This window comes from Eublepharis macularius, chromosome 12, assembly GCF_028583425.1.
Source record: "Eublepharis macularius isolate TG4126 chromosome 12, MPM_Emac_v1.0, whole genome shotgun sequence".
In the NCBI taxonomy this organism is placed as follows: Eukaryota; Metazoa; Chordata; class Lepidosauria; order Squamata; family Eublepharidae; genus Eublepharis; species Eublepharis macularius.
In genome coordinates, this window is record NC_072801.1 from 42789610 (window position 1) to 42932336 (window position 142727).

Genomic DNA, 142727 nt, shown 5'->3' on the forward strand with positions numbered 1-142727 from the left:
TAAATCTGTGTTGCAGCAAGGCCACTGAGTACAATCTATACCATAATTTCTGATGCAGAACAATATGATTCCACCTTCCACCTTCAGTCAAATGGCTTTGAATGCTATACCATTTCACAGATATCATTGTTGTTTTTTTAAAAAGTACTGTTTTGCGTTCCCTCACTATCCAGCTCATCCAAGGAAGACCTCTTTTGCGGAATTTGTAGGTTTTTTTTTTTAGGAATGGCAAACAATTTGAGGAGAATCCTGCCTTCCTTCCTTCCTTCTTTTTATGTTTTATTTTGTTGTTGCTAATTGGATGAATGGGATTTGGAGTATAGCATAGGATGGTAAGGGAAAAGGTAGATTTCTGTTTTCTAAAAACAGACACATGATGCTTGGGAACTCATCCTGTCTTTTAAAAGGTGTGGAGAGTACCATTTATTATTTTATTTATTTAGTATATATTAAGCCTACACTTCCTCCAAGGAGCTCCAGGTGATGTGTACATGGTTCTCCTCTCCATTTGATCCTCACAACTGTGTGAGGTAGGTTAGAATGAGCGTGATGGCTCAAGGCTGAGTAGAGATTTGAACCCAGGTCTCCCAGATCTTCATCCAAGACCCTAACCACTACACTTCACAGCTATGTAAGAAGTAGCCTTACAGGTGTTAACCATCGTACAGTGCAATCCTAAGAATACTTTCCTGAGAGAGTAAAACCCATTGAATTGACTTAAGCAGGATTTTGAATAGACTTTAGGATTATTTTGTAAGTTAAACCTGGATTTCCTTAATGGTTAGTAGTATTATGAGATTTGCAAAACAAGAGAATTGGTCAATTACTGCTATTGTGTATCTGTAATTTTCTTCATTACCATTGAGTTTTACATACTTACATCCACTCTGCATTTAATGGCCTGTGACTTTGTTGTTTGTATGTTTTTAAACCACCCACATGAAACGAATGCATAGGGAGGATCCACTGACAGCATCTAAAGAAATGGGCTCTAGTCTGCAAAAATGTATATTGAAATAAAATCTCTGTTTTTAAGGAAACATAAGCCTGCAGTTTAATTTCACTGCGACAGCCTAATATAGCTACCCTTCTGGGGAGCAGCATGGTGACAGCCAGGGTTGGGTAGTGGTTAGAGTTCATTAGACTAGGACCTAGGAGACTCAGGTTCAAATCTGCATTCCATCACAGAGGCTTATTGAAGCTAGGGATGTCAAGTGCCCACTTCTAGTGGACATTCTCCCACCCATGGCTCTCCACCCTCGTTCTGGAGCCAGGAGGAGAATCAGCAGGGAGTGGAGGTGATGTTGTGCTATGTGCTGACAACACAAGCAGCCAAAATCCCGTATGTGATATCAGTTTGATATCCAGCGTTTCTAGAGCATCAGTTGATGAACTGTCATGCATAGGTTTTCGCCTTGATGTCAGCACATAGCGCAATGCCACATCAACCCCTTGCCCCACCTCCAGCGCTCCTGCTTTTTGGGGTGCCAGGTAGTAGCCTGGTATTCTTATGGGTGACTTTGGGCCTCTCTCGCTCTAACCTGTCTCAGACGGTGGTGGTGAGATCAAAATGAATGGAAGGGGGTGATATTGATCCCTCACATGGGATAAAAGCGGAGTGTAAATAAAACAAGAAAACATAGCAATGCCACATTGTCAATTGTCAAGAAAGCATGCCATAGCCCCCACACTTCACCTTCTGTTCTAAACATTCTTTAAAATGTCTAGGCCTCGAGAGCTCAAGGATGTTTGTAAAGTTGAGGGCTGTATAATCTGAGGATTTCGTTCAAAGCCTTCAATCCCCAGAGCACGACTCCGGGTTCTCCTCGCATTCCAACGTTTTCCCGTCTGAAATGGCTCCCTTAAATTGCATCCATTTCTGGTTAGGAGCCTGCAGCCGCCCTTAGAGTACTAGAACGCCCACGGGAAAGGAGGGGGATCATCTCTGTTTTCTTATTGGTTCTCTGTCAGGTTATTTATCTCTCTTTTGACCAACCAGTTTTTGAAAATAAAGCCCTCCCTCTTTGTTAAGGGCTCTGTGTGCGTGTATGCGTGCGCCTCTCTCTGTTTGTTTGTTTCTTTTCCCCACCCAGGGCCTTGTCTATCAATCCTCCGTAGGCGTGATATTCCTCTTAATAGATGATTGGTCAGTAGTCAAGTCAATCTTCACAGCCACGCACACTATTGGATTTTAGGATTACGTCCCGGATTGTCAGAACCGCTTTTTCCTAATTGGCTAAGGCGGACTCTCCGGCTAAAGAGCGACGATTAGTAAAATAGGACGTCCATCAAGCCGGAGGCGGATAGGTAAGCGAAAAATCTAAATCCTGATTGGGTAAACGGTGTCGAGGCCGCGCAGAGATTGGTTCTTGGGCAAAGGACGGGGCGGGCCTTATAGGGCGGTGCCCGGGGGTACTGAGGAGGAAGATGGCGCCGTGAGGGGGGTCTTAGCCGCTGCCGCCTCCGCTTCCCAGCCGGTGAGTAAGCCTGGCGGGGCGGGGTGGGGGTGCGGCGAAGGGGGTGGAGAAACAAGGAGATGGGCCCAGGACGGCAAAGGAAGGGAGGAGCCTGTGAGGCGGGACGGGGGACCTCAAGAGAGGGGGGGCCGAGTGCGCACAAGCGGGTCCGAAGCAACTGGGACCGGAAGGGGGCGGGGCTAAAGGGTGAGCCCGCCTCCTCCGGGGACCCATAAGAATGAGCACACCTGGGTGTGGGGGAAAGCGCTTCTTGGCTGCTTCTCGGGGTTCAGACGGGGCGCCCCATGGGGGAGGAAGAAATGGGACGAGCGCTGGGAGTCAGGCAGCAAACCCCAGGAGGTCCATCCCTTCGATCCCTGAGTCAGGGAAAAGAGCTAGTGTAGGGTAATGTAGATTGTCCGACTCGTAGACCCAAGTGTGAACCCCATTCTGCCGTGGAAGCTCGCTTGGTCACTTTGGGCCAGTCATACGCTCATAGCCTAAGATGCCTCACAGGGTTGTTGTAGTGAGGACAAATTGGGGTGGGGGTAGGAATAATGGTGTAAATTGCTTTGGATCCGCCATGGGAAGAATGGTGTATAACTATCTCAACAAGTAAGGTTTATGTCTCCTCAGAGAGTCCACTCAGGCAGCTGTTAAGGGAATAAGAGTTTTATTTAATGCCATGAGCCAAGACAAATGACCAGGGACGATAGCTAAAAGGCAAGGAAGGGGTTGTCAGTTAACAGCAGAGGGAAAGACTGTATAGAGGAAATAATAGATACTTGGTACAGGAGAAGGTGGATTCTTTATTAGGCGCAGTGGGACGGCAAGAAATGGGTGCTTCCCCATGGCCTCTGTAGCCCGTTTGTGGATTGGCAACAGGTTGTCCACTGTGTGTGAAACAGGATACTGGACTAGATGGACCACTGTGCTGATACTGCAGGGTTCTTACATTGTTATGATGAAGAACGTTGGTGTGGGCACGGTTAAGTTTGGGGAGAGCACTGGAGTAGGCATAGGGTGCTTTAATGTACAGAGCAGGTATATGCTCTGGGGCTACTGGATGCTAAAGGAAGTGGGGGGGATTTTGTTAACTAAAAAAAACTTTCAAAATTGTCTTCAGAATTTTCTTATTGTTAAGGAGGAAAAATCCAGTCTGCAGACATAAGCAGATCAATAGAGCCTACTGGATCAGGCTGGTGGTCCATTTAGCCCAGCATCCTGTTTCACAGAGTGGCCTGCCAGTTGTCCTGGAAGGGCAGCAAACAGGTCATAGAGACCAAGGCTTTCCTCTGATGCTGCCTCCTAATGCTGGTTTTTAGAGGTTTGTTACTTTTGTATATGGAGGCTCCTTACCACATCTGGTAATGGACGTGGTAAGTAAGTTGCTGTTAATGGACCTACTCTCCAAGAGTTTGTCTATTCCCCCTTTTGAAGCCATCTGTACATTGCTATGTCTACTGACAGTGAATTTCACAGTTTAATTACTTATTGAATAAAGAAATGTCCTGTATCTCTTCACAATCTGCCTCAGTTTACACCATTTTGAATAATTTGTGTCATCTGTGAATTTGGCTACTACTCTGCCCATCCCGAATCACAAACCATTTGCAAACAAATGAAATATCACTGATCCCTTGTGGGACCCCACTATAAGAACTTTTGCAAGTGCAAGTATGTAATGTCTGCCAGATCACTGTTATCCACATGCTTGTTAACCTGCTTAAAGAACTCCAAAAAATTGGTGAGGTGGAACTTCTCTTTTTGCAGAAGCCATACTGACTTTCCCTCAGCAGACTTTGTTCCTTGATATGCATAAGAATTCTGTCTTTAAGAACAGTTTCTGCTAATTCATCTGGAACTGATGTTAGGATGACTGGCCTAAAATTCCCTTGACCTCCCTTTTTAAAAAACACAGGATAATGCCAGCCAACAGCATTCCCACTCCCCTCTGTCTCCAACCAGCACCTACCCTTTAATGGCTTTACAGGAAACTATCAGCTAGTTTCCCTTGTTTCTGTTTTTTTAAAACTTCTTTTATATCCCACTTTTCTCCCCAGTAGGGACCCAAATGAGCTTACATAGTTCTCCTTTCCTCCAATTAATCCTTACAATAAACAGAGTAGACTGAGTGTATGTGACTGGCCAAAGGTCACCCAACAAGCTTTGATGGCATGGAGATTATGGTATATCAGGAAAACTGGAGGTCCTCGAGCATCCATTCTCTGTAACCACTCCAGGACTTCTGTTTCTTCCAGTCTGTGTGGTTCCTCTAGTGGAACTAATCTGTTGTCTGGAAATCCATACTAATTCTGGGGAAACTCCAGTCCTCCTCAGGTGGTTGGCAGCTGTAGTGCAGGTGTTATTCCCTCTATCCCCCAATGTGCTGTGCAGTTGTGATCCATCTTCTTTGTTCACTTCATCATGCATAAGATAACAATAACTGAACTAAGAGAGCTTTCATGATACTGCCTTCAAATAAACACTCAACTTGGATGTAACCTTGGGGTGGAGGAAGAGTGCCAGCTCAAGATCACACTGAATGCTCCCAATCCTACCACATGTAGTGGTATGTGTGGCTGGAGGAAGAATAGCCAAACAGACCTTCATTGCAATCAAGGAACTTTTCTCTAAAGATGGCTGCTGTTAATTAGCTGAGGATTCCATACTGAACTTCTCTGCTGTTTCCTTCAAAGAATGTACCCTTTAAAGTGAATGTCAGTTTGGTAGATGCAGACAGTGGTTTTGGTCTCCTGTGGTTTTCTACAATGAAATGGGAGACAGTAGTAAGAAAGAATGCTCTCTTTTACTTATAGATAGATGTCTCAAATGATCTTCTGGGGGTTACATTTGTTGAGAGCTAAAAGTTAGCTGGGTCTGATTTGGGACCTCCCCTTACAAGCATTTGTCCAGTCTGTGTTTGGAAAGTAGATATGCTGCCAGCCTTTCTTGGAGCTTGCTCATTTTCCTTCTGTCTGAAATTGGGGGTGGAAGCCCATTCCTGCAGTACTTAATAATAACAATCACTTTATATACTGCCCTTCAGGACAACACCCACTCAGAGTGGTTTACAAAGTATGTTATTATTATCCTCACAACAATTACCCTGTGAGATGGGTGGGGCTGAGAGAGCTCTGGAAGAGCTGCGACTGACCCAAGATCACCTAGCTGGCTTCAAGTGGAGGAGTAGGGAATCAAATCTGATTCTTCAGATTAGAGTCCTGCCACTTTTAATCACTATACCAAACTGGCTGTTAAAAGAGAAACTTTGTGCATCTGCTGACCCATGTTTGTATCCATAGACCAGTCAGAATGAAGAGTAAACTTGGGCTGTTGCCATGGTCTTGCATGCTCAAATGCTATTAGGAAGAGTTGTGTGTCCTCTTTCAATCCATCAGATCTTTTATGTGTTGGTCTCAAGTTCCTTTACTGGTTTCCAGTCAGAGGCTGAAAGCAGGCATGTTAACTCCATTCATATATTCTTAATAAATTACAGTTACTACCACAACTGAAGGAGAATGGGTTTGTCTCTGACATTATAAAGTCCTTGGTTAACTTGGATGCTGGCAGTAGTCTTGGGTCCTTTCATGCTTGCCTGTCCCAGTTTCTTCCCGCTGCAACCAAGACTCACCTCCAGACAATTCCACTGCCATCCAAAGCAAGGCTGACACCCTTCTAAGTCAATTGACATCAGTGGTTTTGAAGGGTGTAACTCTGCCTAGAATATCAGCGTTAGTGTGATGCAAACAAAATGTTATTTCCTCCAATCGGTGGTATACAAACAATCCATTATCTTTGCTCCAAACAAATGCTCTCCTTGCACAGTGCAAATCAAACACTACCAACATAGGTTAAGTAATAAAAAAAAAGTTAGCATACTCTGCATGTTGGTTGTTTAGTCACAGAGAGGCCATTTCAATGGGCTCTCTTCTGTTGTTTGATGGACTTCTGGAGACATTTATTTTCAACTTTCTCTATAAGACTTTCCTGACCTCTGTGGTTGTTCCCATGGTGATTGGTGTCCATGTAAAATCTTCTGCTCATGGGGTATTTTGTATACCATGTAAGTGATGCCCATTGCCCCTTGAGACTTATCTCACTTGAGTGCTGTGCTAAACAAACTATGATCAGAACTATACAAGCTGATTTTTACACAAAATCTACCTTGATGTAGGCACAACCATGGAGAAAGCAGCAGTCATGCTGGGCTGGGAACTTGTAAAGGAGCTAGTGACTATACTGCGTTATGGGGCCTACTGGGGCTGTGAATTGCTGAGGGAGATCTGCTCAGCTGTGATGCTTACTCAAAGAATTCCTAGAATGAGTTAAGTGAGTAAGCTGTCACTCATACATTTCCCAGTATGCACTTGGTCCAGGGAGAATTTATTACCTTTCCACTTGCTTTGAGCAAATTGCTGACTAATGGGCCCAGTCTACATAACAAATAAATAGACTTATTGTCTCTCTGTCTCTCACACACGTATTTTTATCCTGCCCCTTTTTTTTAGTAGTTCAGAGTGATGTACATGTTTCTTTCTTTCTCCATTTTATCTTTTCAATAGCCCTTTGGATTATGTTAGGCTGAATAAGCAGCCCATGGTCAACCCAGTGAGTTGCATGGCAGCATGGAGATTTGAACTCTGGTCTCCTCAGTCTTAATCGGGCACTATAACCTCTGTACCACGCTAAGAAGAATTATGAAGATCCTTAGCACAGGCCTGTAGTTTGTTGCTGAGCTGCTGTGACTAGTCATCACCTCCAGCCGAGCACGGGAGCAAAGAGCTTCACCTGTCTTGCCAAGCCAGTCATGTGCTTGTCTCGCCAATGCTTAATCAGATGCACCATTGGGGGGTCACTCATAGAGGACTCCCCACTCCCTCTCCCAGTCTCAGAACTTGGCTGGGAAGGAGGATCTCAGCTCTGTGTGAACCTGGCTCAGTACTGAGCCAAGTCTTTTGAGTCTCAAATCCTTTCTTCCTTTTCCATCTGCCAAAGGCCAGCAAGCCTTTGAAGTTAGGAAAGGAACCAGCCACTGTTAATGCCATGGCAGTGAAGATCGAGCTTGTATGTTGCCCTAGCTAAGAGACCTGGAGGTCTCTGGTTCAGATGATGCTTCAGACAGGAACTCACTCAGTAGCCCCAGGCCAGTCATTGTTTCTCTGCCCCCACACCAAGTCTATAATATGTGGCTTCCTATTGAAGGTGTTTATATTCAGTAGGGAGGGGGATGAGGAATCAACTATGTGAAATCAAGAACATTTGCAAATATCTGCAAGTGTTGTGTAATATGATTTTCACACATTCACAGTAGGGTGGGATTTGTTTCTCAAGAAAAGGTAGGCTGTAGGTGTCATGGAGGAGAGAGAAAGTCATGTTGAGGGTCACAGTCCTCTTTTCTTTGCCTACTGGAAATTTGCTAGTAGGGGGAGGGATATGCCTCCTGCATATTTACCAGTCACTTTCCCTCTCAACAAATTTGTCACTGGAGCTGTAAGATCTAGGAACTTGCTTTCAAAATGTAGAGTTCTGTAAATAAGTCTTTGCAATGGTTTTGAGGAATATTTGTGCAGTGTAGTGCTTAGTTTCTTCTCACACCAGGCCAACAGTGGGTATCATCCATCTTTCCCCCTCTTTCTTCCACACTGCAAACCATAAGGGCAAGAAACTTTGAATGTGCTTCATTTTACTGTCTGGTGGTGGTGGAGAGTGCCCTGAAGTCATAGCAGAGTTATGGCGACCCGTGGTGGAGTTTTCATGGCAAGAGACTAACAGAGGTGGTTTGCCATTGCCTGCCTCTATAATCCTGGTCTTCGTTGGAGGTCTCCCATCCAATTACTAACCAAGGCCAACCCTGCTTATTTTCCAAGATCTCAGGAGATTGAGCTTGCCTGGCTATGCCAATCAGGGCCATTTTACTGTAGGGCTCATGATTCCCACTCCCCTTTAAATTAGTGAATCACAACTTGTTTTTAACTATGCATTTCTTTAGGCAATTGATTCAATTATGGTAAGATTGCAAAAGGGCTGAGCTTGTTGGTGTTTATATCTTTCTTTCTCTGCACCCCGGAATGTTGTTGACATTTTCCAAAATGAAATCCAGTTATGCCACAAAAAGAATACACCACTCTAATAAGCTGGGGGCATGAATTGATAATATCAGTGCCAAATTATTTCCAGGATAATGCTAGCTTGTTCAGCTTATATATTTTGCATATAAACCCTACAATATGCACCTAAACTTTCACTTGTGAACATTGCGTTTTCTCCTGCTGTCTGCTGTTGTTGCCAAAGCAAGCCCTGAGAAATTGCTCTGTGAGCCAGCCCAAAAATGTAGGAACTTAACTAATTTTTCAGCTTTCAGAGTTTTGTATTATGATCACCATTTTTTGTAATTATTGCTGCCCACAAAACTTATTCTTAAACTCTTCACAGTTTCTTGTAATTTTATTAAAGCTATGATAAAAACATTGCACTATATAAATAAATGTGGGAGTAACCCCAGTTGTCATAACCACAACAAAGCTAAGTTCTAACCCTAATTTAACTTTTCCCTAATTCCTCATAATTCCATTATTGATTTAAAGAACTCTGTTTAATTGGATATTGGAGCTGGTATAGAAAGAAATGAATCTATCCAGTACCATTGAATTTTAAAAAGTTAAATTTACATAAGTAAACAAGTAATAATAAGAAGGTCATACACTTTTTTGGTCATTCTGATGATTTTGTACTTTCACTGTGAATTGGAAAGAGATGCTGCAATAAAATAGTTACTGAAAATATTAGGTGCCACAATGAAATTTCTGGATTCCATGGTGACCTGTTGGGATTTGTCAAGCCTTGATCTATAGAATGCCTTGCAGTTTTAAAGAGAGTTACTTAGAAGGGTTAGGATTGTACTCTTAACACCAGCCCTCTTTAATTCTCTTCATCACAAGGACAGTGGTTGTCTGGGCTTAGGGATGGGTTGATGCAAACATCAGAAAACCATTTCCATGAATTAACCCTGTCTCTTTCTTGTAGATTCAGAGAACAGTATGGCTGCTACTGCTGCTGTCAGCCCCAGTGAATATTTGCAGCCTGCTGCTTCAACAGCCCAGGTAAGTCTTTGAAATGAGTGAGATTTGGTAGTATCATTGCAGACTGTGGCTGTCTGTTCTGGGTTGTAGCATGGAAAACGTGTTTTCTGATCAATGTATACCTTGGCCTTGGGGGCCTGTTTGGTGTGTATACTCAGTCTTCTGGTTGGCTAGGAGTCCTGTAACTCTTTAAGATTCCCCAGTTCATGGGAGTGGTATCAGGACTGGTGAAATATTTCAGATTCTCGGGTGATAGTGCTGAGCTTTCAAGAGCTAGCATCGGGTTATTAACTGCAGGTGAAGCATGGTGCTGGAAAACAAAAAAGAATGTTGCACATTCTTAGATGCCACGGTCAGTTTTCTAGGCTACAAGGTTATCTTCCAGTGGTAGTTATTGTGCAAGGTATTGTATTACTGTTCTGTAAATCCACAATACAGCCACATTGGGGATATTGTGCATGGCTCTGGTTTTCCCATCTCAAAAGTATGCATACAAGAACGCTCCTTTGAAGTCCATTCATTTAATGATGCTTTTGCTGAAGAACTATCTAATGGATTTCTTTAGGCCAGGTCTGCTCACGTTGTTATGTCTTAGTGGTGGTATACAGAGAGCTTCTTTATTTTAAGCATGATGCATACCTCTCTTGTGTAAAGATGAGAAGAGAACACTTAGTAGAAGAACATTTGCTTTGTATGCAGAAGGTCCCAGCTTCAGTCTCATAGCTGAGTCCCTGGAGAGCTGCTTCTTGTTGGAGTAGACAGTACTGATATTAATAGACCAATAGTCTTACTAGGTATTTGGCAGCTTAGCAAAGAGGATGCAGCATTGCAGCTTACTGACTGAGCATTTGCTTGGCATGCAAAAGGTCCCAGGTTCAATCCCTGGCATCTCCATCTTAAAAGGATTAGGTAGCCGGTGATGTGTGTGAAAGACTTCCACCTGAGATCCTGGAGAGCTGCTGTGAATCAGTACTGACCTTGATAAACCAAGACCCAGACTCAGTAGAAGGCAGCTTCATTTGTTCAAGTAATATATATGAGACACTATAGCTGATGTCTCCAAAATGAGTTTTTGTTCCAAAGAATGCCACCTACTGGGAAAAGAACAGGCTGTGTGTCTCATAAAGTAATCTGAAACCAGCATAGGCTAAAAGCCAATGAAAAGGAGGGTGGTTCTTCTACCCCCACCCTAGAAAGTCTAGGATTCCATTAAGAGCTCTGGAATTGATCACTAAGCAGACCATGTGCAGCATTCAAGAGCCCCTGCTCTTGGTTTCCTTCTGTCCTTAATTCACAAGAATAAGAGCGAGTACAAAAAGCTTTCTGAGGTATATACTTTTGTCCTTCCTTTGTTAACAATTTGAGGATGCTTAGTGGGAACGTAGAGTGGAAAGGTAGCAGTCATTTGTGAACTTGGCAGTTGGGAATCATAACAAAAATTTGAGGCGCTCAACTGTGATCGTTTTTTATTTAATGAAAATAGAATTTCATGTGGTAATCAGTTTGAGCTGATTTAAGTTATGTTAAAAGTGATTTGATCTATTGTATATCATTCAGATTTATTCAGCTGTCTATTAAGGATGGATCTGTTAGCTTTTCTATATTTGTTTTCTTTTTGTAATAGGGAAAACAACTGGAGGCCCTTTCCAACCTTTTAAAACACTGTGTAGGATTTGTATTTCCTGCGTGTTCTATGCACCTTAGAGTTTTAAGAGTATTTAGACCGGGCTTGAAAGAGGACTCAGAATTTTGTCTTTTGAGGTACTAAGTGTGTCTTAACACCATTCTGATGTACTGTTAGGTTGATGGGTGGGTTTTTTTTTAACCTAGTTGCTTTTCGGTATTATCTTCAGTTGCCATTTCATCAACGTACATTAGTTTTCTTCGTTATATTTTAAGGATATTTTATTTTGGAACTCAGAAAGGAGCAATCCAGTTTGTGGAGATGGGAATTGCTTTTAAGCAGCTGCTTTCACGACTTAAACATTTCCTTATCTAGAAGACAATAAATTGCCCAAAGACGGCGATTAACCTTTTAAAACGTATTCTTTAATTTTGTTTAATGAATTTTGAAAATGGATAGAAAAATAATTGCATTGCATGCTAGTGATATGAACAGAATTTTTTAAATAGTATATCTGCAGGCTCTCTCCAGGTCACTTTTCTGCTTTAGAAATCATGTGTATGTGATCAGTCTCAGTAAGCCATTCAGGTTCACAGAGTTAGACTGCCAGAGCAAATTAAGCAGTACCTTTTATTTAGACCAGGTTTAAAATGCCGGAAGTAAATGTCACACAGAATTCTTTGTTAGGTCAAGGGGAAAAGGAAACATTGTTATATTGCCAGGGTATAATTTAGGTAGTCAAGTCTGCTTTTAGACCAAAAATAGCTTTCATTCTATAGATACTGTGACTATATTTGCACAAACAAGAACTAAGCACACTTCTTCTAACTCAAGTACATTTTTGTACTATTCACACAAACACTTGCTTCAGGCAATATGGAAACTACTCGAAATGGTATCTCTTTGACAGCTGCCACGTATGGTAAACCGTGGGCTGTGGTTGATTGTGCAGCCCTACCATTGCTATTTGATTTTATCTGGGGCAATTTGCATAGCTTGAAAGAAACCTCATGGTGCCAGACAATCCATATAGCACATGTTGCTTCTATTTGTGTGAAGCTGATCTGAGAGAGGTATTCAAGTGTAGAAAACATGAGAATATAGACCAGGGCTTGACAAATCCCAGACACTAGGTCTTCATGGCACCTAGAAAGTCTTTGTGGTGCTAAGTGTTTGTTTGTTTTTTAAGGTGGTAACAATGATTAGAAAATATGATCCTACATAATCCTGAAGGTTGAAATATGCAGCTGGCACCTAAAATTATGGGTGAGTTCTAGAGCCAAAATTGATCAAGGCTTGATACAGATGTTCTTTTAAAGTGGGATAATACCCCCTCTGGTGTAGGTTTTAGGTTGTGATATTTTGCTTATATGCTTGCTGACATTGTTGGGCTTCCTTCTTCTTCAACGAGGCTGGCCGTAAAACTGTTTGTCTGCCAGACTACCTCTACTTCATTCTTCCTCCCTCATCTTGTTCTCCATGCAGGATTCTCAGCCATCTCCGCTAGCCCTGCTTGCTGCCACATGTAGCAAAATTGGCCCTCCAGCTGTGGAAGCAGCTGTTGCCTCTCCTGCCCCTCCTCAGCCTACCCCACGGAAACTTGTCCCCATCAAGCCTGCTCCCCTCCCACTGAGTTCCAGCAAGAACAGTATTGGAATCTTGTCATCAAAAGGGAACCTCTTCCAGATCCAGGGCTCCCAGCTGGGAACATCCTATCCTGGTGGGCAGCTTGTGTTTACTATCCAGAACCCAACTGTGATCAACAAAGGGGCCCGCTCGCCTGCTAACATCCAGTACCAGGCAGTTCCACAGATCCAAACAGCATCAGGGCAGACCATCCAAGTGCAGCAGAATTTGGCCAATCAAATACAGATTATTCCCAGTACTATCACGTCTTCCCCCTCTTCCTCCTCCTCCTCTTCCTCCTCTGCTCATAAGCCTGTGCCGATCAAGCCAGCACCAGCTCACAAGACTCCACCAGCAGCTGTCCACAACTCAGGCAACGTTGTTAAGTTAACCGGCACTGGTGGTAACGTTACGCTTACTCTTCCTGTGAGTAACCTGGTGAGCGCCGGAGACTCTGGTGCGCAGGCTCAGATTGTCCCAGAGAGCACCTTAAAGCCGAGCAAGAAAGCCCGGAAGAAAGTGATGACACCGGCTCAGACGACTGCCATGGCTGTGACGGAGCAAGTGGAGACGGTCTTGATAGAGACTACGGCCGATAACATCATTCAGGCAGGGAACAACTTGTTGATTGTGCAAAGTCCCGGCTCTGGCCAGCCAGCAGTGGTCCAACAGGTGCAAGTGGTCCAGCCCAAGCAAGAGCAGCAGGTAGTTCAGATCCCCCAGCAAGCTCTGCGGGTAGTCCAGGCGGCCTCGGCTACGCTGCCTACAGTCCCCCAGAAGTCACCGCAGAACTTCCAGATCCAGACAACTGAGCCAACTCCCACTCAGGTACATGGGGCTTCAGCTGCAGGTGGGGGGCATGTCTGGAATTCAGGGCTGGGGTGGGCTTAAAGAAAATCTCCAAGTCTTTTATATATTATGTATCAAGTGCATTATTTTTATTTATCCACTTGTATATTTTTTAGTCTCCTTTGCATTAAAAATATATACATGATGACTTGCAGACTGCTTTACCCTGATCTAGTGTTTGCAGTCTGTTTGTAAAGACTGGTTCCTCAGTGATTTCTGCTGCACTGGAGGGGAGGAAAGCATCTTGGTGCACCTCATAGGAAGTCAGATCCAGCTGGCTTTGTCACTCAGTATCCCCAAATTCACCTCCTTACAGCAACCTCTGTCTCATATGGCCTTTGTCCATGCAGGTCCCATAATCCCCAACACAACTTTTTTGGTGGTCAAAGGAATCATAGAATCATAGGGTTAGAAGGGATCTCCAGGGTCATCTAGTCCAACCCCCTGCACAATGCAGGAAATTCACAACTACCTCCCCCTAAAGGAGACCCTCCCCCTTTTATCAATGAAAAAGGGGGTTGAATCTAACCCATGGATTCCCACATTCTGCAAGATTTTGTATAAGTCCTTCTCTTTCTTCTTCTGCATAGTTTTCTGTTAACTCCTGTTTTTCTCTGGATCAATATTCATTTTGCCAGGTAACTTCCTGGTAATTATTAGGGTTTTTCAGAATTTCTAATGCATCTCATCTATAACAGTGCAATCCCCAGTAGAGTTACATGCTTCTGATCCCATTGACTTCAGTAGAGTTAGAAGGGCATCTCTGCTTTAGTTTGCACTGTTAAGGTCCTAATGATATTAAGTTAGTATTGTAAAATATCCTATTTTTGTGATTAACTTCAAGGGATGAGAAAGGGGGGATTTTCACAGGGGGCTGGTCACAGAAATCCATTTGGATATGTGGAATCTCACCTTGTGAAGCTCTCGTTTTCAAACATCCTGTATCCTACATCCCCAGTCAGTGAAGTTTGAAGCTTTCCTCCAGCTTAAGAGGCTCTTCCTCCAAAATAAGAATTAATTAAATGTGGGGTAGGAAGGTTCCTTTCAATGGAGGAAGTTCCTCCATCCTAAGGAAGGATACATGTCCATATTTCTAGGTTTTCTGCATCCAAGGTAGCTTACTCATGATTATTAGTATATTTAGAGAAAAGCAACAGCCAGATCCCTTCACCACCATTTTACACTGCAAGACGGATGTCTAGAAAAATAGGGAGAGAATAAAGAGATGTTCTTGTTTCTATCTTCTGCTGTGTAAAGTGCCCGCTCTTTTCAGTTGCAACCAGAGTCTGTGCCTTGCCTTTATAGGGGAAAAAATATCTTCCTCTTTGCCTCACAAGACCAAGACCTGCTTTCAGTGCCCCTGCCTTCAGAGGGGAGGCAGGTGGCAACCTGAGCACAGCTTTTTCAGTAAATGGCGCCTTGCTTATGGAATGCCCTTCTCTTTGAGACCTGCCTGGCTCCTATATTGCTCTGTTTTAGACCAGGCCCAAATCTTTCTGTTCACCAGGCTTTTTATTAAGGAGTTGATTTAAAAACAACAACACTATTTTAATCTGGAAACTCTTATTATAAGCAGCTCAGTACATACGGTTTATGTCGCTAGATTTTAGTGCTGGATTTTAATTAATAACCTTAATGTTTTGTTTTTAACGATATTTCATTTTGTAATCCACCTCAGGCAGGTTTTCTGGAGAGGTGGCATAAAAATTTTCTTAAAAAATAAATAATACTTGGTTGTTAATTCAACAGGAAAAGTAGCTTTCCCTTTAAACTGTGGATACTGTCCAGGTGGGAAGTGGCACCTTCAAAACCTTTCCTGTCTGTGCTGTCCTTTTAGGTCTATTTCAAGACTCCCTCTGGTGAGTTACAGACGGTGCTGCTCCAAGAAGCCCCAGCTGTTACTGTGGCCCCCTCCCCCACTGCCGCCTCCACCACTTCCTGCAGCAGTCCCATCCCTCGCGTCTCCCAAGCAGGAGGAAGTACCAAAAAGATGGGGGCTCGCAAGGAGCGTGCCCTGCCAAAGATTGCCCCTGCTGGAGGCATCATCAGCCTCAATGCGGCGCAGCTTGCCGCTGCTGCTCAGGCAATGCAGACCATCAGCATCAATGGGGTGCAAGTTCAAGGCGTCCCTGTCACCATCACCAACACTGGAGGTGTGTGTGTATGTGATATTATCCCTTAATGACAGATGTGCTATATGGTGGCTTCGTAAGGATGGGAGATGTGATACAACTCTCAAGACTGCCTGAAATTTGGAAAACAGCAGAGAAAATAAAGGACAAAAGGCATGGAGATTAGGGGTGAGGGGAGGAAGTACAGAGAAAGGGCAGGACAAAACACTGTGTTAGAGAATATTAGGAGGTGTCGCTTGGAAGCTAGGGACATGTTTCAGGAAGATCCCAAACATTCTTCTGTTGAACCATATGGTATATCCTTCCATGTAAACCTACTTATGGGATACATAAGGGATGCTGTTTTTTATGCTCTGTACAGCTCCAGTCACACGCTTCTATGTATGTATATACACAGGTTGGGTGTCCTGTGTCCTACCGCTCCACTCAGCAAAATTTGAATTGAAGCCTTCCTCCAATATAAGGAGCCTTCCTCCCGCTTCATTAGCCTTTCATCCAGCAGAACAGCCATTTAAGTTGGAGGAAGACTCCATAGGTTAGAAGATGGTTTCAGTCTTTGCTGAGCAGAATAGTCAGATTAGAGATAAAAGATTTCTAAAATAGAAAGGAAATATATACCATTCTTACTTTCCTCTCAAGCCTAATATTGTTTTGCTACTTTAACAATATGAAGTGCAACATTTATAACTTGATTAGCACATAGAATTGTATTAATTGGCGTATTTATGGAGTTTAAAAGTATCAGTGCCTTTCTTTTCTACAAGCAAAATGGCAAATACACTCAACACTGGAGCAAGAGAACTGTAGACGGCTGCTCTCTATGCTATCTTAGCACATTTCACTCATTCCAAGAGGGGGGGGGGGCACAAAAGCTTTTTTTTCTGTGGTCTTCAAAAATTTCCAATTTTTCCAATGGAAAAATTGAATGCTAATTATTTTGAGTTAGTAAACCCTCGTCTTAACAAGCATTTTGCTCATTCTAAAAAAAAAATCAAGGCTTTTTTCCCCTTGAGGAAAATAACAGAACAACTCTTATTTTATTCCCCCCTCCCCAAACCTTCAAATCTCTAGGTAGGATAAAGGCCACATTTTGGTGGAATAGGGTGGGCTGTAGTGAGCTAAGAACCCCTTCCAACAGTATCTCTGCCTCAAAGTTTACAAAATTGCTTCATTTTAGCCTTCCTAGGTAGGAGGTTTGGACAGTTTCCAGGGGAGGTCCAAAGCAGAGTGGATTGTTAATCTATTCACCTGCTTGACCAGGATGAGAATTGTCCTTCAGATGAATGGAGGTGTGGCCATATTCCTTCTCAGCCAATCATTGCCTTTTCCCTTTAACATTGGAAGAGGCATGCATGATAGCACTGCCGCATGCTTTCTGGAATGTGGAAGGGGGCATCACCTTTCCATCCCATCTGTGTGCACAGCCCTCTCCTGGCTTTCTGAGACTATCAAGGTTGGCAGATGCAGCCATAATAGCGCTGTGTTATTCTGTCTGCCCTAAAACTGTTCTCTTCCCTTCTGAGAGATGTTGAAGTAAGCAGTCTTGTAGTGCTGTTACATATATCCCTGTGAGATGGAGAGGTGTTAGGAGAAGTAGGACTTAGTAGAAGAAACACCACCACCACACTTGAACAGACACTGAGACAGGGCTTCATTGTCCCTCTTCCTTAAGGTCAGCAACAGCTGACGGTGCAAAACGTTTCTGGCAACAACCTGACCATCAGTGGCCTGAGCCCCACCCAGATCCAGCTACAGATGGAGCAGGCGCTTTCGGGGGACCTGCAGCCTGGGGAGAAGAGACGGCGGATGGCATGCACCTGCCCGAACTGCAAGGATGGGGAGAAAAGGTGAGACCTAAGACTTAATGGACCTTGAGAGAGAAAAGAGAGTCCAACCCCTGTCCCTCTACAAACTATTGCTCGGGGACTGTGCCTGTCAGAGTGGCAGAAACAGTATGGGGATGAAACTCCCTTCTGCAGAAGACATGGTGATGCTTCAGTGGGTTGGGCAGTCATTCATCTGAACTGAAGGACAACTGAAGTAGAAACTGTGACATGAAACTAGATAATTGCCAGACAAGGTAGGTCATTGCGCTGCAGGATAGTAGTCCCAGAGTTGTCATTAAGGCTGTCTGGGTCACTGCCAAGAAATATAGTGGAAGATTCTAGGTTGTTGCTAGAATTGCTCGTGGATGCTTAAAAAACAAGGCAGCCCTCCTTGGACTGTTGCTGACTACATTTGTGCATATTGTCACAAAATGGGGTTGGGGTAGGTGGTATATTCTTGGATACAGATGTATTACTTCTTGTGTTAGCAATGAAAGCACTTTCTTGAACCTTGATGATAGTGAGTCTGATCTCCAGAGGGTCATCAGACTGCCCTGTTATGGTCAAGGGCTCCCAGATCTTCATTGCACTTATTATATTCCCCTTCCTTTTTTTCACTGCAGGTTGGGGGATCAGGGGAAGAAGAGGCACATCTGCCATGTACCTGAATGTGGGAAGACCTTCCGCAAGACCTCTCTGCTGCGGGCCCATGTGCGCCTGCACACAGGGGAGCGCCCTTTCATCTGCAACTGGGTCTTATGCGGGAAGCGGTTTACGCGCAGTGACGAACTGCAGCGACACGCCCGGACACATACAGGTGAGTTGTGCCATCTTCCTGCTTTCTGCTATCCCACCTGCCCTACTTCCTTCCTGTATTCTTCAATACTGCCCTGATGATAAATGTGTAGGGAAAGCAATATATAAACCCTAATGGATCAAATCACATCATTAATAGTTATTATACATTAATGTCTCTTAGGCGTCCTTACAGTAACAGAGTACAGCAGCCCAATGTTGCTATGCTGTGTTTTAGGTGAAGAGTAGTGACTTTAGAAATAATGGACTGGCTCCCACTGAGATGGTAATCTAGTGTCTGGGCCATTCCCCTTCAGAATGCAGATGGTGGCTCATGTGATGGAGTGTTGTTGTGAAGAAGGAATTAACTTTGTATAAAGTATTAGCGTAGCTTCTCCCTAACATGAGAATTGGAAGAGGTTTTTTTTTTTAATGGCTGTTATGTGTTCTGCACCTGCAGTCTGAAGTGGTACAGTCCTAGGTTTAATAAATTTAATTAATTATTTCTATCCCCCCATTGTTTCTTCCAAATGGGGGCTCGAAGTGGTTACATGGTTCTCCCCCATTTAATCCTCACAATCATTTTATCCTCCTTGAGGTAGGCTAGGCTGAGTGTGTGTGACTGGCCCAAAATCACGCAGTAAGCTTCCATGGCAGATTCGAACCTGGGTCACTCAGCTCCTAATCCGAAACACTGGTCTCTATATCACGCTGGCTCTCTATTAGGCCAGAGTTTTGCTTAAGGCCATCCAGTAAATTAATGGACTGTCAGAGTCGGAGCTGATACTTGTAACCGCTCTTCAGCAACATTTGTGTCTATCTTCACCCGCCCCCCCTGCTCTTCCTTTTAATCCTTATGCATGCTCTGTTCCCATGTAGCTGTTGGTATCCTGGGCTGCTGCAGACTTTGCATTTACCTGGCTGTTACAAGGGGACTGGATGCCCATGTTTTCCATGGATATGGATGCCCATGTTTTCCATTTCCGTACTATATGAGGAGTTATCTAAAGCTTTATAATGAGTGTGCAAAATACCTTCAACACTCGGCCTTTTGATTGCATTCAACAAGGCCAGAATTGCCTTGCTGGACTACACCACAGTCTTCTGGTCCAGTATTCTGACTCCAATACCAGTTCATCAGGTTGCCCCAGAGAGCTTGAAAAGAGTGCATAGAGGCAACAGCTACCCTCTGTGGTGTATCAGTATCCTGTATCCAGAGTCTGCATATTTTGGATAATTATTGATAAGCATATCCCCCATCAATTTCTAATTCTTTAACAAACAAATTCTTGTAAACCTTTCATCTAAGCTAACAATTGTCAATGCTGTATTGTGGCAGTGAATTCTACAAACTGATCACATGTTGTGCAAACCGTGATTGTTGCATACTCAAGTATTCTTGTTTCCTCACTCTGGACAGGTGACAAGCGTTTCGAGTGTGCTCAGTGCCAAAAGCGTTTCATTCGAAGTGACCACCTGACGAAGCACTATAAAACTCACCTGGTCACCAAGAACTTGTAGGGCTGGATGCAACCAGAAGACGTGGGGGAGCCGTTGTGGAGGGTATTGGTGACCCTGTTGCTGTAAGGGGACAAAGGACAGAAAAATGCCCCAAGTAACACTCCTGACCAGAGACATCAACTTTCCCATACATCTCTTTGCAGGGAAAGGGAATAAAAGGCCGCTGTGGCTTCTCTCAATGGCCTCCACCTCCTGGCACACTCCTTGGAACCTTCTTGAAAGGTGCGTCAGACAGCATGGCATCAGGCTGGGATGACAGAGAAACAACACGACTTCCAAATGAATTAGCTAAAATTAGCACAAAGCCCAGAAGTGGGCAAGAAAGAGATGGGGACAGTAGCAAGGCAGAGCCTCCCCCCAACAGTCCTTGGGAAGCCTGCAAAATAAAATTCTTACTCCAGTGCTCCAAAGGGCCTCCATCTGTAATTGATAGTAAAACCAGCTGCACCCCCACTTGTACTCTCGGCTCCCTCTTCCCACCCCCATGCGCTTATGAAGCTTTTAAATGGGGGATAGGGATGCCGCCTGAAAACAGGACTCTGCATCTTCCCCCCCAGCACATTCCTACTTTATATTTAAAAATTATAAATATATATAAAATATATATCTATATATTAAAAAAAAACTCCTTAGGAAGCCCCATGTATTTTCTACGGAGAATGTTGCCTTATATTCCCCCATCCAGTTCCAAATTATGTATTGTGAGCAGGGTTGGATTTTTTAAATTTAATTATTTCCTTAACAAAGGAAAAAAACTAAATCTTGCCTTTCTTAATGATGCAAGTGCAGTCCAAAGCCCCTGCATTGACACCGAACACGAGACCCATGCAGTTACATTTACTGGTATATGATATAATGCCTTCATTGTGCACGCAGCAGGGATTTCGGGTGTGGGAGGTGCATGAGAGCAGCCCTTTGCTCATGGAAGAGAGTTGGGGAAACCCATATGCAAAAGGGAGTCCTCATGTGTAGCTACTGGAGCTATTGAATGACAGCTTTGTGGCCTGGTCAGAGAACCCTTGCTGTGGTAGAAGACATCTGAGGCTCGTGGTATGGCAGGGGTGGGGATCTGTGGGGCATGATAACATGTGATTCTGTACGGCTGGGTTTGGCAACTTTTGCATATCTAGTTCTGCAGATCCACATGTGGAAACAGAATGCTGCAATCCAGTGCAAGGGTTGAGTGTGTTAAGCCCTGCCAGCCAACTGACTTTTATTTGTGTACTAAAATGCAAGCATTCTCTTTCCAGATCTTTGTTGGCTTTCTTCCTTTTTTTTAAAAGCCTCCCAATAACAGACCTTTCTTATGTATTATAGTGTATATTGTATCATAGACTATATATTGCGTTGTGTTTCCTACATGTTTCAAAAACATACGGCTTGTTATTTTTGAGGTTTTAAATTAAAAAAATCCACTTTATTTTTTAGTTGTAACTGCTTGAAGTATGTTTTTCTTTAATTAAGTGTCAAATCCTTGTTATTTTTTTATTAACGATGTAACTTGGCTGGCCAATGTGAGGCTAGCCTTGGGGAGAAACAATCACATTTCTTGATTAAATAAATTTAGTTGTTGAAAACAAAACCAACGATGGTTTGGGAGTAAAGGATCCTTTTATTTTGTTAAGTGGGGAGAAGTATGGACTTATTGGGGGTGACTTACTGAGAGATAAACTAGAGCATTGGAGAGGTGTGTTTGTATGAAAGGGGATGCAAGATCCCTCCGAGCATTTTCACGTGAGGCTTGTACTGGCTTTTGCTTAGAATGGTTTGTGATGTGGATGTAGAACAGATATAAAATGGAACTGACTAGCCTGATAAATCCATGTTAGTCTGTTGCAGCAAAATTAAACAGAATTCTGATGACACCTTAAAAGATTAACAACATTGATTCCATCATCAGAACTCACTGCCTCATAGGGTTGTCTGACCCTTTAACAGAGGCCGAATGGACTAGCCTGTGTTCTTTACCTCCATGCTGTGAAAAGCTTCAACTGCCCATTTCTACATATTAAACCTCTCTTAAAGGTTTAATATGTAGGTTGTTGCCCCTGCCCTACTTGTATGAAGTACACATCCATAGCAGTTATGAATGTTGTACACTTCATGCATCTGACAAAGTGAGCTCTAACTCACAAAAGTTTTATGCTGGAATAAATGCTGTTTGTCTTTGAGTTGTCACTGGGCTTCTATTTGGTTAACTACAGTGCATACATTTTGATTTTAAACTGTGTCTCTTGCTTTCTGAATGGTATCAACATAATTCACAGAGATTTGTAAGGAGCATGTAGAAGACTCCATTTAATTTTACATGTGAAAATACCCTAAGACTTGGGGGCCTTACAAACACATTACTTAGGAATGTGCAGCTAATATGAAGAATGAAGTTGTGAGTTCTACACATTGCAAGTAGAGATGCGGTCAAGTCGTCACAGGGAAGTCACTTCAAGCTGTCCCTGCACAGTACTTACACACTGTAAAACTAAACTTTGCCTTCCTTGAAGGTTAACTAGTTTCTGTTTCCAGGACTTGCTTATTCAAGGCCTTTCTTATGGGCAGTGGGGAAGTTCTGCACAGTCCCCACTGAATGGATCTCTGTAAGAGCACTATTTCAGTGGGGGGGAGAGGGTTACAGGAAAACTTCCTGTTGGATGCCCTAAGTACTGAACACACTGAGTTACCTGACAAGAGGCTGACTTCTTTGCCAGTTTTCTTTACTATGTGGATGCAAAGTATGCCCAGTTCAACCCACCACCGCAGTCTCTGTCCCACTGCCTTTATCCAGCTAACAGCCTGCAAGATCTTTCCAGCATCTGAGAAATGATACTATTAAGGGAGAGAGGAGAAATAATCTTGTATTGTTATGTTCCAGTTTTGAAATTTGTCTTATATACAAGAAATACTGTACTTATTAGAACTAATCCATTTCTTTTAGAAGACCGTGGCAGCAGAACAAACGGCTGGACATTCAAATCGCAGACCCCTCAAGTGGTGTGTGATTTGCAATAGGTACCCACCTCCGTTTCCCATTTTGATAAAGAAATGGATGTCAAAAAGGTTACAAGTACTGACCATGAGCAAGTTGTATGGATTGGAGCACCTTGCCCAATGAAAGGCCAAACAGCTTGTGAACACAGGTTAATTTAAATGTGAGTTGATAGTAACTAAATTTACAAAAATGGTTGAAAGTGTATTGATGCCATGTGAAAAACTGCAGCAGGGAAAATGTTTCATCCAGATGGGGTCCATTAATACAAGATCTCCTAAAGTAATACTTTCCATATTATGAATTCTATACTGGTATGCCCATTTTTCTGCCTTTGGCGAAACTGGCCTCTCCCAGCATGCAGAAGATCACAGGTTGGATCCAGCCAGCGTTTTCACTCAAGCCCATCCAACTCCCCTCCTTACTACAACTCCAGTCCTACCTAGCTTTTGTCTATGCAGGTCAGATTCCCAATAGGGACTTTGGGGTGGTTGAAAGGGACCGCTCCTTGTCACCAGCAGAAAGGCTGGTTGGATCCAACCCCCTAGGTTCACTACCCAAAGGAACTCAAATAGCCAAGCTGAGGAAGACCTTGGTGTTGGTCCATGACAATCTGAGACTCTGGAGATCTGCTTCTAGTGGGCAGTATTTTGGAGGCTAGGGGGAGAAACAGACCAATGATTTTTGCCCCATGAAAGGTAGTTTCATAACTGCCCACTCACTAGGGACTGTCTCTTTGCAAGAGCTGGTTTCCTTCTGTCCTCCAGTCTGCCAATATTGGTGCACAAATCAGTACAATCCTTGGTCTCTGTTCTGCAAACAGAAGAAAGAAGTGGGCAACTGATCCTTCTGCTATCCTTTGAGAGGTTCTTGGAAATACTTGTTTGTAGCGGCACCATTCAGTCTGTTTTGATGATTGCTGACTATCATTTTTTTAACTGCCCTTCGAGAGGTCCCACATTTGCTGTTGATCACCGCATTGAAGTTGCAGCCCCGGCCACATGTTTTGGTGACATACTCTACAAACAGGGCAAAGGACAGGAACAGAACAAAGAAAGACTAAGTTCCATGCAATTCTCAGCGATGCACACTAAAAAGGGGGGAGGGGCAATCAGAAGCTGTTCACTTTCCAATCTGAATTCTTTCCAGAGAAGAAATGATGCACACTGGTCTCATGTCTCCTTCATGTCTAGCTTATTCTGCTTAAATGATGTCTAGACTTTCAAAGAAGTAGGGATTTTTGGTAAGCACTAATGTTATTTGCATGCCACAATTCAATACAGCAATTCCCTGTCCTGGTCTTGAAACAAACTAATGATCTCAAGGTGAGTCATGACATCCTCAAAGTAATTTTACTTCACTTTAATTAAAAAAATTATTATGCCATACTGCACTTGTGGGTGGGTGGGTGGGGGTGATTTTTCACACTGGTAAATGGATTGGCTTAAATCCTAAGGATCCTTTGCATTGCAAGAGTGACTGCCTCTCCCCGCCCCCAAATTTTGGGAAGTCCAGACAGCTGTGGTAAGAAGGGGGAAATATGAATGCTATTGTTCCTAACTGAGCATGTGATTGCTGTTTTTTTTAATATATTACCTTATAATTTCAAAATTATTCCATTTAAGAGAAGTGTCGCAGTAAAGTCCCAATTCTAAAAAGGTTTGGAATTGCTGCAATAGAGGTTCTCAAATGTGCAGTATGGGATGCATAATTCAGCTGGTTAGGAATCCTGTTTGCAAATTTAAAATTCAAAGTCTTAAGTTTACCAAAAAAAATCTGAAGTCTAAATTCTGACTGCACCAGAAGTAAACCTGTTCCCACGATGACTTCTCCAATCAGAGCTTTTCAAAACATCTCCCCACACCCTCTTATCCACCTCCTACCTTTGACAGCGTTTAACACAGCAACTGGCAAGGGGATGGGCTTCTCCATGGTCATGTTGTTATGGGCAATGCGTTGCCCCGTGGCTGAAGACCGGGCCAGAGTCTCACGAGAAAAGAAGTAATCCAACAGACGCCTGGTCATCAGTTCAGGTTTGTCTGTAGAGAGCTGGGACAGGTCCTCCAGCTGGTGGTGAGTGATGTAGACTCGAGAGTTAGGAACCAATTCCAGCTTGACTATCCCATTCTCCTGTACAATGCGCGGAGAGGGAAAGAGATGTCACATTTGTTTAAAATTTGGGGGTGGAAGACCTCTCTTCCTTCAAGTCATAGTAAAGTGGATTTTGATGCAGCAGAACTTTCAGAACAAGGTCAGGTAGCGTTTTACTTGCACTGGGGTCAAACTTTGCATTGAATTGAGAAGTGATAATCCAAAAGAGTAACTATGCAAGTGAGTTTATGCAAGCAAAAACTTGTTTTCCATCTCTTAGTTGCATGTGGGTATTCCGTTGTGCTAAAACAATCATCAAGTTGCATAGCATTTGTATAGCCAGAGTTATAGATACTTTACACTTGGGAAAGAAAATAGAATTCTATCTAAGGTGTCTTGAAGTCTGTATAACAGTTCAGGGCTGGGCCCATTTTCAGAGAGTGGGGGAAAGGACAACTAAAACGACTACATAATGTGACACTCCTTAGAGACCCTGAGACATCAGAATGATGGCTGATGTGTTCATTTTGGAAAACTCAATTTTAAGGATATACCCTAGCTTGACTGCTGCAGCCATTTTCAAGGACAGGCACGACGTAATACACAATGAAACACAGAATTTTACATGTGAACTGAGATCACAGTAAAACAAGGTGTTTACATTTATGACCCTGCACCATTTGAAATGCAAACACATTCTTCCATTCTCTTGCATGTCTGAACCAGAGGACAGTAATGATAACTTTACCACCACAGGATAATACAATCAGGGAAGAAATCTGTGGGAGAGCCTGGCAGTCAGAGGGCCAGAGCTAGAGAGTGTAGCGCTCATTCAGAAAATGCAGTACACAGCACTGAAAATACACACCACCTTTAGTTTCTAATGACTCAAGCTTCATGGTGGATCTCTCATTCCATTTTTAAAAACATTTTCCTCCTAGCTTAAACACGGAGGTGGCGCTGAGCTGTTCAAATCTGAAAAAGTACAACTGTGCCCCAAATGCATGTGATAAATTTCATTCCAATATCTCAGTGTTCAGTGAAGTATTTGCATTCTAGACAAATGGAATATTGAACAGTTGAACTGAAGACTTCTCTTAGCTAACAAATTCGACCAAACCAATACTGAACATCTGTTTGGTTTGTGAGGCTGCTGATTCCCTTCCCAACTCAAACTGCCAGATCCAATAACAAAGCAAAATGTCTTTTAATCTTCTTTCTTAACTAACAATTCATAATACCTAATATCAGTAAGGCACCCAATCAAAGTAACTTTTCTTCCCGTTACTTACTTCCACCGGTGATGCCCATACTGGTGTCCCATCAGACAGAGTATCTTGCACAGTGTTCCACAAGCAGGAGCCATCACTGAGCACAACAGGACTTTCTGATTGGTCCTCTGCATTTAGCCAGGGGGATAAGGTGCTAGTGGCAGGATTTTCTGTACTCCAACCTAAATTCATTTTTGGGATAGAGACTGGCGTATGTATCTGATCTTCATGAGAAGCTGGTGAGTGGAGACCGCTGATCTGTAAAACAAACTGCTCTGTGAGAATATCTGGGAAGGGAAAATGGGCAGTGTGAACTTCAAATCCTTAGCTCCCTAGCCTTTTTTGTAATGACATATGAAGAGAAGATTTGAGGATTCAAATCATCCTAACAAACCTACTTTGTATGTTAATCCTGAATGCATAAATCCAGATTATAGAGTCTTTGAGTTTAACATGCTATCAAGTTACACCAGTTGCCATCAGGGCAAGGAGAGGCATCTTGTGGTATCTGATAGGGCAAAGGTACAAATTGATCCTATCCACACCAAAAAGCATTAAGATTTCAGCACTTTGATCTACATCTATATATCATTAAAATTACTTCTTGCTCACTTAACCCAGCTTTCCTCTCATGTGGCTGCAATTAAACACGGAAGGAACAGCATTTATGAGTCTCTTTTCTGGAATTTTGTAGTGTGGCTGGAATGGTGGGGTGGAGTTTGGATGCCCTGGGGTCATGTGGTACAACCCCGTGATACAAGATTCATTGCCATAACTCTTCCCCAAAGAACCCTGGGAACTGTAGTTCTGCATATAATTCTCAGCTGTCACTGAGCCAGTTGAATCCAGGATTTCTCAAGGGCAGAGGCAACTAAAATGAATTTAAGATTCATAGTACAGAATTAGCTGTTGCCTGAGCTTCCACCTGTTGCTATCAACTCATAGCAATATTGGCTGGGATTGTTTTCAAATAGGTATATAATGCATGTTTATTTACTTCATTTATACCCTGCCTTTCTCCCCAGAGGGGACCAAAAGCAGCTTAGGTTGTTCTCTCCTGCAAACTATTGTCACAACAACCCTGTGAGATAGGTTAGGTAAGGAAGAGAGAGACTGACTGGACCAAGGTCACCTAGCAAGATTCCATGGCAGGGTGGGGATTCGAATCTGGGTCTCCCACATCCTAGTCCAGCACTCCATCAGGTACATCACATTGGCTCATGCTTATATGACCAACTCTCAAGGATTTGGCCACTTTCAGGTTGGTCTTGAGCCATAGGTTACAAATCGCTACTTTAGAATTAAACCAGAAATGCCATAATGAAAGTTCTACAGGGGAATTCCAAAATCTAGAATATTTTATTCGTAATTCTTCCCTTGAGAAGTAAGCAGCCAAAACTATATGTGATGCCATGTGTGGAACTCACCTGTGATGCTGCAAGATTCTCCAACATTCCCACCAGTCTTTTGAGAAACTGAATATTGCTTTCATTTACATCTGTGGACAAAAAGAACAGTTAGAAAAAAAACCTGAGTTTTGATCAGGAACTCCTAGGACATCTTGGAGAGAAAGTCCACACAGTTAACAGGAACTTATCGTCTTATGGTTTGTTACCTAGGTTTGTGAACAGGCATCCCTGGATTCCATTTGTAAATGCACATCCTCTCGAGACTGGAAAACACGAAAGCCTGTAGGTGTTTCCTTTTATTGATATTGTAATGTATACCCTTGACCGAAGAATGGTACACTCCTTCTATCTGGGATGGTCGTCCTCTTCCACCGAGCGCGCAGCTTCGGGAGGGACACACATGGAGCGGTGAGGGAGGAAGGGGACACCCGCCTAGCCAGCCAGATCAGCCGAATCAACCCTGGCGATCAATGGGGTGACAGATGTCGCAGCCAGATCGCCCTCACATCCGATATTGTAATGTTTGTGTTTAGCCACTAGGTGCTGCCACAGGGTGTTTGCTTCACCCTTGGCTTTGATACATATGAAGAGAAGGGCACTATAGCAACACCTAGCAATAAAGTACGTCAAAGACAATGCACCATCTGATAAACAAAACCTGCAATGTACCTGCATTTGTGTAGTCATTAGCTAGGGCAAGGTATGATGGGCTTGTCCAGTCAGACTGCACTTAATATGCACAAGCAAACAACCGCGGCCCAGAGAAAAACAACTGCTTCGTTGTTAATTTTCAGCCATAAGATCCTTCTTGACTGGAGCGTAGTGGGCCACCGCATAATGGCACTGTGTTCTATTATGGCTCACCTGTTTTGGGAGGACGATCAGAATGTTGCCTCACAGCAGACATGCCCCTCCCCTCCCCCCCAAGAATTTCTACATTGCATCCTAGGGCTCACATTTGCAAAGGCAAAACTGCTGGGATGCAAAGGCAACCTTGGATGAAGATTGCTCCCTTCTGTTCCAGGGGCTTACCCTTGTGACTGCTGGGGATAGTAAGGAAACATACACTAATTTTTTAAAATCTGAGAACTGTGCTGAGTCTCCTAGTGAGTAGGGCTGCAAACATTCTGCTTGCCTGATCATGTAATCTAAATTTCTGTTGTATTATGTTAAAATGCTGAGAGGCTCTGTTTTTAGTTTCTTTTCTAAAATGCAATGTTCTAGTCCCCTCTGTTTGGGGGGGGGGAGCTTGAAATATGTGTGGTATTTTCCTGCTCATAAATGATAAGTTGGGTGGGAGTCATTGTCACACAGAGGACTCTAGCACTGTCCAACTGTTCAGTGTGTATAATTGCAGGAAATTCTTACAACCACTCTGCAAAGTAGGCCAGCACTATCCCCTAATAAGTTGAGAGGGGAGTGACTTGTCTAGGGCTACCTAGTAAGCATGTGACAGAGGGGAGAATTGAACTGGCAATTTCCAGCCATGATACTACCCTAGCTCTACAGTGGTCCCTGTTCCCATTATCCTACTGGAGCCCTTAACCTAGTCTCAACAATATTTCCTCTCCCCCTTCCTCTTGGGCTTGGTCTACAATCTACAGCAGAACAAGATATAGCATGAGTTGTATCATTTCAAACCGTAAATGGAAAACTCAGCTTCTTAATGCCTGCCCATGTCAAAACTGCAAATTTTAAAAAGCACATCAGGAAAAAAGAGTCAAGCCTAGTCCTTTGCACACTCTCCCAATTTTTTACTTACACAGGCTTGGATCCAGCGATGTGCAAGCAGGAATATAAATTAACCTAATGCAGTCCTGCAGGCACAGGATCTTGTGCAACACCTTAGTGCATGCAGCTACTTCAGTCTGTTACCTGCATTTCCACTTGCACAACAGTTCCAGCAGAAGTGGAAATTTTGCACTGGATCCAGCCTAGAGAATTATTAACACAGGAGGACTTTACAAAAAGGTCATCCCATCTCCCTCTTGCAGTCTGAAATGAGACATTCCATTCTACCACTTTGTTACCAACCACTGCCTGTCTGCACCATATCTGAAGAAGTATCTGAAGAAGTGAGCTTTGGCTCATGAAAGCTTATACCCTACCTCTAATTTTGTTAGTCTTATAGGTGCTATTGGACTCTTGCTCTTTTCCACTGCTACAGACAGACTAACACAGCTACCCATCTTGATCTGTCTACACCAGGCTTCAGTGTCTCCTTTCCTTGTGGACCCCCCCACCAAATCTCAGCAGCTGCAAGGGGAGGAGAGTAATGCAAATGAAATAAAACCCCTCTCCCCCTTGAAGATCCAACAGCTCAGGAACTGGTTTTGCTTGGCAAGGAATTAAAATGTTGTTGTAAATGCAGAAGTACACACAGCCCTGATTTCTTACTATATAAGTAGTATTCTTTTACCAAGGGGATTGTGTCCAGTTCCCAGTGGCATCTGGGATGGCACTGTTCCTCCTGCTCCGTTCCTGCTGGATAGGAAGTCATTCTGTTCTTCTAAGTTCCAGAGAAGCCCTTTGAGTTCACGATTTTCCAGCTCCAGCTCCTGGATTCTCTTCTCTCGCTGCACAGCGGCTTCTTCCCGAGCAGCCAGCAGCCTTCTCAACTCAGCCTTCTGCTGCTCCAGTTCTCTGATCAGCTCCACGTAAAGAACTGTGACTCTGCTACTATCCCCGATGGCTGTGAAATCATGACTGCTTTGGAGGCAGCATCCCAAAAGCTGGTGACTCGATGGTGAAAGGTCCAACAGATCCTCTCCATGTCTAGGTGGGGCACAGATGGTCACATATGGAGCTGAATGGGCAGCACGGAGATTATCTGCAGTCTGTCTGAACTGAGGCATGTTTAAGGAACATGAGGTCTGGAGGTCCAAACGTGAGACTGAGTGTCCATAAGACATCCCTGGTAGTTCCAGCATTGGAGAGAAAGAGGGGACACTACCTGGACTAGCGCGGGTCCCATTGGCAAGCTTGACTTTTTTCTGATTTTTTCTCTCTTCATACGAGCACGTTTGGGGAGAGCTAGCTTTTTCACCATTGCTGAATGGATGAGCACTAGAAGCAGAGAAAGGTCAACAAGAAAGAAAGAAATAAAACCCTATTTTTTCTTATTTGCATGTTTTGAAGAGCTTGATTCACATCTTAAAGGAATCTAGACACGTGTAACAGTTACCTTCAGTTTATTTTTAATGTCTACACAGGGTCTTCGATCAGGGCAAGAGGTTGGAACAATCAAGAAAGTTCTGCATAGATCAAAATAACAATTCTTCTGTTATTCTAAAATCTGTTGGGAACAAAAGGTTGTGTGTATGGCAGGCAACCTCCTGTTCCCAGGCCCCAGGCTCCTGCTTGCTGGAGAAGTAGGAGCAAAATTGAGGGAATGGGGCTGGCATCACAAGACACCTTGATATCAATTCTGGTACATACCTGGCAGTGACATCACAGAGTCCTATGACACTATTTTCTGGTGTTTCTGCCCCCCTCAAGCTCCCAGTTAAGACCAATCACAACATATTTGGAGGTTCCTAGTCAAATGTCCTCCTAGGAAGGAAGCAGCTGATTCTAAATATGTGCTCCCTGCAGACCCAAAGACACACCTGCTTCCTGGGCTTTTCTGAAGCAACTCCTACTCAAAAAAAGTGGACAAAAGCCAAGATTGGCTCTTTACTTTGAGGAAGAAATAATTTGGGCAAGAAAGAAGTATATGCCAGGGAACACAGCAGCAGGCACCATACGCCCCTGGGGTGCCACACTAGGGGATCACTGCTTTTCATCTAGCCCTTAAGAGACTGTAGGTGTCAGCTTAAAAATGGTCTGGGAAGTGAAAATCTCAGAAACTGAAGGTAAACTAAGCATGATATTCTTTTGTCAGACGGGCACGACTCCATTGCCAGTACAACTTTCTCTGTCTCTTCTCCATGATCAAAGGAAACAAAATATGCCATGCAAATTTGCTTCACAGTTTATATATCAGTCACAAAATTCAACTTTTCTTAACATAGTTTCTAGAATAAAAAACAGTAACCTGTACACCCCTGTTACTCCAAACTAAGCCCATTGAAATCAATGAGCTTACACTGGAGTAACTCTGCTTAGGATTTCACTGTAAAAGACAGTCTTGCATTATTTGCAGGAGACTCACAAGTTCTTTGGTAAATCTCAGGAGGAAACGTATTCTTGGAAACAGCTACCCAGAATGGTACTGTATGTGCCCTTATTATATTAATGTGGAGCATAGGTTTAATTCTTCCCAAAATCTACACCCTTTTGAACATTGGAAGAAACTTAATGTCCCATGAGGGGTGTGCACTTCGGGTATACGATTTGGGGAAAATGCCGGACTCGGACCCGATCCGTAAAGATTCAGAACTCCCGAATCAAAGCTTCCCAAAGCATTTGGATTGCTTCTGGAAGCTTTGGGGCTGGGGCTGGCTTTAGTTGGCAGGTGGGGGAATCCCCCCACCTGCCAGCTGAAGTTTAAAGGACCCTTTCCTTGCCACCTGCAAGCAGCAGGGCCCTTTCCCTCCTGCTTGCAAGCAGCAGGGCCCTTTCAACTCGAAGTGGGAAACCTGAATCTTTTGGGGGTGCACACCCATCCTGAAGTAGCACCATGGATGGCTTTTTTTAAACATCCATGGTGCTACTTCAGGATGAAATACTGCATGTCATAGAACTGGACTTTGGATTTCAACACTGGCTTGTCAGTAAATAGAATCTAAGCTCTTTTTTTGCAAGATACGCTACTGGTTATACATGGCTAAAGAACCATGTTGCAATGATCCTATCAGTACGCTTTCACCTAGGATACACTTGTTTTCCTCCCCACTGTCAGGAGATATTATTTAAGGAAAAAAAACAAGGGAAGGATTTCTCCTTGCTACCTACAAACATCCTTCCTCTTTCAATTCCTGATGCCTAATCCAGCAAGTAAGACCTGTTGAACAAGTTTCATTTTCCTTATAGTGTCTGTGAGCAAAAGGGGGAAAGATAACAATGTTCCTGATGAAAGAATTAAGCATGGACTTTCCCTCTTCCTATTGCATTTAATAAAGCAAGCATTAAAACTATAAAAATGTTACTATTTAAACATTAACAAGCTCACAATCTGTTGTACATACATAATCTTGTATATTAGCAGCACTGCTATTATTTTAAGAAAAATCAATATGCTCCACTGTTAGTTTTGTGCAAGAATTTTAACAGAAACACTAGCATATGAAAACACACATTCCACAGACACAGATGACCCTGAAATGCACAGAGAAGCCATGTAAACACTGAGATGACAAAAAATGGCCAGACTTATCTTCATAGAATCAGAGTTGGAAGGGGCCATATAGACCATCTAGTCCAACCCCCTACCCAGTGCAGGATCAGCCTAAAGCATCTCTGACAAATATTCATCCAGCCTCTTCTTGAAAACTGTCAGTGAAGGGGAGCTTCTTGCTACTGAAGACACACCCCTGCTTGCTCAAAGTCTCATTGCCTCACTGAAGTTGAATTTTTTTCCTATACATTGCATAACATTGAATGTCCCTCCCAATAATAGCCTTTTGCTGTGGCCAACACACAATGGCATCTGAGTGCAGAAGCTAGAATGCTAAGAAATGTTTGGGTTAGTGCATCTCAATGCACATAAAATACTTTTTCACACTCCCTGATTGGCTATTTATATGTACAATACTTTTGTATTTTTGTCACATTTTTATCTTGCCCCTCTATCAAGGGGTAAGGCTCAGACCCGTCAGCTTTAGAGAATTATTTCAGGCACTTTCTGTACATATCATCCATGTGACATTACACAGAAGTGCATTTGTGACAGCTGTTCCATAGTTATGAAGGTCCTTTCCCGTTATCACAGCAAGCTAATTTATAACTCTTTATAAAAGTTGTTACGAATACTTTGCCCCAGAAAAAAATGAATCAAGTGACAAAGAATTGTGCTTCAACTTTCCACATACCTGGCACATTCTTCAGGAACTTGTCCTTGGGAGGCTAGCTTGTGGGGCAGATGAAAACCAAGGCTCTCCAAGAAGTTACCTTTCATTCCAAGTTCTGGCAGCTTCAACTGTAGGTGCCCCTTCTCCTGTGGGTTGTCTCCCATCCCTTGCTGCATAAGCTGGGCGTAGGGGTTTGATGGATAAGCCACACTTTCTGGCATTAATCCTGATCTCTGAAGAATCCAGGCTCTGTAACAAAAACTGTTTGAGTTCAGCTGTTACTTTGAGTCAGGGTTTTTCACAGCTCAGCACCAGAAATAGTCTTCATCACCAAAGTTGAAGCATGGAACACATGAAGTGAGAAGAGACTTTTCTGAGCTTGTGCAGAGTGCCTTCCCTTGGCACTGACCAACTACAGCCTTCTCCAACAAGTCTGTTTACAGGTGTACTGCATAAAACCTTTACAACTGGGTTACCAAAAGTTATCCTACATAACCTGGGAAGAACAATTTCTAATCAAGAAGGCATGCCTTCCAAGTAGATTGGAGCTCCAGGACCTGTCTCTCTGAAAAGTTTTAAGCATTGCTGTTATTTTGGCAGAGCTCTAACATGGGCCAGTGTTGTGGTAATTTGTTTCCCAATTTCCAAGCTCTTGAAACCCGCAATAATGCTGGAGATCACACGGATTCCTTTCCCTTACCACACAAGCATCAGCCTCTGTACTGTGCAATCTTAGTAAACCTGAGTTTATTCGTTGCAACTTACTCCTCCTGGATGCACATGAACAAACTCACTTTCAATATACTTTATTACTTTTTATTAAATATTATTTTGAATTGCTAGATAACGCATTCTAAAATGGAATTGGGAAATAAAACAACAAACTGGATTTGTATCTTGTTTTTCGGAGGAATGACGTCCTGGAAGGAGCCTATTCTCAATAGCAAAGGTGATCTCAGGACCATGTTAAGTAATATACACGGATAAGAAGTGCCACTGAGCTTATGCAAAAAGCTTTGCTCATATCTGTAAATAAGGCATTGCATCAAAGCCCCACCAGCCCATTATGTATCCCCTTCCCGTTCTAGCAGCCGAACCCACCCCCTCCTTCACTGAGCCGGCAGAGACCCTATACCTTCAACAAGACCTCCATGTGCTTGTTTACATCCTTCCACATTACTTCCGGGTTCTTCTCCCCGCCCTCTTTTGCTATTCTTCTATTGGAGGTCTCTTTCCTACCTCCTCCTTCCTGATTGGGAGGCTCTATTGTCACCATCCCATTGGCTGAAGACTGTGCCTCCGCAGAGCTGGACCCACGTTCGTTTTCTGATTGGTTAACAAGTCTGCCTTCCGAGAGACCTAAAACCAACGCCACATCGTAACGGTCGAGGTGAGGCATTTTCGGTTGGTTTGTGACAGAACCCTTCCCCCCTCATAAATGACAGTGGCCCGTTTCGCTTTTCTTATTGGCTGATGGAGGAGGAGGAGAAAAAGCGGGCAAGGCAGACGTGGGCTCTTTCTCTCGCTATTCTGATTGGGTACTTTGGCTTTTTGTCTCCTCCGTCCCTTCTCTGCTTCTGAGGAGGAATGAAAAAGGAAGGGAAGGCTTGAGTTAGTTTTTTGGGGCCCCGCCTTCAGTCACTTCTGCGCATGCGTGCCTCAGGCAAAGGTGATCTTATGTTTAGTTGCCTGGTGGGTTTGGGGTTGCGGGGGTTGGCCTCTCGCACTTTCCGTAGCCCAGGAAAAGCGCGAAAATCGTCTTGTCCTATGGACCTGGGATCCCTTCGAAAAAGCTACAGGGGGGATGAGGAGGTGAGCATGCATCGAGGAAGATCGGGGTGCTGTGTAGAGGAAGGCAATGGCAACCCGTTTCTGCTGTCTCTTGTTTTTTTGGGGGGGGGGGACCCTTGAAGGATCGTCTTAAACTGGCTGAGACTCGACGTCATGTTTTTCATCTTAGCTAGCATGGGTAGGGAAAGCTGTTGCAAGGTTAGTGTGTTCTTGAGCATATGCAGAGTGCTCGGTTCCCACTGAAGAAATGCACCTGTTGACCTTTGACCTTTGGGAGAGCAAATAGGGTTGCCAGTAGGGTGGCTGGAGATCTCCTGCAATTACAATTGATTTCCAGGTCACAAAGATCAGTTCCCCGGTGGAAATTTCGGGTCCAGTAGTACCTTAAAGACCAACTACATAGTCAGAGCTCCTTTCATCAGATAAGAGGAATGAACAAAGAAAAGTGTCCTTATAATTTAGGCAGAGAGTGGGAGAGGTATTGTAGATTAGCATATCAGGAAGTTAGCTACAATGCATGTTGTTGAGCAAGATTAGTGCCTGGGTGTAAAGTGTAGCAAATTAGCATCTGTAACATGAGAAAAATCCTTTATCTCAATTAAACCCTGGGGGAGCCATTGTTACAGATTTGAAACGATCTTTCTGGAGGAAATAGCTGCTTTGGTATTATACCATGCTAAGGTTCCTTCCTGTCCTCAAACCCCACCCTCTCCAGGCTGTACCCTCAAAATCTCCAGGAATTCCCCATCATGGAACTGTCAGCCCTAAGAGCAAAAGGGGGCTGAATGGCTGAAGCAGTGTTGGATCCTGCGGTTGTGATGGAGGGTCTGAAATGGTTGTTGGGTTGAACTGGCTGGTAATGAGCAGGAATAGACTGGGAAACTAAACTGGCCCAGGAGCAAGCCAGGAGGAGTGGCGTTCTGTGGTGCTGCATGCCAGTACAACTGAGGCTGCACAGTTATGACATGCAGGGTGAGTGATGCCTGGTGACAGGCAAGTTGGTACCTCAGGAGGAAGCAATACACATGCTTTGCCCAAGGTGAGCTACCAGGGCTTGATTGTGTGTGCTCCTGGCTGCCGGCTGCCCTTCAGGGTAGGGTCCCCAGGGCAGTGGGCCCTTTGGAAATTTTAGTTTAAGTTGAATGGCCTGTCTTTCCCTCGCAACAAGTAGGTGGTGGCAGCAGACAAGGAAGCAGGGTCTCAAGAAATCATTACACTGGATGAAGTGTGAGATACTTGCAGTTCAACTGCAAACAGAGTCACTTCCGTCTAAGTTTGTTAATTTCAATAGAGTTAAGGGAATGTAGCTTTGAGTAGAGGGGATTGTACTGCTGTGGAGCAGTTGAGTGGTAAAGAAAGGGTAGGGAGGGTAAAGAGGAGGAGGAGAACTGGAAAGGAGGACAAGACAGTGCGGGGCAGATTTTGGAGAAGAGAAAGCTGATGCTGGCTCTTTTTCCACTGTGTAGCCATTTTCTGAAATGGTGGGTGTGCCCTGTGTAACTGGGCCTTCTTTGGGGTTCTTTTGCTCCTTTCCTTAGGCTTTTGAGGAGAAGCACCTCTCCTCCCTTGACCCCATTAAGCAGTTCTCTGTATGGTTTGAAGAGGCTTTGAGATGTCCATCCATTGGGGAAGTCAATGCAATGTGCTTGGCCACCTGCACGAGGTAGGAATTGCCACCTGATGGCCTGTGTTCCTTCTGCTTTATTATTTCTGCAACAATTTGTTCCTGCAACTAAATTTTTATGTTCGACTTGCTGTTTTTCCCCGTCTTCCCAGCGATGGAAGACCATCTGCACGGATGCTGCTTTTAAAGGGGTTTAACCAAGAAGGCTTTCGGTTTTTTACCAACCATGAGAGTCGGAAAGGAAGGGAACTGGTGAGTACTTCCATGTGAAAGAAGGCCAATGGAGGATTCCCACAGTTCATAGATTGGTACTCTGATTTACATGTTATGACATTGCTCAGACTTAGGACACTTTCAGCTATCTGTTTAATTTAGTTTAATTCTACTTTCAATAACTCTGGGAAGGGACAAAGACCAAGTGGAAGATATTGAAGCTTCATGCTCCACTGAGTGACCCACAGAGATCCTCTGTGGCTTCTGATATCTCATCAGATCAGCAGCTGATGCCTCCTTAGCCAAAAACTGGCCAACAGAAGAGCACTCCCTGGCACTCCTGTTTCCAGAGCAAGTTCCTTTTTCTGCGTTTAGTCAGATGGTTCAAGCAGAAGGAAACAACAGGAGAAGTAGAGACAGATACTATTAAGAGAAGGAAAAGCAGGGAAGATGAGGGCAATGAACACAGAAGGTGGGTGAATAAAGGTCAGTTTCCCAGTAAGTTACTTTGAGCAATTTTGGGGCGGGGATGCCAGACCCTCCTTTCCTTCTCAGAAAATGATCCAACAGAGAATCAATCTAGTTCTCAACCAAACTAGTTTTTGAAGTCCTAATTTCTAAAATCTGCTTTTTTAAAAGCATTGATCTGCATCAGTTCTATTATTTGGTCGCAGGGAGGTGCTATCAAGTGTCTTGTGGATGCTTTGTTCAAGTGATAACTGGTTGCTTTCTTTTATTACATTGCACTATCATCTAATGATTCTCTCATCCCTGCAGAAATTGGGGTTCTGTGTGTGCGCCCTCTCCCCATTTAATATTTGCCTAGTAATAACGTTGCCCTTGCCAAGGCAGCCTAAAAAAATTGTCTATATCATGTCACCAGGGTCAGCTTGTGTAGGTTTCGGTTCTGAAAGTTTCATGCTTGCTGGAGAAGGGCATGGGAGCCTGTCTGCTGACACTATGAATAACCAGCCACCCTCCAGTCATTGGGGTCATACTGGTCACTTCTTCAGGAGTTGGAATTCTCATTCTGTCATTGCATTTGCTTTGAGAAGAAGGGCCCTCCATGTGCCCTCAAAAGCTTCTGGGGGAAAGGAGATATGGACCCTTCTGGGAAACAATGTTTGTGTAGTGAGCATTATTTCCCATATACTTTGTTGTTCTTCTTATAACTTGATGCTTTAAAATTTTGACCATTTGTTATTCTTGTTTTGCCACTTGCAGGACTCCAACCCATTTGCTTCAATTGTCTTCTATTGGGAGCCTCTAAATCGCCAGGTAACCTGTCTCTTTTGTCTCTAATGAAAATATTTCTTGGCTATAATGGAAATGTCAGCATTAGAAAGGAAGATATGGAATGATGGGTTTCAGGCAATTTTATCACCTGTCCTTTGTATACTCCAAGCCCTAGCCATTCTCTTGTGAAGAACAAGAGAGAAATCCTTCTGGGAACCAGAAAGCTGACTGCTTCCACTTCACCTCTCCTTGGTGATGGAGAGAGTTGAATGTTGATCCTATTCTGGGTCTTGCCTTTCTCTTCTCCCACACTGGAGGCATTTGGGACAGGTATGTTTATTTGGCAGAGGGCTTAGGTGTTGATCCTCGGGTTTTCTTCAAGACTTACTGATTGGAAATGTCCCCTGGGAAAAGTGTGGATGCTGAAGTTGACTCCTTTGATCAAAAAGATTCTGAAATTCCATAGCATTCCCACGTTGTGGAACCTGAAGGTAGGTGGGAGTAGGTTCCCTAGAAAGAAATTTTCCAAGTAAATGAATGGGTTGCCCTGTTTAACCCCATTGGGTGCCAGCTTTCTAGGGAAGGGTTTAGGACAAAGAACTGTTATCTAGCTGTAACATATTTATCCTGCCCCTTCCTCCAATGAACTCGACTGTATGCATGGTTTCTCCTGTTTCATCCTTGCAAAAGCCCTATGTGGTAGGTGAAGCTGGGAGAGAATGTTTGGCCCATGGTCACCCAAATGAGCTTCCATTGCAGAGTGGGGATTTAAACCCTGGTTCTAGTACAACACTCTTACCTTTGGGCGATCCAGTCAGATGATGATGTCTATTAATAATTTGGGAAGAGTTAGGATGATGATCTTGGGCTGGATCCAGTGATCTGTCATTAGAAGGTGCTGATTTTCATACGTCTTTCCCACATGCCCCTCCCCCAGCAGTCCCTTCTGAACCCAGAAAAGTTGATTCCTGAGACTGGGACTCATGCAGAGTTGTAGCCATGCAAGATTGAGTGGCTGTATTGAGGGAGGGAAAAAACAATTATTCCGTTCTGCTCCAGCCCAACATCCCAGAGAACTAACTTTTCCAGGGTTGGAGGGAGAGGTGAGGAAGATTTTAAAAAAAATATATTTACTTCATTTATAACTTGCCTTTTCTTTAATGAGGACCACGAAAGCTTCTTATATCATTCTCCATTTATCTTCCTCAAAACCCTGCAGGGTACGTAGTTAAGCTGAGAGTATATGACTAGCCCAAGGTCACACAACAAGCTTTCATGGCAGAGCAGGGATTTGAACCTTGGTCTCCCTGATTGCCCAATCCAGCATTCTAACCACTGCACTGGATCTGTGATCCTTGTGTGAGCTGCTTGCTGGATCCAACCTGTTAGCTTAACTAGGATGGATTTAGGAACCGAGAGGGAATGTTCTTTTGTGGATGAGCGAATGAAGCAAGGTCTCCTTAGACAAGGAGTCATTGCCTGGAACAGAGCAAGGCCTTTTATGGGCATTGACTCAGGACAAGCTAATCAAAATTGTTCTCGATACTTAAATGAAGTTCAAGCAATGCTCAGTTCCATTAGGGTGAGATGTGTTTAGTGCTGCCTTTTCCAGCCATCCATGATTTCACTGAACAGAACAGGGTATGTTTCAGCTAAATAATAATAAAACCTTCTAATAGAAGCTCCACCTCTCTCCAGGGCACCTTTCCCACACATTGGAACTGATTTTTTTTTTGCAGGTGCGGGTCGAGGGCTCTGTGGAGAGGCTCCCTGAAAAGGAGTCTGAGAAGTACTTCCATTCACGACCAAAGAGCAGCCAAATTGGGGCTGTTGTGAGCAGGCAAAGCACAGTGATTGCTGACAGAGAGGTGAGGTGCAGCAGCCTTGGATTCCTCAGGGATTCCCTTTTATCAACTGAGCAAATGAGAAAACCTATTCCTTGTTGTCTTTTCTGACCTCATATTTGGTCATGTTCTGTGAATTTATGATGTATCCCGAAGTTCTTTAGCTGTATTTTTTTAAAACTGCACACAGTGAGTCACAAGGAAAAAGTGTGTATTATCCAAGGTAGGTATCCATTCTTTCAGTAAAAGACCGCACATCACAGCTCTTTCGTAGATATTGAGAACAACTTTAAACTACTTTCTTAGAAAGACAAAAATATATTTGCTTAACACCTCTAATAGATGACTGGCATGCCTTGGATTTTTGTAGTTCAGCTAAAGAGCAATTTTTAACAACAATGGTTGGAGGGGTGCTTTGAGATGGGAACAATAGATAAGTATTTACACAGATTTTGTTCTTGGTTTTGAATTTTATATGGGCTGCTATAGCTATACAACTTTCCCCCAACAACAGCTAGGCCATAACACTGTTATAGTGACAGGCTAGGATCTGGGAGGCCCAGGTTCTCTGCTCTGCCATGGAAGCTTGCTTGGTGACTGTGGCCAATCACACACACTTTGTCTCAGCCTAACCTACTTCACAGGGTTATTGTGAACAAGAGCGGGAGGAGAAGAAAACAAGGTTATAAACCCTTTTGGATCTCCGTGAGGGAGAAAAGTGGTGTACAAATACCTAAATGAATAACCATTGAAAGTTTTACTTACCCACTTCCTTTTTGCAAGGTTGTGTTAGAAACGTTTTTTCCCAGCTGTCATTTTTCACATTCTCAAGATGGCAATTCGGTAGCAAATGGCATATGCTTGCAATCACTATGGCATCATGCAGAATACACACAAACCAGTTTAAATTAGAGATGGGCATGAACTGAAATACGAACCAAAATTAAGCACAAACCAGGCCGGTTCGTGGTTTGCAAACCACGGGTCATCAGATCCCATTTCTGACGAACCACCACAAACTTTTAGGCTGGTTCGTTTGGTTCATTTTTTGGTTTGTCACTGCAGACAGCCTGGTGCCAAGCAATCAGTTTCCTAGGCAACAGGGGATGGACTTCCTGCAGGCCTTCTGCTGACCCAGAAGTGACCTTCTGCTGACCCAGAAGTGATGATTTTCTGACCTGGATGTGACGTTTTCACGGTCCAAACCAGTTCGCAAACCAGGGGCAGGTTCGTGAAAGTTTGTGTTTCGTAAAATTTGGTGAACCGTGAACCACATGGTTTGGGGTTTTTTCGGTTCGTGCCTGTCTCTAGTTTAAATCCCTGAATGCAAATTTGGCACTAGCAGTTTGGAGGTGGTACCAAGCTTCTTTATGAATTTGCTAGCGTATGCCTGCTTACCTAAGGTCTTCATAGCTCTTCTCCTTTTACTAGTATTTGCGGAAGAAGAATGCAGAATTTGAAGAGGTGTACTGTGAGGCCACAGTGCCTAAGCCAGCCTACTGGTAAGTTAAACTTTTAGCATTTTGGAGCCAGGCTCTACATCGTGTCCTTTGTTCCATGCTTTAATGATGGCTGTTGGATACTCCTCCAATATCCTAACGAAGAAACTTGTTTTATTTTTAAAATGAAGTCTGAGATTCTTAGGAAGCTGAATCCTGTATCTTGTTGTGAGTGCTGGCAAAAAAAAAGTCACAGCACAGCTCCCCCACCCCTGCAATGTGGTACTAGAAACTTATCTTTTTTCTTGTTACCTTAATAAAGGTAACAATAATAAATAATAAATAAAGGTCTTAATAAAGACCTTAATAAAGGTCTTGAGAGTCCAGTAAAAGGTTAAATTAAGAGGGAAATGTGAAAAGGCTGACTGTGTGTTATGACACTAATCAGTGTTTGTACTTCGTGGCTGCGAACTGGCTGTACTTCGTGGCTGTTATATATGCATTGGGAACATTATGACATGGAGCACGCAGGGGAGTTTCCTGCACCTGCCTGTATAGGGGAGGCTGCCTCCCCACAATTCTTAAATCGATGCAAACGTGCTCTTTCCAGGATTCACAATATTTCATAGAGTTTCTGCAAAGAGGTAGTTTGTTGCAATAAAAGCAGAAGATTTATGGCAAGTTGAAGGCCAACAGATTTTTACTCACTAGCATAAGGTTCCATGAACTAGGTAAGCTGGCATGGACCGAAAGTCATTTTATGCTAGAATAAATACCTGCTGGTGATCAAATATGCTAGAATAAATATCTGCTGCAAAACCTTTTTTCTAATAGTAATGTTATTTCTTATTGCCATAACTCCTTCAAACTCCAGGACACTCATATACTTGCCCTCTGCCTAACTGCTCAAACCTGCCTAGCTGGCTATTGCCTTCCTCCTTTGAATATCTCTTGGCTTATGCTTTGCAAAGGCAGGTATCATTTTAGAGCAATGCTAGTTCTTGCAGTCAGTTAATTTCATAGCACCATCAATGTCTGTGATGATTTATAGTGTGTGTGCGCGTGTGTGCGCGCGTGCGCGCGCGCGCGTGTGTGTTTGTTTTAAGGCAGGCTCCCATCCCAAAGACCTTATAATATAAATTTCAACAGCAGGGGGAGATGATAAAAGTAAGCTTAATGGAGCATGATTATGATCAGGTTTCCTTTTGATTGAGGATTATGTCTTCCTTTGAAAGCAGCTGTGGAATCGCTTAGCCATTTCTGAGAAGCTCTAAAATTTATCTTGTCAAGTTTGGGGCAAGGCCGTTGGGAGGTGCTGTGTGGCTACTCTTACTAGCCTGTTTCCAATGCTTGTTGATCTCGTGGGGTGTCATGCAGTTGCTAGGCAAAAGCAATGTGCTTCCTCACTTCCTACCCCAGTGCAGTGCCCATTATGGCCAGTGTTGCGTGTAGTGGTTATAGCTTCAGACAAGTATCTGGGAGACCCAGGTTTGAATCGCCACTCTGCCCTAGAAGCAAAGTGAGTAACTTTGTGCCAGTCTTTCTTTCTCTGTCTAAACAGCTTAATAGATTTGTAGTTGTGAGGAAAAAATAGAGGAGGGGGAAATAATTTAAGTCACTTTAGGACTCCACTTAAGAGAAAATTGGGGTTTTAAATACCTAAATTCGTTGGGCTTGAAGAACCACAGAGAAGGCTACTGAGACTTATTTCTTAATTGTGTAAGGTAATCGGTTGAGCAGTTTGCTTCTTTCCTGACTAGCCTGGTGTTAGAGCCCCCATGTGGGTTACAAGGTGAGGGGTCAACCAAAGCTCTCCCCAAAACCAGTTTCATTCTTCTATTTAAACAGTGGTCTTTTTCTCTCCCAGGGGAGGATATATCCTGAAGCCGGAAGTCATGGAGTTCTGGCAGGGTCAAACCAACCGTCTACATGATCGCATCGTCTTCAGATACCTCCCGAGCAGCAGCACACCTTTGGGGCCCATGACCCACAAAGGGGCTGGCAACTGGGTGTACGAGAGACTTGCTCCTTGAAGAACTTGTGTGTGGTGTTGGGAGGGGTATTGTCCTATTTACTCTTATACTTGGAACATTGGTGCCAAAGGCTTTCCTTCCCTCTCCCTACTCACTTGAGATGGAACAGATGGTAAAGAGATAGTGGACAGAGTGCTGGGATTGGACAGGGAGACCTGGCTCAAAACCCTTACAGGTGACCCTGGGCAATCAGCCTAACCTATCTCAGAGTTGTTGTGAGGATAAAAATGAGCTAATTTCCATCTACACTGCTCTGAGCTTGGCAGTAGTGTGGGATACATGAGTAACTAATAATGGAAATAATCTGTTTGAACCCCTTTCAAATTTGTCATGCATCTCAACCCCAAGCAACCCTGGGAAATACAGTTCTATTAAGGCAGTTTGCATTCTTAAAACTTTCAAATGTTACTTTCCAAGGTTTTAGAAGTTGGGGAGCTGACTTTTTCAGATGGGCTTAATTTTATTCTTTGGATATATCTTTTATGTCAGGGGTACTTGACATCTTGAACCATAGGCACTTTTGGAAGTTTGAGAATGGGTAGTTGGTGCAGCCACAAAATGGCTGCTATGGAGAGGTGGAGGCCAACCACAAAACAATAATAATAATAATAATAATAATATTTGATTTATATACAGCCCTTCAGGATGACTTAACACCCTCTCAGAGCTGTTTACAAAATATGTTATTATCCCCACAACAACAATCACCCTGTGAGGTGGGTGGGTTTGAGAGAGCTCCCAGAAACTGTGACTGACCCCAGGTCGCCCAGCTGGCTACAAGTGGAGGAATGGGGAATCAAACCCAGTTCTCCAGATTAGAGCCCCACGCTTTTAACCACTACACCAAACTGGCGCTGAGAGGTAGCCATTTCCCTGGCAGCCCGCTGGTCATGTTTCTTTTCTATAGCACCTCCAAGTCCAGAGGGATGGAGGAAAAGTCAGGACTGGCTCTCTGCCTTGTTGGGGATTGGCACCATGTTGGGGAATCACTGTTCTAGGTAGGTCTGCCTTTGGACATAGTAGGTAGACTTAGGTTTAGGGCTCCCTAAATTCAGTAAATCCGATTGTCAAGATGAGGAGTGTTTTATGTCCTGCCCAGGAGATTAAAAGTTCTGTAGCTAGATAAATGTAAGTGAAGCATGTAGATAAGTATTTCTCCTTGGCATAATTCCGTTTCAGAAGTTAATGCACACAAAAAGTGGAATTTAGGGGGGAAGGATTGGGGAGGGATGAAAGATGGTGATGATGGACCAGCACTTAATGCAACATTAGGCACTATATGCAAAAATAGGAACACAGCGAAGGGGGTATATGACCCACCAACTCAGAAGCTAGAATCAGTGGGGAGGGGGCTGAGCCCCCCTAGGCCACCCTTCATTTTTGCTTCTGATTTCACTTCATAATACTGCTCTCTGTGCTTCTCAGTTAAAACTAGAAACTTGCTTTTTAAAAAATGAGAGTTGAGGTTCTCAGAATGCTGAAACATGGCCTGAATGTTAGCTTTCTGGTCTGGATATAAAACTTTCATGCTTGCATGACAGTTTCAGGGCTACATAAATTAATCAAGCTCACTTGTAAAGGTTTTAAACCTGAGAGCTCCCTACTTCATTCTGCCATGTGTCTTTCAAGGTGACAGCTATTATATATGCTTACATAAAATAAAAAATCCATAATGGGTTGTTGCACACCAGAATGTGAAGTGCAATAATAAATCAGTAACTGATCCTAATTGATCAAGTTTGTGTGTGTGTGTGTGTGTGTGGTGCTGTTTATTGTTCATCAAAAGAGGCTCGGATCCTCAAGACTGTCGTTAGGAATTCCTGTAGCACCTGTGGTCTGACTGATCTGGCATCAGAGTGTTGCTGTGCGTCAAGTTTCAGTCTTTTGTCTGTGTATAAACATTTGGAAATAAAAGTCTAACCTGGTGACTGAAATTTGAAGGTGATTGTGGTTTAATATTAACTTTTGTCCTGCTTGCTTTTCAGAAGTGTGATATTTCTCTTCCCCTCACTCCATTTTTGTTGCAAACCTCCTCCTCTCTTTCATGCTCCCCCTTCCCCAAAAGCTGCCTTCAGTCTCTTTAACAACTGCAGAACTGACACATTCAACAGGTGCAGCTGGTGTCAGGCATGTTCTGCTTTTTGTTTGGCCCTTTTTGATAAGGACAGAAATGACATTTTGGGTAACTCTGTGCTACAGACCTCTATTAGTTTTATGCCAATTTAACTTTCTATGGCTTGCCACAAAGAAGCTTGGGTAGTTATAGTTTGCAGAAGGAGATAATAAAGATTCTCCCTTACCCTGGCAGAATTAAAATTGCCACCTGTCATACAACACAGAAACCCTGCAGAAGAAAAGACAGCTCTAATTGAGAAGGACTGCAGCTCAGTTGCTAGCAAATATACATTAAAACGTTATGGTCTAGAATCTTACCTGTTAACACGAGTTCTTGAAAACCTTTCCAAATAGGAATACTGCTAGAAAAAGATTTGGGCTTGAAATAGGGAAGGGAATTCCACAGTTGTAGGGAAGACACTGTTAATGTTTATCTGCTTTTTCTACCTGGTGGATCTGTGCAGAAAGGGTTATGCAGTTGGTGGGATTTCTATTTGATACTTACTTAGATTATAATTTCTGCTGCTGAGAAGGTACTCCACAATTGGCTTCCACCAGGTGGTGCTGCCATGGCACCTTCCTTGCTGGCACTCAGGTGTCTTCTGTCTGCTCTCCTTGGGTTGCATCCCAGTGAAACTGCAGCACTGATAACCTTTTGCCCTTTCTCAGCTCCCAGCACATATTTGCTTTCTCAGTCACTGCTTGCTAAAGCAGGGTCAGAATTTCCTGGGGCGGTTCACTTGTGCTGATGGGATTCCCCAAAGGCTGGGAGAGCCCGTGGCCGGCTTCTCCAAAACACCCTATTCTGGTATGCATCTGAACACTCAGCACAAAGTGTTCAACTTGTGGCTTCATGGTATCACTGTCCTTCCTGTGAATCAAAAGGAAGTGCCAGATGCAGAGCAATAACCGAAGCAGCAGTGCCTCTGCCCATGTGCATAGCAACAACTTTTGCTACCCGTAACCTAACCCTCAGGGTCTGGAGAGGAGGGTTCCATGTTGGGGGCGTGGCTTCTTGTTAGACTTGAACCCTATTATTTTAGCAATGATATATATAAAGACAAGTGTCCTGACTGATTCATCGATGCCCAGCCCAAACCCCTGGACCTAGAAACATGAAATTTGGGGAGAACATTCCTTTCATGATGTGAACACCCACTAAGAAGAGATTTTAAGAAATTCGCCCCCTAAGCAGGTAAAAAGGGGTGAAATGTGATTTCCCAAAGGGATACAGCTTCCTTGTGTGGCTGGCCCCTGCCCACTGCCAGCTTGGCCACTCTTCCCTGATTGGGCCAGCTTTTCAAGACCATTTGCATATGCAGGCTGATTGGGCTCCCAACATTCTACACCTCATCTCCCTGCCCCCACCCCCGAGACAGTTGGAACACAGATCATTTGCATGTGTGGCCTGATTGGTCCTCACCCCCCACATCCTAAACAGTATGCAGTTGCTATTGGGAGTCATTGAATGTGTCCTGAGGTAAAATACACCTCCCAGTCTTCCCCTAAAAGTTTACTAGGGTTGTCAACTCAAAAACACAAACCAAAAACTGTTACATACCCATAGGTATTATAACTGGATTTAAGGTAGTTAAATACTGTAGTGAAGCATTGGTATCAAGCTAGTGCATTACATGTGGAAACAATATCAAATAAGGTCTAGCATGGTGTAGTGATTACAATGTTTGTACTAGAATCTGGGAGACCCAAGTCTGAATTCCTCCTCTGCCATGAAATCTTGCTTGGTGACCTTGATCCAGTCAAACGTACTCAGCCTAATCTACCTCACAGGATTGTTGTAAGGATAAGATAGAATAGCAAACAATGTAAGCCGTTTGGGGACCCCATTGGGAAGAAAGGGTATAAATGAAGTGAATAAAATTGAGCGTTTTTTCTGAAGTGATCAGTATCTTAAGAAACTAGGCACTTTCAGCAACTTCCTTGTGTGTTAAGTCCTTTTAAACCCAGTGGCACTTAATTCTCAGTAAACATTTTTACAGTGATACCCTAGGTATTTTTACTGTGCAATAAGACCCATGTTTTTCAATAGGAGTTACTTCCAGATAAGTGATCATAGCATGGTATTAACTATCAAACTAGGATCCAAGAGAGCCAGGTTTGAATGCCCACTCTGCTGTGGAAGTGCACTGGGTGATCTTGGGCCACTCTCATACTCAGCCTAACCTGCCTCATAGAGCTGTAACGATAAAACGGAGAAGAGAATATTGTAAACCACTTTCGGTCACCATTGGGGAGAAAAGTGGACTGTAAATTAAGTCAAAATGCTGTGCACATGCTTACTTCAGAATAGATTGCATTGAATTAAATGCACCTCTCCCTTGAATAAATGTGCAGGATTGGGTTGTATTGGTTCTTATTCCATTAAAAGCTTTCCAGTGGGATCTTGGTATCCCTGAGGGGTTCAGCATTTCCCCATTGGACAGCCCCTCACACTTAAATGAATGGCTTTTTTAATGAGGTACTGGGATTATATATCAACCCTCTCCATTAAGTTGTTTTTTTAAGAGATTGACAAATTCCAGTTCAGTGTAAAAAAAAAATTAAGCTATTGATTTCTGACTGTAGAACATAGTACAATTATAAGGAAAAGATTCCATGTGGTTAGTCATGGCCTCAGTACATGAAAAGGACCATTGGGCAAAAGGACTCCATGTTCCAGAAACTCGGAGGAGTATAAACTACATGTGACTGCAATATTGCAATGGAAAGAAAGTGTTTAAACAAAATAGTTAAACACTATCAAGTAAATCCTGTCAGCTAAATAGTTGTTGACATTACATATCCATTACACTGTCAACAAATCCTTTTGATACCCGTTTCCTGGAGGTGTCACCGTTCTGACCCCGATCTGGCAAGCATTCTCCTGAAGGGCTTATGTTCGTACAGGTAGCCCCCTTCCTTCATACTGCTCTCTTGGAGGTGGACGGTCCCTGTTGTGAAGGCCACATACTCTTAACAGGTGTCCTTCCTTTTAGACAAGCTGTGGTTGGATTTGTAGCTCAGTATAGAAAGGCTAACTCTAAATGCTGCATCAATATCAAGCTGCTATTTTATTGGTTGGTAGGGAGAACCAGCATGGTGTAGTGTTCCAAGTGTCAAGCTAGTATCCTTTTCTCACTGGGTGACCCTGGACTAGTCAATCTCTCAGCCTCACCCACCTCAGGATAAAATAGAGGAAGAAAGAGAATGTTGTAAGCAACTTTGAGTCCTCACTGTAGAGAAATGTGGAGTATAAATTTCTATAAAGGGGTATCTTGGACCCCAATGCCTTGCCTAGATATTTTTCAATTCAAAACTCTATAGAGTTAATGACTAGCTAATACTAACTGAAAGATTAGTAGCCTATCTAAACTACCACTATGAGCTGCTTTCAGTTTTCGTTTGGTATGAAGTCTTGCAGGATATTACTATTCTTTTCATATACTTTTTCAGGCTTAAAGTCTTGTGGAGGTAGAAAGAGGATGGAATGTTGAAATGTCATCTGATGAAGGGCAGCATCTCCATAATACAGTTGTTGTAATCAAATTCCACCATGATTTCAGAGAATGTGTTTGGGACTATTCAGACCTTGAATAGTATGGCATGCAATGAATTTCCAAAGGATGGCAACTCTGGGCTGGGAAATTCCTTGATATTTGGGGGTAAAGCTTAGGGAGGGTGGGGTTTGGGAAGAAGGAGGGACCACAGCAGGGTATAATGTCATAGAGCTCACTCTCCAAAGCAGCTGTTTTCTCCAAGGGAACTGATCTCTGTCATCTAGAGATGAGTTGTAATTTCAGAAGATCTCCAGGCCCCACTTAGAGGTTGGCAAGCCTAGAATCCCGCCCCCCAACATCCATTCTCTGTAATTTTGTTCAATGGTTTTTTAGTGAAATGCTAAGATTAGGGGCATAGGAAGGGGAGGGAGTAACTGGCTACTTTATTATTGAGAGAACACACATCGTGAGGCATGCTATACAAGAGATTGGAGTGGGGTGGGATTGTACTTCTGGCAAGTTGCAAGCCAAAATTACAAGCAGAACTGATGGTATAATAAGAGAAAATCTGAAGCGCGCTGGGTAGATCTTGCTTAGAGTCTATCACCATAATAACACTTTGTAAACCGCTCTGAGTGGGCATTAAGTTGTCCTGAAGGGCAGTATATAAATCAAATGTTGTTGTTGTTGTTGTTATGCTGGGTGCTTGGAGAATATAATAATAAACATAATATTTTCATTTGTAGCCCATCTTTCTCACTGGTACTCGACGGGGATTACAAAGTATGAAAATCAACTCAATCTGCCAAGGAACTCCAAACAACAAAGCAGTAGGACTAGGATTACCAAACTGGAAAACAATGCAAATAAACAAACAAAATTCTAAGGCAGTAAAAGCTGCGGAAGGCATGACATACCATAATGAAGAAAGACAGTGGTAAAGGACATTGCAGTAAAAAAGGAGGTGATATATACAATAAAATTGTAATAGACTACAATATGATCCCTTATAGAACTACAGTTCTAACCCCTTCATAAAAATGCAGGCCCTATTGTTTGGAGACTTAGGGTGTGTGCATATACACCTTGGATCCCTTGTTTGAGTTTGCTGCACCAATTTGGACCTTTCTGGAAGGGGAACCTACTTGTTGCTATAGCCCTTCCATAATCTGGACTGCATAGGTTTATCATATCGGTAGTAGATGACCTTACAAGTGGGGAGAGGGCTGCTCTTGCTTGTTTTGGCCTCTCGAAGCTGGATTCTGGGAACCATAGAGTACCTGTTGCTCACTCTTCCTTTTCTATCACCTTATTGTTTCAGTGTGATGATAATGATGGTTGTTTGGATTGTTTGGAGGGGAATTTCCTGTGCTTGTGGAGGAAAAAGCAGGTTCTACAAGCTTGAGTTGTAATCTCTGTCTTCTATCCTTTTTTTTTTTTTTTGCCTTTAATCTGACACAACCTGCCCCCAGTTCTTAACATGTGGATTTTTTGATGGTGAGAGATCCACTTCAAATCTCTTGCTTGGCAGAGATGGCCCTGACTGATTTTTTCTTCACAGGTTGGGTTAAGGAAATAATGGTATGAAGGATGACAGAAAGATCATTGATTTTATTGAAAGTGGTTGGAAGAGGTGGCCTCTTTAATAGCCTTCCTGACCAACTGATGCCCTGAAGCAAAAACTAACTTTGCCTCTTCAGCAATCTGTGCAGGGAGGTATTTGCAAAGAAGCACAGCGTGTCTATCATGGATTACTAGTCTCCTCGTGGTCAGAGAAGAGCAGAGGGAGGGAGAAATTTGAATTCTGTGCCAGAATTTGTATAAGACTTTCATGACTGACAGTGTGTAAACAAAGAATTGGGCCTTGTACTGTAGCGAAACACACTTGATGCTTTGGAAATTAATGGAGCTTCCCCCCCCCCCCCCCGTTTGTGATGTGAATCAGGCGGCCTCTAGGGGAGGTTGCAATTGAGAGATTACCCTACGCCCCAAATGGGGAGGAGAGGGCAGTTAAGCTTGATGAACAGTACTCAGAGTCTCACCACACAGTGATGCCTGGCAGGTGCTGTTTAAGTGCTGGGTTTCACAATTTTTCTCGGGAGCTGTAGTTTTAAAAGAGTGCTGGATCTGATTGCTGTGGAGAGAGAAGGATACACTCTTTTTGTCAAACAAAGAGTTGGGAGGAAGGGGTAGAAAAGAAAAGCTTTTGGCTAGCACCCTTAACTCTTTAGTTGCTGAACTACAGTCTCCCCCCCACCCTGCAGATTCTGTCCAGAGGAGGCAGGGAGGGAGAGACTGTGTAGTTCAGCAACCCCTCTGGGTAGAATCTGCCAGATCTTAAAATAAAGAGGGTAGAGGAGACTGTGTAATTCAGCAACTAAGGAGTTAAGGGCACTAGCCAAAAGCTTCTTTTCTTTTTCACCCCTCCCCAACTCTTTATTTTACAAAAAGAGTGAATCTTCTCTATCCAATGAAGGATAGAGTGCAAGGCAGCAAAGGAGTGAATGCAAGGGAGCAAGGGGAGCATGCTCTCGCTGCTGCCAGTGGACTCCCCTTGTATATGTGTTGTGTGTATGTGTGTGTGTATATTTAGGATCAGATTATCAGATCCTAAATATACACACATGCATACACACAATGCATATACAAAATTGTCTATGTAACTTCAGGATGAGGGAAAATACCAGTGGGGTTTAAGTTTTGCTTTTTCTGTTTCCTGGGCTGTTTTTTTTTTTTTTTTAGTGGAGCATTCTCCACTTGTGGTGCAATTTTGATCTGCAAATTTAACCTGCTTGCACTCTTTCATCTAAACAGGATTGTTACAAAGATAAAAAGGGGCAGGGGTGGGAGTGTATGCTTTTCTGAGCTCCTTGGAGGAAGGATGAGATAAAAATATGTTTGTTGAGTTTAGATACAGCATATACTCTCCTCCCCCTCCTGACATCCCAGGCCAACCATTAGTTGGTAGAGTCCACTGGACCAATAAAACTCCCTGCCACCAAAGAGAAAACCAACACAGCAGAAAAAGGTGGTGAGCTAGAACCTTTTTTCCAGGATATGCTGGTTTGTTGGATTACTCCTAGACCTTGACTTCTATATTTATATGGAATTTGGGTGGGAGAAAGGGGGAATCCTGTCAGCAACTGAGAAGATGGCTGAATCTCAGTTCAATAGAGTGAAAAATCTGCATGTTGAAGCCGCACCAGTGTAACACACAGCATCTGCACTTGATTTTTAGACTGACAGTAGTTAATAGGTGAGAAACTGTATGTCACAAACCAGGGGAAATCTATATGGTGCTAGTCACCAGGGTAAACAAACCCAAGGGCTTCATTTGTTGTCAAGGCCTAAGCCAAGAACTAACTTTCAGTGGCAGGATTCATCCCCAAGATATGTGCAAGTGGTATGGATAAAAATGGGTGTGGCATTTTTCACTCTTTGCTGACCCACATAAGGAAATTGGGGCTGGGGCTTTTAGATGTGACTAGAACCCTGGTGCCTCCCTGCATTGATGAAGGGGAGAGGGCATCTACTTGCACCTCATTCTGCTTTCCCCCCTACAACACTCATGCCCAAGATGCTTCTTTGTGACAGTAAACAGAGAATGCGGGGGGGGGGGGGTGTGTGTGGTATATTTCTAGTGGATGTGACTGAATAAGCCCTTCTGTAGGTCCTGAGCTAAAGCAGGAACAGCTTTCTAAAGAAATTTTTTTCTTTCCTTTTAGCAGTTGGGTGTGGTCAGTTTTGAAACAAGACAGAAATAAATAGGACACTTTCATTGGAAAGAGAGGCTATTGTCTGGCCTTTATACTTCTAGTCAGTTTCTCACACACAGACCTACCCAAATTTGACCAAAGGGGATTACATTCTCCTTCCCCTCTCCTTTATCTGTCTTTACAATCTCCACCACAACTAAACTCAGTACATTCTTTTGTTCCAAGATGAGCCCATTTAGTAGCTTCTTTTGACAGACACGGTGGGGGGGGCAGGGGGGGTTGGAGGTAAAAGTTTGTGTGTTTGTGTGGTGGGTGGATTTCTTTATATGCAACTAAGGACTGGCTACTGCTTGTCCATGAGAATTTGTTCTGTTTTCCCATCTTCTGCTCTTAGTCAAATGGTTTGAGGTTCTCACAGAATCATTGCGAATATTAGCGGGGGCAGGGTGATGGAAGGTACTATCATAGAATGTTGGAAATAGTGCAGCTGCCACAACAGAAATCTAAGGTCAGTTTTGTTTAGGGGTGGGGGAGACCCTAACCAAGCTGGAGGGGGGCTGAGAAGACAGTTTGAGGGAAGGGGGCAAAGTGTGATCTACAGAGACAGGTTAGGCTTGTGACAGGGATGATGATGGAACAGCAGGGTACAGTGGCACACCACCAAGATTTTCAGAGTGTAAGCTTTCAAGAGTCAGAGCTCCCTTCTTCAGACCTTTGACCTGATGATGGGAAAGTAAGAGACAACTGAATTTGTAAGTCCTGATTATGTAAATCCACCATGTCTCTTCAAACAGGCAACAGTTTTCACTCATCTTTTTGGAACTCTATCTTGCCTGTGGTTAGTGATATGTCATGTGTGACACATGTTTAAAAATGAATCTGAGATAGAATGTTTTAGCTCTCCCTTTTTTCTGTCAGACTGCCTTTTGTTAAATTCACGCAAATCACAGATAGGAAGAAATTCCTCATGTAAGAAGGCTCTTTGTAGCTGATTGGTAAGGGAGAGATGCTCCTGTGTTTTCTCAGAGTCAACCTCTTCATTATGGTCTAGGTCATTTCAAGTTATGTTGAGGGCTGATTTGTGATATAAATTATGCCCAGCTTGAGGTGTCTGTAAAAGGTAAAACACAGTGAAGTCTTCCTCCTTTCAAGTTCTCTGAACTGTTTAGCAAAAGACATTAACAAACTTCCTGCTTTGAAAAAAATCTTTGGAAAGATGATACTTTGAAAACAGTCACTTGGGTTTCCCCTCTTTGCCAGGGTAGAATCACACGCCCTTCATAGAAAACAAAAAAACCAGCCACAAGGTCTTGTTGCTAGGGCAGGGTAGGTGGAACCCTTATCTCTCGCCACCCACAAAAAAAGTGAACAACATGAGCTTTTTACCCATCAGGGCCAGCTAGGGTTGCCAGGTCCAGGTTGGGAAAATCCTGGAGATTTTGGGGGTGGAGCCTGGAAAGAGTGAAGTTTTGGGAGGGCCTCAATGGGGTATAATGCCATAGAGTCTACCTTCCTAACATCACTGTTTTCTTAATTGTTATTTACTTGCTTCCCTTCAAATTGTTTACTCGTCATGGACCATAATAAATTTTATTGATTGAGTCTACCCTCCAAAGTATCCATTTTCTCCAGGGGAACTGATCTCTGTGGCCTGGAGATCAGTTGTAATTCTGGGAGATCTCCAGCCACCACCTGGAAGTTGGCAACCCTAGCGCCAACTAGTCTACTAGGTGCATGGAGGTAATCACCTAGGCTGCTAGAGATGGAGCGGCTCCAACCAACCTTGTTGGCCATCCACCCCTAGACTCTGCTGGCAGCCTGTGAAGAGCCTGCTCCTTCCCTCCATGTAGCTTTCCAATATACAGCTTGCAGTGCATGAGTGGTGAAGGAGTATGTGAGAGAGAAGGGCATTCTGAAGCTTTCCACTTTACCTCACTATATTGGAGTAGGGAGGGGGAAGAGTGAAGGCTTTCTTGTCGCATGGATGGAAGCAGTGAGGTCATTTGCTGCCCTGGGTGCCAAAAATCATTGGACCAGCCCTGTCTCCCATTCTAAAGAAGGGAGCTCCGACCTCCGACTTGAAAGTTTGCCTCACAATGATTTCGCCTAAAGCTGCACCTTCTCTCTCTGAACACATAATGTAAAGTTTTAAAACTCAAACAAAACAAGGCCAAAGAGAAGCCTGCATCCAGCCACCTGGTTCTAAAGACTGAGAGATTACATTTTCTTAAGAAAGGGTGATGCCTGGTTTCTGCCAAGCCTCCTCACCCATACCTGCTTTGTTGTTCCTGAGAGTATGTGGACCCATTCCCTGGAAAAAAAAACTGGAGAGGGCTTCAGTGGGCTGTAGGAGGAGGAAGGAATTGGCAGAAATTACTGAAGAAAATGTTCAGTGCCCTACCCTTTCAGATATAACCTTGAAGTTTTCAGTGGTACTTCTACAAAAACTAATTTCTCATGGGGCACAATTTATCAGGAAGTTCTCCTACTAGGAAAGCCACGGTTTTCTTTCTGTGGGCTTGTTCAAGAGACCTTGCTGATAGATTGTATTGGATTTGTCTGCTTCCCATAATGTGCAAGCTTTGCTTCCTTGCCCCATAATGGGGCCAGCTCTGTTACCAAAGTGACAGAAGTTAGAGGATGTTTACAATAGCAACACCAGAGAACACTTATGGAAGGGGGGGTGGAGAAAAGGGAAGGATCTTCCTGTCCAAAATTAAGGCATGACATAGACTGTCCCCTTTTCAAGTGAGCAGTAGACCACCAATCGAATCCTCTTTATTAGTTTGGGAGAGAGGTATTGGAGATTCAAGTCCAGCTAGACTTATCTTCTGCCCTTGAAATTGCCTCTTCCCCTCAGAGGAGCAGGGACAAACTGTGGTGATGGGAAAGCACTCTGAACATGCCTGGGGGGGCCTTAATTTTTACTGTATATATTCCATAACGGAACTCTGTTGCTGAAAAACGTTTCTAGGGCTGCATCCTACTAATAAAACACAGTTTAATTGGTTAAAGTGAGCTGTGGTTTACTCATTAGTAGAGGAGAGTCTCTGTACATGTTCAGATGCACTGTTTAATAACCACATGATCTAGTCTTGGCATTCAAAGCCAGGCAAGTGGTGCTTGAGTATCTTAAGTCAGTTTTCCACTTATACTAAAAGTGCTTTGAAAAAACATAAGTAATGGAAAGATATTGGAGTATTGTTTCATAATTTTTTAAATAATGGAAAAATACAGAAATAATCAAATGAACAAAATGAGTTGGTAAGTGTAATTATGTTTTTCATTTGAAATGCAATCTTTTTGTATGACTCTGGCCCACAGTTACATTGCTGTTTTTATTTTGAAATCCCATAAGGTTAGAGTTCTGAACTAACATGGTTTCAAATCCTCACTCAGCTGTAAGTCACTTGATCTTGGGCTACACATGCTTTCTCATCCTAACCTACCTCACAAGGCTATTGTGATGGTGTGGAGGGAAGAATTCTGAATGTTGCCCAGACCTTCAGGAAGGAAGGAAGGGTGAGAGAAACATTTCACTTATAGATACTTTAGTCACAGAACTAAACTTGGTGGTCAGTGCTAATAAAGCAGTAAAATAGACCCAAGGTCACTCAGCTGGCTTCAAGTGGAGGAGTGGGGAATCAAACCTGGTTCTCCAGATTAAGAGTCCTGTGCGCTTAACCACTACACCAAACTGGCTCTCTTTGCACTTAACATCTGGAAAAAAGGCTAGCTGCCTTGCTGATACAGAAGAAGAAAAAACTGGAGTTTGGGAGTTTAGGTTCTAAGGCAGGAGTTTCTCAGTGTCAGTAGTGGGGATCTTATAGAACAGCTCCGCCATGATCACTTGAACTCCTGGCATGGTGGATGTCTGTCTGTCTGTCCATACACATACACACAAGCTGGTAGAGTTTTTCTTTGGTTACCCAGCCCTTGGGATAAAATTCTGCAACGGGCAACTCTTGCCAGACAGGAAAACCAATTGGTACAAAGTTCAGCAAAACACTATGTGCAAAGTTCTACAAAACTCGGTTTTTATGAGTTCACAATGAGCATAATGGGTAAATTATTAATACCATTCTTTCTAGTTAAAGTTCATTGCTAGGCCAGCTCCTGCCAATGGAGAGAGAAGACAAGGGATTGGCCTAGAGGCAGCTGCACGGAATATGGGAAAAGAACAACCTTGAATTCAATGTGTGGAGCAAGCACTTTCAGAGGGCCTTTCCCCATCCTCTGAAGAAGGCTAAGTTATAAAAAGGTCAATAGTGAAGATCAGTATTGTGAAAAAGTCAGTAATTCATTGCCCAGGCTAACTTAGTCTCATCTGAACAAAGGAGGTGAGCAGAGACAGCCCTGATTAGTACTTAGATGGGAGACCACCAAGAAAATCCAAGGTTGTTATGTAAAAGCAGCTAATGGCAAAACCACCTCTGAATGTCTCTTGCCTTGAAAATTCTACAAGATCACCATAAGTTACCTGTGAATTGATGGCCCTTTCCACCACCCAAGGGAGGGGAGCTTCTAAAAAAGAACACAGTAGGCTTTAAGAACAACATATGAAGAGTGCTGTTGGGCTGGAACAATGGTCCACCTAGTCCAGCATAGTTTCACATTTCTTCAGCTTGGGAAATTTCTGGAGATTTGGGGGTGGAACCTGGGGAGAGGGGGGACCTCAGCAAAGTATAAAGCCATAGATTCTACCCACCAAAACAGCCATTTTCTCTAGGCAAATTGATCTCTGTAGCCTGGAGAGCAATTGTAAGCCTGGGAGGTTGTTAACTCTAAGCTCTGGAGGGCCAGCAAATAGAGATTAGAGACAAAAGCCTTCCCTGATGTTACCTTCTAGGACAGGTATTCAGAGGTCAGACACCTATGGAGAGTAGTAAGGTTGCCAGCCTCCAGATGCAGCCTGGAGATCTTTTAAAATTACAACTGCTCGCCAGACTATAGAGATCAGTTCCCCCAGAGAAAATGGCCGTTGTACATTGGATGATTCCTGGCATTATACCCTGCTGAAGTCCCTCCTCTCCCCAAATCCTACCCTCCTTAGGATCCACCCCAAAATCTCTAGAAATTTCCTAATTTAGAGTTGGCAACCCCAGCTAGTAGTCACTGATAGCCCTCTCTTCCATGAATCTGTCTAATCTCCATTTAAAAGCATACTTTAATCCAGCATACATGCATACTAGTAGATAAACTGCTTCCAGGAATTTGAAAAGTAGTGTCTGATAAACTGCAAGGAGCTACAGCTGGTGTAGAAACCAAGATTTCTTTGTGTCTGTGTTGGTGTAATGACTAAGTACATGTTTTGTGTACAGAATCCCTGGCACCTCCAGTAAAAGATGTCGGGTAGCAGGTCATGAGAAACGCCCTTCTCTATCTACAACTCCAGAGAGCTGCTGTCAGTGAAAACAGACCATCATGTGCTAGATGGACCAACTGTCTGCCTCAGCAAAAGGAAGCTTCATTTATTTTTATAAGCTGAATTGCAGACTTCCATGACTGAAAGTACCATCTAAGGAGGCTGCAATTCTGCACACAGCCGAAAAACATGCATCAATCTTCCTACAAAGCATGGGTTGCAAGCCCCTCCCCCACCTCCTGCTCCTCTGCCCAATCACAGGAACAGAACATGTGCATCATACCCACAAATGGCCACTGATGACTTGAGCAAGTGAGCCAATCTACATCAGCCACGGGAAATGACCGCTTTCCTGGCCAGTTTGAGCTGGGGACAAATTTCTTCCACTGCCCACCAGAACTGTCTGTCAGCTCCTTTGCATGTGCACAAACCAGTGCTAGAAAACTGTTACTTGGGTTACAAATCACACCTTACTAAATAGAAGGGGGAAAGGAGAAGAACTGAAAGGGAGTTTTTGTAGTTGAGGGAAAGGAGCAATTTTTAAGCAGGGCTTACATGTTGCAAGCTATTCTGTAGTGGTCTTCTACATAGTATGAGTGTGCTCACATGAATCCCACTAAAGCTTGAACAGTGGTGCATTTTATGATTTTGCACCATTTTACTGTGGATTAGCCCACAATCAGTGCCAAATCGGACCTTCACAGACTGGTCTTTATGTATTGGCTAGGAAGCCAACCAACCATCTGATTTTGCATCCTGTTTGGGTTGCTGGCTCAAGGCTATGCATTTCTGCACCACAGTCTGGTTCCATACACACAATTACAAATTGAGGAAGTCATGTGGATGCTCCTGAAAACAGTGTCTCAGTAAGAAAGCCAAAGTGGAGCAAAACATTCATGTGGAAACAGCCCTGCTTATGAGGATGGCTAAGAGATTATTGGGATTAATTAATGACCGTATAGTAAACCATCCTGAATTTTATGCATTCTGCTGTACCCCTGGTTTATTTTCATTCTCCACCACTAATTACTCAGCCAGCCTGTATATTTTAAATACAATTAGCTTTATTCCTTAAATAAAAAAAATAAAGTTCATTTTCTCTTTACCATTTTCAAGTGAAAATCGGGACACAGATCTGTGACTGCAGAAGGCCCCTCGTTAATTGCATTTGCAGAATCAATGACATGGATGTGTCAAAGGCTCCTTATGATCAGTGAAAGGTCCTTGAATAAGGGCGTACAAGAGGACATCTCTCCTTTATACACCTTTCATTTCTCAGCCTGCTCACTATCATGAAAGAGATTGGGGTTTTCTGACAATGTGGCCCTTACTTTCTTCTTTTCTTTGAATCGCCCTGAGTTGGAGACCTTGACATGTTTCCCTTTGGTGCTTTTGTCGACAATCTTCTCTAGCCGGGCGTTGAATTCGTGTTCCCCAGTTCCACTGCTGCCACTATCTGCAAGCGTAACTTCTTGCTGGTTCTCATTGTTGGCGACGGCATAGATATCAGGGCTTTCATACAAGACTTTGGGGGTGGATTTTTTCTTCCGAAGGAAGGTCAGTTTCCACCAGCTGTAATTATTTTCCGCCATGGTGGCTGTCAGAAAGAACTCTGCACCCTTTGGGAGGAAAATAAAAGCACAGGGGTTAGCAACTTGTGTTTGTGGCTTCGCTTGGCTCTTATTCTCAAAGGAGAAAGTCTAGAATTCCAAGATAAAAATACCAAATCCTGTGATACCTCCTTCCTAAAACCCAGTTATTGTTACAGAAAATGAATACCAGGCAGATTTTTAGCACGAGGCCTCTAGGCAAAAGCCTGGGATTGTGAGCTTCTTTTCTATTCTGTAGGCCTATTTACATGAAACTGTCATGTAAATGTTGTCAACTCCAGCTTGGGAAATCACTGGAGAATAGATTTGGGAAAAAGTTTGGGGAGGTAGCTCAACAGATTTGATGCGATAGATTCCACCCTCCAAGACTACCATTTCCTTCAGAGGCACTGTATAGCATGGAGATCAGTTGTAATTCTGGGAGAACTCCAGGCTACACAGTCCGCAGATGAATTTTGGTCAGCCATGACCCACACCAGGAAGAAACTCAATTCCCAGGTGCATGGGGCATGATTAGGATCAGGATCATAGAGTGTGGATGCTTAAACCTTCCCCTTGTGCCATTTTGATGTCCCAAAATGTCCCCAAAGGAACACTATTTACTCCACTGGGAAAACTGTACCCCTTAGTACATGTGGAGTCAATAAGGAAAACAATCTCCCGGGGCCTTTTCAGGTCAGGAAAATGGCAGGGTGGGGAAGGCAGAAGTCTCTTTTTCTTCATGCATTGGGAGTTCCATACAAACTGGGAATTGATTTCCCAGTCAGGAACTCATAAGTGCATGTGGATTGCATTGACCCAGGAAAAAATGTAATGCGTAGACAGCCCCCAATGTGGCAATGCCCCATTTTTTTCACGATGTAAATTATAATCCAGATTTGGAATTAGCTGTGCTTGAGGACAGTTTTTATAGTTTCTGTAGATGGGATGGTGGAGAGGAAGCACTTTCTGGCTGCTGTTTATTACCTACAGAATGTAGTTCTTGACCATTCTTCAGCTGACCATTTTCAAAATGACAGAAACACACTCGTTGGAAGCGTCCCTTATCACATTTTACTAAATTTTGGTATCTCACAGTTATGGACTAATCTTTTCTATATTTCCCATCCTCAAACACTTCCTCCTACCAGATTATGGGTATGTTTTTAAATTACACACAAAAAAGATGGATTTTGTATAATTGTATCCCAACACCCCAAATAAACGTTTCCATCCAATGTACTGAAACACATGGGAGAACCCGGTTGTTGTGAGGATCACATGAAGCACTTTGAACCCTCAAGCTATATAAATGCTACAAACGAAAGTGATCAAACACCTCTTATTACCACCAACTGAAATCACAATATTTCTCGAAGAAGCTTCCTGCAAAGCATGATATTCCTCCAAGGAGGTCACACTGATGATGTGTCATTTGTCCCTCCTCCATTTTGTTCTAACAATCCTGTAAGGTGGGTGAGGCTGAGAGGAAACTGTTCACCTTCCTTCACTCAATTTCAACTATGGCCGATTCCAGACGGCCCCCTGCCTCGCAAAACGTCGCGCGTTGTCGCGCGTCGTCGTGCAGAAAACGCGATATTTCGCGTTTTCTGCGCGACGACGTGCGACGTTTCGCGAGGCGGGGGGCCGTCTGGAATCGGCCTACAACATGAAATTGTTGTCAAAAGGCATCAAGTTGCAGATAACTTTGCCAGGTTCCCACTGATGGTGGGTAATTGTAGCTTCTGCCTGCTAGTGATTGGTGGGTGGAGGCAGCCCCACCCCCGGGGATTGCTTGCCATCAGTGGAGGCTTGGAAGCAAGCAGGGAAAATGGGTGTGATTGTTCCCACAGCCCCAGCTGATGACAGTGTGACATGGAGGTGCCAGTATTGCACACAGTAAAAACTCTGTTTGGGACCAATTCTTGTGGGTTCAGCCCCAGTGTGGCGCTATTTCTTCTAGGCTGCATCTAAAGTTATATCATCAGCAAGTGCCACAGAGCTAGAATTGCCAGCTCCCAGTTGGGAAATTCCTGGAGATCTGGGGGGTGAAACCTGGAGAAAATGCAGTTTGAGGAGGGAAAGGACCTTGGCATGGCAAAATTCCATAGAGTCCACCCTCCAAAAAGAAGCCATTTTCTCCAAGTGAACTGATCTCTGTGGCCTGGAGACCAGTTGTAATTCCAGATCTCCAGCTCTACCTGGAGGCTGGCAACCCTACACAGAGCATATACATGCTTTGCACGTGTACAAGGTAGGGAACCCACTACCCCCTCTCGCCAGTTGCCGGGGGGTTGGGATCTGGCAACCCTAGCAGCAGAAGAATTTATTATTCTCCACATTCTTCTTCAGCTTTGAATTACTACACTAACGGGGCCTGCTAACATGTGTCACTGTCCCTCACTCAATTTCAACTATAATGACATAGAATGATTGTCAGAAGCTTCATGTTGTAGGAGACTTTATTCACTACATTGTTGTACAACTTTGAAAAAATGTTTAACGTTCACTTAAAGACAGGTTTTGGATAGTCTGTTTATATTTATTTCCATTTGATTTCTGAATGACTCGATGTGACTATTTTTGTATATCTAGCCCAGCACTCTTGTCCCCTTCAGTAGCAGCCCAAATGCACCCAGGAAACAAAGCACCATGTCTCACTTCTAATAATGTGAGCTCCAAGGAGGACTAGTTCTCCAGTCAAGCCATCCAAGTAACTGCTTGCAGACACCAACGCAGCTTGGCTGGCTCCAGCCTGGAGCAGTACAGCAGGTGATCATCAGCATTCTCTCTGGAGTCCACAACAGCGCTGGCTGCATCAGAACCCAGCCCCTATAATAATGCACCCCAAAGAGGGTGGATCTACCTCACCTGGGTCAACAACATAGCCCTGGTCCTCAGTAGGTAACACTCGAGTGTACTGCTTCTAAACAAGGAGGTTCCATTTAGCCATTGATGGGCTCATGTGACAATAAAACTGCCACAGTTAAAATCATGAAGGGGAAAAAACAGAGAAGGGGGGAACAGAGAATAAAAAGTATTCTGATAATTGTTTTACTCAGATTACCACAATCTCACAGCCAAATTAGAGGTAGTTAAGTTTTCTGGAGCCTCTGGGAAAAAAATGCAGGCAAATAGTATTTATCACTTTGGACATTCTCTCTCCCTCTCCCTCCCCCTCCTCTCACACACACACAAATACACATGAGTGTTAGACTAGAATCTGGGAGATCCAGGTTCAAATCCCTGCTCTGTCATGGATGCCTTGTGCCAATCATACACTTGCAGACTAACCTACTGCACAAAAGTTGTTTTGAGGACAAAATGGTGAAGAGAGGAATGAATGAATAAATTGAAATGAAATGAAATATTGAGCAAGCTTTCAAGTTTTTTTTGCTTCATCCTGGTAAAACATGTGACAGGGCTTTTTTCTCTGGATTTTGCTTTGGACCTAAGCAGCTGCATACTGTCATACATCTGAAAGGCGGACTATAAATAATGTAAATAAAATAAAAAATATTTTTAAGTACATAAATGGTAGCAATAGGTGGCATTCCTGTGCAGATCATAAAAGCTGCAAGCAGGGAGGCCACCCACAGACATGGTATTTGTTTCTACAAACATAGGTTTACAGAAAAATATGAAAACTAGTTTTTAAAAATGTAGGTTGAACATCCTCCAAAGTAAACTGTGACATCTGCACAAGTGCAGACATTAGGGGGGAGGGGCACAGAATATAGGTTGCCAAAATGTCATGCAAAGATATAAAAGGGGGAGGGGTAGAAAATCAACCAGAAGGAGGAAACAGTGTGAAGATGGGGGGAGCCTACAGGTGGGTTGAAGGACAATTGGGCAGGTGGCAAAGGAGGTGGGAAAACAGATGACTAGAGACATGGGGGAGGGGAATTGACAATTGGCCAGATGGTCAAGGAGCAGAAAAAACAGGGAGTTTTGCTGACTGGGCATGAGGCAACAGTCCTACAGCAAGAGGAGAAGAAACAGAGGCTGATGGGGGGAAGGGAATAATAATAATAACAACATTATATACTGCCCTTCAGGACAACTTAATTTCCGCTCAGAGCTGTTTACAAAGTATGTTGTTATTATTCCCACAACAATAATCACCCTATGAGGTGGGTGGGGCTGAGAGAGCTCCTAGAAGCTGTGACTGACCCAAGGTCACCCAGTTGGCTTCAAGTGGAGGAGTGAGAATCAAACCCGCTTCTCCAGGTTAGAGTCCCGCACTCTTAACCACTACACCAAACATGTCTTCTCTGCGAGTCCCTGTGAGTCCCTCTTGTCTCTGCACATGAGCACATGAAGCTGCCTTCTCAGACCCTTGGTCTATCAAGATCAGTCATGTCTATTCTGATTGGCAGCCGTTCTCCAGGGTTTCAGGTCAAGGTCTTTCACATCATTGGAGCCTTTTAAACAGGAAATGCCAGTGATTGAACCTGGGACTTTTTGCATACAAATCCCGATTGTTCTGCTCAGCTACTGAGCTGCAGCTCCATCCCTGCATAAATGCTGACTCTTGGGGCAAGCATATCATTGTACCTTGTATCTGGTGCCAACCCCATTTTTGGGTTGAACCGAGAGTGAACAACCCTCTGGGTTGTTCTGCAACAACTTGCTTCCTGTCTCCATATCTGTCAAGGTTGTCATTTGGCTGGGTCTGAAATGTCACAGGAGTATGTGCTAGGAGGGCAAAATGGTGATACAAGAGCTGGAGGTGGCCCCTGGGCCCATCACTCTGCCTCATCTCCCTCCACAGAAAAGTCAACCTTGAATAAATCACGGCAGCGGTTTGGTTTCTAAGAACTTTGTTCCTGGACCAAAGCAGCCTCCGTCAAGATCTCTTCCCAGCTGTTTGCTGAAGGTGGCGCTCACCCTATGACCTCTTTTTAGATTGGTCTGTAAGCAAACTGTGCTGCAATCAGGAACTGTACGGGGTTGCAAGCACTGGAGCCAAGGTTTATGGAAGGGTGTGTGTGTATCCATCCCATACCTAAGCACCAATTCCTAGAGGAAGAAGCTGATGAGAAAACATTCAGCACTAAAGCAAAGCATGAATGGCTGTCAAGGGCCAACTGGCAACAGCACCTGGGTTTCCAGCTCCCATCAGTGTTCTCTTTCAACACAATAGCTGGTGGAAGTTATACAAAGTGTTTGCAGTATGGTTACTCTTTTGGCTTAATCGTTCGATATGTGGTAGAGTTTTAATTTTGGAGGATAGGCTATGGTAAGATTTTGGCTTCCCAAATGTTCTGCAATGTTCAGGATTGGGGCAAGGGGAGGAGAAATAAATAGTGCGATTGATATCACAGCAAATGGCAAAATTATGATGGACAGCTCCTCAGGTCCCTTTCAGGTGCCTTCTACACATTACAAAATAACACACGGATTTTGTGTTTCTTGCTATGAGAGTTTTGTGCCTCCCAGATACACACTGGCTGCTCTAACATAATGGTTGGGATGCAAGTCAGCTGATTTGAATCCCATTACTGCCATGAGCTCAGCAGATGGCCTTGGATAAGCCACTCCTCTCAGCCCCAGCTCTCCAGCTGTATTGTGGGGATAATAACAACACTGACTTTGTCCACTGAGCTGAGTAAGCACTAATCTGTCTAGAGGAGCAGTATATAAGTACACTTATTATTTTCTCTTTGTGACCACAGTACACAGGTAGAAGTGGCTTTTGCCTTTTTCCCTCCACTGTTTACATGTCTTTAAACCACCCCATGGAGCTGCTGTTGGCTCCACTGTAAAAATCACGTTACTTATGTGGCCACATGTATGTTTCACAATGGCTCTATGGCGTAGTTTTATGCTGTTTTTATGTCCCTGGGCATGTTTTAATAGCTTGTTGTTTTTATAGGAATAATTTATTATTTTAATTGTATACTGTTTTGAGCAGGAGTCTAGACAGGCCGCATAAAAATCTCCTAAATAAATAAGAACTTTCCTGGGAAAATCCTCCTCAAAGCAGAGGCCAGGCATAATTTTCTGGGCCCAGTACAGACTTCCAACACACAACTCCCCACTCTGGTGTATGTAGCCTCTCATGCTTTGTTTCTGAAGTGACTTAAAATAAACCATATCTTGATAATGTGTTTGCAACCCTGACTGGTTCCTAGTAAAGTGTACCCATTTTATTCCCAAACATTGGCCCCACTTCAAGATAATGGCCAGGGTTGCCAACCTCCAGGTGGGGACTGGAAATCTCCCAGAATAATAACTGAACCCCAGACAACAGGGAGAAAATGGCTGTTTTGGAAGGTGGACTCGATGGCATTGCATCCCACTGAGATCCCTCCTGTCTACAAAATCCACTCTCCCCCAGCTCCACCCCCAAATCTCCAGGAGTTTCCCAAGCTGGAGTTGGCAACCCTGTTAGCAGATCCGCCATTCCCAGTGTTGTACTGATGCAAGGTGCTCTTGGTCTCTTTTCTGTGTTATTACAGGGTGGGGAGAACATCCTGTTTGAGCACCAGTCCAGGAAGCACCTATGTGAACATGTCCTAAAGTAGTGGTTCTCAAACTGTGTGTCAGGACCCAAAAGTGGGTTATTAGGCCAGTGGGTTGTGAGGTCAGAAGGGAGAAGGTAGCACAGGGTGAGCTAACAGTGGATGTTATTGGAGTAGTTTTGCCAGTTCTGGCTTAGGAAATTCCTGGAGTTTGGGGGGGGGGTACTTGGGAAGAGCAGAATTGGGGCAAACCTCAGCAGGGAATTGATGTTACTCCAAAACTTTCATTATTTCTAGATGATGGCACACCTTAGCTTCGGAGGTGTACTCTGTACTATACCACGTGTCTACTCAGAAGCTGCCCTTTCCTCTCGGGGAACTAACTGATGTCTCTAGACTGGAGATCAGTTGTAATTCTGGGAGAACTCCTGGCCCTACCTGGAGGCTGGCGACCCTCTCTGGGAAGCTCAATGAGTTTGCCTCTAAATAAGGTGTGAAATGGATGTGAAATACAACCTGTTGTTCAGTAATGCTATATAAATATAATAAATATTACGAATGAACAGGGCTTTTTTTCTGGGAAAAGAGGTGGTGGAACTCAGTGGGTTGCCCTCAGAGAAAATGGTCACATGGCTGGTGGCCCCGCCCCCTGATCTCCACACAGAGGGGAGTTTAGATTGCCCTGCGCACTGCTTGGTGGCACGGAGGTCAATCTAAACTCCCCTCTGTCTGGAGATCAGGGGACGGGGCCACCAGCCATGTGACCATTTTCAAGAGGTTCCGGAACTCTGTTCCCCCACGTTCCCCCTGAAAAAAAGCACTGCGAATGAAATATAAATTTGTTCACTTTGTTGATGTAAGATTCTTGGCTTGGATCCTATGAATGCATTCTGCATGCACTAGATGGCTTCTGCTGCTGAGTGCACTTTGACTTCCACTAGCATGTTGTATGTGCAAGGAAGGACTCATTTAAAAGCACTGGACTTGCAAAAACACAAGAACAAGCGCAAGAGGAAGCACACTCTGTGGCAGAGGTTATTTAGTGCACGTGAATCTCACTCAAAGTATCTGAGCCCTTATATTTTATGTTGGGAAGGGGAAATACAGTATGGAATTATTTTGCAAGTGGGTGCCATAAAGTAGAGTATGTTTAGAAGTAGGTCTGGCTTCAGGAAAAAAAATGAAAGCAGTGCTTTAAGGGTTTGGATCCTTGGTCGTCAACTAGATTTACTGGCAAGTCATTCTGAAGAAAAGGAACAAAGGTTCTCCTGCTCCTATCATCTGCACTGCCAGAAATCAAGGGTGGTAAAAAAGGGAAATGGAAAGAAGAATCTTCCTCTTCCTCACAAGCTCAGACCTGTCTTGGGCAGACATACGCTTCGCGTTTAAACCAGATTGAAAGTGGTTTGAAATGGGTTTCACCATCATAGTTTCTCTGACAAACTACACAAATTGTCCTTGTGTGCATACACCCAAGAACATATGGTCATATGTCAGAAGACCCAGTCCTTCAGAGACGTACAGATTCTAGGATTCATGGGTTGGGAGGTATGATAGCTAAACAGGCTGGAAAGGAATTTAAATTTTATGCTGTGAGGTATCTTTCCATCCCACCCTTCCCCTGACCAAAGAAGGGAGCAGGATGCAGTCTAAAGAAAGCAGACCCTCTTTTTCATCCTGTATTCTCAGACTGGTAGGAGTGCTCAACTTCAAAAGCATGACACACGTAAATATAAATAACACAAACCTGTTAATAACACTACAGAACTGGGACAGACCTGCTCATCTCCATTTTCCTCCCAAGCCTATGACGCTTGAATTGTCTGGGCAGGGTAAGGGGGATGTAGATTGCACTTTGTTCAGAAAATGTAATCTCCTTGCCACAAAAGCGCTATCTTGAGAGAAGTTATTGGATTACGTGCCACACAGGCATAGCAACTGTGTTTTTAATGTGCAAAAATTAAATGATGGTGGGGAATGGCTCAGAGAGTTAGGAGGGGCTCTAGTACAAGGGTAGAAACCTGCTTTGTATACAGGAAGTCCCAGGTTCAGTTCCCAGCATCTCCAGTTAAAAGGATCAGGTAGCAGTGGAAACCCAAGTGAAACCCTGGAGAGCCACTGCCAGTCAGAGCAGACAAGACTGAGCTTGACAGACTAACAGTCTGACTCGGTATAAGGCAGCTTTCATGTATATGTGTAGTTTTACACAATAGGTGCAAAAGATGCTATTAACAAAAAATATGGGAAAACTTCCAAATGCAAGCATATGTATCCTATACAAAGTGGTCCTCCAAACTGAGGGGACTTTCAGGAGTAAAACAAAGGGCCAAGCTACAAGTGGCGAATGACACTTGAACTGCAAGAGAACAGACTTGCATGCATTCCTCCCTGTTCACTTGCACTCCTCTTGCCCTCCACTCGATCTCTACGTCACTTGTAGCTTGGCCCTCAGATTTACCAGTGTATAATGTGTGAAAACTGTTCTTAAATTGTCACCCATGTTTCCCATTTGCCTTCCCATTGTATCTCAAAGGCAAGTTACATATCATCCTTTATCCCCACAACAACACTGAAGGAAAGTAGAGAGACCACGTCCAAGTTTACCTGTGGCAGTGGGGAGCAAACAAGGTTGAGTACCCCCACCTCCTAAATCCAGAGTCAAAATTCTGCCCCCCTGCACCATGCCAGCTTCAGGCCTTCCATCTGCTGCAGTGATCAATTAAATATTTGTGGAGGCACCAAGGCGGAACGTCCCAGCGAGTGGCTCAGCTTTCCCTTCCCTCCCTCCCGGCAAGGTACCTGTTCTCTTGGACTTCGACACTCCTGACACTTGGGTGGCCCGTTCAGTCGTTATTGGCAAACAGCGACATGAAGAAGGGATGGGAGTGGACAGTAGGGCAGATCTCTGTGGCCCAACTGGTGAGTTTGGCTCCCGCAGCCCAGAGAAAAGCAGTTCTCACATCTCAGGTGCTTTGGACACAGGTGTGCCCAGGTGCCACATACCTAGCTCTGCTGCGCCTCTCTCTCCCTCTCTCTCTGTATGTCAAGGTTAACCTGAGACGGAGCCACTCCTGCCTAAAGCAAACAAGAGCCAACAGAGGCCCGTGCTGGAGAGAGTTTTGAATATTCATGATGGGAGGAATTCAAATCAAGGCACTTTTTTTTGCTGCCTCAAGCTGCTTCTTTTGATATCACCTGAAGGGAAGAGAAGAAGTCTTAGGATTTAGCCCCCTAAGGGGCAAGTGTGTTAAGTCTTGCAAAAAAATAAGAGTCACCTGGCTGGTTGAGTGCAATCCTAAGCAGCAATAGATACTTCTAAGCTCATTGATTTAGAAGGGTGTAACTTTGTTTAGGAGTGCACAGTTAGGGCTGAACATTATGTTTTTTCATGAGTCACTTTCACACGGCGGCTCTTTTTAAAGGATCTCATGGGCCGATTCGGCTCAAGAATGTGGTGCAGAAGGAATGGGGCTCTTTACTCTCCCTGTGCTATTTTTCTGAGAGGAAACATCACCATGGGAGAGATACTTATCCATTTTGGAGCTGTACACACATGGTATACTGTATACACAGCGTCAAAATGGGGCAAACAATGCCCACCCAAGGCCATTGGTGGTTGGGAAAATGGTGAGAGGAAGGCAGTTCAAGCCCCATGTCACGGTCCCAATTTGAACTGGGCCCCTGTAACCGTCGAAAAATTAGCTCCCCCACAGAGTTGTCCAGCTGCCCAAGAAATTAGTCGGCTGAATCTGTACCCAACTTGTTCAAAAAGGTAACTCATAGTTTGGCTGTTATTTCCAAGTGCACCCCTAAACTCACTTCTAAAGTTATGTTATCCATTTATTAAAATATTTATATTATATTCTGCCTTTTCATATAGTTCAAGGCCATGATTACAGCTTACAGCTGAGTTGAGATTTAAATCTCGGCTTTCTACATCAACTCAAAAATACCACACTGTCCTCTGATTCTGAAGGCAGGTTCACTTGAGTCATTCTCTAGCTCAGCACTCCATCAGCTGAGTGTGCAAAATTGCATCCATTTAAACACATTTTTAAAGTTATTTAAAGTTATGCCTGTGAAAATTGTAAGCAATTTTCACCGCATTGTTTATTATATGTATTTTACAGTTTTAAACGGCATTGTTTTCTAATCTTGCAGTCCAGTTTCATTACACTGCTTATTGTATGCTTTTCATTTATTGTGTATTGTTTTGGTTTGTTTATTGTGTAGTTTTGTTGCATTGTACTCCAGTCTTGTAATCCTGTTTTATTGTATTGTCTATAGTATGAATTATCTGCCTTGAGCCTCAGTGAGAAAAGTAGATTATCAATGAATTAAATCAAGAAATAAAATGATGGGATGTGATATGACACTGGATTATTTCCCTTTCTCTGGAGTACCATATATATTCTGGTTTCCCAACAAGCTCGAAGTTTGCCAGGCCTCCCCTCTTTGGCAGGTGGGCAGCATCGTGAACTCTGTGATCATAAATTCATTTCCCCATAAAGCCGATGATTAAGAATATTTTGATGCCAGTTTATATGGTTCTTTAATTTGTTAATTCCATCTGTTTATATACGAATTATTGTCTCCTGAAGAAGATGCTGGGCTTATTGAAAGGCCAAGTCTATGAGTACTCATGGTGATCTTCCGAACAACAAGGGGGAAACCCCAGTAGCTTCAAGTTGTATACAACTGTATACACACATCACCTTGTTGAGGGAGTCCTTCCAATTGTTTTTTGTTTCTCTGGCAAAGTTCATAACATAGCCAGCAAGGTTCAATTCATTCTCTCAACTTAGCCATTATCTTGATGAGGACTTGTCTGGCAATACTCCTGCAGTCTTTTGAAAAGATGGTTTTCACATTTTGGTCCATGGTCATGAGGTAATCACTTGGGAAAACCAAACCGCAGAATAAAATCGCTGAAGATTTTGTGCTGTCTTTCCAGACTTGCTGGTTGCAGGGTAAGCCTGGGCAGACTTTGAAAAATGATTACCAAGAACGAAGATATATTCATATCCTCATAGAAACATAGAGCTAGAAGGGGTCTCAAGGGTCCCCTGTACAATGCAGGAAATTCACAGCTGTCTCCCACCTCATCTCCCCCAATGACCCATGCTCTACGCCTAGAGGAAGGCAAAAAACTTCCAGGATCCCTGATAGGGTTTGCCAGGTCCCTTGACTCCCCTGACGAGAGACAGGGAGCCTGGCACTTACCCTGCATTGTCCTGGGTCTTTTTCTTCATGCACATGCTCTCCTGGTTTGCATGATGATGTCACTTCTGTGAAGTGATGTCATCATGCAGGTCAAAGGTGGCTGCGCAGGGCAAAGGGCTCTCCCCTACGCAGCACAATTCGGCCTGAAATGGGCCCGTTGTGGGGAGCTGCGGGGTGCGATTTGGGCTGCTGTGGCCATAGGAGCGCACCGTGCCACCAGGGGGCACCCTGGGGAGCGTCCCCCCCCCGCCAGCCAAGTAAGTGGACGTGGGGAAGGGAAGGGTGGGAGCAGGGGATCTCCTGCTCCAGGCGGGGGAATGGCAGCCCTAATCCCTGACCAATCTGGCCTGGAGGAAAATTCCCTCCTGACTAGAGATGGGCACGAACAGCAATACGAACAAAAAAAAGCCACAAACAGCCCAATCTGCTGTTTGCGAACAAGCTGTTCATGAGGCCCGTTCTAAACAAGCAGGTGGTTGTTGCAAGCCTCATTCGTAGCTGTTCGTCAAGCCAGACAGTCTGGCACCTACAATCAATTCCCTTGGCAACTTAGGCAGGGATTGTCTGATCTCTATCTGAACTCTTGCTGTTGCCCTGGAAACCCCAATCTAAGCCCAATTTAGCTTGATAGGCAGGTCTTCCTTTCAAGTGTGGAGCTCCAAATTTGTTACAAGGGAGCAAAGACTGGGGGGGAGGGGCTCCCAGTTCTGGCTTTGCAGACAATGGAGAGGGAGAGACAGTTGCTGTTGGCATTTTGATAGAGTGCATTGGAGCTTGATTTTCTTTGTGTGTGGTGGGATAGGGATCTACTTCTTCAGGTTCCAGGGCTGCTGCCAGGCTCTGGGCCAAGCTATTATTTATTATTGGTACCGTTCCTGCTGCCTGCTCAGGTAAGGTTTCTGGGAGTGGTGCGGTAGGGGGATCTACCCCTTCAAGTTCCAGGGCTGCTGCCAGGCTCTGGGGCCAAGCTATTATTTATTATTGGTACCTTTCCTGGTGCCTGCTCAGGTCAGGTTTCTGGGAGTGGTGCAGTAGGGATCTTGACCAAACTTGGATGATGGCTGGAGGAGAGCCTGCTGGCCCCCACGAACAGCCAACCACGAACATGTTCATGAAGAGGGCCATGTTCATGGTTGTTCGTGAGTCCCTGTTCGTGGATGGCAACAAACAACGAACATCATGTTCAGGGTTTTTTTCTGTTCGTGCCCATCTCTACCCCTGGCCCCAAAGTGGTAATCAGCATTACCCTGAGCATATAAGAAAGGGCCACGAGAGCCTAGCACTGGCTCATCCCTTCATGTACTCTCTTCCTGATTTGTGTGCATTCATATTGAGTCACAGAATCATCATAGCCATCAGGTGGTCATCAAGCCTCTTCTTAAATACCTCCAAGCAAGGAGATCCCTCCACCTCTCGAGGAAGCCTGTTCCAATGAGGAACCACTCTGTCAGGAAGTTCTTCCTAATGTTTAGCTGAAAACCCTTTTGCTTTAATTTTAACCTGTTGTTTCTGAGACAATAACAAACAACTTCATTCCATCCTCTATGTGACAGCCCTTGCTTCTATCTAAATGCAAGAAATCAATGTACACAAGTTCAAAAGGTTCTATTGTGATTGTGTGAGTAAGTGGAGGTCTGTCCAACTGGCATGGTTTCTTTTGTTTGACACAGCTGCAAATGTGGGTGGTACAATGTTTAATGTCTCTTTTCATGTGAAGCCAAAAAAAGTGCTCCCTGGTCAAATTGAAGACCCATTCCACACCTAGGTGTCCATTTTTTTCATGCAGTTCACAATATACCAAGGGCTTGTATTTTGTAGGCAACACCAGTAGGTTTTTGCACTTGCTTTTCCCATAAAGCAGGCCCTCCTTGCTTAATCTATTCCATTCTCCCAGCTGAATGGAATGTTCCTCCTGGCACTTACAGTAACCGGTATATGTTCAAAAGTTTTATATTGTAAAATTTTGGAGATTTCAAGATCTTCTTTCTGGGCTGTCTTTTGATATGGGCTGTAGCGCGGAGGCAAAGCTTTTTGCAAAACCTTCCGTGACCAGGCAGTTGAACGTAACAGCTGTTATCCAGGAGACATTTCATTCTTTTTGTTCATTTACACTACAGATTGTAAAATGGCTTCATCGACATCCATAGTTGTTTCTTTGGCACACTGAGTTACTTTTCTATGTCAAGTGGCATCCAGGATAATGCATCGGCATCCTCAGTGGGGTATAATGTCATAGAGTCCACCCTCCAAAGCAGCCATTTTCTACTGGTGAACAGATCTTTGTCATCTGGAGAGCTGTAGTAATTTTGGGAGACATCCATGCCCCACCTGCATGTTCCCACCAGCAGCGATACCATGTTTGCATAACTTTCATTATCCCTTTTTAAAATTACTTTAAGAGCACCCATCAACATGCGTGTCCCTTTGCAAAGTCTCAAGCCTATGGTTGCCAACTCTAGCTTGGAAAATCCCTGGAGATTTGGGATGGGGGTACCTTGGAAGAAATGAGTTTGGGGAGGAGTGGATGTTGCTCTAGGACTTCAGTTTTTTCTAGTCTATGTTCTATCATATTATTCACCCTCTGAAGTTGCCATTCCCTCCAGGGAAACTGGTCTCTGTAGTCTGGAGATCAGTTGTAATTCCAGGGGAACTCCAGGCCTCCCTACTTGTAGGTTGGTTACCCTACAAAAGCCTCCAAGGGGCTTACAGAAGGTGGGGAAGATAGCTGTCCTCCCCACCAGTCTCTGCAGCACAGGGAAAACAGCAGAAGATCTACCAGCTGGTTCCAGGGCTCAGCTTTGTCACCTGTTCAAACATACATGAGATTTCCAGGCAGTGCAGGGGATAAGCCCTCTGACTAGCAGACTAATGGTGCAATCCTAAACAGAGTTACTCCACTCCAAGCCCATTGAAATCAATGGGCATAGGCTGGTATAACTCTGCTTAGGATTGCACTGTAAATTGTGCAAAACCATATCGATTGGCATTATTTATGTCCAGTACAAAATTCAACTTTTCTGGGTACAGATTGGATTTCTGTTTCCACATAATTTTTATTTCTTTTTGATAGCAAAGAGGACACACATATCTGGTGGGAGGGGCTCAGGCTACTAACATACGTACTTTGCAAGCATTTCTGGCAAATTCATATAAACCAGGAAGTTGAAAGCATTTCCTGCACCGTTAAGGAACCACAACCAAGCTCATGCAGATTTGCAGAGAGGAAGGCAAAGAATGTTGGAATGGAATGTAGAAGACCTGGTGCTGAATCCCTTCTCAAACCCAAACTAGATGTAGTGGCCATGGGTCCAACGTGTGGCCACAGACACCATTTGAGAAAAGAATTTAGTCATTTAAAATTCTCCATAGGGGCCTGCATCGTGGTGGCACCATATGATCTTACCCTCCTCCCATCTTTTCAAATGCCAAAACAGTCATGGGGGTTATTTTGGCTAGGGTTGCCAGATCCCCTTAGAAAACTGTCTGGAGGTCAAAGGCAGGGGGCACAGGAAGTGTGGGTGCTTATGCATGTGTGCACTTCCACATGGGGCGTGATGACGTCTCCTGTTACACTGGAAGTGATATCATTCCACAATTCTTTCAGAATCTGCCCTTGCATGATGCACTCCCGCATGGGAGTGTATGTGCACGACCATTTGCCAGAGGTGCCTGCTGATGGTGGATGATCTCTTGCGGCCTCCTGGTGATTGCCAGCGATCAGCAGGCAGAGATGCAAATTGCTGGGAGTTTGCCTGCTACCAGAGGATATCTGGCAAGCCTAGTTTTGGTACCTGAAAAGACGTTGGGGAAAACCAAAATTGCATAGTGGGGCCACGCAGTGGCAATTTTTAAATGATTAAATTCTCCTCTAAAATGGTGTCAGTGGCCATGGTTGGACCCATGGCTGCCATGATATCTTGTTTGGCCGTCTGATATGGATGGAAACTCACTGGATAACCTGGGGCCAGTCACATTCTCTCAGCCCAAGCTGTCTCAAAGGGCTGCTGTTGAGAAAATGAAATGGAAGAGGGGATAACAATGTTGTAAGATTTTTGGGGTTTCTATTGGGGAGAAAAGCTGGATATCAGTATGTAAATACATTTTTTTAAAAACTCCCAGGCAGGGCTGAACTCTATGATATTTGGAAAATGAAGCAGCAACTGCAGATAGCCTTTGGACCTCCCTGCTTGCAAAGGTTGGTCCTGACTGGAAGTTCCTATCAGTGGGTAAAAAGCCTCCCTCGGTCTCCACTTTGCCACGAAAGAGTTAAGGCTCTCAGCTGCCTGCTAGGACTATTGTCCTTTTAAATCTATTCTTTCCTTCTAAAGAATTAATCAAACCAGATTCTGGCCCAACCACTTGTCAGACCGGTTCCTCCGTCTCTTTCTCTCACTCTTTTCTTGTCCACCTTTCAACCTACCTACCAGATACCTAGTCTTTTGGTGGGCGGGGAGCATGCTTTCGCTCCCTCCCTGTACACATCTATTTGAAGAGGGGACTGTTTAATTGTGTTTCCAGCCAAAGTCATACTGTACTGTCTTGTCCCAACAGATCTCCCCCAAAAGGCCAGCACATTGCAAGCACTTCAAAGAAAAGATTTTTTCCCCAACAGGTGTTTTTCTTGCCTAGAGCCCACCACTTCCATCTCTATGAGGGAATCCTTACTTTGCATCCATTGTATGTAGGTGGTCTGAAAAAATAAACCAACAAACAGCTGAGCTGAGGGATCATAGAATGCAGGAAGCTGCAGAGCAAAATGGAATTTTGGAAAATCCAAATTCTCATCAGGAAGCAATTCAGAGACCATTCAATAGTTGTGTTCAGCAGCACTAATGGGTAGAGTCCTGGGTTTTGTCAAGACTGAATCAGGGTTGCCAACTGCAGAATGCTGCAGCTCAGTTATTACAAGGAGCTAAGAGGACTGTGAATATCCCTCCCATTCTGTAATCACTTCATTGGCTACCTACCACTTAAACATGCTCAATTCAAGGTATTGGCTATCACATACAAAGCTCTTCAATGGACTTGCTCTGGCATATCTATGCCTCACACCACAGCAGCTGCACACATCTGAACAGGGCCTTCTGTAGGTGCCATCATACACATGGGCAATATCAACAGTTGCCCATACACATGTATTCTTTGTGGTGGCACCCACCTTATGGAACAACCTACCTGAAGAGGTCAGGAAAGTTCCCACTCTCCTGGCTGTCCACAAATGATGCAACTATTCAAGAGAGCTTTTTACTGAGATAGGAGGGCTGTATTGTAAGGGTCTCAAAGAGATGCCTCAGTAAAGAGAGAGACAAGGGACCATAGACTTTACTACTACATGCTTCTGTGTACTATCTGTTGCTTTAAGTATGATCATACTGGGTATTTCTATGTTGTTTAATATGTCAGTCTTCGATTTGATTATGCTCTCTGTTTCAGCTGTCCTTTAATTCTGTATTGGATTTCTGCTGGTTTTAAATCTTTGCAAATTTGCATGTATATACCCTATTACATTGTTTACTGAAATGTCATTGAAATTGACTGTACCAACACACTGTGTAATCTGCCTTGCATCTCAGAAAGGTGGACTATAAATAACATAAATAAATAAATAAATAATGTAAATATGTATGTACGTATGGGTTTAAGTGAACCTTAACCATGCCTACCTTCCCCTGGGTCGAGCAGAAATATAAAATATTAAAGAATTTGGCAAGCTTTAATATGGCCCCTGCAACGTCCAGTTTTGAAAAGATTTTCTGCCTTCTTGTGAACCAAGACAAATCTTTGATACCATTAAAATTCACGGGAGCTACCCAGAAGCCAAGCCATAGATATATTCCAACAATTGCTGAATCTTGCCAAGGTGATCACCTGATATAGAAACAGTGATGAGATTGTCAGATAATTAGGACAGCTAAAATACATGTTGTACATACTTTATAACTCCAATATAGGCATTCACTGTGTGTAATGAAAGCTTTTGTACTGTACTGTACCTGTGATTCAGTCAGTCCTTTGTATAATATATATTTTGTTTGACCTTTGGCTTGAGCAAATAAATTAACTGACACTCAGACTTAAAAGTTGCCTCTGTAAGATTAGATGCAGAGAAGTTAGCCGTGTTAGTCTGTGGTAGCAAAATCAAAAAGAGTCCAGTAGCACCTTTAAGACTAACCAATTTTATTTTAGCATAAGCTTTCGAGAATCAAGTTCTCTTCGTCAGATGCCTGATACAGAGACTGGTCAAACACAGAAGAGCAAGAGAGGGAAGAGGCAATTAGGGGGGGAGGGGGAGGGAGCAATCAAAACATTCCTTTGCTAGTATATGTAAACATCTCCTTTTGGTGTGTGTATCAGTTGTCTTCAAAGGAGTTTGCCCAGTTAGTTTGTAGAAGCCAAACAGCTAGACCATCCAATTCCAATGCAGTATGGGCCTTCGGTAACCACAGCTCTCCCTGCCAGGTGCATCTGACAAAGAGATCTGTGGTTCCCGAAAGCCCACGCCACTGGGGGAGCTCAGTGGTACCTGGCGTGGGCTTTCGGGAACCACAGATCTCTTTGTCAGATGCATCTGGCAGGGAGAGCTGTGGTTACCGAAGGCCCATACTGCATTGGAATTGGATGGTCTAGCTGTTTGGCTTCTACAAACTAACAGGGCAAACTCCTTTGAAGACAACTGATACACACACCAAAAGGAGATGTTTACATATACTAGCAAAGGAATGTTTTGATTGCTCCCCCCTCCCCCCCTAATTGCCTCTTCCCTCTCTTGCTCTTCTGTGTTTGACCAGTCTCTGTATCAGGCATCTGACGAAGAGAACTTGATTCTCGAAAGCTTATGCTAAAATAAAATTGGTTAGTCTTAAAGGTGCTACTGGACTCTTTTTGATTCTGTAAGATTAGGGCAGTGTAGTTCATCAACAGTCCTTCAGATTTCAATTTTTCCAAGGCGGTATCATTCAAAGGGAAAGTTTAAAAGCAAACTTAATAAACCTCTCAAAATTCTGATCCAGCAATGTTGCCAAATACTGAATTAGTGCAAGAATGTGTGTGTTTGTACATGAATTCAAATGTAAAGTGTATATAATTATGACAACTGCTGGAGGAATCTGCCCTGAGGAAGAAGGGTGAATATGATGTTCTTTCCTGGCCGTGACTCCAAGAATAAATCACAAGTGCATGGCAAAGTGCAAGGACACTGGAATATGAGTGTCAATCAACATGCAATTAAGAGATTCAGAAATCTGATAAAAGCGCATTTTAAATGGCTTGTTTTTCACTTGCTACAAGCACAAGTACAAGCACATGTACACCATCAGCAGGGGAGGGCCCCAAAACACTTGAAGCATGTCTACTCAGAAGTCCTAATTTAGTCAATGGGCTTTACTCCCATGGAAGTGTTCTTAAGATTGCAGCCTTCAAACTGTAGTCCAGTCACACCTTAAATATAAAAACAGTTGTGGGATGTATGTACTCCAATGTGCATACAGCTTTGATGGAATAAACTCTGTCCTTTTTTGAAGTGCTGCTGGTCTTGTGTTATATTTTGCTACCATAAACTAACACACCTATCCCTCTGGGAAAATAAACAGCAGCTGGGTGGTACCTTAAAGCCCCATACAATTTTAATTCAGCATAAACTAGAACCACAGCTTCTTTAGAACCAAAGTTTGTTACAAAGGATCTGATGAAGTACTGACTCACAAAAGCTTATGCGGAAATAAAATTGAGTTAGTGTTTAAGATGCCACCAGACTCCCGCTTGCTTTTGCCACAATAGATTCGCATGACTATCCTTTTGGAACAAAGTGGAATTAGTGTCAAAATCTGGGGACCAGCAGGTAGTTAAGAGGTTAATTTCAAAACAGAAAAGTTCTGAGCCTCAACTTTGTCTAGAAGAGTTGCTTACTCACTAGAAGCCTTGCGCCCTACCCCTCCTCCATTAGGAGGCATCTGCAGTTACTTATAAGGTTAACAACTAGTGGGGCTGGGGTCTTCTTGACCCTTTAAGAGAGGTTTACTATGCAGAAATAAATAGCTGAAGCTTTCATGGCATGGAGAGATACAATATTACCAGATATTGCTGCAGACCAAATTGATATTAAAGGGACAGCTGGAAGGACTGCTAATTTCTTGCTGGTGAGACGGTGCACCATCGCACTGGCAGTCTCATTATTTTACAGCAGAAGCACATTTACAATTTATTCTGGTCTACTTTTATCTTTCGACTACCTGTATTAAAGGAATGGAGCATATCCTGCCCCCTCCTCTCCACCCGCTAGTCGACAAACTTATCGTTCTCCCCTCTTTGATTTTGCTTTTACAACAGCCCCTGGAAGCTGAGTGATTAGCCCAAGGTCACCCAGCTTCATAGGAGAATGAGAACCTGAACCTGGGTCTCCCAAATCCGAATCCAACCACACTATGGGCCAAGCTACACATGACGAATGACACTTGAACAGCAAGTGTATTTCTCCCTGTTCACTTGCCCTCCACTCAATCCACTTGCCGTTTAAGTGTCATTCGTCATGTGTAGCTTGGCCCTCAGTTTGTTGTTTTATAAGTTCTGGGAATAATCTTAAACAGAAGCGAGTCCCATTTTATTCAGGCTTGCTCCCAATAAAGCGTTTTTAGGACTGCAGCGTATCGTTGCCATAAATTACACGTGCAGATTCCCGCTGGAGTCCAACTAAAAAGCTCGCCAGGACAAACTAAGCATGCAGCTTTTGAGCGCCACCCACTGGCCAGTCGTAGCCACCGCATCTCCTCCTCTTAGCCCGACTGCTTTGCCTTTTCACTCACTCGCTCACTCATGCGCCACACATATGGGCGAGACCCGGCGGCCAATCAAAAACTGGGACTCGTGACTTTTCTCTGTGTGTTTGCGAAACGGGTGGGCATTGGGCAGAGGACAGCCTGTTTCTGATTGGCTGCGGCGATCCTGCGTTTCCGGTGATTGGCTGTCCATGCGACGAGGGGTGGGGCCGTAGAGAGGTGATGCATTCTTTCTGTTACCGGACGCGGTAGATACCATGCAGGTGGGCTATCCTATTAAAAATAGGCGCAGGTGGGGGGCGGTGGGAGGATGTGGATCCTTCGAGTTGCTAGGCAACATTTTCCTCCTTTGGAGGCGCTTTTCCTTCCTAAGCCAGAGTCTTCCTGGTTCTTTACTCGCGAGGATATTCTCTTCTGCAGAGCATACACACGACGCCTCAACTCTCCCCGCCACTTAGTTTTCTGAAATAAAAGGCACACCCTCTGCCTTGGAAGCCCTTCCGCCTCTTCCCAGGCCTGTCTTGTGTCTGGCTGCCACTGAATGGTGTTTTTGGAAGAGGGAAGAACATCTCTAGGCCCTCTCTTTCAAACGTGACTTCAGAGGCTCCAGAGTCGAGTCCTATCTCAAGGCACTTTTGAAAGAGGATAAAAATTAGGGGTCCAGTAGCATATTAAAGACTAACACTTCGTCTGCTTGAGCCTTTTGGTCAAATTAATCAGATTAAAGGAAAAGAAAGGCAAGACTAACAAACTTTATTCCAGCCTTCCTGAGTCAGAACTTGCTTCATCAGATACCTAGGATGGCTATTTGGATTTTTATACCCTGCTTTTCACCCTAGTGGGAACCCACAGAGGCTTATAACATCATTCTCTCCCTGTTATCCTCATAGTAGCCATCTATGATGTAGGTTAGGCTGAGAGAGTGAATGCCCCAAGCTCCAATGAGCTTCCTTCCATTACAAAGTGGGAAATCAAACCTTGGGCTTCTAGATCCTACTCCAACTTTTAACTGCTTCATCACGTTGATGACTCAGACGTGGTGGAAGTAAGATTGTAAATTTAAAGTGAGCATGACCAATCACAGCTCCCCCAAGTATGTCCAGTGTGCATATCTGGATGTGGCACCCTTCCAGATGTTATAGGACACTCCATTGCTGCCAGAGATATATATCTTATATGTGTTGGTAAACATAAGAGTATTCATGGCTGATCTTACATATATTGATTTATCTGACATAACGAAAACAAGGCTGGGAGTGGGAATAAAATTTGGAGAAGTTCCAGATGGCAAGTATTTATAGGTTCTGATTCAATCTGCTGTTTTTAGCCAATCCAGACCTAAAATATTGGGGTACGGCATACTAGAATTCTGCCTCCATTCTGGGGTCCCTGTTCAATCCCTCAGATTCACCAAGAGTAATATATTAATTTTTCACATCTTTCTATGGATGATGTAAACAAATGATGTTGCCTTGTCTCCACGATGGGATCCCACATTTAACAGATTTATAGTAATTTTAGGTATATTTTAATGGTTGTCTTGATACTGTTACAAAGATGTAGCTGTGTTCGTCTGTTGTAGCAAAATAAAACAGAAGTCCAGTGGCACCTTAAAGACTAATGACATTTATTTCAATATGAGCTTTCATGAGTAGGCTGTGACTGATGAAAGCTCATATTGAAATAATTATTGTTCATATTTTAAATATCCTGGGGCTTTTGTTTTATTTTGCCTTATTATGAAAAGTTATTGGGCTGTATTCTTAATACTGTTACTGTCTCTGGTCCCTCAGGATGTTCTATATTAAGGGAATTCAACAAGTCATTACAATAAAACATTTCATTGGATTGTAATCTTCTAGGGGCTGTGGGGGTAGGAGTCATAATTCTCTATTGTACAACATAATTTCTCTTTCAACAGGATTACCAGAATTTGCCTATTGACATACAGACTAGCAAGCTGCTTGGTATGTGTCTTTCTTTCTTGGTTTTTACTGCCGAGGGGAAAAAATTAAATGTGGTTATGCTTTAGGGTTGCCAGCTATTTTAAAGGTAGACTTTTTGTTTTAAAGGACTGCCTCTCATTGCGAAAACATTGATTGCCTTGCCATTACAGTGTAACTATTGCTGGGATAGGAAGCATGCCTGCCTGGCACATGTTTTACTATGGCTACCTTCCTTCTGCAGACTGGCTAGTGGACAGGCGACATTGTAGTCTGAAATGGCAGGGCCAAGTCCGCACTGTCCGAGAGAAGATTGCTATGGCCATCCAAGATATGCCAGAAAATGAGGAGATCAGGCGACTTCTTGCTGGTTCCTGTGAGTCTTTGTGGAGACCTGTCAAAAAAAATTCCAGATCAGATTGCTTGGTTCCTAGCTCACCAAGTGCCTGGGATTTTTCTAGTTTAGGTAGAGGGAAAAGAATGAGATTCTCAAAAGGGCATGTTATTAAGCAGAATCTGACAATTATCTCTCTCTCTCTGGTTCCAGATATTCATTATTTTCACTGCCTGAGGATTGTGGAGATCCTTAAAGGGACAGAGGCCTCCACTAAAAACATCTTTGGACGTTACTCTTCTCAGCGGATGAAGGTGAGCGTCTATGGAAAGGAAGAGTGATATCTCCATTTTCTCATGTTGGGAGGTGAATCCCACATGGGCTTACTTACTTTGAGCAGGCAGTCTCCTGGCCCTCCTACCTACTGTTGCATCCAGGCTGGTAGGAGAAATCTGGGGGAGTGGAAATGTTATGCTACCAGAATTGTGCTATGTATTAATGTCTCGTCCAGGTGGAAACACTCTGGAATTCCTCCCAAACTATATGATATTTATTACCATAGAGTTTTTGAGGAATTCCAGAGTGTCTACTGATGTCATGTCTGAGTTTTCATCCAGAATTAATGTCAATGTGTAGCATGATGTCAGTTTCACTTCTTGCCCCACCTCCAAACTCCGGAGAGTACCTGGTGTCAATCTGGTGACCGTAATCCCACATCTGCTATAATCGAAGATGCTTTCCCAAGAATTGGATTTGCCCCAATTCTCTGAATGAGGATTAGGATTCTGCACAGTGTGAACTTTGCCCCATAATGTCACGATTGGAACAGTTAAACAGACAGACATTTTTGGCTCAAGGTAAGAGGTTCAATATCACCATATTAAGTGACCCTGGGTGTTTTCATTCTCTCTCTTTTTGCAGGACTGGCAAGAAGTTGTGTTTCTTTATGAAAAAGATAACACTTACTTAGGTAAGGCAATCTTTGTATATGGTGGGGAGACACGTCTTTATAATATCAAAAATAGTGGATGTCCAAAACTCCTGCCTGTAGAAAGCAAGCATATCAAAGAAGAGAGTTTTTTCTTAGCATTTACCCTTAACATACTGTAAATCTCCCAGTTACATTTTAAAGTTCCAATCTCTAAATACATTTTGTGAACAGCTCAATGTAGTTGTAAGTACATTTGGTGGCTCAGTGTTATCTGTTATGCTGATGAATGCACCAATTCATGGTATTTTCATTGATTTCAAGCATCTGATTTTTATTTTATTTACTTCATTTATATCCCATCCTCTTCAAGTTGGGACCCAAACAGTGAAATACTAAGCTGAGTTACTTCAATCTAAGTCAGTTGAAATCAGTGGGCTTAAAATGGAGTAACTCAATTTAAGATTTCACTGAAAGCATCTTACGATATTCTCCCCTTCTCCATTTTATCCTCACAACAACCCTGTGAAGTAGGTTAGTCTGAGGATGTGTGACTGGCCCAAGGTCACCTGGGAAGTTTCCACAGCAGAGTAGGGATCTGAACCTAAGTCTCCTCACTCCTGGTCGGACACTCTAAACACTGCACCACACTGTCTCTCTGCAAAGTTCTGGACCTCTCTGCCCATAGCGCTCTCCTGGTTTACATATTATTTTTTATTATTATTTAAAATATTTTTAAACTTAAAAATATTTAATGGTACCTTTCCACCCAGTTCGGGGTTCCCAAGGCAGCAGACAAAGCAATAAACATTTTAAAATGCATATATGTAAAATAATATAACAAAGCACAAAAGTATACACCCATAAACAAGAAGGGAGGATCAGTGAGGGTAATGGAAAGCTGCTTCCACATAATGAACTACTTGTAATTTCTAGCTTGCTTTGCTGTGCAGATCCTCCTAATTATCTGGTGAGTTTCCATACTAGCGCCATATCTTCCTTAAGGTTTCCATCACTGGTGTGGAAATGGGAAAGGTTCACGCGGCAAGCCATTGTTTAGGCACTGCAGCCACAATATGGGTTGTGGCCACAAAGAATGCATAGATTAGTCCTTTGTCATGCTTTCCTGACCCTTTTCAGTGTATACAAGCTCATCCCCTGTGGCTCCTTTTTGTCTCTTTTGCACACTTCCGTCTCCATAATTTGACTGTGTACGAATCAGCTCTTTTGGGCTTTACAGATGTTTTCACAACACTCTGTCCTTCCCTTGGTATCTGAGTGCTGATAGTTTCCATAAGCCCCCTGCCTTCTCCCCCTTTGCCAGTTAATAGGTGTCATGTGCACCTTCAGGAGCCATAACCCTATGGCTGCAGTTTCACATCACTTGGGAGTATGTGTGAATAATGCAGTTGCATGGGAGGGTTGCTTAGGGCTGCTCTTGCAGCTTGAGACCAAATCCAATGGTACAGGCGTGTCTAGATGGCACTTCCATTATGTTGGAGGTTGACCTGATGGATTAATTAACAGGAAGCTGACTGCCCTATATGGAGAGGAAGATACAGCCTTGTTTTTTGGGGGGGTGGGGTGGGGGGAGCACATTTGGGATGACTTTTTGGAGTTTGGAGATAGTAGCAAAGAATGCTGGCTAGTTTATGCACCAATGTTAGGAAACAGCAGATATTAGTCAAATGTAGCTATATGCCATTTGGCCCTCTAATTCTTAACATCACTGTTTTAAAATTCATCAAACAGGCTTAAGAACATTTTAATGTGTTTATTTATTTATCCTTCAGACAATTTTTCCCAAAGCAAAATTGTTTGCATTAACCAATATGTTGGACCCAGACTAAAATTTCTGCTAATGAAACGTGTGGAGTCATTTCCACCAATTCCCTCTTCCTGCTGCAGATCCCCAATTTGCCTCTCATGCTGTTCCTGAGGGTCCTGCCCTCCCCCAGGAGCAGCATTCTGGGGAGCTGAGCGGGCCATAGTGGGAGACGGATGCAGGAATGTTCTGTTCCACTGACGGAAGTATCTTACATAAGCAGAAAAGTTAGTCTGGATTCAACCTCTTCTAGAGAAAGAGAGGGAAAGCAATTCCCATGCTACCATGCACAGTAGATACAGCCTTTCTGTTACAATATAGTGTGTTAATTCAAGGGTTAGCCAAAAGGTAGCCAAGCACACACATTATCAGATTCACTTCCCTGTGCCTTTTGTTCCAGTGGAATTGGCCAGCCTTCTGGTGCGGAATGTCAACTATGAGATCCCCTCCCTCAAGAAGCAGATCAGCAAGTGCCAGCAGCTGCAGCAAGAATATAGCCGCAAGGAAGAGGAATGTCAGCTGGCGGCCACTGAAATGAGGGAACGCTTCTACAGTTCTTGCAAACAATATGGCATCACGGTATGTAATGTTGCCCCCATGGCCGCTTTAAGAATGGTGGCAACTGGTCTTTTATTATAGCAAGGACTAATTTAGATAGGCCCTGACCTGGATGGCTCAGGCTATCCCAATTTTGTCAGGTCTCGGAAGTAAAGCTGAGTCAGCTCTGCTTAGTACTTGGATCACCAAGGTAGTTCAGTGTCACTATGCAGAGGCAACCCACTTCTATTCATCTCTTTTCCCTGATGTGAGCTAAAGCTCACCACCACTTGATTAGATTCACAGAAGCTTATATCCTGGAAAATTTTGTTGGTCTTTAAGGTGCTACTGGACTTGACTTTTGTTCTACTACTGCAGAATAACATGGCTACCCACCTGAAACAATCTTAAGGACTTGAGTAGACCTTCTCTCGGACAGTGCCGTCGGTTGTTCTAATGCACTCTACATGTCTTCCCAGGGTGATGATGTGCGCCTGGAGCTTCTGGCTTTGGTAAAAGATTTGCCATCACAACTGGACGAGATTGGGGCTGGTGCTCAGGGACTTTCGGAAGCCATCGACCTATACCAAGCCTGTGTGCAGTTTGTATGTGAGAGGTAGGTGGCTGCTAGTGTCCCTTCGCAGAATCCCATTTTTTGTCTCCCTAGATTCCTCCCCACAATCTGCTGATGCTGCCGGGGACAGGTCATCTAGCTCGGTGGTGGGTGGAGTGCATTCCTCGCACGCAGAAAGTCCGAGGTTCCATTTCTACTGTCTCTGTTAAAGCACTATCCTTCAGGTAGTTGTTGGGAAAGACATTTCTCTGCCTGAGACACTGGAGAGCCACTGGCAGTCGGAGTAGGCAGAGGCAGACAGAATGGCTGGATGGACCAATAGCCAAACTCAGCATAAAACAGCTTAATATGCTCAGGAGCTGCAGGTACTGCCTGGCAGCTCCACTGCTATTTCACTTGCTAGAGAGATCCTCTAATCCTCCATCCAACTATCCTCCTGGGAGCTCAGGGGAGCGCACATGCTTATCTCTTGCCTATTTTATCCATACAACAACCCTTTCTGTCAGGTGAGAGGAAGTTACTAGCCCAAGGTCCACATCTTAGCTCCTTCTGCCATCAAGATATTTTTTAATGTGAACTCTTCTGAATTGCAGAGGCTTGTTTTGGATCTGGTGTTATTTCCTTGCTGCTTTCTTAGTGCACATACAATGCGTTGCTGGGGGTGCGTTGGCTAAGACTGTGCCAGTCTCTTTAGTACCTGTCTCTTAAAATTTTTACTTAGATGTCCTTTTGCTCTTCTGTGTTGTTTTGACATAATTTTATAGAAAAACAACTAACTGCCCAGTTCACTGTGTGCATTCATTCCCAAGGAAGACTAACTTTAGCTAGCTAAATAATTTAGGAATGTTACGGCACAGTCCAGAATTAACTCCGCTCTAGACTGTAAAGAAGCTGGGTGGGAGGGGAAGAAGAAGCTAGGAAAAGAGGGGGTGGTGGAACCACTTCCTGTGTAATAGCTGTTTAAAAACTGATCCCCTGGTGACTCTAACCACATGACAAATCCACTTGTTCATTGTAATCCCAGTGCAACACCTCTCTCCTCCAATTTCTGATCATGTTTATCATTTGATGACTACATCATCCCGTGTTGACGTGCTTGTGTGAATGGACCATCATTCCGGTGAGGAAAGCCAAAGTGGCAGAATGGTTAAAGTATCAGACCAAGACCAGGGATATCAGGTGCCCCCCTCCCCCCGCTCTCCTCTGAACTGTAATTCCTAAAGGATAATTCCAGAGGGGTTGCCATTTTGGTCTGTTGCTGCAACATTAATCAGGAGTCCAGTGGCACCTTAAAGATGTACCCATTCCAGCAGAAGCTTTTGTGAGTCGGAGCTTACCTCCTGAGAGGCATAGGCCTCTACTGTTTATTCCTAAAAGAGTGTCTCTTTAGCCAGAGTAAGTAGTACATATATGCTCACAGACATGAAGCGATAGAAGCTTTTTTTTTGGTACAATGAGAAGAGCTTTTGCTGGTGCATTGGTTTGATGTAAAGGCCCAGAGATGGATACCAGTTAACAGTGCAGTCAGACTAACTGCTTTTGGCTTTTAAGTGCTGCTCTCTGACCCGGAAGCAACAGATAAAGCAGCCAGATGCAGTCAGTAAGGCAAAGCTTCTCAATGTCCTGCCTTTGCTTTTCGTTTCAGTTTTTCCTTTTGCATTCCAGTTCCACAGAACAGGTAGTTCCATTGCTGAGGCATGTACAGGCTCGGGGCAACACCACCATCTATGAGTGGAGGCGAGGGGTCAAGCCAGCCTCAGTAGAACGGCCCATGGGAGAGGAAGTGAAGGAGCCAGCAGACCAGGAGGTGGTATGTCCTCTTCTCTGAAATGGTTCAAAGTGGGTGTTAAGTGATGTAAATTATTTGTATGATAATGTGGGGGGGAGGTCATTCAGAATTTAATTCGGTCAGCCCAGTTCTTATATAGAATGGCAAAAAAAAGCCCTCTGCACACAAACTGTTCACATGTTCTGTCACTGTGTGTAGAGTGAGAATGTGCTGTGGCCACATCCTCACCTCCATGACATCAGTGGACTCATGGCACCTACTTGTGGAAGAAGTGTACACACATGTGCTCCTTCTTTCTTGGGGAGGAATCACAAGCAGGTATATTTCCTGCGCATGTAGACACCTTACCTTGCTCATGAGACAGTGATCGTGTGGGTAGGGAACAGCACCCATGCGCTTGTGCCTGCTGCCGCTCTGTGTGTGGTGATTGAATGTGCAGGTGGATTGGCTGCAGTGCCACTGTGTGTATGTCGATGCATTCCCCTCGCAGTTGCATAATTTCATCCTGTCCCAGCTCATTTGTTATTTGAGCATCAGAGCAAGAATTACCTTGTTGGATCAGACAAATATCTACCTAATCCAGCATTCTGTATGCAACAACAGTCAGATCTCAGTTCCTGGGATGCAAGAAAGCAAGAGAGGGCAACCTGCTGTGGTTGGGCCCCAAGCGTCTTAAGCTCAGAGGTGTAGGTGGAGATTCCATTGAGTCATTGTGGCAAATAGCTTTTGATAGACCTATCCTTCACATATTAGTCTAATCCTTTTAAAAAGCCATCTTGGCTACTTGCCCTTGCCACTTCTTATGAATTTCATTATGTATTGTGTGAAGAACTGCTTCTTTTTTGTTGCCTTTCTTGAGCTTGTTGTTGATCAGTTTTGTTGGGCGACCCCTACATTTTATTATTATGAGAAAGAGGGAAAACCTTCATAGTCATGTGACAGAGAGGAACCACAGTTACAACCACACTGATAACCAGTGCCAGAACTGTGGTTAGCAGACCACAAAAGCCTGGAGCAGGAAATGTGGGTTGAGTACCAGGAAGTGTACTATAGTGAGTGGCAAGTCTAAGGGTTAGCACCTCTGCATGGCCTTGCTTCACCGTCCTACTGTTGCTCTTTTCAGACAAATAGAGGCAGGAGACATGGGACTCTTGGTCTTTATGGATGTGCAATAAGATTGGATGCTTCCAAAAAGCAGCAACAGCAAAAAAACCTCCCAAAGGTGGCTCTTTAGGGGATTGCAACCCACCTGTGGGTCTCAAGTCATAAAGATCACTGCTTTACATTGTTCATAATTTAGTGGGAGGAAAGAAAAGAACATGGTTTCTACGTCTTCCAGTACACTGGCACTTTTCTGTTTAGAAATTTGCCACTAGAATTAGAAAAACTGTACACTACATGTTTGTGTTGGATGGCTTATTTAAAATTATGCTAGTTGTACACATGCAAGAAAAATTGGGGATGTTGCAAATGCCTCCTGTTGAAGGATGAATTAGTTTGGTTAATGTCTGAATAGAGAAAAATTCAAACCATTGGGTGTTGAAGTTGTTGGTTTGTATTGTGGGCTTTACATTGGCAAGTTGTGAGTTCCAATCCCTGATGAGTTTTGAGCTCAATTGGTGTTGCTTGGCTGCATTCTGCTGTCTCAATAATCACAGTTTGTAAACCATGGTTGGGTTAAACTCTGGTTCAGTGTGATAATCTGGCTGCCCGACAAACTGTAGATGTTAAACTGGGATTTTCAGTGATGGCCTACCTCTAGTTCATTAACTTTGGTTTGTGCTAACCATGGTTTATCTTGATGTTTGAATGCAGAAGTGTCAGGTTGTTCAGCAGTAATGTCCCTCTTAGTGTCTTGCATACAGAGAAGGAAGCAGGAGCACCAGAAAACTTTACCATTCCCTCTGTCTGCCTTTTCTTCAAACCTCCCCCTGCCCCATGAGTGATGACTTTCTAAGCAAAAAGGTGCTCTGGAGGCTTCAGCCTCTTTCCTGGAAAAATATAAAAAGTAGCAAAATGGCAAGAGAGAAGCGACAGGTCTGTGAAAGATTCCCTCCCCCCAAGTTAAAAAGTTCAGAAATTCAGTGGAGCATCTAGGCAGGAAAGGGGAAAGAGACTGAGGATCCATAACCAAGAGTGGGGAGGATGCATGACTTGCCCTAGGCTCCCCCCCACCCCCAACAAAAAAAATCTCTTCCTTTTATAGTACTTGACAAATAACAAGCAGATGACCTATGTTGTGAGGCTTTGCCAGCAGCCTGGAAATACAAGAGCGATTGAGATAGAATCTGATGATTCTGCCTGGAGGTGGGAAAGAAGGCTGGAAGCAGACCAACTGGGCTTTACAAACAAACTGTGGTTTAAACATGTGACAATTTAGTGTGATATCTGAATAAAACCAGAGTCCCCTTAGCTTCCATTTTCCTCATCTGTAAAATGGAAACATGAGGGCCTCTGTGACAAAATGGTGCTATTGGTGTTCAGAACAAAACCAGCAAGGCTTTTTATCCTTCTGCCTTGTCAGCCACTGCGGAAAAGGGACTGAACTCACGGCTGTGGGTCCATCAGAACAAGTGATCACAAAAGGATTGCAGATTTTAAAAATCTCATGGTCACTGTTAATTTGAATAGGGGACAGGTATGTGGGCACACTCTGAGTCAGAGGAGATCCCAAGTGACACCCCCCCCCCCCCGTAATCACCCAGAACAGCTCTTTGCTGAGACAGCACTGCATTTTTAAAGGGCTTGGTTAACATTTTCCCCTTCTGGTTGCAGATTGACTGGGGTGACTTTGCAGTAGAGACAGCATCTGCCCCTGAGGTGGTTGATTATGGCATCTCGGTTGAAGAAGCCAGTGAGGAGATAGACTGGGGGATTTCTTTGGAGTCGGATGCACAGGTGGGTGGCTTCCATGTCTGTCCTTGCATTCCATCTTCCCTTGTATTTTCATAAAGAGTCTTTGATTTAAATCAGGGGCAGATGACTTCAGCATAGCAGCTCCCTCTCTTCACCCCAAAAGGTGTTGTCGAGCCAGGTGGGACTGGAGCACAGCTCTAGGAATTGGGGAGTGGACGGACTGATGATGTGATCTACTGGTGCTCCTTCTGGTCCCACCTGCAATAAATGCCAGCAATCCTACCCCAGTGGGCTAGGAGTTGTTGCTACTTGCTGTGGTCAGACTGCAAGGTGTGTGGGGGAGATTGCCAGCTGCACATGCAGTGTTTCCATCTCTGAAGAACACAGGCCATTGTTGCTACCTTCCGCCCAAGCAGAAGGCAGCTCCCTCTGTAGCCAGCATGACCTTTCTCTCGCCCCACCTCTTTTGATGGTGAGCATACTAGAATCTTCACGCATGTATTTATTTAGGGCATTTGTTATCCCCACTTTTCTCCCTAGGGTTGCCAGGCTGGCAGTTTGCAAGAGCTCCGGGATGCAGCAGCTTCTGTGCCTTGATGTCACAACCGGGAAAGCCCAGAAGTGACGCTGGGTAGCTTTAGCAATAACCATCACCCTGGTGATTTCTAGAATGACCTGACACCACATCTGGGTTTTGCCCAGAAGTGAGATTGCATAGATGACAACGTTTTTAAAAACTGTTCTCCCAACACTGCTTGGATTGGTGGCAAGCAGCGAGGGCTGCCAGCAGGTGGCCTCCTACCACAGTGGGAGTCCTGGCCGCACTCTTTCTCCCCAACAAGTACCTGAAGCAGCTTACCAAACAATTCCAATTTAAACAAACAAAATACAATATAAACAGTATCCTTGGCTGATCTGAGATCTGCTGGGTTGACACATCAAGGCATAGACTGGATTTCATAGACATTAAATAAAGACTGAGGTTCCGGGGATGATTATTATACTTTCCTGCAATGGGATTACAGCTGTGCCAACTTCAATACAAGCACTAGTCATCGAAGGGGCCTGGGTTTCCCTTTCTACAGGAGAGCGGTGCCACCAGCATAGATGGCAGGGACAGGAATGCAGCTGACACAGTGAAGATTGAGGTGTTGGACACTGGCAGCGATGGTAAGCCCCCCTCTCCTGCTTTTTGTTCCTGAGAGAAGGAGAATACATACTTGATGCAGAGCTGGGGTGAAAGACATTTTGGGCAAGGGGAAGCTGAAACATCAAGGATAATTTGTGCAAATGAAAGGCTTTCCTTTGGAAGGGTGTGGTAAGGCTGCTATCAGTTTGATAGGTGAGAGAAAGGTTCTGGGCTTAAGTCTATTTGGAAGCTTTTGATTTAGAAGTCCCATCTGGTAATCTCTGATGTGCATGTGTTGACTGTCCTTATCCAGTGATAAGGGGATTCTGTACATGTCCAGAGGCTGCCCCTCCTTTTGTTGTTCCAGAAGCCTGGCCTGTGAACCATACCTGGTTGTTCCAGCTGGGTGACCTTGGGCCAGTCACAGCTCTTTGGAGCTCTCTCAGCCCCACCCACCTCACAGGGTGTTTTCTTATGGGGATAATAATAGAATACTTTGTAAACTGCTCTGAGTAGGCATTAAGTTGTCCTGAAGGGCAGTATATAAATCTAATGTTGTTATTGTTATTATTATTATTCATTTTCCTTTCTTGCACTCTCCCCACTTAACACAGCCTGCAGATATTCATAGAATAGTTCAGACTGGGTTAATTTGCACCATGGCTTCAGGTGCAAGGATTGGAGCCTTCTGAACTTGAGGTTCTTAACAGGTTGCCTACTTAGATATGATGAAAGGGAGAAAAAAATCATTCTTCCAGATCTGAAACACAGAGTGGAGGGCAGAAATACACATTATGGTGATCCCAGCATTCTTTTCCTCATAAAGCAGATTTCGAATGGGGTGGACATCCAGAGGATAATCAGCAAGTGGGAAGAGGGTGCTTAACTCTTACCTTCTACTAATGTCCCCACTAAGGCCAGTTTAATTGCTGCCCTCCAGCTGAGCCCTACCATTGGAAGTAGGCTGATTGAGAAGAAAAGGGTGGGAATGGCATGGGGGGGATTTTCAGGGGGAATGTGGCAGGCCTGATTGTGTCCCTTCACCTTCACTCCTGCTGATTTTCCTCCGACCAGTGCCTCTCTCTGCCCCAGAATTCGTTACCTTCGCAAGTAGTGGATTCCCATGATGGCATGTTCTGCCTGGACCCAGGAAAGAAGCAGACACAAGAGGGCGCTGTTGGATACATGTTTTTCTCCTCTTGTGGGATCCCTATCTGCAAGGCGACCTCCCCATCCCATTCCTTGATGCATTTACTTTATTTCTCCTCCATTTGCGTAAAGGGGTTTCGTTCAGTGGTGGAGAACCTGTTTTGTATCAAGGTGGAGCATTTCTGGATGCTAAGATCTCAGCATATCAGAAAAGTGTGGATAATCCTAATTATGCCTTATGTTTCTTAGAAAAATGCTTCCCCATTATATCATATGCAGAATCACTAAATGTCAGTGGTATGAGCTAGGGTCCCCCTGGCAACCAACAGAGAGTGGGGGGACTTATCAGGTAATGGAGCGGCTCGCCAGTAACATCATTATGTTGTTGGCAGTACGCTGACATCACTTCCCTTGCACCTTGAAGTGATGTCCGTGTTACTGGTTAACCCATAGAGTTTTCCCAAAAGCTGGAGCATCCCCAGCATCCCCCACAATGTTCCTGCCTCCCCTTCTTGCTGCAGCCCATTGATCTCCCCAAAATGCAGCTCCTGGGGGACAGGGAACCCTCAGGAATTGGCCAGATTGCGGGTCTGCAGCAAGAAGGAGGAATGGGCAGAATTTACATTTCCTCTTCCATTAGCAGAAAATTTTGTCTGGATCTAACTCAACATTCTACTTTGGTTCTGGGCCAAGAAAAGCAGAATATGATGAAGAGTATTAATGATGCAAAATAAAAAAGAGTCCAGTAGCACCTAACACGGCTAACTCCTCTGCGTCTATGATGCAAAATAGTTGCTTATAATAGCTTTATTTTCCATTATGTATTCTGCAACCCTAAGGTCTAGAAACATGTAGGCATATTAAAACTAAAATGAAAGCTGGGATTCTCAGAGCACTGAAGTCTGTATTCAGTTCTATCCTGTCTTTCTGCAGCATGTCTCACTTACTGTCATATCTTGTAGAGGTGGGTGCAAAGAGGAGTGCTGAACTATGGTTTTTCCAAGAATCAGGCACAATGGGGCATCTCCCTCTTGTTTGTTGAGTGGGGGGGGCAAGAGGGAGGGACCAGGGCTGAGCCGTTGCATCACAACATTTGGCATGTGTGATAATTAATTCTACTGAGCCCACTTGTGGGGAGATTGGGGTATAAATCTAATTAAATAAATAATAAATACTTCCCCTGTCATTTTCTGTATTCAGTGCAAGAAGGAACTGCCCAAGGACCTGATGCTCTCAGCCTCCTAGAGACTCCAGAGACCCGTAACCAGTTTATTGATGAGTTGATGGAGGTAACAGGAGATCCCATAGTACTGGTTTTAAAGATATTTTTAACTCCATCTGCTGGCCAAGAACTTCCCATATCTCTCTCTTTCCCTGAACTAAGCTATGGGGATCTGGTTCCCAAAAAAAATCCCATTCCAAAGTTTATATAGTTGTTTTTATTTACTTAAAATGTTTTAATACCACCTTTCCACCCAACTTAGTGTCCCCAAGGCAATGAACAATCAAAACAATTTTTAAAAGCTTTTAAATTTACATATACACACATGTGTATATACATACACAAAACAAATTTAAAAGAAAGCCATTAAACAAAGCATGTAGACTGGAAAGAGGATCGGTGAGGGAATGCCAAATGAAACTGATAATGTTTTCACCCATTGGCAGAAGACAATGACAAAGGAGGACAGATTAATCTCCCTGAGAGGGAATTCCGTAATTTTTGTGCTACTGAACAAGAATATTGCAGATACTGTAGAAGGTTCTCTGAATTGCCCACTTTCATTTTTAAAAAGTAAGTATTTCTAGCCCCTTCTCTTGCCGATAAATGTTTTTTTCCTTAAACCTCCACAAGGGAAAGGGATAGGAGACTTACTTTTTTTATAAATGAAAGTGGGCAATTCAGAGAACCTTCTACACATATCATTACGGCATTATATTGATATAACAATATTCTAGTTCTGACTTTTTAAAAAAGCCCCCCAGTAGTGTGGGGTGGGGTAGGGTGTGTGTTTGCATGAAATAGCTGCCAGGGGGATGGTCAGAGAACATGGATGCTGTGTGGGCCAGAAAACCCAAATTTAGCAGCACACATAGCAGCCATCCAGGCTGTGCAGCGCTCTGTCCCCAAAATTCAGAGTAATACAGGTTGGAGAAAAGCCGGGGGGAACCCTGAAAGTGCACAAATGCCCCATGATGCTGTGTGGAAGCAAGAAAAAAACCCTGCTTCCCCAAAGCATTAAACTTGGGGCAAAGAACCCATGTGGAAGACCAATGTGAGAGTGCCCAAAGAAGGGCCTCTGAATATGGTTGCAGTGGTCAGGTAGATTCATATGGGAGTAAGTGGTTCTTTGAGTAAGCTGGTCCCAAGTCATAGAGGGCTTTAAAGATCAGTACTAGCACCCTGAATTGGGCCCAGAAGCTGATTAGGAGCCAGTATAGATGGAAGAAGTCTGGAGTGGTAGAAGAAAAAAATGTAACACAGAAGTCCTGATCCCCATCTTGAACCGAGCAAGTGCCATTCTTTCCAAGTTCAGGGAGTACCTGGACATCCGGGGGGGGGGGGTTGTGGGGGGAGGGGGGTGTCCCTTCTTTTTTGACTTCCTGGATAGTAGATCTCAGACGGTAGCATTGGGGAACTAGTGTTCCATCCCAGGACCTTTAAATTATGCAGCGCCAAATGGTTACATGTTGTCCGCCATTCCCTTTAATACAAGGATCAGCAACATTTTATAATTAAAAAGCCAAACTATGTCAAAATTCAGAGCAAGAGAACAACAGGATGCCATAACTAAAACTATACAACTTAACGTTACTGATATAACAGACACATTGATTACTAGTTCATAAATTTTCTACAGCCCAAACACTGGTTGTTGCGAGTCCCTTATTAGAAAGTGGCACCCATAAAGTCTCAGAAAATATATATATATTGGGGCACCCTTTCACCATTGTTCCAGTGTGCTGGCAAAGATATGCACATGGTTTGTGGTTGGATTACTAGCAACCATTCACCTCTATCATTTCCCTTTCTATAAAGCATCTCTAAGAAGCCCTTTATTCCCATAAAAACCTTTGCCTGCCATAGCTTTTGCTTATTTTAACATTCCACCTGCCTCTTCAGTATATCTAGCATAAACATTTCCAGTTCTTTTTCAAAGAACCGCATTTGGCTCTAGTGCCCTGGGTTGCAGACCGCTGCCAGAGGAAGTTGTCTGGAGGTTTAGGCTTCTTTGTTATCTATATCCTGTGGAAGCCCAACTCCGTCTGCCACTGCCTTCCAATCCTGGAGCAGTAGTGGAAATTCTAATCCAGTGTCTGGTAGCAGTAATGGATTGGATGGGGCTTGAACAAACTGAAACTTAATACAAACATGATAGAGGAACTTCTGATCAAAAACTGATCTGGAAATAGGCAAACTGAGTTGAAGTCCTCTTAAAATCGAATGGTTTAGAGCCTAATGACCCTTTCTGCTTGCAGAAGGAACTTCTGTCGGCAGAAGGGGCGAGGATGGACAGTTCTCCCCCTCCCACACTGTTCTTAGGGGGTCCACTGCCCCCCCCCCAGCAGCAAAATTAGGAGGCATGGCATGCTGTAGCAGAAGTACACTGAGGTTCTTTTCTATGAATGCTGTTGTGCTCGTTTAATGGAATTTAAGCCCCAGAGCCACCCCTTGTTGGTGTTCCTGGATCTGTCACGATACCAAGAGGATCATGTGTCGGACATGGCCTGGAATGGTTTTAGCTGGCTTTGTTTGGTTTGCCTGTTTTAATTTTTTTTGGACCGCAGGGATTTGGCCAGGTTTACTCACGCCTGCTGTATTGACCTCCAGACTAGACTACCGTAATGCACTGCATGTGATACTATCTTAGTTTGTTATTGATTGGCTGCTTTTCTCTCTTAAAGGGGCCCAAATCAGTTTACAACAAATGCAATCCAAGTCAATATTTTTAAAAATACATAGAAAAAACAATGTATAGAAAAAGACAACAAGAGCAAGCTATGTTTTGGGAGCAGAATCCACAGGCCAGCTGCCTTAGGCCACAGGGCACAAGCCACAGGCTGCCATAAGTGGCTAGTGTGTTCAAGAGTGTGGCACCTTCTGGCCACACTCAAGATGTATACATGAGACAGGAAGAGCAAGCAGAAGCATACAGTTTTAAGGTGTGAAGACATACAGCGAGCAGGGGGTCCTCTCAATCCCACCCACCCACCGAGCCTCCTAGTCACACCAAAGGTGTTAGTCTTGAGTACTTTGAAGTGTATTTGGAATGTGGAAGCAGATAGGCGCAGCATTTTGGGCTGTTTTGTGCTATCTTAGCTGGTGGGCAGTTTGTCCATTTCACAGTGCTGGCTGTCATCTTTAAAGCCTTAAACACTATGCAGCTAGTTCATCTGAAAGAATCCTCTTCTGTATAGACCTGCCTGGGCACTGAGGTCATCATTGGAAGTCCTTCTTGATGTACTTCCACCATTAAAAGTGCAATGAGTGGTTGTGAGGCAGAGCATTCTCAATAGGAGCCCCATTCTTTGAAATGCTTTCCCAGAGGAAGTATGTTTGGCACTGTCTTGGTACACTGGCTGAGATGCTCTTTTCAAGCATGCTCTGTAAAATGTTCTTGTTATCTGTCTTCCCACACTCCACAGTTTGATACAGTCAAGATGATAATAGTTTCTACGAGTAGAAGGGTAGATTTTTTTCACTGCAGTGCATGATTATATGATGATTATAATTTGCATAATCAGCACCTTTCTACCTCTTGCTCTTTTATTTATCTATCCCTAGCTTGCCTTTTAACTTGGAGGTGGGGGTTCTTCATATGCAGGTACCCTTTTTTATTGCACGTATTCCAGAATGGAGCTCTGGCACAGAAAACAGGATCTGGGGTAGGAAAGCGTAGTACAACAGTGGTTCAGATTAATCTTATAAATGTACTATCTCTTGTAACCTCTGCAAAATGGATCCAGCCAGAGTGATGAGGGCCCATTGGTCAGTAAGTGCCTGATGCTCTTTCCCCTCACTTTCTGCTTCTCTCCCCTCTCCTTCAGCTAGAGATCTTTCTATCCCAACGCATTGTCGAGATGAGTGAAGAAGCAGACATCTTGTCTGTCAGCCAGTTCCAGCTAGCCCCGCCTATCCTGCAGGATCAGACCAAAAAGAAATTGGAGGCCATGGCAGCAGCCCTGCAGGATCTGATTGGGCGGTTGACTAGCTTGAGAATGCAGCACCTTTTCATGATCCTAGCCTCCCCAAGGTTGGTGAAATTCGTCTTCCCACCTAACTCCCTCCCTTTAAGATCAGAGTCCTCCTTTTGCACCACAAAGCAAAAGCCTCCCTCCCCTTTAAATCTCTTGGTGAAGACAACCAATCTCTTTCTTCTCTTCAGTCCTGATAATTACCATATTAGTTAGTAGCAGTAGGCCAAGATTTAAAACCCATTGAGGGGAAATGAGGGATAGTTCTGTTGGAATAACACCAGTAATTATTTAAAAGCCCCCTCCCAGTTTGTGTTATGTGTTTATTGACTTTTTAAAATCTATTTTAAATATTGTTTTAAATTTAAATTGTTTTAAACTGTTTTAAATTGTTTTTTTAATGTGCTTTAATGTTTGCTGTCTTGGGTAGAAAGATGGCATAGAAATGTTTTAAATTAAATAAATAAGAACATGGATTGGGGGTTTCATTGGCGTGGGAGGAGGAATATGACACATTGTTTAGATTTGTTGAAGGATCTTAACATCTGATTACAGGGAAATACAAGTTTCTAGCCCTCATTACTGGAAACTAAAGGTGGATCCAGCCAGCTGTGCCACATGATCTAACTCCATTCCCCTCTTTACAATAGCTCTGATGCTACATGCAGGTCCTATGATCTCTAGTATAGGCTTTTGTGTAGCAAACAGGACCCCTCATTTTTTACTAGAACAAAAGCTGTTTGGGTCCAACCATATCATGGCTCCGATGTTCCAGGGCTAGAGAGTCTGTGCTCTGCACAGCTTCATTTTCCACTTTTGCATTCTATTGAAAGCCTCTGCCATGCAGAGAGGCTTAGGTGGCGTTATCAGGTGTGTTCGCTCAGTACATCAAAGACTCTTAACAGCAGTTGCAAACAGTATGTCCTAGCCCCCTTCTTGGATATTTTCATTGCAGACGCTGAGTGTCTCAGACTGCATGCTGTATTCCATATAAAAGAGAATGCAGTATTTGTGCCAGTATCTCTGCACTGCAGTGTACCCTCTTCCTTGGCACAGTTTCCTATATTTCTGGTTATCTATTAAAGTGCAAACCGAGAAAAGCTTACACTGATATATCTTAATTAGAACTGCTAGCTACTTTAAAGATTTTTTAAAAAGAAAAGCCAATTTAACCACATTGCTTTTAACCAATCAGTTAATTAATTTGTTTTGAATTTAAATGCCTTTGCATGTTGCAGCACCTAAATGAAGGCATTTTTTTACAGTATTGAGGGACAGGGCATAAGATGAGACTTACAAGTTAACATTGTTTAGCTTGTGTTGTAGTTCTGCTGCTGAAATGGAACCAGTTTGGTTCTATATGCCACTGGTATGAGAGACTGCCAGGGAACCCATACGTATACTTTATGGAGCTCTTTGAAGAGAAATTAGTATATAAATGTACTAAATCACAATGAATTGCTAGCACTTATTTCTAGAAGGAAAGGCTATTTTCAGTATTTTCTTATCTCTGTCCCTGCTTGACTACATGAAATGTAGTGTACCTCAAATGACTTCCGAAAAGTTCAGCATCCATCAGATCCATCTGTTGTTGGTTTATTAGGCCATTTTAGTCTCACTGACCAAGTGATTAAGAACTTGCAGCCCGAAATGTTTAGAAAAGTTTCCTCCACCGCACTGGAGCAGGAGGCAGAATTTTCTGTCTGCAAGGACCACCCATTTGGAAAAAGCTGCCTCCATAATAGAAGGAAGCAGCTTCCCAGTATTTTGTAACTGGACCCAGTTCCTTATGGCAGCCATTTTGTGATCACTCCCATCTTTCTTGGAAGCCATTTTGTGGTTGTACCTGCTCTCTTTTCACAACATTTTCAAAAGTGCCCACAGACTGGGAACCACTGCCCTAATCTTTTATGGGTCTTCTGCTCCTCAGCTGTTTCTCCACAGAGACCATTCCAAATGTAAAGATTGCTAATCCCATTCCCTACATTTTCTCCTGCTACCACATAGTTTCTTGCGAGGTAAAAGGTCAAGTTTCTGTAATTCAGGTCATCAAGCAGAGAACATTAATGAGTGGCGATGGATTATTTTGCTTGGCGTTGGGGGTTAGACAGGATTACCTTTTTCCAATCCCTATACATCTTACAATTCTGGGATCTTTGGGGTGGGATCATAAAATATAGCAGTTCAGGAATTATAGTGGAGAAGAATTTGCTGACATTTTTTACATGCTCACTCTTATTGGTTCAGGTATGTGGACCGTGTGACGGAGCTCCTCCGCCAGAAATTGAAACAGGCGGATCTGCTGCTCTTGAAGAAGGAACAGATGATTCAGAGACGGCAAGAGGCCCTGGAAGAGCAGGCTTCTCTGGAGCCAAAACTTGACCACCTTGTACAGAAAACAAAGGAGTTGCAGAAACTGGTGAGTCCACTGTGGGAGGGCACAAAGGGGGTGGGTGACTTCTGTCTCTTCCTAGTCTTTATCACTTTCACAGTCCATAGATCAGTGATAGCGAACCTTTTTGAGCCTGAGTGCCCAAACTGCAACACAAAACTAACTTAAAGGGCCAGCACTGCAATTAAACCTGAATACTGAGGTTTTAGTTAAGATAAACTCATAGTTTAGTTAAGAAAAACTCATAGTTGTCCCAACACTCACTCACTCACTCTCACTCTCTCTCTCTCTCTCTCTCTCTCTCAAGAGCCATGACTGAAAGTAAAGCAAGTTAAATCAAAGCAGCTTACTCTTCTTTAGAAAGCCAGCCCCAGCAGCCTCGCTGCTGCCTCCGCTTCCTGCTGCTAAAGAGACGGGCAGCAGGGAGGCAGCCTTGAGGAAAAGGAATCACGTGGGCAGGGCCAAACCCCATGTGATCTCTGCTCAGAGCTACTGGAACGCTGTTGCAGGCATTCCCCCTCCAAATGAGCCCTGGACCTAGCGATTGGCGACTTGGCTCGCGTGCCCACAGAGAGGGCTCTGCGTGCTAGCTGTGGCACGCGTGCCATAGGTTCACCATCGCTGCCGTAGATCATGTCCATTTCAGATATTCTTCCTAAGTCAGTGTTCATTCTCCACTCACATGGAATGCCTGGAAAGCACTGGAAGCTTTCAGGAAATACCTGCATGGTTTCCTTTCAGCCCTGGAAGAACTGGTGAAGCTTGTTAAATAGATAACCTGGGAAGTAATGGAGTTGGCAAGGAGGAAGCTGAAGGCTGAGAAATAGGGCTTGGTATTCACCCCCCTCCCAATGACTCGCTTAGGCTAAAGAGCCAAATCAGAATTGGGGTTTTTATAAGGCCAGGTGACACAAGACTGGTCATGTAGACAAATCAGCAATTGTTGCACAAACTACTAGTTTTTTGTAAAATCCAGATACGTGTTGTGGCTTCACTAGTCTACCTAGAGCTGTACATTTTTCACAATTCAGCAACATTTCAGAATCATTATGGTTTTAGTATTGAGTGCACAATTCAGCTTTCTTTCTGTAGCAAGTTCCTTAAGACTATAAAAAGACTGTTTTTTTTTACCAGTCTCTGTATCAGGCATCTGACGAAGAGAACTTGATTCTCGAAAGCTTATGCTAAAATAAAATTGGTTAGTCTTAAAGGTGCTACTGGACTCTTTTTGATTATAAAAAGACATGCTCCAAAAATATCTGGTGCTCTTCATCTCTGTCCCACTTTATGATTAGCAGAAACTTACCCAACATAAACAAATTTTACAAATTTGGCTACTTCGTGTAATCAATACGGATCATTGAATTAAGGCAGACCGATTGTTCTCTGGTTAGGTAAAGTGCCTTATATATTGAAGGTCCCAAGTCCAATTCTTGGCAATTCAAATGGAAGGACCCCTGGCCATTGAGCTACTAAAGACGAGATTTGGGGGAGCTGTTGCCAGCTATAGTAGAAAAAGACTGAACTAGATGGACTAACAGCCTAGCTCTTTAAATCATTAATTCAGGGGTTTTTTTGGGGGGGGGGGGAGGGGGTTGTGCTAGGGTAACTTTATCATATTTGCCTCACCCCCATACTTAAAGCATTGGGAATCAGGATTATGCTCTGCCTTTGCCCAGTTCTCACCTTCCATGTGTTCTCTCTTACTGTGTCATTGCTAATCTTAACCATGGTTAACGCTATTCAGGTTTGCTGCTCACTGGGATTTGAAACAAGGTTAAAGCCCTAGTTTTCAAGGCTTAGACTTAGTTCAGACAAACTATGAAATCCCGGTTTAACCACTAACTATGGTTAGTGTGCTCATCCAATTAGTTAGGGTCCATCAAAACCAGGATCAGAAACCATGATGTGAAGTTGGTTTATTAACCACAGTTAGCCTTAACTATGGTTTCTCACAATATACAAATACAGGCAAATACAGCTCCAGGGCTGTTGCTGCCCCCCCCCCCCAGCACGCGTGCGCACGCTTTGTGCACGCGCACCCAGACTGCACGATGATATCACTACGTGTGACGTTATCACACAGGGCACGCTGCTGTGAGCCAGCTGCCTCATCAGCATGGCAGGCAGCCGGGGCAGCACGCAGTTGGCCTCCTAGCCCTCCTGCTCAGTTGCCCTGCATGCTGCCCTGGCTGCCTGCCGCGCCTGGCCCACAGCTGCTGCGCTGTGCATTGGCAGTGGCAGCAGCACGGGGTGACTGAGTGGGAGGGCTGGGAGGCTGCCTGCTCAGTTGCCCCGCACTGCCGCTGCCAGCCTGCACTCCGCTGGGCGCAGCAGCTGCGGGCCAGGTGTGGCAGGCAGCTGGGACGGTGCGCAGGCGGCTTCCCAGCCCTCCTGCTCAGCCGCCAGTGCTGCCACTGCCAACTCTGTGATGCGCGCTCCCAGCTGGCAGCCACACCCAGCACCCCCTCTTAGTTGGTGCTGGGGACAGGTGACCCTCCTGCCTCCACCCCTCCCCCGTAGATCTGGCCCTGGGCAGGGAAAAAGCAAAGACCAGCATTTTTAAAGCAAACCAGGATTTCAATGATCATCTGTGAGCCAAATTCTAGCTTCACAAACTAATCTTAGTTAAACCATGGTTTCATGTTATGATGTCTCTAGAAAGCAATAGCTTTTCATCACAGCCAGAAGAGGGATGAAGGTGAAACTTCAGAAGAGAAGAGAACCCACCCAGTCTCCAGTCATTTCAGTGGGGCTTGCTCAGGAAAACACCCTGGTGGAGTAGTTTTGTTGGCAGGTCAGGGAGCTGCCGCTGGGATTTTCCATCCAATGTTTAAGACCAGCCCTATAGACAAAGACCATATTCAAGGAAGCAGCTTGAATAGTGGCCTCCAGAAAGCTTTGTTGAGGGGGCCAATCAGAGCACCCAGCAGCAATTTTTAGGCTCTTAACTGCTGGGGGGGAAAAAACGGGAATGATCTGTGGATACCTTAAGCCAGGAGCTTTTGCTGATCCATTCCAGAGGACTCATGCCAATGGGAGCTTTTGTCTTTTCAGATTGAAGCCGACATTTCTAAACGGTACAACGGCCGACCGGTGAACCTGATGGGTGCCTCTCTCTGAGCCATCTCCTCTGCACACAAACACCCTTTCTGGGATTGGAGCAGTGAGGCATGAATCACATCCTCAACCAAAGATAAGGAACAGTAACCAAGGATTTCAAGAACTAAGGAGAAAGGACTCACTAAGTCCTGGGACTGAAAAATGGCTAGCAGGAAGGATTCTGACCCCTCTTTCCACATAGCGCCAGAAGTGCATTAGCAAATCCCCGATGGTTGAATAAATCTGCCTTCTCCACCATAAACTCCTGTATGCCTTTTTATAGCCACATTCCATGGCCCAGGAAGTTGTAAGATCTTTTGCCTCTTGATGTCCTTCCTGAAAGCTGTTCTTGCCTTCCAAGGGAAACCTCCTCTGCCTAGCAGAGATCCTTCCGGGGAACACTTCCATAGTGAGAGTAACTGGAGTATTAGTTCTCTGTTTTGTATTAAGAAAAAACTAAAGAAGAAACTGTAGCTGTCAGCCCTATTTAGTGGGTTACACTGCTCTTTGCTTATTACTACCTCTGGGAAACAAGCACATCCACATCTTTTCCTTTAGATTCAACTACTGACCTTTGGTGTGTGTGTGGGGGGGGTGGTCCTGCTAGGATATAATCCTCTCCTAGTTTGTTTTATGAGGACACTACCTCCTGTTACCAGTTTCTAATATTATGGCTCCATCCTTAGCCCTGAGAAGAGAGCAAAACACACCTAAGTTTGTTTTCGGTAAGACACCAGCTCTGTTCCCCCATCTGGGAGCAACCTTTGTGGGCCATTTCACACATCACACAGGGCAAACCTTAGTTTCCCCACCCCCCTCAAGCATACATTCTACAAGGAACTGGAGCCCAGTCCCAATTCCTGAATGTGTGTGGCTGTGTGTATGGTTATGTGCGCTGCATTCACACTTTAGGTATGCAGTCTTAAAACATAACAATGTTTCCCTAAAATACAAAACCTGCCCACAGGCTTGGGGCAAGGGATGCCTGCTGAGATACCTCTGACCCACTGTTTTCTCCTGGATAGGGACGGGGCGGGGGGCGGGATCCCTTTCGTAAGCATCCTGTTTCTTTTTTGTCCTGCCAGTAAGCCTAGCTGCTTGAAGAGTGAGGCAGCCCTAATGTAGCCAGATGTGTGGCAGACTCAACCCCACCCAACCACTGCTGGCTGCCAGGAAATAGTTGGATCAAGTTGACTGGTAAGCAACGGATGACAAGCAGGGAGAACACTGAAGTCAGGGACGAGTTTCTTGTCTGGCCATGGATCTGCACGCATTGTCTCCTATCCTGGCAAGAGGATACCACCGTAGCCTCACACCCCCTTTTCTCCTATGGGGAGGGGGCAAAAAGAGGGTGATCAGTTTGGGGTGGTGGTAGGGAGGTGATTCGATTTTAATTTCATAGGAGAGCAGTTGATTCATTGCTCTTTGTCGGTGGTGTTGACTCTCGTAATGACTTTCCATCAAAATGAAAAGTGGAATGACAGCGTTCATTATTCCTGCTGCTTGTTATCTCAGCGGCGGGGGGAGGGCCACCCCCTCCCCCCCATGCCGCCTTTCAGCCATCCTGGACAGTGAGTGATGGGCCCTATTAATCACCGACCCCGCGGACTCTGGCGGACACACGCTACCCGGCAGAGAAGGGGAGAGAGATAAGGCACCAACAGCCGCTCCAATCAATTAATGTCAAGCGGGACTCTCCGGCCCCTCCTTCGTTCTCTGCTTTCACCCTCTTGTGGTTCCAGAGGTGGACCTCTCTTGGGGCGGGGAGGAGGGAGGCTCAGGGAGAGAAAACGCAACCAGGGACTGTGACCCCACGCGCCCACCCCAGGACCACTGGCTGGAATCTTTGCAAGTCCTGGCCTCTTCCTCCAAAGCCGACTGCCATCTGGGATGGGAGAGGGTTTGTAAACCAAACCTTATAAGGAAATTGCTGCCATCACCAAAGGGAGCAATTCTCAGTTCCTTCCTGACACATTCTCTCTTCCACATCTGTTTTTAGATACATAACCCTTGAAAACTTTTTGGAAACCTTCGAGTCACCCTCCACCCCCACCCCCAGTTATTTCATATATAATTAACGTCACTCACTGTTATTCAAAGGATATTCCCAAAGAATTCTGATGTGATTGAGAATTCTGTGTTAGTGGTTGTTGGTCTGCTCTGTGCAAGAATTACAATTTCCCAGGGTTCCCTACAGAGAAGACATACTTCACTGTTTGAATCTATGTTCTTAAAACTCAGGCTCTGAAAAAGATGAAAGCGGAGCTCGCCATGATCTTCTGCCCCACATGCAGCAGCAAGATCTGTAGTGCAGCCAACTTTCCCTCCGGAAAACCATTCCGTTTTCTGTACTCTGATCCCCAGGTGATCAAAAAACTATTTTTATGAGTGAAGAATGAAAGGGGGGGGTTCAAGCAGGGAAAATAAAGGAGATGCCATAAACTTTTTACACATTTGGCTCTTCTAGATGACCATCACAAAATGTAAAGAACATAGGATATGTTCCAGAGGGTGATAAAACAGCATTGATGTTCCATACCATAAAGAATGTCTCCCTTTAAAGACTTATTTTAAGTATTAAAGTCCACCGGTTAACAACAGGAAATGTTGCATGGGCGTAGTTGTTGCAAATCTCTTGTTGCTCTTTAGGGTCTGCTGCTTCTGCAGACAATCACTAGTTTCCCACTATTTCTGGCAGTGCAAAGAACTGGAGGGCGCTTCTTGATGTCCTGTTAATCTGTCCCCAAAACACAAAGTTTAAAAACAACTAGTAATAATTTGATTTCAGAGTTGTTGCTTGTCTGGCTACCATGTCTTAATTCTTGCTAGGTTTCTGAACTTTTATCTCCACTGCTTTGTTTCATCTATTCCACAACATTTTTTGCAGTAAAAAAAGCAAGAGCCCAGTAGCACCGTAAGACTAACAAAATTTGTGGTAGGCTATGAACTTTCATCAGCCACCGCTTCATGAGCATTAGTATTCACCACTGGGGTGAGCAAATGCCACCTCCTTCTCTTGCTTAGGAAAATCTTGGGTTTCTCTGAAGCAGAGCCCAGTCCACAGCTCACAAAAGCTCATACCCTACCACAAATTTTGTTAATCTTATAGATGCTACTGGACTCTTGCTCTTTTCTACTGCTACAGACAGACTAACACGGCTACTCTTCTTGATATAACGACATTTTTATTTAGTTGCTTCATTTATCACTTTTCTCCCCACTGGGGACCCAAAGTAGCTTACACAACATTGTCCTCTTCTTCATTTTATCCTCACAACAACCCTGAGAGAGAGGTTAGGGAGAGAGTGTGAGACTGGTCCAAGATCACCCAGCAAGCTTCCGTGTGATTTTGATCTGGATACCCCAGATGCTAGCCTGACATAACCACTATGCCACTTTGGGTTAGGATTCTCGGTTTTGTAACCTTGATGCAACTTCTGTTCCAACTAGGATATCTGCTGATGTCAGAAGGGGCATGGGATCAGAGACCTGCTGATGTGTGTGTGAGAATGGCAGAATATGTAAATTTCCTCATTACTATGCTTGTTCGGGCCCTTATGGGGCAGCATTACATTGGGTAGAATCGCAAATCCTGTTTTCCATACCATAAAACACACTGGACTGAGCTCTCCAAAGTACCTCTTGGCCAGTATTGTGACATCAGTTTCTACCAACCTCATAAGAATGTCCATGTTCTTGCCATAATTCCAGAAGTATGCTGGCTGCTTTCATAAAAAGTCTTTCCTAATTTCACCTACACTGGGAAGTGGGTTGGGGGTGGGGACTGGCAGTGCTGATAAAGGGGTCAGTCCGCAGGGATGGCCACTTCATTTCTTAGATGAGGAAGAAATACAGTGGCATCGCAGATAGCTTCAGGTGGGTAGCCGTGTTGGTCTGTAGTAGATGAGCAAGATTCGGGTCCCGTAGCACCTTAAAGACCAAGCAGATTTCCAGGGTATGAGTTTTTCAAGAGTCAGAGTACTCTTCATCAGATACCATTGGCATTGGTGCCCAGAGGCACCATGTTGGAGATCACATGGTTGGGGTGTGTGTGATCAACCCAACTTCCCTCTTGTGTGCAGTTTGCATTATATTTCCAATGTGTCTTGTGTAGATAAACTCTGCAACCCTTGTTGGCATAAAATGTAATGCTTACCTTGCCATATGGTAGGCCTGCCTTTTGACCATGTTGGCAGTTGCAGTGTGTATGTATTGCATGCTGAAGGTTCCAGTTCCGGTCTCTGGCTTCTCTAAATTAAAGGATGTCAGGCTGCAAGTGACGGCAGGGACTGTTTTGTGCTTGAGGCCAGGGAGAACTGCAAGTTTGACAAGACCAAGCTAGGTGGACCAGTGATAGGGCCGCGTATAAGGCAACTTCATATGTTCGATGCAGAAGTAATGCCGTCCTTACTCAGAGGGCCTGTGACCCTCTCTAGAGAGCAGCAAGGTTGGAGTAAGGGAGAATCAGATGCAAGTGGAAGAGCAGGAAAGGTGACCCTGGAAAGCACAGAAAAGAAGGGTGGAGTAAGGGATCATCTTCCCTATATCCATGAAGCTGCCTTCAACTGAACCAGAACACTGGTCCTTCAAGGCCAGCATTGTCTACTCTGGCTGGCAGCAGCTCTCCAAAGCCTCAGACCGAAAGCTTTCACATCATCTATTACCTGATCCTTTTAACTGAAGATGCCAAGGACTGAACCTGGGACCTTCTGCATGCAAAGCAGAGCCTCTTCTAATGAGCCAAGAGGGTGAGGAGATAGCTGGTGGGGAACATGCTGCAGGATGAGAAAATAATACAGAGAAAACAGACAAAAGCAAGAAACACTTCTGCACATTGTCCATTGACATGAATGGGAGCTGCCTAAAAGGATTGTGACCCAGATATTCTCACTCGTGAGAGGACACTTTTGTTCAAGTTCAGCCAATTAAGCTAGTTCGAGGGGGAGGGAGGAATGAAGTCATTGCTCAGGGGTAGAGCATCTGCTTGGAATGCAGAAGATTCCTGGTACATCTCCAGTTAAAAGAATCAGATAATGAGAAGGGCCTTGACCTGAGATCCTGCAGAACCTATTTATTTATTTATTTAATTCTATTTATATTCCGCCTTCCCCACAATAGCAGGCTCAGGGCAGATTACATAGAATATAAAACATGAAGATATATATATACACTTAAAAACAATTAAAATCACATAAGTATTATTAATATTTAAAACAGCGTGGCAGCACTTCTTAAAAAAGAATCCACCACCCAGTCCTCTCCACAGATGTTTAACAGCGAGGCTGGGTGAAGAATACATCTGATAGGGAGGGCAGATTTTCCTCAATTCAGCTGGCAGGGAGGCCGTAGCCAGCATCAGCTGTATGCCTGGTGGAACAGCTCTGTCTTACAGGGCCGGCAGAAAGATAACACACCTGGCCAGGCCCTAGTCTCTTGTGACAGAGCGTTCCACCAGGCTGGAGCCAGGACCGAGAAGGCCCTGGCTCTGGTTGACACCAGGCAGACCTCCTTGGGGCGAGGGATCGTTAACACGTGTTTATCGCTGGATCGGAGCATCCTCCGGGGCTCATATAGGGAGAGGCGGTCCCGCAGATACGTTGGTCCCAGTCCGCATAGGGCTTTATAGGTCGATATCAAAACCAGCGACACTGCTGATCTTGATAGACTTGGTATGATTCATCAAGATAGGTTGACGTGTTAGTCTGTATGTAGCAGCAGAAAAGAGCAAGAGTCCAGTAGCACCTATAAGACTAACAAAATTTGTGGTAGGGTTTGAGCTTTCATGAGCCACAGCTCACTGTATCTGAAGAAATAAGTTGTGACTCACGAAAGTTCATACCCTGCTACAAATTTTGTTAGTCTTACAGGTAGTACTGGACTCTTGCTCTTTTCTGTATGATCCAGTTTCATATGCTCAGTGCATAATTCACTTTTGCAGTCCATTGTTATAAGATGTAGCAATGGACACGCCGGCATAGATGGCTTTAAAAAGGTGTGTGACTTTTCCAGACAGAAAAACCCTATGGTTGCCATCCTCCAAGTATGTCCTGAAGATCTCCTGGAATACAATTACCTCCAGACTACTGGGATCATTTTCCTTGGAGAAAATGGCTGCTTTGGAGGGTAGACTGTATGGCATTAGACCTCAGTGCCCTCCCCAGACTTCACGCCCCCAAGTCTCCAGGATGTGGAAGTGATGGGATTGTACCAGGGCTGAAACTCAGCCCAAAACATAGTGTTTTCACTATTTGGGGGAAAGTTTCACAGACTCAGCCCTGGCGCAATCTGCCCCTTCTTCATGCCGCCATTTTCTGGCAATGCGGGAGCGTGCACCCCTATTTTAGTTGTGCCTCTTGGGAGGAATGTATGCGGTTGGGCCAGTCACCTACACCTCCCCCCACCTGCCAGGTAAGTGGTGGTGAGGGAGAGGAGTGGCTGGGGCAGGTGTCTTTGACCAGCCCCCCCCCTTTCCTTCTGTGACTGTGCCTGCCACCCTGCGCTAGAATTCCAAACATGGCCAAGTTGCCCACAGGCTGAAAAAGGTAGGGGACTCCTGATTTAATCATTACCCAGGAACCCTCCACTTGGGAAGTGAAAGGTTCAGGACAGTACATGAGTAGATGGTGTAGGAACTCATTGTTTTGTTGATTTGGATAGCTTTTAGTTTTTTAAAAACAAGTTTTTTGAAGAGGGTGTTTTTAGCCCTGCCATTTGCCCGCTTGAGGTGGCCTTCCCACTTGCCCTAGTATCAAGATGAAAACCCAGACATGATGTCAGCATGTCAGCCAATGCTCATCAACTGATGCACTGATACAATGACTGGGGTTTTGCCCCGACATGATGTCAATATGTCATGTGATGTCATATCGGCCCTTGCCCTGCACCCAAAGTTTAAAGCATTAATAGGGTGTCCCTGGTAGCCCAATGACCAACTGGGGTGGGGACAGTTAATATAGTTTTTATGTTCTTGGGCCTCTTGTTTGGACAGGGTGATGAATTGGGTGTGTGGGATAAGACTTTAGACAAGTAAAAAACTGTACAACCATAGACATTTGTCAAAAGCCTTGACAAACCCTTGACAAAAATGGGAAAGAGGAGATGCTGCTATACATGAGGAAAGCCCCAGTTTGCAGTTAGTAGCCATTTTTATATGAGATGGAAGAGGGCAATTTGCAGAGTTAAATATGTTAGATTGCGCAGGGTGCAAAAGAACACAGATTGCTGCAAAGCATGCTGAGAAAATGCTTTGAAAAAAAATATATAATCCAGCTGTTACTCAAAAAGGTGGAGAGTCAAAATTGAAAACCACACCTTATTCTAAAAAGCAACAGAGCAAGGAACAAAAGCCTGTTCAAACAATTTAAAAGACCCTCCTAAACATGGCATTGGTGTTAATACAAGTCAACCCTGAAAGGAAGGCCAATGTTGTTAGCCTCGTTTTGCAGGGCCACACTAGCTATGACAGAGGAGGGTGCATTAATTTAAACCTGGGTCTGCCCCAGTAACAGAACTGAGCTTGAAAGGGGGAAGGAGGTTGAGAGACAGCTCAGTGGAAGAGCATCTGCCTTGCATGCTGAAGGTCTCAGGTTCAATGTGCAACTATCCTGTTAAAAGGATCAGGTGACAGGTGACATGAAAGACGTTCACCTGAGAGCCGAGAGAACCACTGCCAGACTGAGTAGACAATGCTGACTTTGATAGACCAAGTTGGACTCAGTAGAAGACAACTTCATATGTACATGTTCCACATGCCCCACAGGAGCAAGCACTTGGGTGGGGGGACCTGAGTATTCCTTTAAACCAGGTACCTCTCCCAGCGTGAAGCAGAGTTCCCTGAGGTGCTCTATATTTGTAGGACTAGACAGGCTAGCCACCTCTGGCCTGTCACTGGCTCTCTCCTGCCAGGCTGAGCAGATGCTTCTTTCTGCTGATCCTCCTTCATGTTTGTCATATGGCTGCAGTCAGCTGTGATTGGCTGCAGCTCCTTGCGGGCTCTACACTTGCAAAATCTAGGTTTGCCTCTTAGTAATGTGTGAAATTATAGTATTGCTTGGAATAGACTACAATCTGTGTTATGTTTTAATGATGTGAATGAGAACTCCCATGTTTGAACTCTGAATGAATGAAAACACACAGCTAGCCATCAGCTCCTAGGAATTGCCAGATTCATTCACTTGGCTCCTCCTGGTTCAGCATCCTAGTCCAGTCTTAGATGCCCAGATGCCGTCGTTTTCTCATTTCCATAATTCCATTTTCAGGCAAGAAAGTAATGGCTGGATGGGGGTGGGGGAGTCATCAGGTTTACTCTGAAGCGGGAGACATCACTTTAATTTGTTTGAATACTGAATATCTTAGCCATGTCGTGAAAAAGAAAATAAAAAAGTTCTCGCAAATTTGCTAACCTCGCCTATCCATTAAAGTGTCTCAGAAATGTCCCATTCCTCCCAAGCGTACCGTCCATACCTCTATGCCCCCTCCACTTTCAGGGGGGGCTAAAACACTGCAAAGCCATTTGTCAAACATTCCCGGGAGCTCTGCTTGGCTGTGTCTGAAAGGACACAGTGCCACTGCAGGGGAAGGTGAACATGAATAAAGGAGGTATGTAAATTGGTGTTTAATCTGTGGAGAAACACCCAGGCTCCAGAGAGCTACTCATCACTCCTCTTAACTGTGATTAACGGATGAATTAAGCAGCCCTTTTAACACTTTCCTCACAGGCCGCAAGATCCACAGTGCAGAATCTTGCAGACATTACTAAAGGCTCATTCGCACAACATTCTGGGCATGTGGGGGGCCCATGGGGAAAGCTGTTGCATTCCAGCATGTGGTGAGCTAGTTCTATGGATACCAAGAGTATAGAGCCAGACTACACTAATAAGATATGTGAAGGGAATGTCATAGATTCCTCAAACAGAACTTTTGTATGGTCTCAGAAGGATTGCTAACTCTAGCTCAAGAAATTCCTGGATACTGTGGCTTGGTGCTGGGGGAGGGAGCTCAACAGGGATGTCATGTCGCTCTAGGACTTCCATTTGTCCTCACCTTTATTGTATACCGTAGACTCTATCCATTGCAGTATAAATCATGACGCTCCTCCTCCTCTCCTTTGTCTGAAAATGGAAACATGAAAATGTCAGAAAATGGGTAACTAAGGTCCCCCACCTGGAGGTTGGCAAGAGTACTAAGAGCAGGGCTTTTTTTCAGCGGGAATGCGGTGGAACGGAGTTCCGGAACCTCTTGACAATAGTCACATGGCTGGTGACCCCACCCCCTGATCTCCAGACAGAGGGGAGTTTAGATTGCTCTCCACGCTGCCGAGCAGTGCAGAGGGCAATCTAAACTCCCCTCTGTCTGGAGATCAGGGGGCGGGGCCACCAGCCATGTGACCATTTTCTCCGAGGGCAACCCACTGAGTTCCACCACCTCTTTTCCCAGAAAAAAAGCCCTGACTAACAGACAGTGCTTTTCAATGGAAACCCTGGCTGGGACGTATGTGAGGGATGTAAGCAGGATGTATTTGATCCCCATGAGGCTGAAGTTCTAGAAAGTAGAGATCTGCCTTTTTCTAGATGGTGTGAAGTTGATATTTACAGATCAGCTGAAGAGCCTCTGGGTACTTATGGACGCAGCCTGATATGGCCAAACATTCCTTTCAACAGTTACATCTGGTTTGTCCAGTTTTCCTTGTTAGAATCAGCCAAACTGGCCTGACTGATGCATACTGGTAACCTCATAGCTGGTCTACTGTGATGTGCTCCGTGCGGGTCTACCCATGAATACAATCTGGAAGCTTCATCTGGTACAATCTGTGGTGACCTGGTTGTTACCAAGGGCCAGCCAGATTGAACATATTTCACCTTAAACCTTACATCTATTACCTGTTCGTTTCTAAGTTTAGTTCAAAGTTCTGGTTCTTACCTTGAAATCCTTTCATAACCTGGATCCACATATGTGAAGAACCATCTATCCCTATATTAAAAAGATCAAGAAACTAGCAATGTGAAACACACCTTCTCCCTGGGACTTTGGAGAACCACAGCCAGGCAGAGCAGACAATGCTGACCCTGACAGACCAAGGGTCTGACTCTACATAAGGCAGCTTCACACATTTATTTGTTCATCATTAACTCCAAACACCAGCTGTTCCTCCTTGCCATCTCTTCACCTAACACACGTCCATTATTGAACCCCACACCTTTTCTGTGGTTGCACCTACTGTGGAACAGGCTACCTGAAGTTAGGGCCGAATCCACACGTCTCAAGTTTGCCGCTTTCCCCCCGCCATTTATGCCCTTCTCAGAGGGCTGTTCACATGCTCTTACCTCAATCCCGCCAGTCTTTCGCTTCTGTTGCGTTGTGCCTCAGATGAGTTTGGCGCGCTTTCTAACGCTTCTCTTGTACAGTTCTCACCATGGATGTGAACAAATAGAAGCGGTTCACAAAGAGACCGCCCCCTTTTAACCACCCCCACTTCCTTGTTTATAGCTCTTCTGGAATACCATCCCAATTTGCTGTGCGATTATTATGGTTTCTAACTCTGTCCGCGGCATGCCCCCCCCCCGGTTCCTTTTTTTTAAAAGTGGGCATTCCTAGCGCTATTGCGCAATCCCGCCCATCAATATCACCCTGAAGTGGGGAGCTCAAAAATGCCCGTGGCAACATCGGGGCGGGGGGGTGGGGCGTCATTTTCATTTGTGTAATTTTTTACTGCTGAAGGACTGCTTAGGTAATATCAGTGGCTGCCAAAGTTGACTTGCCTTTTTTTTTTAAAGAAATGTTTAAATTACCGTTATAGTGAAAATCCGCTATTCTACAGTAACATTTTAGCATTAAATAAGTAGTCTGTGCTAAGTGGCCAGCACCAGCCTCCCGCAATCTTTCCCAGTGACCCATTGTTCTCTCCTGGGGTTCTATGACTATCAGAAAACACTGCTTCTCTTGGCCTGAGTGTGTGAGGCTTCATTGTGTGGTTTATCACTGAAAGGGGTATGTGGCCTCGCCATAGCAATTTAGCAAAAAATCACTATCGCGGAAATCTAGTATAAAATTTTTAAAACCCCGCGATGTTGTCATTGGCTACGCCAAATCTAAACCCGCCCCCTAATGCACAATTCTCCAAGGGATGTGGACAACGTAGAGCGCAATGCTGCTGCAGTAAGAGAGGGGATGTGCACACAGACTGGGACAGTGCGGGATAGAATCCAGAGCGATTATTGCGTATGAAAAGTTGAAGGTAGGGAAGTATGGATTTGGCCCAGGCTTGCTGACTGCCTGGAGAAGAAAATAAGTGCTGTCCCTTTTTACGGAGGCTTAATGGATGCTATTTACCAGCTGATGTTATTTACCTCCATACCACCAAAAGCTTCAACTTCCCATTTCCACATTAAGCCTCTATTAAAGGGGCAGGACATTTTTGTTCCTGGTCAGCAGTCCTTACTGAAACAGGGAGGAGGCTATTTTTTCAGTTGTTCAGAAAGAAATGCAAGAATTTTCAGTGGGGTTTGAATAATCTAGATGGCATTGGGTTATGGGTTTTATTTCATGATACTTTACTATGATTTTATTGACTCGAAGCTGTCTTGAACCCAAATACTGAGAAACCAGGGATATAAGTGTCTAAAACAATTTAATAAAATAATGTGAAATGCTAGACTTGGTACTGAAAATGTGATCAGCAAAGGATGCATTTAGATTTTTCAGTGTGAAGTTTTGGGCCAAATTTAAAATGCAAATACCAATGATTTTGTAATAATGTCTTAGTGTTGGCAAGAGTCAAATATGAAATTTCCAATAACTACCACTGAAGGTCTTTCAAATATTCTCAGACAGTAATAGGTTGCAACCCAAAGGACACTTCCCTGAGAGTAAGCTTCATTGAATAAAAGTGTATTTACTTCTGAGTAACCCCATTTAGGCGGTGGTGGTAGAAAGTGCCATCAAGTTCCATGTAACTTACGGCAACCCTGTAGGGTTTTCAAGGCATGAGACATTCAGAGGTGGTCTGTTATTTACCTGCCTCTAAGTACTAACCTTAGACTGGTTTGGTGGTTTCTGATTCAAGTACTAATCAGGGCCAATCCTGATTAGCCAATCACCTGTCAAATATTTAATACTATTTGCATATCCATTATTAAATACTCTTTAACACTGTTGCCTGCTAACTACAACGCTGGCAAATTCTATAATACTATTAAATATCAGTGATCAAGCACTGCCCAATATAATATTGCCAAAGGCTGGAGTCAAATATCATTTTATGTCCAATTATCAAATCAAACATTTAATAAATATTTGAATATTTTGAAAATATCCAGTGGATCTTGACCATCACCAATAGGAGGTACGGGTGCCAGGTCTCCCAGGGGCCAAATGGGGAAAAGGACGTCATTTTCCAGCATGATGGGTGGCCGTGCATGTGCTTTTCACATGTGCCTCCCCCTGTTGGCCAGGTGAGTGGAAGCAGAGGGGGGGATGGCATTCCTAGTGGGAGGATTTCAGAAAGTTGCTGTCAATCAGAGTAAACAGTTCATGGGAAGACAGATGATAAACAGTGCATCATAATAAAAAGCAGCTTTGTGTGTTGATAAAGACACCATGTACATGAAAATCGTGTTTCACCTCTTCCAGACCAGCACTACAAATCTGAGGGGCTTGAGCTCTGATGCTTACTAGTATTTCTCTGTTCTCCCCCAAAGAAACTGCTCTATCCATCGAGCTTGTACATATAGGGGAAATGAATGTTCCAGCCTAAGTAATGAACTCTTTGATTGATGATAAATAAATCTGAGGGCAAACGTCCTGAGTTTATATTAAACCCCACTTCTTAATGAGTGGGAGAGCAGAGTATGGTGTTGCCTGGCCAGTGCTTAGGGAAAGGCACTCTGCATAGTCTTAGATGCACTCTCTTCATTATTCATTCTTTTAGGTCTGATTTGCCATCATTGAGAGCAGATTCTGCAGCTAGGCCCAATTCACATTAACCTGTGCATCTTTCTGACCGCAGACATGTGGTTCCTCAATGGGCAAGGGAAATTCTGGCTTTGCATAGTCAAAAATGTGTTCCAGACAGCCTGGGCCAATAGAGTAAGTTGCAACTAATGCCTAGTTGTCCGGCAGTGCAAATTGTGTTGCAGTAAGCAATTTTTGTGTACAAAGAGGAAGAGAATAAGGTCCTGCAGAAGGCAGCGGGCTCTAGTTAGACAGGACTGTAGGGGGGAGTACCTTTTTAAAAAGGCTTTTCCTTGTCTGTCTGCAGAATGCTGCTCTAAGTGTAATCTCCTCCTCAGAACTGTTCAGAACTCTCTCACCTAGCAAGGCAGCTATGCCCTTTCTCTCTTCAATATGGCAGGATAACCATGTTACTACAAAATAAAACAGAAGTCCAGTGGCACCTTAAAGCTTTACATTTACGCCAGCATTAGCTTTTGAGGGTCAGAGCTCACTTCATCAGATGTGTGGAGTGTACATCTCTTAGGACAATGCTTTACACTGAAGTGGATATATACTCTAGTGCATCTGGTGAAGGTGTTTTCCACAGAAGAATGGGCTTGTGTAGTTTCTCTGATGTGGCTGGAGAGATACAGCACAGTGGCAATAGGGCTACCACATGGCAGGTTTCCCATCCTTACACTTCCCTGCCCTGCTTGCCTGGTAGCTACAATTCCCCTCCCTGTACCACTGGTGTAGGGTTGCCAGATACCCCTCACCTCCCATCGGGAGTATGGAGTCCCTGGCACTTACCTTGTTCTGGGCATGAGGTCCTGATTTGCGTGCCCCCCCCCGAATCTGGTGTGATGATGCCACTTCCAGAAGTGATGTCACCACGTCGGCTGTACAAGTGCTGCCGCATGCTACTTGGGGCCAATTCAGCCAATTTGGGCCCCAAATTGGCCCCAAATGAAGCATGAGAATGTTCCTGCATGTGGTATGACAACGTCACTTCTGGAAGTGATGTCACTGTGCCAGCCATGTGAGTGCTCCCAGGTTCCGCTCGGGGCCAATTCAGTTCATTTAGGGCCCAAATCGGCCTCAAACAAAGAGCGGGAATGCTCCTTCCAGAAGTGACGCCACCACGCTGGTTGGGAGCGTGTGCACGGCACGTGCTCCTGAGGTCCTTGCTGGTGGCAAGCAAGATCCAGGAGCTTGTCCCCTCCTGCCGATCTCTGGGCAGTCGGCGGATGAGGAGGCAAATCCCCAGGAGTTTGCCCACCATTAGCGGGCACCTGGGAACCCTAAAAAAAAAGGTAAAGATAATCCCTTGTGCAAGCACCAAGTCATAACTGACCCATAGGGAGATGTCGCATCACAACGTTTTCTTGGCAAACTTTTTACGGGGTGGTTTGCCAGTGCCTTCCCCAGTCATCTACACTTTACCCCCAGGAACCTGGGTACTCATTTTACCGACCTTGGAAGGATGGAAAGATGAGTCAACCTTGAGCTGGCTATTTTAACCCACCTTCTGCCGGGCTGCAGTACTGCCACTTACCACTTTGCGTCACGGAGCTCTTATGGGAACCCTACAGGGGCTTATAACAATGTGTCTAACAAGTTCTCTAGATTCTTCTCAAGGCAAGAGGGCTAGGTGTTTGCTTTTTTCATTAAATGAAAACTAAGAGTTCAGAGAATCTAATAGACAAATTGCTGCAATGTTATAAGATTAAATTGCCATTTTTTAAAAAGGCAATTTCCTTGCACATAGAAAGCTAGCATTTCAGGGAGAAGTCTAGGCAAGAACCTTTCCCCCACAATAGCATTTTCAGTATGCTGGGTATTTGTATATATACGTGTGTTTCTAAGAGCATTCCATCATGCGAGAGCCCCACATGAAGACTGTAAGATAAAGGCTTACCATTGTGAATGAAGATTTGGTGACCTCAAACACAATTGGCTTGAAACTCTCTTGTCCCAGACACAGTCACATGGAATGCTTCTAGACAACTGGAAGTAGACATACAACTCAAGTTGATGCACACCTCAGTGAGCGGGTGTAAAATGTAATGTATAGCTTGAACCTTCATTGTCGCCCCGTTCTGTTCATTTCAATGGCACTCACACCCACAATGCTGTCAGAAGAATATTGACACACGTTAGATGTTAAATGTTGCCTGGCAACTTTTTTTTGGTTGGGAGCAGGGACAAAAGCAAAGTAAAAGGCAATTGAAAAATCTATCAGAGTTGTGGCAGGAGACAGAAATAAACGGATCCATCGAGGGCAGTTTTGACACAGCATTATGTAAAACACATGAAAAATACAGATACAAATAAAACTCCACCGCACTCCTATTTATCCCAAATGTCAAATTTACACAGCAGACTGGATTTTATGCTGTAGTTAGAAAATCCTTTGTGAAAGAAATACATTTGATGTGTAAAAGGAGTCCCCCAATCCAAGCCATGAACATCCCTCACCAGCCCAGAGCAGGTGGGTGGTGACCAAAAAAGGGCTCAGCTTAACGGCAGGATATGATAGACAGTCCATCAAAATGAAGAAGAAAAGAACGGATCGTGGCCCATCGTTTATTGTGTCAGCTTGTCGATTGGGGGGAACTGTAAGAGAAAGCAGGCTTTGACAGCTGCCCTCCCTCTTCCCCATCTCCCCAATCTATTAAAACATACAGAGCTGTCAGAGATATTAAAAAGCCTTGTCATTCCTCCTTAAAACGCTCATAAATACCCATTGGATACCGAGTGGTTTCAGCAGGGGTTGGCTGAGCGAGGCTGTAGAAGCCTCTGCTGATCTTGGCAAATTGCCAAGACTTGTCTTATGGCCAGGTCTGGATGACAGCTCAGGGCCTCCTGGGTTAGCAAGAAAAGTATTTTTTCACAAGGGGTGTTTAAAATGCCTTCTACGCTCTAGTCCCCTACCTTTCTTATCCTGTGAATGTATTATTATTATATCCCTTTCTGCCCAGTGGGAATCAAAGCAGCTTACATGTCCTTCTTTCCTCCATTTTTACCCTCACAACAACGCTATGAGGTAAGTCAGGCCAAGAGTGTGTGACTGACTCAAAGTCACCTAGCAAGCTTCCATGGCAGAGTGGGGATTTGAACCTGGGTCTTCCAGATCCTAGTCTGACACTCTAACCACTACACCATGCAGGTTCTCTATTTAGTTCAAATGTAGGTTTCCAGGGTTCACCAGAGCTTAACCTGAGTGCTAGAACTGGTGTTTTCCAACATTGCTTGCAGCATCAGGAGAAAAATACAATAAAAGGCTGTTGGTCAACAGCTTGACATCACTTCCAGGGAAAACCCAGAAGTGACATCATACCATAACCCAACAGCCATCCCCACCCCCATATCCCTGCCAGGTCTCCCACTGGTTGCCGTGGCAACCTGGCAATCCTAGTTGGAATGTGCAAAGTAATAAGAGCAAAACAGATACCTCTGAGAATGTACAGTATGCATTTCCTCTCAGCATTTGTGTGATTACAACACAATTAAGGTACAGTGCTCTCACCCACTCCATTATTACTTGATTATTAACAAAGATAGCTGGGGGGGGGGGTGTCTGAAAACAAATCCTACAAGGAAAGGGAACATTCAACCTGCAGAAGACAACACTGAGACATAATCCTGCTCTTCAAATAACTAAAGGGCTGTCCTATGGAAGAGGCCAAAGACTTGTTCTCTGCTGAAAATACTAGTTTTATGGGCTTAAATTACAGGATGGGAGATTCTGGCTGAACATGACCAGAAACTTTCTAAGATCAAAAGGACGGTGGTGGGCACTCCATTGCTAGAGGCCTTCAGGCAAGAGACTGGATAGCCATCTGTCAGGGATGCTCTAGCTTTGGATTTCCTACTCTGATACGCAGCCGGGCTAGATGGCCCACAAGACCACTTCCAGCTTTAGGATTCTGCTTGGCACATTCCAGGAATAAATCTGATCTTTGTAACCACATCATCCAACAACCTGGTGTCCAGCTATTAGGAATAACCAATGCTGCTGAAGAAGGAGGCCAAACTGCTCTAATCTGAAGTTTAATGGGAAACTATGCAGAATCCCTTCCAGGAAGGGTTGCCAATACCAGCCTGGGGAATTCCTGGAAATCAGGGCAGTGCCTGGAGGAGGAGATTGGAGACAGGGAGGGATGCCAGGTTCCCCTACCCTCCTGGCAGGAGGGCAGGGGACCCAGCACTTACCTTTTTGGCATTCCCAGATGCTCCTCATGCATGCGCTCCCATGCCTATGTGATACTGTCACTTCCATGAAGTGATGTCATCGCGTAGGCATGGGAGCGCATGTGTGCTTTTCAGCAGGCTGATTTGGGCTCCAAATGGGCCCAATTCAGCTCATTTGGAGTCAAAATCAGTCCACTGAAAAACACAAAAGTGCTCTCGGGCAGCGTGATGACATCACTCCCAGAGGTGATGTCGTCACACCACTCTGATGCCCGGGGCAACGTTCCCCCATCTTTCTTCCCCCACCGGCCAGGTGAGTAGAGGTGGAGAGTGGAGGGTGGGAGTGGGGGATCCCTGCCCTCAACAAGGGAATGGCATCGCTAGGGACAGAAGAGAGGGAGCTTGGCAGAGATGCGATGCTATAGGTTCGATCCCCCAAAGCTGCTGTTTCCTCTTGGGGAACTTATCTCTGTAATGTGGAGATTAATGGCAATTCCAGCAGAACTCCGGACCCCACCTGGAAGTTAGTAATGTTACTTCCAGGTCTAACATTGCTTCCCCACACAGAGATTCTTCCCACATGGAACACATAAAGATCTCAGATTAAAAGATAGACAGACCAGGTCTTCTGCTATAGTGAGAGATTTTCCCCTGCCCCCGGCCCCTGCTGCTACTTGGTGCTGCAGGAGAAATTGGGACAAAAAAGTGACATTGCAGCAATGCCATGATGTCACTTCTGGTCACGTAAGTGGAACTGATATCATGCATTGCCAAGATGCTCTAGGAATCCCCAAAAACTCTGAGGTAAAAACATAGAGATTTGGGGTATTACTAGAATGTCCTTGGCACTGTGTAATGTTACTTCTGATTATATGACTGGAAATTATGTTGCAGTGTCACATAGCATCACATGACACCACCACACAATGCTCAGCCCAGCCCCCCAAAGCTCCTGGGGGTTGCTATCCCGTTCCTTGACTGGCAAACCTATTAAAAAAGAATGTCCAAACGACTCTTGTGCATGACTCACAGTGTTCTGGGAAAATCTGTCTTCCTTTGGCTTAAAGGGTGACATTTCATAGGGAGTGTCTGGAGGGACACTCCACCTTCAGCCATTCTGGGGAAGGGGCATGATGCCAGGCAGTTTGCTTCTGTGTGCTAACTGACCCCAGCTCTTTAAAGAGCCTCCTCCCCCATTTCTGAGACAGCTGAGAAGCTTTGTTACTGTGAGGCTTGTTAGGGGAAATTGAGAGGAAAGGAGCTCGTGAGGGTCAGCACAATCAAGGAGGAGAGAAGGCTGGTGGCATTGGCAGTAGCAAGGGGCTCAGAAACTGGCATGTAGGGATGCCGTTCCCACCTGCTCCAGCATTGCTTGCTGCTTCTGCCTTGGCAAGGGCACATTTTTGCACCCTCACTTGGAAGCAACCTGAATGTATTTTACTCATGATGCTTAAATTGGCTTGTGATTAAACTGATCTGTGCCAAGAATGTAAAACCTGCATTAACTGTAATGTGCACTCAGTTTAGAAATGCCTCTGGCTACCAGTGGAGTACCAAATCAGGTTCAAGGTTTTAGTATTAACCTATAAAGCCCTAAGCGGACAGGGACCGGCGTATCTGCAGGACCGCCTCTCCCCATATGAACCCCAGAGGACTCTCCATTTTAGTGAGAAACATCTGCTAAAGGTCCCTGGCCCCAGGGAGGCCCGCCTGGCATCAACCAGGGCCAGGGCCTTTTCGGTCCTGGCCCCAGCCTGGTGGAATGCTTTGTCTGATTTGTTATCCTTTCGCCGGGCCTGCAAGACAGAGCTGTTCCGCCAGGCATATGGGCAGTGCTAGGCAGAGCCCCCCTGGCTGGTTGATGAGGGAGTTGGCCCTCCCCACCACCAATACCCCCATTTTAAAAAACTCTTTAATGCAGAGGTGCTCTGAAGTTGTTCTAAATTTGATCAGTGGAATTCTGTGCAGCTATGTTGATATTTATAATTGTATTTTAACTGTGTAAATTGGATGTTTTTAGAATTGTTAATTATAATAACTGTTTTATATATTTTAACCTATATGTATTTTGTAATCCGCCCTGAGCCTGCTAGAAATGTGGGGAGGGCGGAATAAAAATAAAAAATAAATAAATAAAAATGTGCATTCATTGATAGAGGATCAAGGGCTGAATCCACATGTCCCAGCATGGCGCTAAACTTTCACTAAACTTCCGGAAGTATATCGTCTTTCTAACTCAATTTCTGACTTGTGGCGCGATGAGTTGGAAATCATGCTTGAAAGATGCTGTACTTCTGGAAGTTTAGCACAAACTTCCAGAAGTTTAGTGCAACGCCGGGAACGTGCAGGGATGTGTGGATTCAGCCATGGATGCCTTTCAATAGCATGGAAACAAGCTTCAGACCAGTTTTAAATGGCTTACATAGGGAGGGGAGTTTTGATCAGTAAAAATGGTGTCTCCTTCCCATGTGGCTCCAATCTGAATCAGGCACTGTATGGCTTTAATCTCCCTTTAAAAGACTGTAGAGCTCCATGATCCGTCTTGACATCTGAGAACAATTCGTGTGGGGGTGGTTGCCTACCCTTCATTCAGATATGCTCGTTTTCCATGGCCTAGTTTGTTATTTATTTTATTACATTTTTACCTCCCCTTTCTTCCAAGGAGTTCATAGTGGCATACATTGTTCTCCTTTTCTCTATTTTATCTTCACAACAGCCTTAGGAGGTAGGTTAGGTAGAGAGGGAGTAACTGGCCCAAAAGCCAGTTTGCAAGTCTCTTGTCAGAACAGGCATTGGTACTAGGCTTGCTGACATCCAGGTGGTGGCTGGAGATCTCCTGGGTTGACAACTGATCTCCAGAATACATAAAACAGATCCACTAGAGAAAAAGGCTGCTTGGAGAGTGGGCTCCTTACATCCCACTGAGGACCCTCATCAAACCCCACCCTCCCCAGGTTCTCCACGCCCCTCAAATTCCAGAAATTTCACAACCAGAATTGGCAACTCTAATCCTAGTACAATACTCTCGCTGCTACGGTTGTTTCTGTTTTTATGATGGTCCACATTAGACCAGCAATTGTGCTTTCAAGTTCAAAGCCGCCACAGCGGCTTTCTATGATGATGCACTCTGTTGTATTTTGTGTATGGGGTCCCTCCCATCCCTAAACCCCACCACCTCCAGGCTGCATCCCCAAATCTCCAGGAATTTCCCAACCTGAAGCTGGCAACCCTAGTCCAAAGGGTGAGTGGGTGAAGTGAGCCTAATGTGTTTTGCCCTCATGCCCTTAAAGTCTAGATGTGCCTCTAGTAGGGTTGCCAATTACAAGCTGAGAAATTCCTGGAGATTTGGGAGCAGAGCCTAGGGAGGACAGGGGTTGTGGAGGGGACGGGGACAGCTCAGCAGAGATGTTAATTCTTCAGTGAGGTGCTACAGGCAGACACGTGTTTCCTGCTATGTCAGTGGAGACTATGTATATAAATTTTGTTTATTTATGACATTTTAGTCTATTTTTCAAGGATAAACATACTAAAGGAGAGTTACAATGATATTAAAAACAAATATAAAGTTACAACACCATATTATCAATACAGTCCATTTGGGAAGACTACGACACACTGAATTGCTCTGTGTTTAGAAGTCTCCCCTTCCCTGTTCGTCTCTTTCTACTTTATTTTTGTTCTTGATTTGTGAATTGTAAGCTGCTTTCATTACCCATTGGGGAGAAAAGGGAGATATAAATGAGTGAATGAGTAAATAAATGAAGAAAGAAATAAACTGTGATAGCCCCCCAAAAGATTGGCAGCCACTGCAAAAAAGCTGTGCCACTTTCCCAACCTGAAACATTTCTGAGGAGCAATTTGGGGAAACCTGCATGTTCCCTGGGATGCGCGTGGATTTCCTCAACAGGCCCAACAGCATCCATTACTTATGTATGGTTGCAGTTCTCACACAGGTGACAGACCCAGCCCCAGTCAATCGGTATATTCCATAATATGGCAAGACAGCTTTGCGTGATTTCCTCAATGAGGTGGTACAAGTTTCCTACCACTTCATATAGATTTTATTTATCACATTTTAATTTGCTTTCAATGATGCTCAAGGACAGTTACAATTATATTAAATACAAATATAAAGTTATAACACAATGTAGTCAAAAAGTTGCAGGGTTGTTGTGGAGATAAAATGGAGGTGGGGAGAACCATGTACATTGCACAATAGATATGTGCTTGGTTACAGTACAATATTTATTCCTGACTTACAGGAGCAGTTTATACTTCTCTGCAACATTTTTATCTAATGCTGGAAGGTCCCTACTGAGTAAACCTGCTTTTGGCTGGCTTAAGACAGTCTGAGGGCCAAGCTACAAGTGACGAATGACACTTGAACGGCAAGTGGATTGAAAGGAGCGCAAGTGGAGGGCAAGTGAACAGGGAGAAATACACTTGCCGTTCAAGTGTCATTCGTCACTTGTAGCTTGGCCCTAAGATGCTAATACTGGGGGCAATGCAATGAACATGGATAGATGTAAAACATCCAAAGAGGGCATTTTTTCAGTGGTGGGGTTTGGCTCTCTTATTAAGTTCAGCAGTATAGCACTTTATGTCTGTAATGTATTCACACTTACTGAAGCAGAGATTAAACTACTACTTTATTCTTACTTTATTCTTTGGCTGATAAGACAGGTACCAGCTGTCCTATAGTGGACAAAAAAAGGATGCTTCCTTTGAAAGGGCATCCTACCATTTCTGCACAGGAAGGCAGAAGGGGTTACATAGCTGCTTACACCCAAATTCTCTCTCTCTAGGCCTTCCAGGGAAAACTGCCCTATATCACTATTGGATCTTCCAGTGGCAATTTCACACCAAACTATTGCTGAGTTCACCATCAATTGATCTCTGCTAAAGTAAAAGTGTGAGGTGCCACATTTATGTCCTAAATGGATATAGTATGCTACTGGATCTCATGGAAGTGGCTTGCTTTTCAATGTCTTGTGATCAGTCCCTCACTATAAACAGATTTCCTTTGTCAACTCCAGCCTGGGAACTGTGCTGTGTTGTTGAGGTTAACCAGGGTGAATGGCTTCTGCTGTGCGTTGGAGGATGTGGGAAGGGGCAAAGTAAAGAACAAGAGTAGGGTTTCATTGTTAGCCTTGCATCCCCATCCCCAATCCCTTTCCTGGAGCCTGAGCTCCTTTGGTCTCCATGGTAACCCAAGGGGGGCATGCATCCAGAAGACCGTTTGATTCCTATCTATAATAGGCCCTTTCTCTTCACATGCAGTGGAACTAATGTGGCCCCAGCTGCTGGGCTTGCAAAAGGACCACTGTGGGGGGAATTTCACACAGCCCCGCGTGCGACCTCCTCTGACCCTGCTCCAACACCGCCAGCCCCTGAGGTGCTGCATCTGCTTCACCTGGGCCTTTTCCTTGAGTCGGGAGGTCAAGTGGCAACCTCTGAGGGGTAGGGGGGCAAGGGTCAGGACTTTCCCCGACAAGGGTCAGTCAAGCCTGTGACTGACAGGGATGAAAAGCGGCAGTCAGAAAGGAGCAAGTGGTGGAGTTGTGTGTGCCTTGGTAATGGGGAATTAAAAGGCTCTTTGTATGGTGGCGTAGGTTGTTGAGTGCTCAGGGCCTCTGGCCTTGTCTTTTATCCTAGCGCTCTCCTCTCTCTCTCTCTCTCTCTCTCTCTCTCTCTCTCGCTCACTCTGTCCTTTTCTTTCTCATATTTTCTAAAAAGCCACATCCCTTTCCTTCCTTTATCATTTCCTCATATGTCTTTTCATTCATATATCTGGTGGCTCTAGGTATTTGTTAAGATATTTATAGCAGCTTTTGTCCCCAATGGGGACAATGTAGATCTCCCCTCCCCCATTTTAAATTCACAACAACCTTGTGAGGTAGGTTAGGTTGAGAGTGTGTGACCCAATGAACCACCCAATGAACTTCCCAAATCTGGGTTCTCCCAGATCCTAGCTTAAACAGTACGCCGCAGTGGGGCCGTTTCCACATGTCCTTAAAGGGACGGCCCACTCACCAAATGCTGGTGGCTATTCTCCTTCACTCCACATGTCTCGGATTTCAAAACAGTAGCAGACTGTTTGGCTTCTGTTTTTTTCAGCACTTTTTCAGGGATGCAGGAAAGTGCTGGAAAATGTTTTCTCAGAAAAGGTGCCGAAAAAATGGAAGCCAAGCAGCTTGCTACCATTTTGAAATCGGATATGTGTGAAGTGAAGGAGAAAAGCAGACTGTATTTGGTGAGTGGGCCGTCCCTATAAGGATGTGTGGATCTCGTTAACTATGCTTTTTATCCATTTCTGCCCATCTGTCTTTCATCCTCCCTTGTGTATAAAAGGATCTATCTACCTCCTATTTTACAAACCTTCATTCTCCTTTTAAAAAATATATCTATTCCATCTTTCAGTCTCCTTATTTCATTCTCTCCCCTATCTAGCTGTCAATTCCTTCTTCTCATCTACTGGTCTCAATCTGTTCTTCATCCTGCTTTTGTATCTATCCATCTATTCCTCATGTTCCTTATCTATATTATCTATTTGTTCCTAAAACTCTTTAACCATCCCTTTTTTCTTTCTGGCTATTTTGGCATGGTAAGGGGATTCTCCATGTTGCTTTTATCACTGCTTCAAATACAGGGCATGCGCACTGGTGATAGAGCTTCCATACAAGGAAATTTTCTGCACATTTTCCTCTGGCTTTTTTCTGACTTTTGCTTCCACACATGTTCTGCAGTAAATCTGCACTGGTCTTCATCAGTGTGGCTGTCACAGCCACAGTGGCAACTTGCCACCCTTCTTTATGTTCTTCGTGTGTGTATTATTATGATTCTATAAGTTACAGTAGACAGGTGGCAATAGATTTTTACTTGTGGGAGCAGCCATCTCCTTTCCCCCACCTTTACTTCCTCCCTCTCCCTCCACTTCTGTGTCTCCCTCCCTCAACCCCTTCTCTTTCTTTCTGTGTCTCTGTCTGTCTCTTTCTGCCTCCCCCACCCATATCACTTTCTCTCTGTGCCTCAACAGCAGCTGTGGCATCCCTCTTGCTCTCCTGCCCACAGCTTCATAGTGGTGGTGGAGGCAATTCACCTGCCTATACTGTAGCTTCACCACTTTAGCAGCAGTGGTGATGACTCACCCACCCTGTAGTTTCACCTCCTCAATGATAGCAATTACTCCTCCCTGCAGCTTTGCCACCTCAGCTGCAGTGTTGGTGAAGGTGGAGTATTGGAGCTTGGTCTTCTTGGGGGGGGGGTTAAACTCTCCTCCATTTTTTAATGTTTTCAGATTTTTCTGCAGACCTGGACAGTCTCCTAGGTTTGCAGGAAAACCTGTTTTGTCTCTCCACACCTCCAAGCCATCGATTTGTCTGCCGATGGGGCTACAATTGGCTATTAGAATATATGATAGTGCTATAGCAGTTGCTTAATTTAAAAATAAAATTAAGCCCTACAGTGGCATAGGAAGAAAGAAAAAATGATGAGAAAATAGTGCCCTCAAAGCACTGATAGTGAGAAAATGGTGCTGCAGAGCAGGAAAATGTGTACCATTCCTTCCAGACAGTGCATTAATCCACGTGGGATGCATTGTTTCCAAAAACAATTGGAGACAGTTTGGGAAGGAGCATACTTAGGGTGGGGAAAATCTGGAAACAACACAACTACAGCACAGTGTTGTGTGGAAGCTGCAAAATAAATAAACACGCAGCTTAGACGCCAATATGGAAGCAGCCTTTCTGTCCTTCTCCCTATCCATCCATCCCTTATAAATGGTAGTCCATCCCACAGTAGCCTCGTACAGAAGACAACACGCATTCACTGAATGTGTGGATAGGGTTGCCAACTCTGGGTTGGGGAATTCTTGGAGAATTGAGAGAGAAGCCTTGGGAGGACAGGGTTTGAGGAGGGGAGAGACCTCAGTGGGGTATAATGCTACAGAGTCCACTTTCCAAAGCAGCTATTTTCTCCAAGAGAACTGATCTCTGTCATCTGGAGAACAGCTGTAATTCCAGGAGATCTCCAAACGCCACCTGGAGGTTGGTAACTCTATGTGCAAGTAGTAGCGAGTGAATGAAATCATGTTTTCATGCAATTGCCTGGTTGTCTGCAGGGGTAACCATAAGAAGGCAGTGGCCATGTGATCAGCACGGGTGATCAGAGGAAGGGGAATATGCACAGCCACTTCTTCTGCATGGTCACACCCTGCAGATGACCAGGTTATCATATGGATTCAGGTGGCATGGCCAGTGTGCTCGCACCTGCACTCCCTCCCAGCATGCTCGGTGAACACATGGGGCTCTCATCAGTACTGGGTTAGTGTCTGTCCATTTACAGTGGTCATCATTAGATGCTCTCCTCGCCCCCTCTCTACAGCTTATCTTATTACTGCTCATTGTTTCCCTTCTTGTGTAATATATTCCATAGGCATTTCACTAACCCAACCCTACTATCCCCTACTTTCCCCAAACCTCTCACCAGGGTCTATAGAGAGAGGGGTGGGGGAAAGCATTTTTATTAGAAAGCAGTTTAGTTTTGTTATTAATATAACTGTCTGAGTTCTGTTAGCGAGATCTGATCACATATGAAATATTGGCCTCTAATGCCAATCACTGTTTGCATTATCTCAAACATTCTTGGGTGATAATGACAGAAAAATAAAACACGCCTCTCCTCCCAGCTTGCTATAATTAGGAACTCTCAACCAGGTTTGAGGAAAAGGGGTGGGAAAGAGAGAGAATTGGTTTGGCGATGGCTTAAACAGAGGCATAATTGATAAACAACAAGCTTCTTTTTAAAAAGCATTAGATGGATTCATAGGTGATAGGTCTAGCAAAACAACTACTAGCTGGGAGGTCTAAGAATAGAACCTCTGTTTCAGATGCAGAATACCTTTGGTTAGCAGTTTCTGGGGGCAAATAACAGGATATGATTATCTCCACCATGCACTGCTTCTGAGCTTCCCAAGAGCATTCAACTGGCTGTTGAGCTTGGATGCTTTCTGAACAAGTGTTGGCATCTTTTTTCCCTTCAAAGTTGCACATGCACAAAACCACACCAACCCAGTGCTAAGGACGATTTAGATGAATACAGAATGGTAGGATTTTAAAAAAAACACGTTTTTTTATGACTGATTCATGTGATTTAATGGTTTCTATAAACAATTACCTGCTGGGTAAGGCAACAAAGATGGGGGGAAGAGTAGAATTCAATCAAGCCATGTGAGAATGTGCCTGTGCAAAATGCTGTGTGGTTCGGAAGGAACACAATGAAGCAACTTGCTGAACAACCATAAATGGGTTAATGAGAAGCCAAACCGATTGATGAAAAATCAGCCCCTTCTTTGCAACTGGTGAACAGGATGTGAGCCGATGGCTGGTGGTCTGAACATCCCTATTTTTTGCCCGGTTTAATACATTTTCACTATACCAGTGTGCACACTGTCTACTTGTTCTTTCAGCCCATCAAATTATTTCCTTTTCTCAACAGACTTCTGTCCGTCCATCCATCCGTCCATTCATCTTCTCCTGTCTTTATTTTCTGTAAGTTGGAGTATGTTCCCTCTACCATCTCTGTGGGTGGAAATATGCTTTCACAGAAAGAAAGAATTTCAACAATGCAAAAGGTGCTTCAGGCAGTAATAAAATAAGGGGCAAAGAATGGGGTTCTGTGGGCTCTTTGGGGCAGAGACCTTTGCCTTTATTTTCCCCATGCCTTCTTTAGCAAGCCTCTGACTGCAGGGAAGGAAATGGGTCTTGTTCCTCCACTTCTTCACAGCTGGGTTTCTGGCTCGCCTAGTGCTCATTTGCATTCGGCTAAGCACCCAGCATTCCATCCTCATTTCTCAGCCGCCCCCACCCCTCCTTTCTTTCCCCAAATGAACCGCACAGCCGCATGCCAGCAATGCATTATCTTCGCAAGATTGAGGAGCTAATGGAGAAGATCGCCGCCCAGCAAAGCAAAAACCACCCTCCCCCTCAGAAGACTTGGGAGAGGCTGATCTGTCTACATTTCCTCTAGGGAGTGGGTATCCCCGCTCCTGTCTCCCTGACTCCGAGTATTTTTTTAGTCTCTTGACTACCTAGATGAGAATGATGGACTACCCTAACCTTCTAAGGGTCCCTATCCTGGGTCTTCAACAGAGGCAGAAGGATAGGCTGTGGCTCAGCAATACAGTATCTGCTTTGCATGCCGTAGGTCTCAGGTTCAATCCTGGGCACCTCTAAACAGGATCAGGTCACTGGTGATGTGAAAGATCTCTGCCTGAGGCCCAAGAGAACCGCTGTCACTCACAGTAGACAATATTGACCTTGATAGGTCCAGGGTCTGACTCAGTGGAATGCAGCTTCATGTGCAGAAACAACCTTGGAAGCAGAGCAGTGTTTTTTCGCTCTGGTGTTCTCCTAAGGGTCATCTTTGCTGTACAGATTATGTGAGGCATGGTGGACTTCCCCCAAATCCTGGGTCTAAGGAGGGGTTATGAATGATTCCATGGCAGATCATCTGCTTTGCATGTGGCAGTTCCCAGCTTTATTCCCTGGCATCTCGAGTTAAAGAATCTTGGATTGCAGCAACTGAGGGAGGTTTTTTCAGTGCCAGTGACCCCAGACAGCTGCTGCCAGTCAGAGAAGAAAACACTAAGCTAAGTAGGCCAGTGATGTGTGATTCATTATAGTGCTTTACAGACATTTGATTTTGGCACTCCAACTACATGTTCTACATGCGATCCTCCTAATTTGTGTGGTCAGCGATTTGTGTGAATGCAGCAGTGTGTGTATTTTCCATGTGCGTACAGCTTCAGTATGTGCAAATGTGTTCCCTTAAAAATTGAGAGTTCCACTGATTTAGAGCCAACCTGGTGTAGTGATTAGAGTGTTAGACTAGAATTTGGGAGACCCAGGTTCAAATCCTCACTTTGCCATGGAACCTCACTGGGTGATCTTGGGCCAGACACACACTCTCAGCCCAACTGACCACATGAGCAGGGCCCAAGCATTATTGGCGGCGGAGCAGTACAACCTTGTAAAGCCACCCCACCCCTGCCAACCCCACTGTCCCTCAACCCATACATACAATCTCATGATTGTTTGAGTTATGAAATTACAGTTACATATTCTACATTTCTGAGAAATGCTTGCTTTGGCCACTTTTGTTTAATAATGACTTCCTGCCTCAGAGTCCTTTGCTAACTGTTCTGTAACCTGGCAACCCTGTTGGAATGCCAAAACAGAAAAGGGTTCATAAGTCAACTTCAAATGACCCATGGAGCAATTTTTCGTTACTAAAAAGGGATTAACCTGTCAATGTCTATAAAAAAATTCTAATGGACCAATATGGCTGCAAAGATGAAGCCAAGTAAAGCTTTATTTTCCTGGCGTTTTCCATTGCAAAATCATGAATTAGTCCACCCACACCTGCCCTCCCCCAGTCAATTTTGCTTGCAAGCTCAGACTTAGTAGACAAGAGGGCTAGGTGGCTTAACCACTTTCACCCGGTCTTATAACACTTGCAGTTTTTGATGAGTGTTAGCTTGCTAAAACTTCTTTTAGCTTCTGCAACAGTCACTGGCAGTATATAAGGTTACTTCTGGAAGTGACATCATTGTCCATGCATGAAGGATATGCCACCGGTGAGTACTGGGTCCCCCCCCTCCCACTGGGAGCCTACGAGTACCTGGCAACCCTGTTGGAATGCCAAAACAGAAAAGGGTTCATAAGTCAACTTCAAATGACCCATGGAGCAATTTTTCGTGGCTCTACCATTTTGGTTTGTAGGATGTGGTACAAATGTTACCCAGGAGGATATCACTCTTCAGGAAAATAAATTGGTTTCAGTTATGTAGGAGAGATTCTGTAGCTTTTAGGAACAGATCTCTTTTGGCTTAAGAACATAAAAGCAGCCATACTCCATTAGACTGCTCTGACTGGTGGTTGGCAAAAAAGGCTGCCAGCAGGAGGTCGGTTGTCCCCCCAGCGGGGGACTGTCAATCCTATGATAAGAACATGCAAAGTGTTATCAAACTCTCAGCAGCCAGTCTCTTCCTCAGCAGCCTGGCTCCCGATACTAACTCCACCCTACTGGGCTAAACCAATTAGTTCATGGGAGTTACACTAGCAACAGTTTTAAAAGGGCAGGAAACCCAGTTGTGAGTTTGTTGCCAAGCCCTCAAGTCATCCTTGCAACATCTCCAAGATCGTAGCTGGTCTATGGTCTTCATAGGAGGGAGCTGATAAGGTCGGATTCAAGTTTAAGCACATGCTTTGAACTCCTTCACGAAGTCAAGTTCTGTACCAAGTTCTTTCATACAGCAGACCATTATCTGGGGCATACAATGGCCAACAAGACTGCAGAGGTGTGTCTGTCAATCTCTAAGAAGAGCAGCCAGGTTGCCTGCTTTGGTGGGCAACCTTCTGCCTTTTGCCCCTTGCCCCCATCGTTGCTCAAATGAAGACTGAAAAAAGAAGGGGGAAGAAGTATCACACAATTCTGCAACTTCATTCCCAGTTGAAAACCTGTAAGTGGTATCTCGGCATTGCATGATGATCTAGGAATTTCCCAGATCTCTATGGTTTTTATCATAGCAATCTGTGAAATTCCTAGAGCATCACATGACACAATGATACCTCTTCCAGATTTTTGGACAGAAATGACATTGCAGTGTTGCATGATGCTGTTCATGCCAGTGTCCACCCTCTCCTTGCCAGACTCCCACTGGTTGCCAGCAGAGCTGTATCTTGGGTTGCCAGCACCTGGGGCATCCCAAGTCCGGTGGCGCCCCTGCCCCCGTGTGTGCACTTTGCGCATGTGCACGCACTCCCAGGAGTACGTGGTGATGTCACTTCCATGACATCATCATGCAAGGCACCCCCTGGAACGGTGCTGCCTGTGCTGCCGCTGGAGTACCGGGAGGGTGTAGCAAGCCGACCGCCCGATCAGTGCTGCAGGTGCATGGCATGGGTGGCCTCCCAGCCCTGCTGCACAGCCGCCTGCACTGCTGCTGGAGGACCAGGAGCGTACAGCAAGCTGGCTGCCCTGTCAGCGCTGCAGGCACACGGTGTGGGCAGCCTCCCAGCCCTGCCGTGCAGCCGGCTATGCTGCTGCTGGAGGGCCGGGAGTGTGCGGCAAGCCAGCCACCCTGTCTGCGCGGCAGGCGCATGGTGCGGGTGGCCTCCCAGCCCTGCTGCACAGCCACTCATGGTGCTGCTGGAGGGCCGGGAGCACGCAGCAAGCCAGCCACACCGTCAGTGCTGTAGGTGCACGGCATGGGTGGCCTCTCAGCCTTGCTGCGCAGCCGCTCGCACTGCTGCTGGAAGGTCGGGAGTGCGTGGTAAGCCAGCTGCCCTGTCAGTGCTGCAGGCGCATGGTGTCGGCAACTGCTCAGCCCTCCCGCGCCACTGCCTGCACCACCACCGGAGGGCTGGGAGCGTGCGCTCCCGGCCAGCCGCTGCTCCGGTTCCCTCTCTTTGGCAGTGCCGGGGGCAGGTGACCACCCTGCCCCTTGTAGATCCAGCCCTGGTTGCCAGCCACACTCTAGCAACCCTATCTCTAAGGCCATTTTACTAATTAACATAGTGTCCTCTAATAGTAAGATACGAGTGGCAGGTTCTCCATAATTCCCACACACCGTGCCCAATTCAGATTGTGACTGTGGAGTCTATGGGGAAGAGGATTCAGTTTTCCTTCCAAACCGCTTTCCCAACCTGAAATAGTTCTGGGCGGCACTGTTGACCTGTTGGTGAAATGCATTTGTATCCTTATGGGTTTCCCTCCAAATGGGCCAAATAGCACCCACTCTGAAGTAAAGTAGCACTTTTCTTTCATAAGACTATGGGTTGAGATGGTGTTCACAGAGATGCTTGTGTTAGAAGTTTATCCTTGGACCAAGGTGCTGCTTGGGTCTTAAAAGCCCGTCACAGTATCTTCACTCTGCCCAGACTATTCATTCCATGCAGAGGAGAAATTCCCACGGAGCAAAGTATGATGGATTTTGGGTGTCATTCAGGAATGCAGGGTAAGAAATAGACAGCGTTGATCCAAAGGGGGTCAGTGCACCAGGAAGTTCTCCTGAACAGCCTCATTGAAACAGATAGGAACTGGAACTGTGCAATTTCAGAAGCCACCTTGGATGGCTACCCCCCTCACCCCACCAAGATTGTCTACTGTTTTTGTTTCTCTTATGATCCTTCTTTGGCTTTTGTCCTGGAGGATTTGAATTGGGTAGTTGTGTTTTGAACAACAGCTTGTTATCAGTTTGCCACTGCTGTGGTTTCCTGATAAACCAAAATAAAATACCTGACCCTCTGGAGTAGAGATCTTGTTAAAGGGTGGCAGGGATGGACGGCAGATCGATCTCAGGACATAGAGCTCCAAGTGACAGATGATGGATGGAAAGAATGGGGAAGATGAAAGAGGTCAGCCAGCTGATAGCGGTGAGGAAGATTCTCTGCTCAGTTTCACACCTTGCTCAGGTGAATGAACGTATGCACAAACAGAGCAAAGGTGCAAATTGAAAGTGACTAAATGTGAATTCAGCGCTGCTTGTGATGTGTGGCCTTTGCCTTGGGACATGTCACTCACAATATAGAAAATGATCTAGAAAAAAGTGCCTCTGAACATATGCAAAAAAAAATTGTTACCATAGTTCACAGGCACAAAGGACTTTGATGGTGGAACACAGAGCTCTGAAAACTCTCCTTTTAGAAAAGAATATTCTGTGTGGATTAAATTACCCTTTAGAATTATTTAACTACCTTTATACTTTTAATCCAGGAGGGAAGTATTTAATAGTGATAAAATGCTAAACAGTCTATAGCCTGTTAAAAGTCCTGGCAAATAAAATAGTGTTGGAAATTAGCAGAGTTAATGCAAAGATTGCGCATTGGAATTAATGAGAATAGACACACACTCCAGTGTAGCTCTGTAAGAATACTTTACTAAAGGATAAAAATAGGGTTACATTGAAGAAAGATAATAAATTGCTAAACTGACTACATCTTGCTAGAAACGTAACTGAGAGAGAGTGAGAAAACAAATGAGACAAAGAGCAATAAAACTTCAGTATATAGCATCACTTAATTGCCCCCCCCCTAAACAGGTCGCCCAGTAGAAAATCCTAATTCTACTTTATTATGCTTAAAGACTCCCATTTCTATGGCGGGAATCCAAATTCAAGGTCTAAGTGGTCACATGCAAATAAGTTTACTAATTAAGTAAGACAAAACAGTTTAACTCTTTCATGACTGAAATGGAGACACTTGCTAAAATCCCAACAAATAGCTTTGCAGTATCTCCTGAAAATTTCTAACGATGGCAACACTTGCCTGCTTCCTTGGGGTGTTTTGTGCATGTATTTTGTGCATATTTGTGGTGCTGCTGCTGATGGTGAATAGATCAGCCTTTCTACAAATTGCCTAGGGCAACCAAAAGCAAATATTAATTTGTTTAACTAAAAATGGATATAGGTTGACTGCTAACTCTAAGGGTTTTTAAACCCACCATGTCCTTAGTTCATGTCAGAACTGAAAGATGTGGCTTATAAACTGGTGTCTGATGATGGCTTGTTATGCTTTGTCTGTTGAACAGATATAAAACTACTATAAAAACAATTTGGACCATTGGTTTCTCTAGTTTAGGATGGTCTCCTCTGACTGAGAGCAGCAACCTTTCAGACTCTCAGAAAGTTAAATCTTTCCTACAATCTGGTACCCAATATTATTTTGATCATGAGAGCCAGTATGGTGTAGTGGTTAGAGTGTCAGGTTAGGCTCTGGGAAACTCCAGATTCGACTCCCTGCTTTGCCATAAAAGCTTGCTGGCTGACTTTGGGCCAGTCACACACTCCCAGCCTAACCTACCTCACAAGGCTGTTGTGAGGATAAAATGGTGGGAAGAGGACGATGTAAGCTGCTTTGAGTCCCCATTCAGGAGAAAGGTAGGGAATAAATAAATAAATAAATAAATAAATAAATAAATAAATAAATACGATGTTGGCACTCATGCACTCCACCTCTGAGCCTTGCTCCTTCGTGGTGAAGCATACATATTAGCATGAGCCAATAGTCAATTTAAAATGGAACATGAGTGGCTGACTCAGATAATACCCTATAGGACCAAGGCTCAGTGATAGAGCATCAGCTTGGAATGCAGAAGGTCCCAGATTCAATCCCCAACACCTCCAGTTAAAAGGATCAAATAGGAGGTGATGGGAAAAGCCTCTGAGTGAAATCCAGGAAAGCCACTGCTACTCAGAGTAGACAATATTTTGATAGACCAGTGGTTGTCTGTGTGTTCAGTCTAACCTCATGTCTTTTTATGGGGATGCAGCAACAGACAGGAGAAGTTTTCCCATCCGAGCAGCTCCCTGGAACAGGTATGTGCATTTCAGAAACTGTGTGAAAGGAAAAGGAATCAGCTGTTGCTACTGTTGCCACCCATCAATCAAGGGGATAGTTTGTGGAACATGTAGGGTTGCCAACTCTGAGCTGTAAAATTCCTGGAGATTTTGGGAGTGGAGCATGAGAAGGGCAGGATTTGGGAAGAGATCTCAGTGGGGTATAATACCATAGAGTCCACTTTCCAAAGCACCCGTCTTCACTAGAGAAGTGGATCTGTGTAGTCTGGAGATCAGTTAATTCTGAGAGGACTGGGAAAAACCTGGGAAAAAGCCAAGTCTTTTGGATCCAGAAATATACAATATGCCTGAGGGGGATCAAGACTACCTGAAAATCATGCCCGTTGCCATGAAAACCTTCATTTTATTTACATTTGTTATTTACAATAGTTGTTATTTATTTACAACATTTATAACCCTCATTTTGGTCCAATCAGGGCCACCAATTCCAGATGTTTGGCTGCTGACTGTAGCTATTCATTGGTGAGAAAAAGATATTCTGCACATGTTCAGAAGCATCCCTTTTTTAAAAACTGGCATTTTCCAGGTCTGAATCTTAGTACTGGAAACTGCTTCCAAGGTAAGCCCGGACTCAAGTTGCCCTGTCTGGAGCTCTTGTGGGTATGGAGCAGGGATCAGCAGCATCTTAGTACTGAAGGGTCAGCTTTGCCTCACATTTGTGTGGATGTGAGCAATGCTTATATAATTCTTTTAACAGGAAGGGGTATGGATTGGAGGTTTTGTGTCAAGATTTGCCTAGATGCTTTTATAGAGGCTAGTTGGGGTTATCCATGGGTGCGTCGGGAGATCACCAAACTCCAAGAGCAGTGGGAAGATGGTAGCCTATTCTAGATTTTGCAAAAGTTATGCACAGACAAATAAGTAATGTGACTTTTGCAAATGGAGCCATTAGCTGTTCCATGGGCAATTTCAGGAAGCAAAACCAGCAGGGGAGGTGGGGGAAAGCTGCAGCTATTTCTACCCCTGTGCTGTGGTCACGAGCATGAAAAGGGCATGTGTGGCTCTGTGAAGCATGAAACTTCCACTGAATGCCTGGTGCAAGGTTCTTGTGTCATCCACCAGCAAGCACAAGGACTTTGTAATGTGTGAAGTTGACCCTAGTTGTAAAACTGCTCCAGGCATTTGGGATATGTGTGTGTTGAGGATATTATGGATGCTAGCCAATATGCACCTATTATTCCACACTGAAGTTCCAGATTAACTGCATTCACTCAAGAAACCTACAGAACTTATTTTGAGGTAGCTAAGAAGAAGAAAAATGTATATTGTTTTCACTGAGCAGCGGAGGTCCCATGAAACTGACTAGGAATGCGTGTTCCCTAAGTGGGAAACCTAGTGTGAACCCGTCTCTCTTCCTTGGTAGACCAACAATAATGGTCTAATCAGTGAGATTGGTTGCTATGCACAATGCCAGCCCCAGAGGAGAGTAAAAATTCACCTGCTAGGAAGCAATTAAATTACCAATTAAGGACTTTCCATTTGGTTGAGGCCTGCCAAAGAACATGCATTCCCCTCTAATTGGATTCCCGACAACAAATTTCACACAATTAGCTGCCTAAACACAGCAGTACACAATGGGCTTAGGGTTCCTTTTTATCTCGGCCATCTGGGTTTTCAATTCAGTGTCCTGCTAATATGTACTCTTGCCCCTCCCTCTCAAAATGTGCGGGCAAGGTAGGATTGTTCAGTGGTCTTCCATCTTCATCTATGAGTTTATATTCAATACATATTTCTTGTAACCTGGAAATTTTACCCTGGAATAACTGGTGTCCTTTGAGTCCACCCTTTCATGATTAACTTATATTTTTAAAATAATGTGCTGAGCTCTTGTATAATATATAGGCCCTGGCTTGCTGGTTTGGTGCTGCTAATCCGGACAATTGGTTCTGTTTCAGGCATGTGATGACTGTCTAGATATCCAGTTCATCCTCCTCCCTTTCTTCTGAGAAGTATACGGTGTGTTCATGATTTTCCTTTCTCTGCATCACCATCCTAACAACCCTATGAGAAAGGTGAGAGTGAGAGAAAGTGACTGGTCCAAGGTCACTCAGTGAGCTTCAGATAGCTGGGATTTTAGGCCCAAGCTAGACTTTACATTTAACATATGTCCATCTCAGGGACTTGCAGTCAGGTGACAGCTTTGAGTTCTCCCCAGTATAGGGTTGCCAGCCTCCAGGTGGTGGCTGGAGATCTCCCGGAATTACAACTGATTTCCAGGCCACAGAGATCTGTTCCCCTGGAGAAAACAGCTGCTATAGAATTATACCATGCTGAGGTCCTTTCCCTCCCCAAACCCTGCCTTCTCCAGGCTTCACCCCCCCCAAATCTCCAGGAATTTCCCAACTTGGAGCTGGCAACCCTACCCCAGGAACTCAGTTCTCAAATGTTGCTAGGGCCTGATTTGGTTTTCCTCCTTCCTGTACCGTTTACCCAACTTGAAAGCATCAGTGGCACTTGCTCCTTAGGTAGAATTGCCAACTTTAGGTTGGGAAATCCTTGGATATTTGAGGGTGGAGTTTGGGTGAAACCTCAGTGTGGCATAATGCCATAGAGTCCACCCTCTGAAGTAGCCATTTTCTTCTAGGAAACTGATTTCTGTAGTCTGGAGATCAGTTGTAATTCTGGGAGATCTCCATCTAGGGTTGCTAGGTCACTATATCCTTGCAGTGAGGGGGGGTGGGGGCAGGGACTCAGTACTTATCAGGAGGATCTTCCTTGTGTGCATACTAAGCACAAGCATGCTCCCAGCATAGAAACAAGGGTGTCCCTTCTGGAAGTGATGTCATCGTGCTGGCAATGGGCATACTCCTGTGCTATGTGCGGGGCCAATTCAGCATCTCTGGGCCAAAATTGGCCCCTGCGAAGCATAGGAGGATGTCTGCCAGCAGAGCAATAACATCACTTGAGGAAGTGATGACATTGCGCCCCACTCAGAGCATGCCCACTGCACAGTTGCCCTGGGGGCGGGGGCTTGCCTCCCAGGCCCGTTTCCTGTGCCTTTCCCCCCTGTTAGCCATGGGAGAGGTGGTGGGTGGCTGAAGCTGGGAGCAAGGGGTCCCCTGCCCCTACTGGAGAAAAGGGATCCCTATCTCTGGCCCCCACATCAAGGCTGGCAACTCTATCCATTTGGGGCTGCACATATACCCCATCAGTACATGTTTATCTCTCCTAGAGCCATTTTGGGCAGGGAAAAGGTGTGAGGGAGAGAGACTGAAGCTCCTTCCCCATACACACGGTGGTCCTGATCCAAATAGCGATTCCATGTGCTTTGAAAATGGCTTCCCATGGGGAACTTGAAATTATCATCTGACTGCAAGCCCCTGTTGAATGTCACATGTTAAATATAACATCCAGGATTTCCCAATCTCCTAGAGATTTGGGGACAGTGTCTGAAGAGGGTAGAGTTTGGGGAAGGGAGAGAGCTAAGCTGGGATGTGGTCCCATAGAATCCACCCTCTGAAGCTGTCATTTCCTCCAGGAGAACTGGTCTTTACTGTCTGGAGATCATTTCTGGGAGATCAATTCTGGAAGAACTCCAGGCCCCATCTAGAGGTTGACAAACCCTATCCAGGTCAAACCTTAGCAGGGCTTTTTTTCAAGAGGAACGTGGTGGAACAGAGTTCTGGCACCTCTTAAAAATGGTCACATGGTCACATTTGACAATGGTCAAATGGTCTAAACTCCCCTCTGTCTGGAGATCAGGGGGCAGGGCCACCAGCCATGTGACCATTTTTGCCAAGGGCAATTTAAACTTTAAAAATCTCCCCCCTTGTTCCAGCTGACCCAAAGTGATGTCATTGTGCGGTCTTGAGTTCCACCACTGAGTTCCACCACCTCTTTTCCCAGAATAAAAGCTCTGAACCTTAGTAACATTCTAAACAATTATTAAAAAGTTTTAAATGCTCAGGTTATTGTGGGGAGCTCAGAGGTTTTCCATCTTATTTGTTTTAGCCATTTTTATCTCCCACCTTTCTCCTAACATAGTCAGTACCCTGGGTGATAGCAATAAATAAAATAAATATATTCATATTAAATGAATTAAAGCAGTTAAAATAGATAATTAAAAATATAACTAAAACAGATAGTAAGCCAGAGCTGATTCATGCTCTCCTATAAGGTCTTTTAAATCATTCTACTTTGCAGCCTTGCCATAAGGCCCCAAGGTGTCTACCTTATCCCTTCTGTGAAACTGTTCCATGACAGCTGGGCAACAATGGAAAAATAGTGCTTCAAGGTGGTGCTTCTATTATGGGGATTATTCAAACACACCAATACTATTCTGTCGCTGGAGAAACAGGACTCTTTCCATTCCTTGTGCAGCTATTGCTCAATGCGGTTGCATTGTTGTCACATTATTAGATAATGCCTATTCCATCTCTAGTGATGAGCAACACCTCCACCCTGTCCTGCTCATGCACCATTTTGTAGGCTTTTCTTTTTATTTAACTTAAATGTTTCTGGATTACCACTATGCTGTTTCATTCAAGTACAGGAGCACTTTTGTAGATTTTTCAAGAGATCAGAATTAATCTGTTCCATAAAACAGCCATGTTACCAGAAAGCTGTGCGCACAACTGTTGCATGCTCACTGGAGCCAGTTTGATGAAATAGTTGAAGTGTTGGACTAAGATCTAGGAGAACCAGGTTCGAATCTCCGCTCTGCCACAGAAACTCTCTGGGCCAGTCACACACTCTCAACCTAAGCTACCTCACAGGGTTGTTGTGAGGATAAAATAGAGGAGAGGTAAAGCTTCTGCTTGGCATGCAGAAGGTCCCAGGTTCAATCCCTGGCATCTCCAGTATGGATCAGGTTGGAGGTGATGTGAAAGAGCTCAACCTGAGACCCTGGAAAGCCGCTGCCAATATGAGTAGACAGTACTGATTTTGATATTC

General features: G+C 44.3%; 5 protein-coding genes across 10 annotated transcripts; 3 read left to right on the forward strand and 2 right to left on the reverse strand.

The window, feature by feature from the left end:
- Positions 1 to 2405: 2405 nt before the first annotated feature.
- On the forward strand, positions 2406 to 21377 carry SP2 (Sp2 transcription factor). The gene is made up of 7 exons (XM_054992931.1): positions 2406 to 2477; positions 9483 to 9559; positions 12648 to 13616; positions 15475 to 15790; positions 17442 to 17616; positions 18219 to 18412; positions 19811 to 21377. The coding sequence occupies exons 2-7, from the start codon at positions 9497 to 9499 to the stop codon at positions 19909 to 19911; spliced, it is 1818 nt and encodes a 605-aa protein (XP_054848906.1). The 5' UTR covers positions 2406 to 2477; positions 9483 to 9496; the 3' UTR covers positions 19912 to 21377.
- Positions 21378 to 22404: 1027 nt separating this feature from the next.
- Positions 22405 to 34801, reverse strand: LOC129338585 (uncharacterized). The gene is made up of 7 exons (XM_054992932.1): positions 34752 to 34801; positions 33638 to 33865; positions 30085 to 30731; positions 27684 to 27754; positions 26278 to 26514; positions 24778 to 25024; positions 22405 to 23913 (listed from the first exon to the last, which is right to left on the reverse strand). Exons 2-7 carry the CDS (start codon positions 33835 to 33837, stop codon positions 23747 to 23749), a joined length of 1569 nt encoding a protein of 522 aa, XP_054848907.1. The 5' UTR covers positions 33838 to 33865; positions 34752 to 34801; the 3' UTR covers positions 22405 to 23746.
- A 157-nt stretch (positions 34802 to 34958) lies between these two features.
- PNPO (pyridoxamine 5'-phosphate oxidase) lies at positions 34959 to 45730 on the forward strand. Of its 5 annotated transcripts, none has more exons than XM_054995284.1 (7): positions 34959 to 35006; positions 36946 to 37070; positions 37184 to 37283; positions 38469 to 38522; positions 40220 to 40348; positions 41756 to 41826; positions 43631 to 45730. In XM_054995284.1, the coding sequence occupies exons 2-7, from the start codon at positions 37048 to 37050 to the stop codon at positions 43794 to 43796; spliced, it is 543 nt and encodes a 180-aa protein (XP_054851259.1). In that variant the 5' UTR covers positions 34959 to 35006; positions 36946 to 37047; the 3' UTR covers positions 43797 to 45730. The 5 variants fall into 5 exon arrangements, with proteins under 5 accessions (XP_054851259.1, XP_054851260.1, XP_054851257.1 ...); XM_054995285.1 differs by lacking the exon at positions 34959 to 35006 and adding an exon at positions 35134 to 35154; XM_054995282.1 differs by lacking the exon at positions 34959 to 35006 and adding an exon at positions 35171 to 35285.
- Positions 45731 to 59546: 13816 nt separating this feature from the next.
- Positions 59547 to 69585, reverse strand: PRR15L (proline rich 15 like). Its single transcript, XM_054992311.1, has 2 exons — positions 69345 to 69585; positions 59547 to 60108 (listed from the first exon to the last, which is right to left on the reverse strand). Exon 2 carries the CDS (start codon positions 60079 to 60081, stop codon positions 59758 to 59760), a length of 324 nt encoding a protein of 107 aa, XP_054848286.1. The 5' UTR covers positions 60082 to 60108; positions 69345 to 69585; the 3' UTR covers positions 59547 to 59757.
- An 11159-nt stretch (positions 69586 to 80744) lies between these two features.
- Positions 80745 to 104547, forward strand: CDK5RAP3 (CDK5 regulatory subunit associated protein 3). 2 transcript variants are annotated; one of them, XM_054995507.1, is made up of 14 exons: positions 80745 to 80802; positions 82461 to 82506; positions 82727 to 82858; positions 83030 to 83130; positions 83738 to 83786; positions 85970 to 86148; positions 86586 to 86722; positions 88346 to 88490; positions 91245 to 91367; positions 92411 to 92495; positions 94804 to 94892; positions 98653 to 98858; positions 101047 to 101218; positions 104249 to 104547. In XM_054995507.1, the coding sequence occupies exons 1-14, from the start codon at positions 80797 to 80799 to the stop codon at positions 104312 to 104314; spliced, it is 1536 nt and encodes a 511-aa protein (XP_054851482.1). In that variant the 5' UTR covers positions 80745 to 80796; the 3' UTR covers positions 104315 to 104547. The 2 variants fall into 2 exon arrangements, with proteins under 2 accessions (XP_054851482.1, XP_054851483.1); XM_054995508.1 differs by having other exon boundaries at positions 88346 to 88487.
- Positions 104548 to 142727: the final 38180 nt, after the last annotated feature.

Coding starts and splice junctions, on each gene's coding strand:
- SP2 (XM_054992931.1), top strand. CDS start 9,497: ATGGCTGCTACTGCTGCTGTCAGCCCCAGTGAATATTTGCAGCCTGCT. Junction 13,617..15,474: donor CTGAGCCAACTCCCACTCAG/GTACATGGGGCT, acceptor CTGTCCTTTTAG/GTCTATTTCAAGACTCCCTC. Junction 17,617..18,218: donor TGCAAGGATGGGGAGAAAAG/GTGAGACCTAAG, acceptor TTTTCACTGCAG/GTTGGGGGATCAGGGGAAGA.
- LOC129338585 (XM_054992932.1), bottom strand. CDS start 33,837: ATGCCAGAAAGTGTGGCTTATCCATCAAACCCCTACGCCCAGCTTATG. Junction 30,732..33,637: donor GTTCCTGAAGAATGTGCCAG/GTATGTGGAAAG, acceptor CTCTGCTTCTAG/TGCTCATCCATTCAGCAATG. Junction 27,755..30,084: donor AACTGGACACAATCCCCTTG/GTAAAAGAATAC, acceptor TTTTGTCCACAG/ATGTAAATGAAAGCAATATT.
- PNPO (XM_054995280.1), top strand. CDS start 35,294: ATGTTTAGTTGCCTGGTGGGTTTGGGGTTGCGGGGGTTGGCCTCTCGC. Junction 35,429..36,945: donor GCTACAGGGGGGATGAGGAG/GTGAGCATGCAT, acceptor TCCTTTCCTTAG/GCTTTTGAGGAGAAGCACCT. Junction 38,523..40,219: donor GGGAGCCTCTAAATCGCCAG/GTAACCTGTCTC, acceptor TTTTTTTTGCAG/GTGCGGGTCGAGGGCTCTGT.
- PRR15L (XM_054992311.1), bottom strand. CDS start 60,081: ATGGCGGAAAATAATTACAGCTGGTGGAAACTGACCTTCCTTCGGAAG.
- CDK5RAP3 (XM_054995507.1), top strand. Junction 82,507..82,726: donor ACAGACTAGCAAGCTGCTTG/GTATGTGTCTTT, acceptor TTCCTTCTGCAG/ACTGGCTAGTGGACAGGCGA. Junction 91,368..92,410: donor CTTTGGAGTCGGATGCACAG/GTGGGTGGCTTC, acceptor CCCTTTCTACAG/GAGAGCGGTGCCACCAGCAT.